Source organism: Selaginella moellendorffii, unplaced genomic scaffold (assembly GCF_000143415.4).
Source record: "Selaginella moellendorffii unplaced genomic scaffold, v1.0 SELMOscaffold_75, whole genome shotgun sequence".
Classification (NCBI taxonomy): Eukaryota; Viridiplantae; Streptophyta; class Lycopodiopsida; order Selaginellales; family Selaginellaceae; genus Selaginella; species Selaginella moellendorffii.
The window spans coordinates 436,137-572,464 of NW_003314336.1; the positions used below are offsets into that span (position 1 = coordinate 436,137).

Consider the following 136,328-nt stretch of genomic DNA (forward strand, 5'->3'; position numbering starts at 1 on the left):
GATGACAAATAATTATCCCAATTGAATGTTAAAAATTCATATACTACACAATCATTTCTTTGAAAGTTTGAATGAGCTATTCCATCAAACCATCCATCTATGAATAATAACCACTCATGAAAGTGTGGTATATCCCTAGTCGAGATATCAAGATGCCTCATCTATAAATACGAGACCATTATTTGAGAGAAACCACTTTAAGTAAGAATGCTAGAACACCACTTAATTATAGAGAAAGTATTAACTACAATTGCAAATACACTAGTAAGAGCACCGACTTCCACCCACCAAATCAAGTAGTCGAAAGTAATAATGATGTACTTATTGTCAACAATCGACTGTGGACAAGGCCCCATCAGATTAAATGTTATTAGCTTAAATAGACAAAAAACTACAATTGACTCTAACTATTTTTTTGCAGCATAAAAGGGAGTATTATAAGCTTGGTACTAAATGTAATTATGTATATATTGAATAACATTATATTGTATTTTTGGACAATAAAAAAATTTGCATAGCTTCTATCACGAATGTGCCTTTGGGTATCAAAAAATACTTGTTGGCTAATCCTTATGGACACTCTCTCTTTACTAGTACAATGGCAGAGAAGTTGTTGCTATTAGTTTTCTTTATCAACCTTTTTCTTTTGCTCTGTTTTGTACTAGTTTGGCAAGAACCTTTGCGTATTGAGTTTAGTCCTTCAATATTGCTACATAATAACTTACTGTGTCTGCTAAACACCCTCGCTACCATGGCCTTTATGTTAGTCTCATTTCGGTTCCAATGGCTATTTATGGAAAGTGTCTAGATTGGTTAATTTGGCATATTTACGGAATATAGAGATTGTCTTGAACACAATAGTGTTAGTTCTATGTCCAAATTCACAATTTAGCACCATTCTATATTTAATAAGTTTCATAATTATCTCAGATTATCCCAGAGACTAACTCTTGGTACTAAGGGTGGCTAAGGGTGAAAGCTCAAAGTGTGTGTTCCTCAAACGGGGGGGGGCTTATAGGGGGTTATGGGGGGTTTTAAATATATAATAAGGAATAGTGGTTGAAATGTATGTTCGACCACTTGACTTTTGCTAGGCCTTGTTACTTCTTGTTTTACGTTTGGTTTGGGTATAAGTGGGGTACCCTCCTCCTTGCATTAGGCTGTTGGTATACTAAATTTATACCAGACACTATCTGACACCATTTTGCATGTAGATGTTGAATACAGGGAGCTGGTGTTCATGGGATTAAGAGTGTATTGGACCTTCATTTCGTAGTGCAATGGGCTTGGACTTTGGCTCCAAATTCAAGTGTGCTATAGCTTCTTAATCATACAATGATGTCCTATAATGCCCACATAGAATAGAAGAGTCATGATAAACATAGAGAAAATATAAAATCAAAATAAAAAACATGACCAAATACAAATGATTATTAGGATCAATCCCCATAAAGTAAAGAAAGTCTTCCTTAAAGTAATATTGAGAATATAAATACCGAAATAGCAAGTCATTAGTAAACGATGTGGACTTCTTAAACCTATAATGAAATCTTTGAATCCACAGTTCAAATTTTGAGCCTCATAAATCCTATAGAGAGAAAGTAATTCTAGTTCTACACTTTGTGAACACTAAACATTAAATACAACTACTGATGGCATGAAATCCTTATTTATAAAATAAAATTCATTGATACTAAAAGAATAAGATTTTTGAGAACACGAGAAGGGAGAGGAGTTCAAGAAAAGCATTAGCATTAGCTATAGAACTCCTTAGACAATAAACAATCTTAAAGTTATCTATTTTAAACTTCAAAGCTCATCAAGTAGTATGACCAACCAAATTCTTCTGCTTCAATAATAAAGTGACTATAGCATTATAAGACATTATTAATGCCCACCTCTCCACTTAAGAAATAGAAAATGCTAATAATGTTGATATGTGTGGCCAATCTCTTCACATGCCCAATAACAAATATCATAGTCACGTTTTCATCCTTATCTTTGAATACAAGTAACATTAACATCAACGACGTCATCGAAACATGATTGTCTCCAATAAGAAATTGCAACTACAAGTGGAAGATGTGATGTTTCATAGTGTTGTTAATTGAAGAGGTAAATGTTTTATCTTATATATCTTCCCAAATAGAGTAAAAGAAGGACGTTTAAGCAAAATGAAGTTACACCTAAACTTAGGCATTTAAAGGAAAAAAAACCCGACTTAGGTAACATTTATCATAGACAAGCATGAAGTAATTAGAAACGATTACAAAATCATATAGTATATAAGTAGCATTTAAACGTGTTGGAAACTAACCCCCATTCACTATTGTAGGCATTTGCATTGAATTAACCATTTTTTCTTTTGTTTATAAGTATTTGTGCAAAGTAGAGTTGAGAAAGTGATATATACTTATCCTTACTCACACTTTTGGGGTTTGAGGTTAAATTTTCTTTTATTCTTTTCTCATTCTTCTTCTCTTCTCTTCTCTATATTGTTATTTTTGTTTAATTATCACTATTTTGCAGGTAGAGGCAAGAACATGAGTATAAGTAAAAAAAACCTTATTCACTTTTGGCAACCATAGTGAGATAAGTCATCACTCTTTGGTTTGAAAAATAGCTAGGAGAAAATCGCTTGGGAATTTTAAATATGTCTAGCACTAAAAATCACAAGTAAATATCTTCAATGATTGTATAAGCTTTGAGCCCAGACAACACTAAACGAAGGAACTCTTTTTGTGATTGGAGTGGTTAGTGCTTAAACAATATAAAAAAAATAGTTTTTCAACTATCACTAAACCCACAAAGCATAGGATGAATTTAAAATTGACACAAATTGGAGCTTTGAAAGACATGGCTTGGGTCAACATTATTGTATTAAGCTTTATTTTCCTTTGAAAAGTTACCTAAGATGTTTAGTTCAGCATATATTGCCAAGAAACTCAAGTTCAAATTGTTTAGCCAGTAATTTCTTAAAAAAAATTCAAAAGAAAAAGGAATGGAGTTTGTTTAATGTGGAAAACACAATTAATTACTCTAGAATTCTTTCCTTTTGAGCAAATTCTTACTTAGGCTTTTAGAGAGCATATTTTTCAGTAGTGTGTTACAATTTTTCTAGGCATACACAAGTAGGAAAATTAAACACTTGTAACTATTGTATTTAACTTCAAAATGAGAGAATTTTCACTTAGTAAATATTTTCTACGTAAGCAAAATTATACAACTACTATAGTAAGAGTTATAGCTCAATTTTTGCCTACTTTTAGAACGCACAGATCACCCCGTATACTAATCAAGCTTTAGCCAGATAAAGTAGTTGAGAAGCTTCACACCATAAATGTGGAATAAAGAGTTGTAGAGCTTGCTACTAGGTGTAAGCATTAATCTTAGAGACACTACTACCATCACTTCAATCTCTAAAAATCTAAAACAAGCTTAGAGATAAAAAGGGTTTTATCTAAAAAGGTGAAATAGCCTTAAACATTCCTAGAAATTCTAAATTACATTGCAAAGCTCAAGAATAAGTTAAATAAAGACTTGTATTAACCATTATTGCCCATTACTAAAGAGGTTAAAGAAATATTTGCCTTGAAAAACAATTTTTATTTAGATCTAAAGCAAAGTCTTCCATGAATTAATTATCACATGCTTGAAAAGTTACCTAACATCATTTTATAAGTAAATTGATTTAGAATAGGCTATTATGTTAATAGGCAAGGAGAAAGAAATAAATCCTAAGGGAAACTCATTCAAGCCCATTAAGAAGCCATTATCCAGACATTTTGCATATTACCTATAAGAGAATGGCTAGGCTAAATTTACTAACAAAGTGCTTAAAAATAACTTGAAAAAAATTGTAAAAGACAATAAAATAAACTAAGATGAGAAAATTTTAGATGCTTTGTGGGCTTATAGAATTGTATATAAAGTATCTATAAGCATGACACCATTTCATCTTACCTATGGCTAAGAAGCTTTAACATTTATAGAATTTATAATTCCCTCTTTGCATAATGCAATTAAAAATGGCTTAAACAAAAAAGAAACTCTTAAGCAATGACTTTCTAAAATAGAAAACTTATACAAGTTTGAGTTTAAAGCAATCTGGACCCTATATGCAATTCAAAAAGACAAAAATGTTAGACATGACAAACAATTGAAAATCTTTTATATGCTTAAACCAAGAGATAAAGTCCTTTGGTATCAAGGCAAAATAGATGCTCTTAAAAATAAATTCAAGAGAAAATAGAATGATTCATTTATTTTGTCTAAGATATCAGCCCCAAAAATGACTAAAGTGCACACCTTAAACAGGGATGATACTACAATAATAAATTTAAACCATTTAAGGAAGTACTATAAAGATATAAGTATAAATATTGTATATATCTTAGGGTACAAAACTATGAATAAGCTCGTGGATGAAGCCCTCGTAAGGATTCATTGTGATGAGTTACCTAAATGCACAGATAGAGTGGCCAATTAGACGAAGGATGGAGGTCTAGAAAATTTTTATAAAGCTACATTAAACTTTGTAAGACATAAGAGGTAAACTAGTTCTTCAATTATGGGATCTTATAAAACTAGCTTTCAAAATGGATAGAGGGGATATTAAAGTCACTCAGAATCTTATTTCTAAACTTTTTTATCTCTCCATAGAGCTAAATTAGTGGAATTAGAGAGAAGAACTAGTTTTTCTTGATAAGCTCAGATAGGGATTTGTTAACCTAGAACATAGGGAAAATACATATCCCCTAAGAAAGATTTGTTTTTATGCTAAAGAAACCCTCATATATTTAAGTGCTTTCTTTGATAGGGAAGATCTAAGGAAAGAAATCAAGGGATATATTGGATAAATATTTCTCTATCTTGAATAGGCCTTCTCTCAAAATCTTGATAGTATGGCTTATACAAATTTTTGGCCCTTTCCCTCTATATTTGAACCCCATGGATCGTCTCTCGAGTTGTTCTCTTTGGTTGCTTACAATCCACCACGCTTCCCTACAAGTTCACGCCTTCGTGAACGGAAGCTGAGAGCCGCAACTCTCCTGAGAGCCCCGCTCTCTTGACACCCTACCCCTCGGGAGCAAACCGGATCAGCTAGATGTCAATCAACATATGGTGTGATTCCTCTAGCCAACCAACAGAGTCGGACCTGAGACCGCTCTGATACCAAATGTAAACTTCTGAGTTTGGACTTCCCGGGAGGTCACCTAGCCCAGCTAGATGTCAATCAACATATGGTGTGATTCCTCTAGCCAACCAACAGAATTGGACTTGAGACCGCTCCGATATCAAATGTAAGCTTCTGAGTTTGGACTTCCCGGGAAGTCACCCAGCTTAGTACTATTCAAACCCAAGGACGCTTAACTCCAAATATCCTAAGACCCTTAACCAATTGGAAAGGGGGGTGCACTTTTATTCATGTGCCCTTTCCCTTTATATTTGAACCCCATGGATTGTCTCTCGAGTCGTTCTCTTTGGTTGCTTACACAAATGTCATCACTACAGCCTACTAGGTCAAGTGCACCCTCGATTGGGCAGAGTGATCTTGTCCTCATGCCACCACCACAAGCCGTTGACTCCACTCTTGAAGCACTGTCAATGCAAGATCTCACTCAGGCACTTCTATCAACATTGCATTACATCTCTTGGCCGCCTAATGCCAAGTGTTTTGCCTACAAATCTCCACAAACAGCAAAAATGCTTAAGCAAGACAAGCATGTGGAGGAAATCTCATTTAGCAATGAGGAGTTGAACTATAGCTAAGTAAAGTTGTCTAGGGAGCTTATGCTTTCTCCCTATAACAAGTTTTGGCTTAATACTTTTGGGTTACTCACCTATATGGAGTTTTTAGAAGCAGAAATATCAATCGAGCAAGGGATTGAGCTCATGCAGAAGTGGTATCTAAAGGAGCATGCATTTCAGGATCACATGCCCAATCAATATATCCTCCTTAATTATACATTTGGACAAGAAGACAACTTTACCTATTTAAAGCCCGACTATCATGCTAGGCTTAAAATGTTGTGTGCCATCATCAATGGGAGCACAGTTGGACATAATGCCAGCATCAAGATAGCTTGCCTATTGGAAGTTATCAAGACTAAATAGCAATAAATATAATTTATTTCACCTACAATGAATTTGTGGTCGAGATGAAGAATGTTGCCTTACAAGTAGGCAAAGGAAGACAAGTGAAAATAGTAGTTTTCATCTTTTTGTGGCACATTTACAAGCATTACACAGCTCAAGAGAATCCCACACCTCTCCTTGCCATTGAGCCACCACCTTCAGTATCTCCTTTGAGGGAGAAAGCAAGGGATGTGGATGTGGAACAAACTTCACAAATTCTTAATGATACAGATTTAAGTGAGGAAAATTCTTCCCTCAAAAAGAAACTCTGCATAGATTTGAAAATCCAAGCTGCAAGACCTCTAGTGTTTGTTTTGTAGAAATCTAGTGGCCAAGTATGCCACAAAAAAGCTAGATACAGCAAGTACAATGATAAAATGTTACACTCGGATCAGGAACAGAGTCATGACTTGCTTACATCTATAGAGACAACCCCAATGCTTATACAAATCTCTCCAAAAATTAAGGAAGTGACAAGCACACAAACGGACAACATTAGGCGAATAATGGATGCTAAAGTTGTGAAAGAAATTCCACAACTTAGGCCACAAAGTTTGACACATGATGCATATATGCTATAAACCATTGGCTGTAGACATAACTAATGAGGTGAGTTTAAGCTAAGAAGATCACGGCAAAAAAACTCATTGGGATGAAGAAAATGAGGCTACAAAAGAGGGTCTAAGTGAACTAGAAGAGTATAGGCCTAGTCTTCTCTAGTCCACCTATACATCCTATAGTGATACACCCTTAGTTGATCAGTCTAGTGAGATGGAGCAGCTATAGTAGTAGCAGATGCAGTAGTAGCATTACAAAGTCAAGGCTAGCTATGCCTTCGCTCACAAGACTACGAATTAGTTAAGCGAGCCAGTAGTCCGAAGCTTCATAAAAGAGCTTGCTCAACACATCAAGGGAGGAGGCAAATAACCAATTGATGAGCCGATGCAGCCAGTAAAAGACGAGGAAACAACGAAATATTGCACGCAGGTCTTGAGCTACCTTAAGACAATCACCAAGAAAGTGGATAGAGTCATGGGCGAGCAAAATCATCAGCACCATATAATTCAAGAACTCAAGAGTGTGTAAGCTCTTGACTTTGGACTTCCCGGGAGGTCACCCAGCCCAATACTATTCAAACCTAAGAACGCCCCAAAACCCTTAACTGATTTGCACTCTTGTTCATGAGCCCTTTCCCTTTATATTTGAACCCATATGGATTATCTCTCGAGTCGTTTTCTTTGGTTGCTTACAATCCACCACACTTCCCCTCCACCATGCCCTTGTGAACGGAAGCTAAGAGCCATAGCTCTCCCGAGAGCCCCACTCTCTTAACACCTAACCCCTCGGCTCGAGCCCAGTAGAGCAAACTAAACCTGCTAGATATCAATTAACATATGGTGTGATTCCCCTAAACCAACCAATAGTGTCAAACTCATGACACCCAACCCCTCGGCTCGAGCCTAGCAGAGCAAAATGGACTACTAGATATTAATTAACATATGGTGTGATTCTCCTAAACCAACCAACAGAGTTAAACCCGAAACCTCTCTAATACCAAATGTAAGCTCTCAATCAACATGTGGTGTGATTCCCCTAAGCCAACTAACAGAATCAAACCCGAAACCTCTCTGATACCAAATGTAAGCTCTTAACTTTGGATTTCCTGGGAGGTCACCCAGCCCAATACTATTCAAACCTAAAGACACTTAATCCCACCTAATCCCAAAACCCTTAACTAATTGGAAAAGAAGTGCACTCTTGTTCATGGGCCCTTTCCCTTTATATTTGAACCTTTATCGATCATATCTTGAGTCGTTCTCTTTGATTGTTTATAGAGTGAAATCCCGATTTCCACATCCACCAATGCAAAGCACATCAACTACTAAAACTAGCACATTGCAATGCTTGACCAGGAAATTTAGATCATGCGTCAGGAACTTAATGATATATGCCAAAGTATTGAGTTTATCACCATGAAGACCAATCTTGACAACTTAGAGCAAGATTTGGAGAATCCAACTGCTTAAGGACAATCAATAGCTTTGTTATAAGGGTGGTAAATATTTTATCTTGTGTATCTTCTCAAGCAGAATAAAAGAAGGAAGCTTAGGCAAAATAAAGTTATACCTAAGTTTAGGCATCTAAAGAAGAAAGACCCAACTTAAACAATGTTTGTCATAAACAAATATGAAACAATTAGGAATGGTTACAAAATTATGTAGTACATAAGTAAACCCTCACTCACTATTGTATGCATTTGCATTGAATTAGCCACTTTTTATCCCACTTATGACTATTTGTGCAATATAGAGTTGAGAGAGTGACACATGCTTATTTTTATTTATGCTTTTGGAGTTTGAGGCTAAGTTATCTCCTATTCTCTTCTTATTCTTCTTTTCTTCTCTATGTTTTTATCTCTATTTGTTTGTCACTATTTTAAAAGTAGGGGCAAGAACATAAGTATAGGCAGAAAAAACCTTACTCAGTTATGTTAGTTAAAGAGCACTGTCAAAGGTGGCTAGAGCAAATGCATGTATAAATTTTACAAGATCTTAAAAAAGTGTTAACCATATCAATTTAATCCACTTTAACATATTTGGCTCAAAAGGCATTTTCACAATCATTAATATGTCCAAATACATATATAAAAGCATCATTCCAAAAATGATATATAACAATCACAATAAAGTAATCAAATTAATAGTACATATCATCCTAAGGATTTCTACAGAAGAAATGTGGCTAGACACAAGGATTGACAGTAAGAGCAATAAAAGCTGCACCACACGCCTTAAATACAAGCATCAATTGAGTCTAATTGGTTAATTGCAATTAGATAGCATCGAGCAATTATACCAATTGCTATTCTAAAGTCAAAGAGGTGTATATTATTCTGCCATAAAGATGAAATAAAAAATAAAAATAAATAAAAGAAAATAAAAGAAAAACCTATAGGAATGAGAGAGATCTAGAGAATGTAAAAGCTAGATCTAAACAAAAATCACAAATCAAATTACTCTTTAGGGGTAATTAAAATTTCCCTACCAATATGAATGTTTGAAATATAGAAATGAAATATAAAAATCTGCATATTAGGTTACCCAAAAAACCCTAGTTTATATATAAAGGCAAGTAGTCTGAATTAAAACCAATTCAATAACTCACTACATTAATATTAATATACAGCTTGCAGTACACTTAAACCCTTTAATTATCATGATCATATTCTTAACTTTTGATGGAAATAAGAATTACTCAAAAGGAATTAGGAGTTCTTTCTTGTGGTTCTTTGGAGTGAAAGTTTCAAACAAACAAGCTTATACAAACATTTAAGAACTCCTTTCTCATACCAAAAGGCTGATTGACTTAGTATTTATTACAAATAACTCTGATTTGTCATCAAAGATCATAGCTGCCAAGGCATCCAGCTCCTCATCCCTTGATTTGGGTGTGATTTCCTTGGGAAGTCCGTACCACATCTACTTTGGCACCATGGAGCAAGTCAACACAAGGAGCGGCTTCAAGTGCCTGAATCGTGTTTCAAGATGGTGGCCTTGCTGGGCTCGGTTTTGGGAGGTTGAGTTGATGGAGATCGTTGAAGTTTCAGAGGATACAGAGCGTTACTCTGAATCCGTTTTTGCAAGAGGGGGCTAGGAGCAGCCCTGAATTGTACCTCCAGTTTTGCTCCAAGGTTTGGGCCCATATCAGAAAATTCACGGTTTTGATGTTTGTTTCCAACACCCAAAACATTGAATCCATCTTGCAGCGGGGTTTAAATCTCCTCGACTTTCCCCAGCCACTCGACTGCACCATGGTCACACTGTTCTTCTCATCCTCCCCTATGTCCTGGAACACAGGGCGCAAGAGCTCCACATTGTCACATTGTACACAATTCTGTTGGAATGCCTCTTTCCAAGGGATTTTACAAGCCGCACGCACAGCCGTGGCTCACCATCGATTCCCCCGCCAACCTAGCCCTAATTGTTTTGAAATGGGCGGGGAAAATACACGAAATTCCTAGCATATGCTCAGAGCCGAGTAGTTTTTGGCATTGAGAGAGGGTAACCATTTGGCAACGATGCCCTGCTCGCGCTCGCGATGTGCAATGTGCGCGTAGATCACCTTGCTCTTGAATTCCTGCATCGCCTCCCCAAATTCCAGCCCCAGAGCGATCCTCGATTCCTCGGGCGTGGATGCCGCTGCGTTGTAGTCGTGGTAGAAGGATTCGTCCAGCAAAAGCCCCACCTCCGGAGCAGTGGGGACGATCACATCCACTTCGCTGCCATAGGAAAGAAAAGTGTTCGATGATCCATGATGAATAGATCACTCTGTTTGTTACCTCCTTAGCGCCCGATTGATCGTCGTGACTGGAGCGATGTCTCGCATCACCGCCACTGCCAATCCCACCATCTTCCTGATCTGGTATGCCATGAAGCTCCGGGCAAGCACGATGATCCTCACAAACTCGCTCCCTCCAATCCAGATCTTGTCCGCCGCTCGAAATTCCACCACTGTCCGCCGCGCCTCGCGGTCGCCCGGCCGGACGCGCCACGAGAAATTGTGGAAACTGTGATCAGTCCCCAGGAATCGTCCCAAGATCTGGTTGAATCGCTCGAAATCAAACAAGAATTCTTCCTCCAGATCATCCCCAGTCCGCGGATCAAACGCAAAGATTGGAAGCACATACTCGTAGCGCCGCGAAGCGCACATCTTCTTGGCGCTGAAATCGTCCGGGACGCGCTTGAATCCCAGCAGCCGGATGGATCCTGGGAGGAACTCGTTGGTGCGATGGACGAGATCGGGGGTGAGGTAGAGCCTGGCCGACACAACTTGCCCTAGGGCGCTCACTTCCTTGTCAGTTCTTGCGGCGCGCTTCCAATCCAGCCAGTTCCTGGAGCAGCCATTTGATCCGATCGCCCCAGCTCGCACCAGCGCCTCCTCCAAGACTCCCTCGATCGTCGCGGCGCCAGGATTGCGCTGCATTCCCTTGTAGCCCGCGCCGCAGTAGACCACGAACAGGGCAGCCTTCTCCATTCCCTGTGGAGCCCTAAAAGAATAATGCCCTAAATGATAGAATATGCTGATTGTTAAGAGTGCCCTAAATCCGTTTTTAAGTAATTAGAATATCCTAGTCCCAGTTGTCTTCAAAGATCATGGCTTCTAGGAAATACGGTTCCACAATCTTTGATCTAGGTGTCATTGTTTTCAATTCCCACCCTTCAGGAGATTCATGCCGCATTGACTTCAGCACCATGAACACGCGAACTAGGAGTGGCATCAAGTTCTGGAATCGCAGCCGAGATAGATGATGCTGTTGAGCTTTTGGATATGGATTTCATCGTGCCAGAGTTGCAAAGCAAGTTTCCAAAGATAAAGAGTGTTAAGCCAAATCCGGTGGTCTCAAGAGCACCCATGGACGCTACCTCCAGTTTTGCAAGGCTCTCAGAAATCTGAAACTTAATGTTTCGTTTCATGGAAAATCTTTCATTATTATAAGTTTACTTTGTAATTTCATGGATATTTCTTTTTAACCTAGTTAGGGTTTGCGGATGACAAGGAAGAGGGCAAGGCAAGAGGTTTTTTCCAGGAGTAGCGAGGAGGTTGAGGAGGATGAGCCACGCTTGTGCGCGCCCCATGTACTTTCGTTTTTGAAGGAAGCATTCGAACGGAAGTATCAAACTGTGAGTGGTCTGGACAATGTGGAGCTCTTGCGCGCTGAGCTCCAGGAAGTAGGGGAGGATTGGCTGCGTGGGAAGAACAGGATAGCGCCCATGGTGACCATGGTACAGTCGAGTGGCTGGGGAAAGTCGAGGACTACGTGTGAGCTTGCGACTCGGGGTGTGTTCGTGGTTTACTGCTCCTTCGCCTCGCCCTCCGGCTCCGCGTACCCTCCAAGGTCCGCCATTGCCGATTTCTTCTACGACAGCGCTGTCACCTTGCTCAGCTCGGGGCCATTGCTTGTGTCGCAGAGCAGGTTCATGCTCTTTTGCATGGACTACTTCGAATCGTGCATCGACACAGCCGTGGAGACGAAGTTGGAGCCGGAAGCATTCCTGAAGGAGCTGATGCTTGGAGCCAGAGTCTGGAATATAGTGCGGGACAAGATCAATGGTCGGAAACACGACCGGGAGAAGCTGTCTCGGAAGCTGGAGCCGGTTCTCTTGCGCCTGCATGGAAAGGAATCCAACGTTTGGGACGAATGGGAAGACTTGCTGCTACTTGCGAGAAGGAGAACGAAAATTCGCAACAAACTCAAGGACTTCCCAGCGTCTCCAAGTGGGAAGCTCCAAGTTTTGTTCGTCATGGACGAAGCCCGATGGTTTGCTCACGGCCATTATGAAGGAGCGACAGGACAAGAGCTACCAGGGTTCTGCCAGACACAGGAGCTGTGGCTGCTATCTTCATCGACACCTGCAGCAGTATTATCAAGAGCTTAGCTCCGGGTCCAGAGGCTCATCCCGGCGACCGTGTCGGTGCAGAAGGAGCGGTCGTTGCACATCCTCTCTACTGCATGTTTGCGGCGCGCTCGCCACCGGAAACAGGCAGCCTTTCGCTCGATCATGTCACAGATTCGGGTCGTCTCTTTGCATACGGCCGTCCGTTGTGGGCAGCAATGTACAAGGCTTGTGGAAGTCGGGTACAGGTCCTTGCTGTGGAGAAGCTTCTTGGTGGTACTGGAACATCTAACAAGTTTCATCACAATGGAACGATATCGATAGAGGCCAAGTTGGCTGTGCTGTGCTCCAGGGTGTGCATCGACATTAACCCGCAGGCCAGCATTGTCTCTCGCATGGTTGCCAGCCATTTGCTTACCGTCGAGTCCATCTCGGACGACCGGGAGCGTGTCTGGACGGATTGGGCCGTGGAGCCAGCAGTTGCAGCGGCCGCAGCTCTTGTTTTGCGGCGACAGCCAATCAACGAGCCGAAGGCTTCCGGGTGGAAGATTTGTTTGGAAGAGCTTCAGGAAGGGCTCCAGAAAGGTTGGATCGATGCTGGTTGCAAAGCGGAGCTTGTGGCACGACTGCTGCTGTTACTTGCAGTGGACAGACTAGAGAAGCATGTGTTTGACTGCTTCACTCTAGAGGAGTTGTGTGGCAGCCTTTGCGGGAAGACGCTACTTTGCATAGAGGATGTTTCTCAGCGGAAGAGTTGGGAAAAGGTGGCGAAAGCGAAGTTCTTGTGCTTGCAGTTTAAAAGGCTCGACATACCACCAAAAGAGCTCACGAAGGAGCAAATGTTTGCACTGGGAAAGGCGGGTGTTGGAATCATCTGCCCAAAGGGGGGAGTCGACATGATCTTAGTGGGCTTCACGGGTGACACTTTCAGCCTGGAAACCATGACACTCGTTCTGCTGAAAGTCAGTCTTTGGGGGCAGCCACTGAAGCTGGATGTAGAATTTGCAAAGTGTTCCAGAGAGTTTTCCGGGATAGCACCAGAGCTCCAGGTACCATACGCCAGCTTGTTCCTGAATCTTGGCGACATGCCGGGGAGTGTCAGCTTCAGAAGGGGGAAAGCTGTCAAGGAAGTATTGCTGAATACGAGGCCTGCAAATGCTTCTATGGCGTTGGCGTTGAAAGAAGTTTTCCCACAATGCCGAGGTGTTCGTCTGTGGGAGAAGAATAAGGGAGAGTTATTCAAGCAAGGGAATTCTTATGAAGCGTGGAAAGCATATTTCAAAGGTTGCTTTAAGCTTCAAAACGTTGTGGCTATCCAAGGTACGTTTAAATGTATTTTTATGTTTTTTTTTAATGTGTTTTAATGTTTTTTTTTCAGGTTTAAAGGCATTTTTAGACGCAAAAAGAGTTGAAGATCTTCTCAAATTTTCTTTGCGTTCTACCAAGGGAATGAGGATGTTGGAGCAGAGGAGTCAGGAGAGGTGTTCAAAGCGCATGTATTGCTTTGTGGGAAAATGCAAAGTGCGCAAACTTGTGTAGTTTGTTAAAATACTACATTGGCAATTCTAACTAATACTGTTGTGGAAAGAAAATAAAAACAGAAATCTATTGTGCTTAGCAGGAACTCATACAAGCAGGTGCTCCGGCTGGGAGATCGCTAATGTACGGATGGGTACTTTGTGCCTTGAACCCATATCCAAGAGTACGATCATGGTGGCTGACGGGTTTGCAGTATGAGTTTGGGTGGCAATATTGAATTGACATCCATGGATCAGTTGCAAAGATCTTGGTCAGATTTGCAAGATGGATTCAATGTTTTGGGTGGAAGTTCCATGGAAACAAACATCAAAACCGTGAATTTTCAGATTTGGGCCAAAACCTTGGAGCAAAACTGGAGGTACAATTCATGGCTGCTGCTGACCCCGCAAAAACAGATTCGGTAACGCTCTCTCCTCTGAAACTTACTTCACAGCTCGGGCATGACGATCTCCATCAACTCAACCTCCCCTCGGCTCTGATCACAGGGCCCCGCAAGACTACCCCCTTGAAACACGATTCGTCATCTCAGTTAATCTTGAACATGCGCTTGAAAGTCGATGTGGTATGGACTTCTCGAGGAAATCACACACAGATCAAGGGATGAGGAGCTGGATGCCTTGGCAGCCATGATCTCTGATGACAAATCGGAGTTATATTCGTGCCGCTCCATTGTCATAAGATCTGGAAGACTGAGTTTCTAGTTTTTAAATGTTTGTATAAGCTTGGAAACTTTCACTCGAAATTCCTTTTGAAGGCTTTCTTTAGTAATTCTCTATCTCCGCTAAAAAAATCTCCCTCATAGTGGTCAAGGGTATGGAATGGATGGTTTATTTTTTAAGATTTGTGGCGATGGTGCACTGAAATGGTATGACTTTGGTGTAAGATGTCAATAGTATCTTTAATGTTAGGATAAATGTCCAAATGATGGGAGAGCTTTTCTTTAATCTGGCTTTCTAAATATATCACCACTCAAAGAAGCGAAGAAGAATAAGGGCTTTTGTTGGAATTCTTGAGGAATTTGCAATGAGGAGATGAAGATACCAAAGAAGAAGAAGAAGAAAATAATTAAGGCTAGGATTACTTGAGGGAAATGACTCATAAATGGTAAAAGAGTCATAAGATGATATTTAGGAAGTTGAGGATAAAGTCATGGATGATCGAAATGTATATAATACCTTAAGTTAGCTTTTATAAATGTTGGAACAACTTAGTGCACTTAAAGAACAAAATGATATTTTTATATAGGGTAGGGACAAGGTGAGCTAGCAGGACATTTTGTAAAGATGGTCCTAAAGAATATGTAAGGAGATATTATAACACCTTGAGAATAACTATGAAGTTACAATAATAATGACCATGGGATAACAAATCCAGCTGTATGTTAACTTTATAGAGTTGAATGACATAGTCTTAAATTGTGGACAAGATATATTATAGACCATAGTGATCCATCTCAATCAAAGATTGGGATGATTTTCAAATTAAGATTGTTATGAATCTCAATAGATGGCTGAAAGTGCCAACCTTATTAAAATGTCCATAGGTTGGTGCTAGTTAATATCATGGTTACTTATGAATGAGTTCATGGGAAATGCAAATGTTTGCAAATGCAAATTTTTCACTTTATTTTTCTGGGAAAAAAAACCAAAAAAATAAAAGAACTCTAGTGAGTTTTTGGGAGCAATAGGTAATGTTTATGCACATTCTATTCCAAGAATATTCTATAGCTCATACATTCTTTTGGGGATGGTAGATGCAAAATATGGCAATAGTAATGATAGCAATGACAAGGAGGAAAATACTTTGTGGTCGTGTGGCAAGAATACTAAATTACTAAGGTTCAAAGTGATATTAAGGAGGTTAAGGATTCCATCAATCTCATGAAGGATTTTTTATTTTATATGGACTCTTAAGGGTTAAATAAATCTTGTGTTTATGATTACCATTGATACATCAAACATGCCAAAGATCATAGTATTGTGAAATGGAAGTCATCACTAGATATTTGTAAGAGCCAAGAAATTGATTGTTGGTTGAAAATGTGGGAAAGTTCTTAGTCTCATAACTCTTCTAGGACAAAGTGAAAATTGATTTTTTGTGACCAAGCTTATAGGTCATGCTTTTTTGTGATGAAAGAACTTCATCAAAGCTAATCTAAAGCCAACTTTAATTTAACAAAAGTTTTCCATGTTTTGTTCGTCAAAAATTGAAGAGGTTGATCTCATGAACTAACTACTTAAGATCAAGCAAGAGGCTTTATCTTTAGATATGTATGCTTGCATGTTCTATAATCTTTGTTTAATCTCATGAGCACCTCTCATGAACTGTTAAAGGTGTGATATTTCATTAAAGGATTGAGCTTAATGAATGTGCAATAGAAGGTCAAGAATAAATTTCTTGCAATATTGATCACTAAGGCTTAAATCTTTTTGCCTAAACTACTACTCAACTTGGTCAATATTGGTCAATGAGATGGTCTATAAAGCAGTCAATATGATGATCAGCTAACAAATGCATCATATTCAAGGAAGAAACAACTATTGTTTCATTGTGGTTCAAAGAATAGAGATGGTAATATGGCTAAAAAACTTAATTCAGACCAACAGGAGAAAAAAAAAGTAAAAGGCAATTATTTTCATTGCTACATAGTTAGATATCAAAGCAAGGATTAGATTCTTGTGAAGGGGTCAAAAAATGTTAAAAGTGAATATGGAAAAATCCATCATGTATATAACTCAAATATTTGTTATGGTGGCTATTCCATATCTCATATCAAAGGTTCAAAAACTAAAGTCTTGAGTTTGTATTAACTCTACAAAGCTCAATAGTTCTATATGCAATCAACTTGTGAAGGCCAAGGGGAACATTTAGGGTATTGTGGTTATAATGCGCTTAGTATTTTTTTTCAATCTAGGTGCTATACAGAACTTTTTGAGTTCTAAGGTGACTTGGTTTGTTTGTGAAAAAATAATCTATGAAGTAGTTATGACAGATGGATATAACACATATGTTTAAGGTGGATAGGCTTTGAGTGTTTCTTTAATAGTTCAAGTGATTCATAACTATCCTTTGTTCTAGGTTATGGATTTTAGTAGCACAGATGTTCCTCTTGGGAAGGAATAGTTTTATGATAGGAAGCCAAAAATTTATTGAGAGTTTAATGTTTTACATATTGAAATTCATAGCACTGTAAAAGAGATTGTCAAGACTAACAATAGTGATACTTCATTGATTAACACTCTAGAGTTGGTAAAGTGCATGCATGAGATAGCTAATTCTTTCATGGTGTACTCGATATAATCATGTCTAATTTGGAGTACGTTTGTGGGTATGGGGCTTGTATGAACTACATTCAAAAGGAGTTTTGTGATGTATTTCTAAATGAGTTAATTGATAGTTTGCCCCTAAAACATGGGATTGAGTATGAGATTGATTTGGTTCCTAAAGTTACTTCTTATTATCAACAACCAACTTGTAGTAGTCCCGCTAATGATGAGGAGATCAATAAATATCTTGTTAAGTACCTTTGAAAGGGGTGGTTACAAATAAGTAAATCTTTTTTAGTTGCTCTAGTGGTGATCATCAAGAAGAAAAATTGTACATCATATCTCTCACTCCTAGAGGAAAACCAACTATAGTGCTCCTAGCTTAAGTGAAGTGATTCCCTATTTAAGTACCATGAAGTTCATTGGTCCTTGCCCCTTCCTAGGGGCTTGAGCTTTCCCTTTGGGATAGAGGTGACCCTATAACTAACCATTTCCCAAATTCAAAAATGCATCAAAGGCTTAGGATTTAGAATGAACAAGTCTTCTAGAAAAAATAACACTATGGCATAATGGTCCATCTCACATATACCCCCCCCCCCCCGAAATCTTTCAATAATACTCAGTTATAGAGATAACATATCATCAAAGAAAAAATCACCATATCCAAAATGCAATAAAATCTAACACCATGGACTACTAAATGCAACTAAATAACATTATCAAAGGTGGAATTGACATGCCAACATGAAAACCATGCAAGGCCAATGGCACAATCCTCCACAACACCACCTGCTAAAGCAAGTTTACCACTGCAAATCCTCATTAAGCTAAGTAAAGTGTTAACAATCCTTAGCGAAGTTTACAAAAATCATTAGTTGCAAAACAACTAACAATCATTCTCATAAGACCTAAAACACCACACTCATATCATTGAGTTGCATACTTCTCCAATAGAAAGGTAATACTCCATGTACAACATATAGAAACATGGACAACCCCTTGAATCCAATTGTACAACAAACAAGCTCACTAATGTATATAGCCAATATAATTAAAGAGATTAACTATACATGATCAATACTTAGCTAAAACTAAAGTGAAGACTATGATATGGGCTCATTTTGTACACAACGTTTTAAGATACAAAGCTATAATATGGGTACCAACACCTTAACCATAAACAACTATGTTGGATATCACCATCCTTAACTAAGGCATAAGATCACTAAGACCAAATTAAAATCAATAAGAGCTCATTACTTTTATAGAGTTTAACGAAATGTAAAATGCAACCTACTACCAAGTATAACACTATAGAAAAAAGGCACAAGGATCACTTTTATAGAAAAGTGTAATGACCATTTTTCTACTCCAACTTTAGACTTTATCCAACTCAATTACTTTAACCCCAAAAGTTAACATTCCTTTTGGGGTGCATTGTATAAACTATATACTAAGGTTTAAACTAACCAAGTTAATTCTTCGCTAATTTATAATGGTGCATGAATGAAATGGTTTTAGGCATAATGATCAATAGATCAACAATTGGAAAAGCATAAAAACATTTGTAGAAAATTTCCATCCTAAAAAAAGAATAACTCTTAATCTAGAAATGTAAATTCTCAAGACTCTACCAACCTTTTTTTAACTACAATTTCATAGAGGTTCACTTTAACACAATTCTTATGACCCAATAAAATGTATAAACGTTCAGATATCATACCCATATATCTAACATTTGACAATGATATTCGCAAATGCTAATAAATACCTAAAATTCAATCACAAAAATCACTCTTCTTTAATCATTTTCAAGATCCAATATGAAAAAAAAACACTAATATGAAGCTAAAACACTAACAAAAAAAATGATATCAAAATTCAAGCTCTCTTTATCAATTGATATAACAATGCCACTTTCACTTACATTAGTGTTAGCAATGTCAATGCTTCAACCACACACCTTCTTCATCTAGTAGTTTACTCTAAATGTTAATAGATAAATCCACAAGCTATAGCAAATGAATGCTACAACTTCTCCAAAACTTTAATAGGCAAACCCTCAAGGAACTAAAATACCATCACTAGTTTAACATAATAGATCATCTTTGAGAACTCAATTAGAACTCATATACTGCTACTACATACAAGTAAATTGGCATCACTATCAACCACTTTGGGTTGATTATCATTTGATCAATCAATTTTGTAAATATATTACTCACAATCATATGGATATAATATAAAATCATAATAACTTGATTATCAATTAAACACTACAAGCATCACCCATATTCAAATGTATTGTGCCCATTAAAGTCTGGTAGCACCAATTAGTTAGAAGAGTGAATGTGAGTATTAAATGTCAACTCTATTTGACAAAATGCAATATCATCAATAGAGATTTACCATACTTAATACTACTAATTTTATTCATAATAAAGATAAGCTCATGCTACTCTCTTTCTAAGCTACTCAAGGAGCAATAGCAAAATTCAGAGGAAAAGTATTGAGTATTGCAATATAAACTTTTCAATAGCAAACTTAGGCAAAATGGTTTAGTATTTCACAACTATCCATCCTGCGACTCACTATTTATAAGACCATCATAACTAGCATGTATTGAAATAAGGGCTCTCGATTATATGATGCAAACACAAGCAATAAGACCACACCTTATTGCTAATCGTCTCTTGAAAAAGAAAAAATAATTTATATGTTTGATCTTTTGTCCTTGATGACTTTTTTTTCAATTTCAACTTTGATTAGACCTCAAATTTGCATTTGCATTGCCTTTAGTCTAATCCAAGAAGAGTTTTTGAAAGAGAGAGCATGAAAATGACTACTTGAACTAATAAAATAATCCCTATAGTCTTAATTGATCCACTAGTGCCATGCTAAATAGCTATAAACCAGCATATTTGCCACTCATAGCAAATTTAGGGGAGGTTTATTTTTACTCACAATAATATGGAATAACTCATGTAACCAATGATAAGCTAACATTAATCTTGCTAACTCAAAGTATAACTTTAAACTGCTAATATGCCTCACTCACAAGCCCAAGCACAAACTTATGCAAATGGTGCATCTTAACCCATCCTATGAGAACAAGCAAAAGCTCATATTACATGGTACAAATTGGTAATTAAAATTTATTTCACCCTTTACTCTATGGTGTTTTAACAAAGTGGAACCTAAACCCTTGAACACGTAAGCCAAGGGTAGTGGAGTGAAACCCAAGTCAAGGCCTTCGGCTACTAAACAAAAAGATAGAGCCGAACTCCTAAACAAATAGCCAAGGAGCAAAGGAACCAAAGCACAAATGACTCCCAAGCATGTACCCAAAGAATGAAGTGATAGAAATGATAGTGAGGGTGTTTTGGTGTCGCAAATGTAATTTCAGGTATCGAAAGTTATTTATCAGCCAATCCTTACGGACACTCTTTCCTTACTGTGGTCAGTATTGCTAGACCTTTATTAGTCCCTCTTGTTCATATGTTAATAAACTAGGCTTAGCATCTGTATTTGGCCGGATGAGTATAAAGAAGGAATTCCTAAGTGTTTATTTAGCTGAGCATATTTGGCCTAGTTTGTTAGTTCTCTTTTGCTCTGTTTTGCACTGGCTTGACAAGAACCCTCGCATATTAAGACTACTCCCTCAATATCGTTAGATGGTAGTTTACCATATCTGCTAAACACCCTCGCTATCATGCCCTTTGTGTTTGTCTCATTCTGGTCCCAAATGCTATTTATGGAAAGTGTCTAGATTTGCTCATTTGGCATATCTACTGAATGTAGAGATTGTCCTGAACACAATGGTATTTGTTTCGTGTCCAAATTCGCAATCTAAGGACATTCCATATTTAGTAAGTTTTGAGCCCAAAGCATGTGTTCCTTAACGGGGGGATATGGGGGGTTCTAAATGTATGGTAGGGATAGTGGGTAAATTAGGGATGGTTGACCAACCTAAGGCATAGTCTAGCTGCCACTTGCATGCTGTCTTTGTTCTGCATCTGGCTTGGTTCTAAGCCTAAGCTCCACACTATGTTAGCTAGTGGGGTACTTATATCCTTGCGTTAGGCCACCAGTATGCTAAAATAGCACCAAACTCCATTTGGCTTCGTTTTGCGTGTTAGTTTTGGCATTGGGATGCTTGATGCTTTAGGACTGTTCCAAGTCATTCCATGCTTTTGTCCCTTCGCTTCTTGGGCTATATGCTCGGGAATCATTCCGTGCTCTAGTGCCATCACTCCTTGGCTCCATGCTAGGAGTTTGGTACCATTTCTTCATTCAGTGGCCCAAGGCCTTGAAACTCGGGTTCCACACCACTGTCCTTTGGACACGTGGTATTTATCACATGGCACAAAGAGAGTTTAGATTCTGCTTCATGGTTATTCTATGGTAAATCACCATAGGATAAAAAGGAAAAACCACGTGCGCTACATTTGGTATCAGAGGATACATCTCAACAAGTACTATTCAATGAGATTGGGCAACTAGTCTCGTTGCATACGTAGAGATGAAATGATGATCCGAGTGGGTACATGTTTGGGTGCAAAAGCTTCGCATTCGTTCCTTAGGTATGGATTTTGTTACCTTTTTGTACCATATTATGTGAGTTTGCTCTTGGGCTCATAAAATGGACTGAGTTGTTTCGTTTGCACAAGTTTGTGCTTGGGTATATGAGTGAGGCACATTTGCACAAGTTTGTGCTTGGGCTTGTGAGTGTGGCACGTTAGCAACTCAAGGTTATGCTTTGAGTTGGCAGGATTAATGTTAACCTATTAGTGGTTCCATGAGTTATTCTATGTACCATGGGTAAAAGTAACCCTCCCCTGGATTTGCTATGAGTGGCAAATAAGCTAGTCCATAGCTGTTTAGTATGGCACTAGTGGATCCTTCTTAGGCATGATTATGAGTGGATCAATCAAAATTATAGGGATTAATCTATTGGTTCAAGTAGTTATTGCCGTGTTCTCTCATAAACTTTTCTTGGATTGGACTAAAAGTAGTGGGAAAGCAAGCTTGAGCTTTAGTCAAAGATGAGACTAAAAAGAGAGTTATTAGGGATGAAGGATTAAACACATAAATCATTTTCTCCTTTGAGAAATGATTTGTAACGAGGTGTGACTCATTGCTTATGTTCACATTATGTAATCAAGAGTTCCTATCTTGGTGCATGTTGGTTATGATGGCCTTTGAAATGGTGAGTTATGGGATGGACAGCAGTGAAGCGCTAAACCATTTTGTCTAGGCTTGCTATTGGAAAATTTGGGTTACAATGCTCAATTCTTTTCCGAGGAATTTTGCTATTGCTCCTTGAGTAGCTTGGTATTGGATTAATTTTAAGTTTAATCGAAAAAAGAGTGATATGAGCTTGTCCATGTTGTGAACAAAAGTTAGTGGTATTAGGTGTTGTAAGTTTTTATCGGTGGAGTGTGGCATTTATGTTGCATTTTGTTGAATAGAGTTGGTATTTGATACTCACATAAATGTTTGAAATAATGACATAGGTGTTGCTCGTGGTGTTGCTCAATTGATGATCAAGTCATTGTGATACTTATATCATATCCATGTGGTCGTGAGCAATGTGTTTATGAAGTTGCTTGGTTAAACGATGATCAACCCCAAAGTGGTTGATGGTGAAGCTAATCTACTTGCATGAAATAGCATTGTAGTAGCTTTGATTGGATTCTCAATGATGATCCATTATGCTAAGCTTAAGTTAGTATTTATTTCCTTGAGTTTGTCTATTGTAGTGTTGAGAAAAGGTTATAGCATTCACTTGCTATGGCTTGTCAGTTGATCTGTTAGCATTTAGAGTAAATTGTTGGATGGAGAAGGTGTGTAATTGAGATATTAACATTACTAGCACTTATGTTAGTGGAAGTGGCATTATTTTTTCGAATGATGAAGAATTTTTCCTTAGAGCTTGATTTTTCATGTCATTTTTTTTGTTAGTGTTTTTGTTTCACATTGGATCTTGAAGGTGGTTGAAGAAAAGTGTTAGTGCGACGTGGATATCCGAAGATATGGTTTTTGTGATCAAACTTTGGATGTTCATTTTGCATTTTGTGGATGTTGGTGTTTGATGTCGGATATATAGGCAAAGATATTCGATGCTTAGACATATTGTTGGTTATGAGAATTTGTGTAGAGGTGAACCTATATGAAGTTAGTAGGAAGAAGTTGGTTGAGTCTTGAAAGTTTGCATTCCTGGACTGAGAGTTATTCTTTCTCTAAGATGGAAAAATTTTCACAAATTTTCTTAAAAAATTTCCAATGGCTGATTTATTGATCACTTTGCTCAAAAACCATTCCATTTTCATAAACCAGTACAAACTAGTGAAGGGGTTAGAGTTGACTTTGGTTAGCCTAAACCTTAGTAGATAATTTGTATGATGCGGCCCGAAAGGGATGTTAACTTTTGGGAGTAAAGCAATTGAGTTGGATAAAGTCTAGAGTTGGTGTAGAAAAGTGGCTGTTCCGCTTTTCTAAGAAGGATGACCTTGTGCCTTTCTTCTGTAGCGTTATGCTTGGTAGTAGGTTGCACCTTGCATTTCGTTAAACTCTATAAGAGTAGTAAGCTCTCACTGATTTTGACTTAGTCTTAGTAGCCCTGTGCCTTGGCTGAGGATGATGATGTCCAACTTAGTTGTTTAATGTTAAGATGTTGGTACCTATACTATAACTTTGTCTATAAGGAGGTTGTGTACCAATATGAATCCATTTCATGGTCTTCACTTTAGTTTCGACTGAGTGTTGATCATGCATAGTTAGCCTTTTCAAGGCATGCTCAAAGCTATTGGCTAAACTTATTAGTGAGTTTACTACGGTTGAGTTGGATTCGAGTAGTCATTTAGTTCGTGCTTGTTTATAAACCTTTTTCTCGTGCCTGGGGTATTATGTTAATATTGGACAAGTATATAACTCGATGGCATAAGTTTAGTGTTTGGGTCTTATAAAGGAAAATTGAAGAGTGGTTGTTGGTTGCTTTATAATTAGTGAGTGTTTATAGACTTTGTTAAAGACTGTTGACACTTACTTTGCTCAATGAAGATTTATCGGTGATGGGCTTGCTTTACTGGGTGGTGTTGCAGAGGATCATATTGTGGTTTGCATGGTTTTTCTATGTTAGGATGTAGATTCCTTTGTCGATATAATTTGGTTTCATTTAGTCCGTGGTGTTGGATTTTATGGAGTCTTGGACATGGTGAATCATTCCTTGATGATATGTTATCTGTAGCTGAGTAATGTTGAAGAATTGGTCTCGGATACTGACTAAGGTATCTTTGACTTGGGTTAATTTGGTTGCTAAAGAGCTTTGAGTGGTGATTCACTCATGTTTTTTCTAGCTTTGTTATGGTGTTGATGGCATTAAAATGATGCTTTATCGTTGATATTGTTAATATTGAGATTTGAGTGAAATGAAATGTTTCTCCGAAAGATTTAATTCAAGTTTCGTCTCGATGAAGATAGTGTTGATGATTTGGCTATAACTTTGTGTTATTGGCATGTGTGCATTTGCTAGTTAGCAATTGTATTGACGTTCAAATGAACTGAGTGACAAGTTGAGTTAGTTGTGTTCTAGATGAAATTGCTTAGGAAGGGTTGAGCTTTAGCTTTTCCTTGAAAAGTGATTTAATCGTGAATTATGCTAACTTTACGAGAGGAAGAGTTAGTGATCAATATTGAAGATGTTGAATTTTTTATATTGATCATTGATGATTCTTTTTATACTTGTTATGAAGTGAGTTACGTCTTGCTATAGATGGATTCATAGAGGATCATTTGGTGATCACTTGTTGAGCATAACTTCGTTATATTTAACTTTTAGGTTGATGTAGATATGCTCTTCATTATCTTTGCATTATAAAATTTAACTTATGGATGTTGTAAGCTCCTGAGTTTGGACTTCCCAGGAGGTCACCCAGCCCAGTACTATTCAAACCCAAGGACGCTTAACCCCAAGTATCCCAAGACCCTTAACCGATTGGAAAAGGGGGTGCACTCTTATTCATGGGCCCTTTCCCTTTATATTTGAACCCCATGGACCCCACCACGCTTCTCTGCAAGTTCACGCCCTCGTGAATGGAAGTTGAGAGCCGTAGCTCTCTCGAGAGCCCCGCTCTCTTGACACCCTACCCCTCGGGTCGAGCCCAGCGGGAGCAAACTGGACCAGCCAGATGTCAATCAACATGTGGTGCGATTCCCTTAGCCAACCAACAGAGTCGGACTCGAGACCCCTCTGATACCAAATGTAAGCTCCTAAGTTTGGACTTCCCAGGAGGTCACCCAGCCCAGTACTATTCAAACCCAAGGACGCTTAACCCCAAGTATCCCAAGACCCTTAACCGATTGGAAAAGGGGGTGCACTCTTATTCATGGGCCCTTTCCCTTTATATTTGAACCCCATGGACCGTCTCTCGAGTCGTTCTCTTTGGTTGCTTACAGATGTGTTGAGGAGGATGTTATCGGTTATACCATGATTTCTTCTTTAGCATTGAAGTTAGTTTATGCAAGACTTGTGATCATTGTTAAGCAAGACTTAACTATGGGCTTCTTCAAGCTTCTAGTTCTTTGAGTTTTCATGCTTATTATTCTATTTGTTAGGAGTTGTTGGGAGGCATTTTGGCTCATTAGCTTCGATGCTGAAGTTGGCTTTTGCATCTATCAATCATTGGTGATAATTGACTACAATTTAAGATAGTTGATTATCCTTGTCAAAGTTTTGTTTGATTATTGTTAATCTAGAATGATTTGCCGTTCTTCGGGATGGTAAATTCTTTCTTTGACAATGATTATACATCTTTTCATTTATGGGATGATTGATGATCTTTCATGATAGTTAGTTATTTTCTTTGATGGCTTTTGGCTTTTCGCAATACTATATATTCTTTGTGATTTGCTTTAGATTGGTCTCTTGGGTTTCAGACATCAATAGAATGTTACTGACACTTGCTTAAGCAACTTAAGTTCCTTTGTATTGTTGACCGGAATCTATTCAAGATTAGCCAGTGCGATGGTTAGCATGAATGAGTGTTTATTTACTTTGTAATATTCATTCTATTCTGTTGACTATCATTACAATCGCTTTTGATAGATTGGATGTTATTTCCTTCGAGTGATATATGTGCGAGCATTTTGCTTGCCAATCAATGATACTTTATGTTCTTTGAGCTATCTTTTATAAGTTGTTTAGCATATTATCTACAATCTTTGGTAGTTAAGTTTTCACATCAAATGTTATTAATGGTATATTTGCTATTGAATTTTGTTGGATGGTGAATTCTATATTTTCCAAACATGTTGATCTTGGTGGTTCTTATACTATACTACTAGTTTATTAGATGATACCTTACTTGGAATACTTTTGTGTTCTAATATAAAATTTATTCACTGATAATTATGACTCTAAGGTATCATTGTCTGTGACTTTGATTATGTCCATCTATTGATCTTTGACTTTGGGCCAATATAGGTAGACTAGCTTCAACACTTTGTGTGCATGGTGAAATCTTTAGTCATGGGGTAGCTACTGTCGATTGGTCACATCACCCGCCTCTTTGTCGATGTTCCTTATTCCGTTAAGAAAGTGCGACCATGTAAACAACTCTAACTGCCTGTTTACAATAGTCTATCTAAACCTTACTAACAAGTTTGGTTTCTTTACTCATGAGGGTTTGGGCCTCTGACTTCTCTCTCTATGACCCTGTAGGTAGAGGCGTATCACACTTTTGTAAGCTGAGTGACACCCAGAGCAGCAAGGGTGGGTGACTCTGTTGGTCATTTCTTTATCGGCGATGGCCAGAAAGGTGTCTCAGCTGGTAGCGCATCCGTGTTAGACAAAGTGCCTCCTAACTCATTTAAGTTGGTGCATTTTTCACATAGTGTGAATACCGTGAACTTTTTTTGGAGTTGTTTCCTTGGTGGTATTCTAGACTTGAGTATGCATTGATGAGGACGTTGATCTTCCCTAAGGGGGGGAGAGTGTCGCAAATATGACTTTGGGTATCGAAAGTTATTTGTCGGCTAGTCTTTACGGACATTCTTTCCTTACTGCCACAATGGCAGGAGGTCGGTATTGCTAGACCCTTTATTAGTCCCTCTTGCTCAAATATTAATAAACTGGGCTTAGCATCTATATTTGGTCGGATGAGCATAAGGAAGGAATTCCTAAGTGTCTATTTAGCTGAGCATACTTGGCTCAGCTTGTTAGTTCTCTTTTGCTCTATTTTGCACTAGCTTAACAAGAACCCTCGCGTATTGAGACTACTCCCTCAATATCACTGGATGATAGTTTACTATGTCTGCCAAACACCCTTGCTATCATGCCCTTTGTGTTTGTCTCATTTCAATCCTAAATGCTATTTATGGAAAGTGTCCAGATTTGCTCATTTGGTATATCTATTGAATGTAGAGATTGTCCTGAACACAATGGTGTTCGTCCCGTGTCCAAATTCACAATCTAGGGACATTCCATATTTAGTAAGTTTAGAGCTTGTCCCAAAAACTAACTCCTGAAACTAAGGGAGGATTAGGGTGAAAGCCCAAAGCATGTGTTCCTCAAGGGGGGGATATAGGGGGTTCTAAATGTATGGTAAAGATAGTAGGTAAGTCAGGGATGGTTGACCAACCTAAAGCATAGTCTAGCTCCCATTTGTGTACTGTCCTTATTCTGCATCTGGCTTGGGTCTAAGCCTAAGCTCCACACCATGCTAGCTGGTGGAGTACTTATATCCTTGCATTAGGCTATCAGTATGCTGAAATAGCACCATACTCCATTTGGCTTCGTTTTGCGTGTTGGTCCTAGCATTGGGATGTTTGATGCTTTAGGATTATTCCAAGTCGTTCCATGCTCCTATCCCTTCGCTCCTTGGGCTATATGCTCGGGAGTCATTTTGTGTTCCAGTGCCATCACTCTTTGGCTCCATGCTAGGAGTTTGGTACCGTTTCTTCAGTCAGTGGCCAAAGGCTCTAAAACTTGGGTTCCACACCACTATCTTTTGGACATGTGGTATGTGACACGTGGCACAAAGAAGGTGTAGGTTCTACTTCATGGTTATTCTATGGTAAATCACCATAGGATAAAAAGTAAAAACCACGTGCACTACACTTGGTAAATATATTAAGCTATTATCTAGCAAGTATTGAGGGACTAAGCTTAATTTCATAGGTTCTCAACACTAGCAAGTATTGAGGGACTAAGCTTAATTTCATAGGTTCTCAACACTAGCAAGTGCAAACTAAGGAATAAGTTTTTTTCTAATTAGATTAAGTATGCTTGCATAATAGCACTTAGGAATTCCATCTTTATACTCTTTTGACCAAATGCACATATAAAGATCAGTTTTTCAACTAACTTGGATGGAAACTGATAAAAGGTTTAATAATATTGATCTCCTACAATCAAAGAAGAACATTTGAAAAGATTTGTTATCAAGTAACTTTCAATATCTATAATCATATTTGCAACAGTTTACTAAGCATTTTGACTTCCTTCTTAGGTCATTGCATTAAATAACATAGAATTACCACCTCCGTCGTTAGAGTATTTTCTTATTTCACAACAAAGACTTTATTTTGCTAAGTCTAATAGATATTTACTATTTAAGTACAAATTCTTAGTGGTAGAGACTTTTAAAGTAAAAGAAAGTGCACAAAAATAGGTCTCTAGGTCGAGACTTATCTAAATCCACTTCCTTTGACAATATTTGATTTTCCCATTAATTTATGACAGAATATAAAAATCCATCAAGGAGCTTAGACCAATTGACAATATTCCCTATTACCTATTTTGAGACATTTTGGTGCAAGTAATTTATAGTTAAGTGAAGTAAAAAAAATTATTATATAAAATTAGACAAAAGCTCAAACTTTAATTCTTGTTTTAAAAATATGGTAGTGAGACTAGAGAGTGGGTTTAGAATAAAAATTTATTTTCTTAAAATTTTTTAGTATTCTATAATTTCAAGAGACTCTATCTTTGAAGCAACCTATATGATTGCTAAGTTTTATTCTCCACCAACTATTATTTGGAGCTGAAGCTTCATAAATGACAAAGTCACAATTATCTTCAATAATAAGATATGTAAGAGAAATGCATTTCTGGCAATATTTGTTTATAGACCATAACACTTTTCTTGTGTCAGTATATATAACAAGATTTCCATCAATTTGCAAAATAAGCACACAATTGCCTTTATAAAAGAAAAAATTCTCAGATTGCCATAAAATATTTTTACCTGAGAAAACTACAAGTTGACAATTTGATTTCAAATATAATGTATTTCTACCATTAGATGATATTAAGAAGTTGCCTTTATATAAATAAAATTCTCGAAAACCGGCATTTAAAGTGGTTAAACTTGTATCACAATCTTGCCTAGAATGAATATCTTTATGAAGAAATGGAAGTGCCTTTGTATTTTGTAACTGAGGAGTCCACAAAAATTGAAGACTATACTCAATTATATATTTTGTTAATGTTATTTTACATTTATCTGCTCGTTGTGATAATAATAGTGATTTATATTCATCTATTGTATATTTTATTCCAGATTTTATTCTTGATCCAATCACTTGTTTATTTGTTGATTTACCAGATTTACATTTATCTCCTAAACATTCAATCCTTACAAAAACAGCACCTTTACTAATTTCAACCAATCTTGAATCTTTATAATTTGCTGGATAATTACCATAATGAGTTATATTTCTTGTTAAATTTAAAAAACCTTGATCAATTATGATTTGAATATCATGTTCACTAAGAACTTCTTTTTTCCCCCAGTCTATATTTACTCCATATACGACATTTATATAAGCAAACACTACTATACATATTTTTAAGATCATTAAATAGATTAGAAAACTTTTATATTAAATAAACAGTTATGAAATTGTAAATATAATATGTTAGCAGGATTTATACTATTTTATTATTAATTTTTTTTATTATTAAAAAACTTATATAAATATTATATTATAATAAATACCCAAATACTTTAAAATTTTCTTATGTATAATTTTAAAAGCTATAAATTCTATATTCTTCCAAATGTAAAAAAAATTTATATTTAAAAGTTCTTTTTATAATAATATGTTTTAAATTATATTCTAAAATATATAATTTTTAAATATTTATAGCTCTCTCTTTAAAACTATGTGAAAAGATTAATGAAAGAGCTTCTAATTTTCCCTTTGCAAAAATTTCACTAGTGCATATATTTATATACCATTTATGAGTGTATAGAATATAGAGATGGAAGATATGAGGTCAGATCCATGGCTATAATATTGTATACTAATATAAGAGTAATAAGATTTTGATAGGTATTTGATTGCTTTTGTATATAAGTTATGGTTTTTAGGTTAATCATATATATATATTTTAAACCCCCAATCTCAAAATAATGGAAAGTAGTTAGAGTTTTATAGTTAATAGGTTAGAAATAACATCAAGAAGAGGCACTAATGGATTTATAGGTGGTGCAACTTATTCTTAATTCTTTTGTACAAAGCACTTCAACCACTCTACATATACAATTTCTAAAGGATCAACTTATTGAATGTTATATTGAATTCTATAAACTTATAGTCTAAATTACTACAACACTCAATATAGTGCCTTCTATTGAGCAAAGATCCCCTTAGATAAACCATGTATCGTAAGATTAACTAATTTTAAATCATCTACTTTGTTCCTTGTATGTACCACCACTATTGTTTTACTTATATATAGCCCAAGTCTTAAAATGCTTATATAATATTGATCAAAGAGCTTAACATTAATAACTTGTGGCAATTGTAATAGTAAACTCAACTCTGTTAACAATATCAAATTATAACCAAATAAGAGTTTATATGGTGAAGCATCAATAGAACTCTGTACCCCCATGACATATATATACCAAAGAAATGGCAAATAACCATTTTAGTCCAAGTGCTAAAAATTCATATACTTTGCAATTATCCCTTTGAAAATGTAAATAAAATGTTCAACTAAACTATCCATCTGTTGATAATAAATATTTGTGAAAGTGTGATATATCTCTAACCAAGACATCAAGAAGTGAAATACCTCATCCATAAATATAAGACCATTATGTGAGAGAATTTGCTCTTGATAATAATACTGGAACACTATAGGAAGTATCTAATAACAATCATAAATGCACTAGCAAGAGCACTAATTTCCACCCACCGAATCAAATAGTCAAAAGTAATAATGATATATTCATTGTCAACAATTGATTGTGGAAAGAGCCTTATCATATCAAATGTCATTAGTCAAATAAACAAAAAATTATAATTGACTCTAATCATCCTTTTGTAGCATAAGGGTGAGTATTATAAACTTAACATCAAATAAAGCTATGTACATACTGGATAAATTATGTCGCATCTCTAGCTTCTCAGTTATATGGTAATGTTTTATAATCATAGTAAAAGTGGAAAAAATGTTAAATAAATATCAAAGGCACCACTAATCACAAATAGTAATTAGAATCAATCCCCACAAAATAAAGAATGTCATTCTCAAGCAATATTAAAAATGTAAATGTTAAAATAGCAAACCTTTAATAAGTGATACAATTTTCTCAAATCTATCACAAAGCTTTCAACTCTAAGGCTTAACCTTTTAAGCCTTATAAACGTGATCAAAAGAAGGTAAATTTAACTTTACACCTTATGGACATTGAACATTAAATACAGTGACTACTAATGATATAAGATTCTCATCCAGAAAATTCACTAATATTGGAACAATAACCTCATTAGGAACATAAGAAGAGAGCAAAAAATAGAGAGGAGCTCAAGATAGTGTATTAGCATTAGCCTTAGACTCATTAGGTGATAAACAACATTAAAGTTATATATCTAAAATTGTAAAGCCCACCAAACAATACAATAAACCAAGTTATTCTACTTTAATATTGAAGTGATTGCAACATAATTACCAATATTCAAGAACCATGTAAATATGCATGAAGCTTTTTAAAAAATTGCTAAACACTCATTTATTGTGGAATAGTTCACTTGTTAGTTGCAATGTATGGCTAATATATGCAAAAAGATGACATTGACTAAATTGTTGCACAAGGATGCTAACTTTAAATAAGTTTAGCATTCAAATTAGGATGGTTAAAGTGTTAAATTAACTTCCTATAGCTGATCCAACACTTTACAAATATCATAGATATGCTTTTCCTATATTCCCTTTTAATGGATCAAGATATCATCAATGAAATTAACAATCATCTTTGGCATATTATAAAGAATCTCATCCATCATTTAGTAAAAAATTGCTGGAACATTATTCAATTCGAACAGCATCACCAAGAACAAACAAAATAAGGTACAAAATTAATCTTAAGAATATCCTCCTCAACCATCACCATTTGTGTAGCACACTTAAATTTGGAGTTGAATTCCAAGCCCATTATGCTATGAATTGAGGGTCTAATATACACTTAATATCCCCTATAAGCACTACCTTTCTATATTTAACTCTTGCATGTAAAATGGTGTTAAACAATATTTATCATAATTTTGGCATATTGGTGGCCTAATGCAAGGAGGGTGCCTCACCACCTAGAGTAGTATAGAGCTTGGGCTTAGACATAAATTGGATGTAAAACAAGGAGCAATATAGCTTAATGGGACCCAAAGTAATGTTTTTTATAGTTAACCATACTTCAAATTACTATCCCTACCATACATTTTAAAACCCCCCATAGCCCTCTCACAATCCTCCCCTCCCCCCCCAACATTAATCTCTGAAAGAAGGTGGCATGTTTTTACAGTATTGTGGGCCTTAAACAATTTTGCAGCATGTGGGGCATTTCGGTAAATTTAAATAAAGAGCTAGTTTGAAGATTCATCTAATGTTTCATATAAGCAAGCTTTAAATATGTTTACACTCAGGATCATTTAAGTCTCAAAGATTAATGTTGAGAAGGCTAGTTTAGCCAATATTCTTACTTAAAAGTTGGTAAAGGTTGCAAGACAACATAGGAGTTACTAGTTCAGTAGAATGGCTATTCTATGGATGACGTTACATGGGAAATTAAAAATGATGTGAAGACATTGTTTACATAACATTCTTAAGGAAAAGGAGAATTAAATTCTATAGTCATATTGCTACATGATTTGAGCTATTTATTCTATTTTTATTCTCTTATTTTTATAACTATATTGTCATGCAAGAAAGCCATATTGATTTTATTTTTATGGCTGTCTATCATAATATTAGTGTTGTTATTTGCAGATCTTTTCATATTGTTTTAGACTCTCTTTATGTGAGGCTTGTTTATCTTTTAGAGGTTCCCATCCATAGCTGGTTCATGAGGGACACAAACTATGAGAATATTCTATGGCTGGTTAGGAAGGTGGCTTAAGGTTTGCTCTTTGTTAGTTTCAATTAAAGTCATGGTAAAATGCAAATGGGAGCATATTGTGGTCCTGGGATCCTATCACTCTAGAGTTTGCAAATGTAAATGCTCCAGCTTTATATTCTATATATGTGTGCAGTTTTATTTGAATAAATATAATTTTAAATAATTATTTATATAAAAATGTGTAGAACATGTTCTCAATATAAACTAGAACAGGGTGCTTGTGGAAGGACACCAGTTTTTTACTTGAGTGAATGATGTGAATTTGTAAGTGAATTTATGGGAGTACCATGGAAGTAATGGAGCCTCTAATGATTCTTTTGAGTAAACTTTTACTTTCAACATTGTTCATTAAACCATCCTTACATTTTCACATGTTAATGTTCCCTTCTTTGCTTCCTTTTGTGCTTCCTTGTTAGATCTGTAATATAAATAAAACTTTTAGTCCACAAAAACTAGCAATAAAAGCACTCACTTTTGCAATGGAAGCTTAGTTTTTCCCAAGTGGCTGAACATCCGCTCCGCCAAACTCTTCTGACTCTGCTGCTCAAGCCTCCTCATTCCTTTAGTGGAACTCAGCGAATGCTTGACTATGCATTCAACTTCTTTTGCATCCGAGAATGCCTTCAGACCTATACAACAAAATATAATGCACTTATTGCTGAGATACAAATTCACCAACCCGTACCTTCGACAACAATAACTTTCTGAAGATCAGAATTTCCAGAAAAGTATTGTGTCCATGCTCTTGTAGCCGCTGTGCACGGTTTGTCTTCACCTTCCAAGGCACCGTGTTTTTCCTCCCACAATGCAACTTCCTGGCATTCTGGGAAAACATTCTTTAACGCAGTTGCCATGGATCTACTCTTTGGAGTCATATCGAGAATCCTCTTCTTCACATCGCTCCCGCTGAGAACAGTGGTTCTTTTGCCATTTTCCACCTCAGCCGCGACATTTAAGATTAAAGTCACGTAAGGGAAACCAGGGGCTATCCCCGAAAACTCCGTAGAGCACTTAGCTGCTAGGACATTTATGTCCCCTAGGCTCTTCCTCAGTTTTACCTGGATTAAGATTAACACCATAGTGGACACTTTGAAGATATTCCCTCTGAACCCCACAAGAACTAAATCTGTTCCCAAAGTTCCCTCGTTCAAGATGATTCCAGTCCCTGCCTTTCCGAGTTCAAACAGATGCTCTGCCGGTAACCCTCCAATTGGAATATCTACTTTTCTGAACTGCAAGCATAAAAACTTAGCCTTGAAGATCCACCACTTGTTCAGAAGCTGTGACGACAGGGTCTTCCTGCAAAGGCTGCCACACAACTCCTCTAGAGTGAAGCAGTCAAACACATGCTTCTCTAGTCTGTCCACCGCAAGTAACAGCAGCAATTGTGCCACAAGCTCCCCTTTATATCCAATATCAATCCAGCCGCGTAGCAAGCTCTGCTCTAGTTCTTGCAAACAAATCTTCCACCCGGAGGTCGTTGGCATTGGCTTGGTCCGCAAAACAAGAGCTGCAGCCGCTGCAACCGTAGGCTCAAACATCCAATCTGTCCAAACACGATGCCGGTCATCTGATATGGACACCACACTAAGCAGGTGACTGGCTACCATGCGAGAGATTATGGTGGCCTGGGGGTTGATGTCCAGGCACACCCTGGAGCTAAGTACAGCCAACTTAGCTGCGGTGGAGACCTCTCCTTCTTGCAGCTTAGCACGCTTCCCAGTACCACCAAGGAGCTTATCCACTGCCATGGTTAGTACCCGATCCGCGTCGAGCTTCTCGTAAAGGGCTCTCCACAACGGCCTACCGTATGCAAACAAACGACCGGGTTCCTTGAGTTCAGCGACGGTAAGGCTGCTTGTTTGTGGTGGTGAGTGTGCCACAAACATACAGTATAGAGGATGAGGAACGGAAACCCCAAGCCCATACACACGGTCACTTGGGTGAGCTTCGGATGGCGGTGCAAAGTTGGTTCTTCTGCCATTGGTATCCATGAAGAGAAGACAAGCACCACCTGTGTTGGGAAGAACTCTGGCTGCTCTTCTCGCAGGGATGAATGCCTCAAAAGCCGTAGGATCCTGGCTTTGAGCAAACCATCTGGCTTCGTCCATCACAAACAAGACTTTAAGAATACCAGATTCAGGGTTTTGCAAGCCCTGGAGTTTCTTCATGATTCTAGTATCTCTTCCCAGCGTTGCTTTCTGTTCCCATTCACCCCAGACGTTGAAAGACTTCAATAGACCTGGCTCGAGTATGCTGGACAGCTTCTCCCGGACTCCTTTCCGATTCCTTATTTTCTCTTTTACTATGCTCCAGAAAGTGTCTCCAAGCATTACCTCTTGGAGGAATGCTTCCGGCTCCATCTTCATCTCCACGGCTGTGTCGATACACGATTCGAAGTAGTCCATGCAAAAGAGCATGAACCTGCTCTGCGACACAAGCAATGGCCCCGAGCTGAGCAAGGTGACAGCGCTGTCGTAGAAGAAATCGGCAATGGCGGACCTTGGAGGGTACGCGGAGCCGGAGGCCGAGGCGAAGGAGCAGTAAACCACAAACACACCCCTATTCGCGAGCTCACAGACAGTCCTCGACTTTCCCCAGCCACTCGACTGCACAAGAGTCACAACAGGAGCTACCCTGGCATGCCCATTACACCAGTCCTTAGACACTGCTTCAAGCTCAAAATGCAAGAGCCCTACATTATCTACACCGCATCTTCGATACTTAGTCTTGAATGCTTCCGCGAAAGGCTGGATAGTGTCCTGATCTACTGGCTCCTTCAGAAGCTCCCTGTTTATCTCCAAGAGCTCCCTATATATTTCTTCACGTTTCCTTTGCAGTTCGTCCCGCTTTGCCCTCTTTGGATTTTTGCTAAGCTCCTGCACATCCTTGCGTTTCATCCTTCTCTTCAAACGAAACCCTAAGTTGCAGATAGCCGAAATCTAGCGCCACCCTAAAAGCGGACAATCCATGATACTAAAAATTAAGGCGTGGATGTATCTAAAATGCGGCAGCGTTGTCCACTCTCGCAGGTGCTCGTGCAATGCCTGCTCGAGGCAAGCTTGCCGATCAGTGCTTACGTCCACTCGGGAGATTTCCACCAGGCCATCTATTTCTTCCACTGTCGGCTGCTCGAGGGAGTGATCCCGGATGCCGTGAGCTCCGTCGCGATGCTGGGAGCACTCTCTCTGAATGAATTAAGAACTGGCAGCTTGCGTCCAGATGGATCATGGACGATGAGCACGTATAGCAACCTTCGTAGCTGCTGGAAAGTCTTCGAAAGGATGGCCGAGAGGAACATTGTGTCTTGGACGGTGTTGATCTGGGGAGCTTGCCAAGGCAATGCCGTTGTTTTGAGCGATGCAGCTGGAAGGCGTGAGGCCCAACGAAATCACCTTTAGCTGCTCTTCTCTGGCAGTATATACCTTCGTGCTGCGGGAGTGGTGACTGTTGTTGCCAATACCTGCATTGGAATGCTTGCTTGGTGTGGTGATCTTGCCTGAGAAAGATGAAATCCCCTGGAACTTAATGATCAACGCTGCCTTTGTCCCGTCACAATTATCTTCAATAATAAGATACATAATAAAAATGCATCTCTCACAATATTTGCTTGTAAAATTAAGAAAATATTTTCAAATTTCCATAAAATGTTTTTACATACATGTTGGACAATTTGATTTCTATATTTCATTAGATAATAATTTTTAATTTATTTATTTATTACCATATAAATTCTTGTCAAAAGTTTACAAGACACTCCTTTAACTTAGAATTTTGAAGATCTGTTAGAATTGATAACACACTTCCGTGTTTATTATTTATATACAAGTGTATAGCCACTTAAAATTGCTATTAAAATAGAAAACAAACTTTGATGCTAAAATAGTTGTGTGAGGGCCAAATGTATGGTTATGATGCCGTATACTAATATTAGCATAGTGGACTGTCGGATTGGTTTCAATCCAGACCACTCGCTCCTATATATAAACTAGGGTTTTTGGGCTAATGGATATGCACATTTCTGTATTCCCTTTCCATATTCCATGCACTCACATTGGTGGAGGTGAGGGGCACCTTTGATTGTCCCTAGGGAGTGCTTGAATTTAGGATTTCGGTTTAGATCTAGCTTTTGCATCGTCTAGATCTAGCTTTTTCCATTTCCTTTCTTTTGTTCTTTCCTTTCAGGATTTTAGTTTAGATTTAACTTTTTGCATTGTTTAGATCTACCATTTCTTTCCAGCTTTTTTGTCATTTCTCTTCTTTTGCTCTTTCTTTTTAGTTCATCTTCATGGCTGATCCGCAATCTCCTTCTTTGACTCTAGAGTAGCAGTTGGTTCAATTGCTTGATGCTATGCGCTTGCAATTGAACAACCAAACTCAGTTGATGGCGGCGTTCACGGCACGTGGTACAACTCCTCCTGCTCTTGGTGCCAATCCTCGCATTCGGCCGGAGTTCTTTCGCGGGAATCCTAGGGATGATGTGTACCATTGGTTCGATCACTTTACAGTGATTGCCACATATCATTCTTGGGATGATGCTCGATGGTTGCGTGAGTTTCCCACGTGTCTCCAAGGGACGGCGTTGTAGTGGTACAATGGTTTGAGCGCAGCCACTCGTGGGGATTGGAGTGTTCTCCCAGACGTCTTCAAACGCGCCTTCGGACATGCCGATGATTGTGATGATGCTTTCCAACAATTGTATCGTCTTTGCCAAGGGCCATCTGAGTCGGTGATGCAATTTGGCGTTCGTTTCCGAAGTCTTTTGCTTCGTGCGGAGCCAAATATGTCGGAGCGGATCAAGCTAGGAATGTTATGGCCAGCACTTCGTCAAGATCTTGTCGGACTTGTGCATGCACTTGGTCCTGCCACCCTTGATGATGCTCTTCGCTTGGCACAACGTTATGAGACATCGCCTCTTCCACTTCTCGCAGCACGTCCTTCCGCTCCACTTCCTATGGGTGATGGTCCTGTTCCAATGGAGGTTGATGCTGCTGCTGCTCGAGTCAAGCAAGGACAAGCGCGAGGACGTGGCCGTGATGTTCACTACTGGGCATGTGATGAAGTTGGTCATACTTATCGGCGTTGCCGTCGTTTTCCGGATTGGCGACCTCCATTTCCCGGGTGGAGACCTTGGTGTCAGCAACGTCCCCTGGGTGCTGCTGCAGTGGAAAGTCTAGACACCGAGATGCATCCGGGAAATGAGGAGTCGCGCGAGTAACGGAGGGACCTTGCGCGAATAAATCAGTGACCCTTCCATCTTTCTTTCGGGAGTATCATCAAGGGGTTCACTCGGCACCAATTCATCCAGTGTTTACTTTCCAAGCTCGTTTTTATAACAAGAGGTCTCCTATTATTCTCTCCGTGTTGGTTGATACAGGTTCGAGTTTATCTTCTATTGCTCAACCTGTTACCACACGTTATCGTCTACACTTGCGTCGTGCGACAGAACCAGTTTTCATTCTGGTGCACGGCCGTGCACATGCATGTGCACGGGATGAGGTGGACCTAGTTGTGCGTGTGGGCGATCTCGAGCTTGAGTTGCAGTCGTTGCGGGTGGTGCCGAGTCAAGCTTTTGACCTCATTCTTGGTATGGATTGGTTGCAGCACAATCATGCCAAGTGTGACTTTGAGGCTTCTCCCTCTTGTCTCATACTTCCTTATATTTCATCCATTCCTCTCACTTCCATACCCCTTCATCCCTCTACTTTTACCTCTACTTCCATTACTTTTGTTCCCCCACTCTTTCCTTCTGTGTTTCCATCTTGTTCTGCTTTTCCCTTTTCCGATCCCTCCGACGCTCTTTGTGTTGCAGCAGTTGACCGGCTCATGAAGGAGTATTCTGATCTCTTTGAATTTGACCTATCGTCTGGGGCCAAGATTGCCACATATCATCCGATTCCAACCGGGGATGCTCGTCCAATCAAGGTTTCTGTTTGTCATCGGTCACCTAAGGAGATCAAGATTTTACGAGCAAACGTCAAGGAAATGCTGGAGAAGGGTGTTATTCGGAAGTCGCGGAGTCCTTGGGCATGCGAACCTCATCTTGTGACAAAGCCTGATGGGAGCATTCGTTTTTGCATCGACTATCGTCTGTTAAACGAAGTGACGATCCCAGATGTGTATCCTCTTCCTCACACTGCTGATCTCTTGGATCGTTTGGGGCGAAGTCGTTGGTTCACCAAGCTAGATCTTGCTTCTGGGTATTGGCAAGTACCGATGGCCGAAGAAGATATTCCTAAGACTGCTTTTCGTACACCATTTGGTTTGTACGAGTTCTTGGTGATGCCGTTTGGTTTGAACAATGCTCCAGCAACTTTCCAGCGGATGATGGACGAGGTTCTTTGCGATATGCCGGAGGTGATTGCTGATTTCATTGATGATGTCTTGATCCACTCGGAGGGGACGTGGGAGGAGCACGTTCGTGATGTTTGTAAAGTGTTGGATCGGTTATGCGATGTTGGTTTAAAGCTGAAGCGGTCAAAGTGCGTGTTTGGGTCCAAGGACACAACTTATCTTGGGTACCGTATTTCTCGTGAGGGTTTGCAAGTTGATCCTGACAAACTTGTGACTGTTCTAAAGTTCCCTACTCTGAAGTGTGTGAATGATGTGCAGTGCTTTTTGGGTAAGGTGCAGTATCTCGGTCATTTTGTAGATCATCTTTCCGATCGCACTACACCATTGCGAGCATTGCTGAAGTCATCAACGTCATCTTTCATCTGGTCTCCGGATTGTGAGCGGGTATTCGTGGATCTCAAAGAGCTATTGATGACTCCTCTGGTTTTGGCATATCCTGACTACACTCGACCTTTTATTTTGCGCGTGGATGCTTCTGACATTGGTCTTGGAGGTGTGTTGATGCAAGAGAGCTCAAGTGTGCCTGGTCAGCGCCATCCCATTGCATACATAAGCCGTACATTACAACCAGCGGAGATGAACTACTCCACGACGTAGAAGGAGTGTTTAGCAGCAGTCTGGGGTTTCGAGAAACTTCATGCATATCTACATGGTTCTCGGACGTTACTTGAAGGTGACCATGCTGCTGTTACTTCATTATTGAAGCGGAAGAACCTGGTTGGTCGTACGGCTCGATGGGCTTTGAAGCTTCAGATATATGATTTCGATGTTGTTCATCGCTCAGGGAGTTCTATGGCTGATGCTGATGCCCTTTCTCGAGCTCCTCTTCCTTCTCCACTCACTTCTCATGTTTCTGACGAACCTATTGTTCCAACGTTTGTGGATTTTCTAGATAAGGATTCTGTGCCGTCGGCGGTTGCTGTCCTTGACGTTCAGTGTCCACAGGGCGCAGAGCAAGATCTACCTTCCCTTGATGAGGTTCGCGAGGCTCAAAAGATTGAGCCGTGGATTCGAAGGCTTCGAGATGGGTTTGAGAATCCTGCATCACTTGCTAATGACTTGCCTTTCCGGCATTTACATTCTCAATATCGCTTTAAAGATGGCCTTCTTTATTTTGTGGGGACGGATCCTGATGATCATTTACGGTTGGTGGTGCCTTCGGTGTTTATTCCGCAGTTTCTCCATGCCTACCATGATTCTCCTGTTCTAGGTGGGCATATGGGACATTGTCGTGTCACCGAGAAGCTGCGCAGGTTTTTCTATTGGCTGGAGATGCGACATGATATTATCCGGTATGTGCATAGCTGCGTTTGGTGCCAAGCTCGTAATACTCCCCCTTGTGCTGCGGAAGGACGGTTGGAGTCAATTGCAGTTTCCCGTCCGTTTGAGTTGGTGGCGTTTGATCTTATGGGACCTTTTCCACGATCGACTGTTGGCAATGAGTATGTTATTATTGCTTCTGACTACTTGACTCGTTGGGTGGAAGTTGGTGCTCTTGCTAGCGCCTTTGCAACTGCTGTTGGATACTTCCTCCTCAATCGAGTGGTGTTCTAGCATTCTTGTTCAGAGCGGATTCTTTCGGATAATGGTTCTGCATTTATGGCTGAGGTATTTCATGTTTTGGCATCTCGGTTGGAGATACGCCACACTTTTACGAGTGCTTATCATCCACAATCAGACGGTTTGGTGGAACGGCTCGTTTGGACATTCAAAGGGATGATTGTACAGTATGTGAACTTTCAGCATTCGGATTGAGATGGTTATTTGCCGTCTCTTTGGTATGCCTATGTCACAGGGGTGCAGAGTTCTGTTGGTGCTTCACCATATAAACTTCTATATGGTCATGATCTAATATTACCAACAGAGTTGGTTTACCTTCGCGATTGCCACGAGCTCCTGATGCTAGGTCATGGGATTAGTATTTGACAAACATTCTTCCACTTGTCCGAGCAGAGTCTGCCAAACACTTAGGCCGCATACAAGTGGGACAACAACAGCAGTACAACTCCCATCATCGTCCACCTGCAGAGTACAAAGTGGATGATTTGGTGTTAGTCCATTTTCCCCATCTTACGGTACATGGTTTATCTAAGGGGCTCCTTGCGCAATGGAAAGGACCGTATTGGGTGTTGCGGCAAGTTGGACCGCAAGTTTATGAGGTTCGGCATGACGTTCAGCAGGCCAATCCTCCGGAGATTGTGCATGTGCAGCGGTTAAAACGCTTCATACAAAGGGATCAGGAGCAGTTAATACCATCTACAGATTCGCTGATGCCTCCTCCTGACGTTCCTCCAGATCCCGGCCCATCTACAAGAGAACCCTAACGGCCTTCCATTATTCCGAGAGGAGGGGATGATGTGAGGGCCAAGTGTATGGCTACGATGCCATATACTAATATTAGCGTAGTGGATTTTGGTAGCTGTCGAATTGGTTTCAATCCGGACCATTCTCCGGACCACTCGCTCCTGTATATAAGCTAGGGTTTTTGGGCTAATGGATATGCACATTTTTGTATTCCCTTTCCATATTCCATGCACTCACAGTTGAAGACATTATTTTTTTTTATAGTTGTTTAATTAAATTTAGGTTATACATACATATATATATACATATATATATATATATATATATATATATATATATATATATATATATATATATATATATATATATATATATATGTATTACCATACTAATTATAGTAGTATAGTATATAGACCGTCCATTTAATCTCAATTAGCATATTTATTTCTATATCTTCAACACTCATATTGGTGGAGATTAGAAGCATTGTAATTTGTCTTTAAAAGGCAGAATTTTAGCAATACTTTGTTTAGTGTTTAGGATTATAGTTTTATTTTTATTCCTTCATTCTTTTTTAGATCTAGATTTGTGTTAGTTTTTCTCAAGATCTAACTATTACATTCACTTTTTTTGCCATGCCACACCGTCATTGATAAGGAGTATATAAATTGAGGTTATTGATGTTATTTTTTTATATTGAGTTTTTAGTGTTGTAGGGCATGATTATATTAATATTGCACCCATCCTTAGTGTGTTGCCATCTTCAGCTTGTATAGAACGTGATTACATTGTATCTTTTGTTTTTGGTATTACTTTCATTGATGTAGAACATAATCATAACATTAATTGGAAAGTTATAAATTATGTAATTTAATTTTTAAAGAATGTTCAAGGATAAAGTTTATGGGAAGATGATATTTAGAAGCTCAAATGAAATTAAATTGTGATGAGAAGCTTAATTATTATGAAGATATATTTGAAAATGTGTTAAAGATAATACCAAAAACAAGAGACACAATGTAATCATGTTCTATACAAGTTGGAGACGGCAACATTTTTTAAAACTAGATTACATCATTTGTAACTTTCCAATTGATGTTATGATCATGTTTTACATTAATGGAAGATAATACCAAAAACAAAAGACACAATATAATCACGTTTTATACAAGCTGGAGATGGCAACACACCAAGGATTGGTGCAACATTAATATAATTATGCCCTATAACATTAAAAACTCAATATAACAAAACAACATCAATAACCTCAAATTATATGCTCCTTATCAATGACGGTGTGGCATGGCAAAAAAAGTGAATGTAATAGTGATTGAGAAATTTGATAGCTATAATTTTAGATCTTGAGAAAAAATAACATAAATCTAGATCTAAAAAAGAATGAAGGAATAAAAATAAAACTATAATCCTAAACACTAAACAAAGTACTGCCAAAATTCTGCCTTCTAAAGACAAATTACAATACTTCTAATCTCCATCAATATGAGTGTTGAAGATATAGAAATAACTATGCTAATTGAGGTTAAATGGATTATACTATTATAATTAGTATGGTAATACATGTATATATGTATAACCTAAATTTAATTAAGTTTTTGTAGTAGTTTATAATCATTTAATAAAATCTCCAAATTTCAAATGTTCCACCTAACTTATTATCATTATTATTTTATCTTCTAAAGGGGAGGATAGTGTAAGGTTTGTGGCTATATATATATATATATATATATATATATATATATATATATATCACTACTTAGATAATATACTAATTATAGTAGTATAATATATGTACCATCCATTTGAGACTAAATATAGCCCAGCCATATATATAAGCAGGGTTTATACCCTAATTATTATACCTATTTCCAAGCACTTACAAATAAATTTATTTATATATTTGCTTAAGGAAATTTCTAGGAATTTGGGTAAAATATACTTGAATATTCTAAAATATTCTACCATTTGATAATTGTTATTCATTTAGATTAATTTTATATTTATAATTTATAAACAAAAACTTCCTAGTATATTCTAGTTTATTATAATGAATAAGATTAGTACATTTTGAAGGAAGCATTCCAACAAAGGTATCAAACTGTGAAAGCTGAGCACTACGTGTGAGCTTGTGACTTGGGGTGTGTTCATGGTTTACTGCTGGCCTCTGGCTCCACATACCCTCCATTCCCGATTTCTTTTATGACAGCGCTGTCACCTTACTCTGCTCGGGGACATTGCTTGTGTTGCAAAGCAGGTTCATGCTCTTTTGCATGGACTGCTTCGAATCGCACAGCCGTGGAGATGAAGATGAAGTCGGAAGCATTCCTGGAGGAGCGGATGCTTGGAGCGACGGAAACACGACCGGGAAGCTCCTGTCGGTTCTCTTGCGCTTCCATGGAAAGGAATCCAACGTTTGGGACGAATGGGAAGAGAAGCTGCCACTCGCGGGAAGTAGAACGAGGATTCGCAACAAACTCAAGGACTTGCCAGAGTCTCCATCTGGGAAGCCCAAAGTTTTGCTTGTCATGACGAAGCCCGATGGTTTGCTCACGGCCAATATGAAGGAGCTTTCGACGCCGTCGTGCCTGCCACAAGAGCCACCAGGGTTCTGCCAGACAAAGGAGCTGTGGCTGCTATCTTCATCGACACCTGCAGTAGTATTATCAACAGCTTAGCTCCTGGTCCCGGCGACCGTGTCGGTGCAGAAGGAGCGCTCGTTGCACATCCTCTCTACTGCATGTTTGCGGCGCGCTCGCCACCGGAAACAGGCAGCCTTTCGCTCGATCAAGTCACAGATTCGGGTCGTCTCTTTGCATACGGCCGTCCGTTGTGGGCAGCAATGTACAAGGCTTGCGGAAGTCGGGTACAGGTCCTTGCTGTGGAGAAGCTCCTTGGTGGTACTGGAACATCTAATAAGTTTCATCACAATGGTACGATATCGACAGAGGCCAAGTTGGCCGTCGGTGTGCATCGACATTAACCCGCAGGTCAGCATTGTCTCTCGCATGGTTGCCAGCCATTTGCTTACCGTCGAGTCCATCTTGGGCCTGCGGCGTGTCTGGACGGATTGGGCCGTGGAGCCAGCAGTTGCAGCGGCTGCAGCTCTTGTTTTCCGGAAACAGCCGCCGAATGGAAGATTTGTTTGGAAGATTCATGACGGGCTCCAGAAAGGTTGGATCGATGCTGGTTGCAAAGGGGAGCTTGTGGCACGACTGCTGCTGTTACTTGCAGTGGACTTCACTCTAGAGGAGTTGTGTGGCAGCCTTTGCGGGAAGACGCTTCTTTGCATAGAGGATGTTTCTCAGCGGAAGCGTTGGGAAAAGGTGGCGAAAGCGAAGTTCTTGTGCTTGCAGTTTAAAAAGCTCGACATACCAAGTAGCAAATGTTTGCACTGGGAAAGGCGGGTGTTGGAATCATCTGCCCGAAGGGGGGAGTCGACATGATCTTATTGGGCTTCACGGGTGACGCTTTCAGCCTGCTGCAAGTCAGTCTTTGGGGGCAGTCATGTAGAATTTGCAAAGTGTTCTAGAGATTTTTTCGGGATAGCACCAGAGCTCCAGGTACCATACACGAGCTTGTTCCTGAATCTTGGGGGAGTGTCAGCTTCAGAAAGGGGAAAGCTGTCAACGAAGCATTGCTGAACACAAGGCCTGCAAATGCTTCTATGGCCTTGCCGTTGAAAGAAGTTTTTCCCACAATGATGAGGTGTTCGTCTGTGAGAGAAAAAGAAGGGAGAGTTATTCAAGCAAGTGCTTTAAGCTTCAAACGTTGTGGCTATCCAAGGCACGTGCATTTTAGACGCAAGAAAATTCTTTGCGTTCTACAAAGGGAATGAGGATTATTGCTTTGGAGTCGAGTCAATAGTGAAGAGTGCGTTAGTGCCGGAGCCCTAACAGAATAATACCCTAAATGATAGAATATGCTGATTGTGAAAAATGATCAAAATCTTATAGTATCTTCTGGCTGATCTTTCAAGGCATCAAAGATGACCTTCCTAAATATATGATCCGTTGGCAGGAATATAATTCCGACTTATCTTCAAAGATCATGGCTGCGAAGAAATCCGGCACCCTTCAGGAGATTCATACCGCATTGACTTTGGCAGCATGGAACAGATCAACACGAGAACTGGTTTCAAGCGGCCTGTCAAGATCGTAGTGACAGCCGAGATGGTCGGTAGCAGTGTGTCAGATGATGCTGTTTTGCTTCTGGACAAGCTTTTGGATGCGGATTTCATGCAGAGCATCGTGCCGGAGTTGCAAGACAGTTTCCAAGGATACAGAGTGTTACTCCGAATCCGTTTCTGCAGGCTGGTCCCAGGAGTAGCCATGGACGCTACCTCCAGTTCTGCAAGGCTCTCAGAGATCAAGGTGGCGGGCTTCGTAGACTTGATGTTTGCTGCCACGGGAGCCCCACGGAGAATCTTTCGTCCATTTTACAGTTTGGTCTGGATCCTGCGAAAACCAGGTACGGTGTGTTTTACTTTGCGACGGATCCATCTGTGTCTGTTTCATACTGCCGCGCCGCGCATGGGGTGAGATCAGTCACCATGATAATACTCTTGGAGATTCCCAAGTTTTTGAAGGATACTGGAGCAGTTGGTACATTGTCAGTCTCCCTGCCGGAGCTCCTGCTACCCATTGCAACTTGTGTTTCTGAATTCTAAACAATGGTTTCATGTCTCTAATTAGTTTTGTATTTTCATTCCATGGAGTGTTTGGTATAACTTTCACTCCAGCAAACCATGAGAAAGAACTCTCTTGGAAACACCCACTTCCTCTTCAAGGCCTTCTTTAGTAGCGATTCACTCCCATCTCCACCAAAAGTTCTTCCCCCTCGATCACTCCTCGCGAATCTCATGCGAGAATGCAGCTCCACCACGCGAGATCTCGCCACCGCCCGGATGATCCACTCGCGGATCGTCAGCTCCGGGCTGGATCGCGACCACCACCTTGGAAACCAGCTCGTCCAGATGTATCTCAAATGCGGCAGCCTCGCCGACGCTCGCAGGGTGCTCGACGCAATGCCGGCTCGAGGCAAGCTTGCCTGGACCGCGATCATCAGCGCTTACGTCCACTCCGGAGATTTCCACCAGGCCATCTATCTCTTCCACTGCCTGCTGCTTGAGGGAGTGATCCCGGACGCCGTGAGCTTCGTCGCGATGCTGGGGGCTCTCGCTCTAGATGAATCGCAGGAACTGGCAACTTGCGTCCACGGATGGATCGTCGAGAGTGGCCTGGAACAGGAGCTAATCGTTGCCAACGCGCTGATGAGCATGTATAGCAAGAGGCTGGATCTTCGAAGCTGCTGGAAAGTCTTCGAGAGGATGCCCGAAAGAAACGTTGTGTCCTGGACTGTGATGATCGCATCGTATGCCAGGTTGGGGGAGCTTGCCGAGGCAATGCGGTTGTTTCGATCGATGCAGCTGGAAGGTGTGAGGCCAAACGAGATCACCTTTAGCTCGACGCTAGTGCTCTTCTCTGGTAGTAAAGATCTTCGTGCTGCGAAGTTGATCCACGAGCAGATCGTCGGGTCCGGATTTGGAGCGGTGACTGTTGTTGCCAATGCCTGCGTTGGAATGCTTGCTCGGTGCGGTGATCTTGCTGCAGCGGCGAGAGTCTTCCACTCCATGGCTGAGAGAGATGAAATCTCTTGGAACGTGATGATCAACGCTGCTGCGGAGGAAGGAGAAGCTCCTCGAGTGGCGTCGCTGTTCATGGAGATGATGGCCGAAGGGAGGAGACCGGACAGAGCCACCTTTTTGTCGATCCTTAGCTCCATGGAGAAAAACCTTGTCGATCCTCCAGTTCCTCCGTTTTACCAGCTCGTCTTGAATTGCATTGCTGAGAGCGGCTACCAGTCGAGCCTCCAAGTCACGAATGCGCTCGTCAGCTTCTATGGAAAGTGTGGTGACGTTGAAGGAGCGAGAAGAGTGTTCCGCTCTATCAGCTCTCCGGATGTTATTTCCTGTACTGCTCTGATTGCGGCCTTCTCCCAGCGAGCTCAGTTCCAAGACGCTCTGGTAGTTTTCCGGAGATTGCTTCATTCTGGAGTTCGTGCCAACCAAGTAACGTTCCTGGAGCTGTTAAGTTCCTGTAGGAGCCTAAGCGACGGCCTTTGGATTCATTCCCAGATTGTGGCTTCTGGATTCCAGAGTGAGGTGGACGTTGCTGCTGCTTTGGTTGAGATGTACAGTGGTTGTGGCAACCTGAAGCAGGCGAAGCGGGCCTATAATGCTGTGGCAGTGAAGAACCTGGTGCTGTGTAACGTTTACATTGCGGCAAACGCTCAGAACGGCAATTCTGAGAGAGCACTGAAGCTCTTCTGGGAAATGCAGCAGGACGGTGGCTTCAAGCCCGATGGAATCACGTTGAATGCCGTGTTGTCTGCTTGTGCTCACGGTGGCCTGGTCAGTCAAGGTTGTCAGTACTTTGCAGGGATGAAATGTGACTACCAACTTACGTGCAATTCGCAGCATTACTCGTGTTTGATCGATCTGCTGGGCAGAGCTGGGCGTCTTGATATAGCCGAGAAAGTTACCACATCCATGCCGTTTCCACCCGACCAATCCGTTCGGATGGCGTTTCTTGGTGCTTGCAGAACTCACCACGACAAAGAACGAGGATCCGAGGCAGCCAGACGTGTTCTGCAGCTGGATCCCTTCGATCATTCTGCTTATGTGGCTCTCTCCCACCTCCATGCTGATCAAAGACTGTACATGTCTCGATCCTGAAAGTCTCATCACGAAACTTGCTCAGCCTGGTCGAGAAACTAATCTAAAACTCTCTGTATACTACCAGCCAAACCTGTGATTGACCAAGTTTCACCTACTTACAGCTGAACCCATGGCATATTGCAAGCCATATGACTACGATGACGAAAAGGACAATCGCAAGAACTATGAGCTTCATTTTCATATTCTGCAGCCACATCTTGCGCCTTAGCTGCCTGCCTTGCCGTTGGAAGTTGTCGGCCTGCAGTTTGCCATCGAAGGTAGCGTTACACTGATTTTCGTTCTTACGTTACAAAGCACTGTACCTGAAACCGTAGGTTTTCCGTCTTATCAACCAGAAGCTCGATTTTCTCCCCCCTCTCGAGCACCTGGAAAACCAAAGTTGAAGAACCGAATTTCTTTTAGAAACTCTATAGTGCACCTTTTCAATGTTATCCATCATGATCCCTTTCACTTCGGAAACCTGCTGTTTGATTCTGGCAATCTTGTTCATTTCTTCTGGATGATCTGCGCAGTATTCCATGTGTTCTTTGAGCTTGGGCCTAAAACACAAGGTACAGATTGAGCAAGCCATGTAAGAGTTCATGTTACCCAAATTCTCTGTCCAAACTGTGAGCAACGGCAGTCTCCGCTCTTCCTCCAACATATCTTCGCCTAAAGTCTTCCTTAACCCGTTCAAGAAACGCGAAAGGTACTTGTCTCCCATAGTCCTCGTCTGCTACAACCATATAAGCTGCAAAGGAAAAACCCATGAGCTAAAGAAGAATGGAGAAAATGCTACTTACTGAATCCCTCCTCAATCAAGTAATTGAAAGTATGACGATCGCAAGTATAGGTGAATCTGTTGTTGTTGGCGGGGAGCTTCTGGAGGCACTGGACAGCGATGGTGCTAAAATTTCCAGAGAATGCCGTGAACTCCGCCAGAACCACATTGCCTCTCGACACAAAACTGTAGATCAGCCCCGCCATGGCGAGAATCCCTGCTTATTCCGACCCGCGATACTCACAATTCACAACGCCGAATGTCGAGAACCCTGCTCGCCAGATCTCGCGCCGGCAGCCTAGGGTTTTATAGCCGCCTATACCTGGCGATCGAATGATCTAGCATTCCAACGCGTCGATCGATGAGGCGCTCGCCCGCCGCCGCTGCTTCGTCTCCCCTCCCCAGGAGATGAAAATGCTCGAAATATAGGGCAGTTGTAAGGCACAATTTAAACTTCGAGAATTTGGCGCCGAGAAATCTCGGCCGTCCACGTGGTAATAGCTTGCTAAACCTGATGTTTAGAGATAAACCCTGGTTTAGGGTTCTAGGCGAGGGAGAGGAGCAATGGTGAACAAGACGCAGCTCATGCTTGGCACCGCCGGCTGCGTCATCGCGATTGCTGGATTGGCGCTCACAAGAGTAAGAAATTTCTAGTCGATTTTAGCTGGTTCTAGTCGGGATTTTGCTGATCGCAGACGCCGCCTCCGCCGCCTCCTCCAAAGCCGACGCCAAATGCTGCTACTCCGGCGTGATATTTCGATCAGGTACGCTCGATTCTTCGCATCAATCTTCTCGCGCTTGTGTTGCTTGAATTTTTATATTCGTTTGAGGCTCCTTTTGTGCCTAGGCTTGGATTATTTTGCAAGTTAGCAAGAGATTCTTCTTTTTTCCCCTCTTTTCATAGCTTAGTGGTGTTTGAGTTTTGTTTGTGATGGAGCGATTAGTTTTTGCCTTGTAAGTGTTTTCTTCTTTTTCTTTTTCCTGGGCTTGTACTCTCAGGTGTGTATTTTATGGATTCGTGTAGGTTGTGCTGTTTTTTATGTGTCTTGCTTCAGGTAGATGCTTGATTTGCAAGTTAGCGAGAGATCCTTTTTTCCCCTCTTTTCTTAGCTCGTTTGATTTTTGTTCGTGATGGATCGTGATGGAGTTACTAGTTCTTGCCTTGCCTGCACAGATATGCCTCTCGTTTGGTAAGTTTTTTTTTTTTATATATTTCTGGGTTTGTACACTCAGGTGTGTATGGTATTCATGGATTCGTGTGGTTTGTTCCGCTCGTAGTTGGATAGGTAGCGTCAGATCTTACTCTCAGGCCGCTCATGAGCTCGTTGGCTTTAAGAAAACCGACTTGAAGCTTCTGAGGTTGTTGAAATGCATGGATTCCATGGCAGGCGTGAGTGAAAGCTGAGTGCTGCATTGCGTGTGCCCGTCCGTGTCCTAGAAACTTTGCTTGGCTTTGCTTCTTTGTGATCGATCGATCAGGTCCGGAGCTAGCTAGGCCGGGATGATGGTTTAGTGGTTTCAGTGGATTTGTTTGGAAGCCTCTCTGCGTCCTCTTCGTTACGATATCTCCCATTTATTTTTGTTATAGTCGTCTTTCCTCGTGACTTTAGAGAGACGTAGCCATCGCAGCTCTCGCTATCTCTTCTCTTTCAGTCTTTCTCGTTTCATACTGGGGTAGCGTTACCGTCGGGGTGTTGAGATGTATGGCCTCATGCTTGTTTGCTTTGACCCCTCAAACGAAAGTTTTGATAGTAACGTTGGTGCGAATTTTTAATCGCAGGAAATAAGAAAGAAACCATGAATCATCACCGTGAGCTGTGAGAGCTATAAACAAGTGAAGAAATGTTTGCTGGTCTTTGGATCAAACACCAAACCAGCAGGCAACGAATTTGACAATCATACTCGTATGGTTCCTTCACTCTTCCACCAGATTTTTCCCTCGAAGACCGCTTTTCCTTTTTTTTTTTTTTTTTGCAGCGATTCGTTAAATGAATCGGAGAGATTCTTTTCGAATATTTTCTTCTTTTTCTAAAGAAAAAGAAAAAGAGGAAATTTGGTACTGCTGCTAGGAGACAAAGGCTCTCCAGATGATTGGGGATTAAAATTTGTGTGGTGCCGACACGGGGTAAATGTAAACATTGCGAAGAACACGAGTTTAATCCGTGAAAAGGAGTTCTCCAGACTGGGAGTTAACAGAGGAGCGAGGAAAATTTGGCATTGTGGGGGTAAACACTGGACAGCCCAGCGACGAAATTTTGTAAGGAGTAGCAGCGAAAGCGATTGCTGCTACAGCGCTGTTCTTCCTCCTTTTCACTCTCTTTTTCTCGCTAATCCACCAACCGGGAGGAATCGATCGATCGATAGCGTAAAATTTGGCTGGTGTCTCGTCTCATTCAATGCAAAGACTGCCAAATTGCGAGAAAGAATGCGAGCGAGCGCAAAGCCCCTTTCGTGTTTCTCCCTTTCTCTCTCGCGCCGTGGCAAGCAGCATTCATAGATGGATTGATCGATGGGCGATCTATCCATCCAGGGTGATTGATTTGCTAGACCAACCAGGGCCAGCGTTTGCTTCACTCCAAAGATCGTAGGGAATTGCAAGCTCGGGGAAGAAAGAGAGAAGAATAAAAAAGGGCTCTGCCGAGAATCTGGCCGGGTGTCGCGAGAGAGCGCCAGGAAACCACAGAGCTGTAATGGGTCTGCGGGATTTCGCAGAGAGGCGAGCGCCCATCTCCCGGATTTTGGAGTGGAGGACAGCAATGGCACAACAGAGCTCCTTTGAGCTAGGAACAAAACAAAGCTATGAAGTGTTAGGGTTCTTCGTCACTGCTTCGATCGAGCTCCTCCAGCTAGATTTCCTAAGCTAGCGCGCAGCTAGAGGGGGATTCCTTGGCACTGGCACTGGCATTGTTGTAACAGGCGAAGGGATTCCATGATCGAGAGATTCTTTCACACGCGCCGGAGATTTTTTTCTTGCGCTCCGTGCCTGGGTTCTTGATCGTGGCGAGGCCACATTTCCATCGGCGGGGCCTTGCCAGGGAATTAGGGTCTTCGCGCTGCTAGATCTGGCGCTCCCGCGGACAATGTAGCTCCCGTTCGCCAAGATTCTCGACGACGAAAGAGGGCTTTGCTCAGTGCCAGGATGAGCGGCAAGGCGGGGAAGAAGAAGCCCGAGAAATTTCGCGAGAGGATCGAATTCAAGTTCGTCTTCCACGCCACTCGGGTATGATTGAGTGATTGGATCATCACTGGAGTGGAGATTTCTCTCGTCTTTGCTAGTTCTTGGGATTGGATTATTGGTGAGTGATTGGATGATTTCCTTCCTTCCAGGTACCGCATTCTGGATGGGAGAAGCTCTACGTGTCGCTGGAATCCATCGAAACTGGCAAGACGACTGCCAAGACTGCCAAATCCGTGGCGCAGAGTGGGGCTTGCCGATGGCCCGACGCCATCATCGAATCCACCAGGCTTGTTCACGAGACGCGCACGAATTCTTACGAGGCCAAGCTCTACAAGTTCGTCCTTGGAATGGTAAATTTCTTTCTCTTGCTCTCTTTTTCCTTCTTTTGTTGGCGTGCTTTGCTTCTTTTTTCTTCGTGAGTGTGAAGTTTCCGTGTTCGTCTTTATGGCGGCCTCTTTTCTTGCATGAATGCGTTCTATCTTTGTTAGATCATGATTGTGTTCGTGGTGGTAATTCTTGTCGTGATTTCTATGATCGTTTTCTTGGTGATGGATCAAAGTTTCTATGCTAGATCTGTATGATCTCTGCTTGTTCATTCTAATGCTTGCGGTGATCTTCTTTTTCCTTTTGTAGAGTCCTACACGGGTTCTAGGAGAGATCACGCTCAACTTAGCGGATTATGTCTCGGTCACTTCAGCAGCATCGTATGCTTTCCCACTCAAGAGCTGTTCCACAGGCACTGTTTTGCACGTAAGTTTCTTTCCGATTCTAATTAAAGTTTCCGCTCACGTCGTACCATTTCTTTTATTTGTTCGATTCTCACCCCACTTCTCACAGATCAAGCTTCAATGCCTCACGTCGGCAGACAGCCCGAGCACAAACAGGTACTACGCGCTCGCTAGCAAGATTTTTTCAATGAGAGATCACTGACTTTCTTTCACGTCAATGACAGTGGCGAAGTTGAGCAACCGAAGGAAGTTACAGCCGAACTAAACGACCAACTCTCGGAAGATGAGGATGATTCCAGTGTTAGCTCGTCAACGAATCTCCCTCCTCCCACGCCAAGTAGAGTGAGTAGAACTTCCACCCAGAAAAAAAGGTTGATATGAATTATTTTTTTCTCTCTCTTACAGGACAAGGTCCTTTCGAGGTATAACTCCGACTCTTCGGATGTCTCAACTCCGGTGGCAAATGGAAGCGGCAAGAACTTTTACAACTCCCCGGAAGTGCCGTCCCCGGCAAGCACGGCAAACACCGGCAGCTTTAACTCGAGGCTGGAGCGAACTGGAAGACTTAGAGCAAGCACTGAGTCGATCAAGTCGCTTGCTACTCCTTTAAAACCGGCGGCGAGGACGAGTTTGCCATCCGCAACAGTAGCGCGGCTCTCTGGAGATAACAAAGCTCCTGGCAATGTCGATGAAGGGGTGTCAAAGTTGGAAGAAGAGCTAGAGAAGCTCAAGCAGCAACTTCTCGATCAAGAAAGCCGTGCATCCGCGAGAGAGGAGGAATTCACTGTTCTCACGGGTGAAAGGGATGGTTTGAGAGAGGAGGTAAGCTCCCTGAAGCGCCAACTTGACGAAAGTATAGCTACAAGAGAAGAGAAGAGCTCGGCTCTCGACAGCTTACAAGAAGACATGCAGCGATTCAGAGTAGAAAAGCAGGGCCTGGACGAGCAGCAAGCCAGCTTGAAGCTCGAACTTGAAGACTGCAAGCATATCATCAAAGAGCTCCAGCAAGTTTTGGCGTACGAGAAGGAATCCAAGGAAAATCTCGACACACGGCTGGAGAAGATCCAGGAAGAGAAGGAGAAGCTCTCGTCGACGGTGAGAGAGCTGGAAGAGACGCTGGCAGACGAGAGGAAGAAGATGGAAGACATGTCCGTGAAGAACATAGAGCTCCAAAACTCTTTGGTCGATCAGGAGCAGACGATGGGAGAGGTGGAGCGAGTTCTCTCACAGAAAGTTCAAGACAGAGAGGAAGAGCTGAACTCGTTGCAACAAAAGTTGGCGAGCCTGGAGGCGATTCAAGCAGCCAGCAATCTCATCGATCCAAACGAGCTCGCAGGCCTCAAGAAAGAAGTGGAGGAGCTCGAGTTGGATATCAAAGAGCTGACGGACGAGAACATGGACTTGATCTTCAAGCTCAACATCGCCAACAAGGAGCTCTCGCGATTTTCTGGAGAGTCGGACTACCTTGGGATGACGGACATGGAGGAGAGGCTCGAGAAGTTCCGGAGAGAACACCAGAACACGAATGACAAGCTCGCACAGCTCGAGTCGTTGTGCAAGGAGTTTAAGTCCGCCAAGGCCGACCTGGAAGCCCGGCTCAAGAGCTCGCTCGAGGAGATCCAAGCTCTCAAGTCGGATCTCAAGGCGTCGAGAGCCATGCACGCCATGGATCGAGAGGCCTTCTCGGGCCGAGAGCTCCGGCTCAAGGAGCGAGCAGACGAGATGCACGAGAAGTACTCCATGACTTTCGGGCTGGTGGCGGATCTCCAGACCGAGCTCGAGACTGTGAAGAAGGAAAACTCCGAGAACCGCAAGAGGAAGGACGAAGTCGAGGCGGCTCTAAACAGCCTCGAGGTGGCCAAGACCGATCTAGCTTACAGGCTCGCGGACTTGGAGAGCGAGAACTTGAAGTCGCGATCTCTAGCTCGAAAGTATGAGTCGGATCTGGGGGAGAAGACGCAGCTCTTGAGATCCAAAGCTGCGAAGGTCAGTGATATGGAGTCGAAGATCGTGATGCTGGAGGCGTCCAACAGCGAGCTTGAGAGCAGGATCCAGGAGCTCCAGAGCCGGGAGATACTGAGCACTTCGCGCATCGTCGATCTGGAGCTCCAGCTTTCGTCGACCAAGAGGGAGCTCGAGGCTGTGGAGCTCAAGAAGCAGGAGCTGGAGACGAGAGTTGACGGCCTGGAGCTTGAAAGGTTCGAGCTTGGAAGGATGCTCCACACCGGACAGGACGACAACAAGTTCTTGAAGGAGAAGCTCGATGGGATACTGGGAGAGCTGGCGGAGTCGAATGCGCTGCTCGAGGTGGAGCTCTCAGCGAGGAGCACGTTGGAGAAGAGGGTGGCGGAGTTTGGAAGCGCAAAGGCGAGCCTGGAGAAGCACCTAAGCCACTTGGAGGACGAGAACTGGCAGCTGACGGAGAGGATTGCGGGGCTCGAGGCGCAGCTAAACTTCGTGACCGAGGAGAGAGAGACGTACCGGATGCAAAGCTTTGCGAGCGAGAACCGGGTGAAGGAGCTCGAGAAAGAGAGAAGCAAGCTACAGGAATCACAGGAGCAGACGAACAAGGAGTACGAGTTTAAGGTTCATGGCTTCGAGGTGGAGCTGGCTCAGGCGCTGGAAGAGAGGGACTCTCAAGTCCATGCACGTAAGGGGCTCGAGAATCAGCTTGAGGAGATGAGAGAACTGAAAGAGGCTCGTGAAGGAGAGGTCCGAGAGATGGAGGAGAAGCTGGCCACTGCGAGGAAGAGCTACGAGGAGTGTGTAGTGGCGAGAAAATCTGCTGAAGGCAAGGTGGTGGAAGTGGAAGCCGAGCTGGGGAGACTAAACGAGGAGCTTCGAAAGATGGCGAAGTCCAAGGCTGAGGCGGAAGAGAAGTCGAGGAGAATCGATGAGAGAGCACAGTTGGACAGGTCGGTTGCCGTGGAGCGGCTCCAAGCCGAGCTCCAGAGGTTGACGGATCAAATGGACGCTACATGCGACGAGAAGGAGCATCTGGCTTCGCAGGCCTTGATCGAGGCATCGGAGCTTCGTGCTGAGAAGCTTGAGTGGGAGGACGCCAGGACAGAGCTTGAGGAGAGGCTGGAAGTGGCGGAAGCACAGGCCGATTCCCTGAATAGAGAACACGAAGAAACTGTTAGAGAGGTTCTAAGCACGTCGAGGAAACGAGAAATGGAAGTTACCTCCGAGCTCGAGAAATCGGCTGCAAGGATTGCTCAGCTCGAGGCTAGTGCTCGGACTCTAGCAGCGGAGAAAGCAGCTCTCGAAAGTCAAATCCAGAAGTTGGAGCGAGAAAACTCGGAGCTACGGGCCAAGTATATCGAAATCTCCGACCAGCTCGAGCAGCACAGGGAAGCAGTAGCAGGCCTCCAGAGCGCCAAGTCCGAGCTAGAGACCAGCCTCCACACTCTCAGCCAAGAGAAGATCAGCCTTCTGGACGAGAAATCCTCTCTCGACGCCAAAGTTTCGGAGCTATCTGAGACGGTGTCCGAGATGGAGCAGCTCAGGCAGTCGAAAGCGGCGGTGGACGACCGTGTCTCGAGGCTCCAGGCGGAGCAGTCGGCCAGCCGGGCTCTGGAAGTGGAGCAGAGATGTGAGTCCATCAAACTTCGGCGTCAAAACAGCGAGATGAAGCAAAAGATGACCGAGCAAGACGCCGAAAGAGAAGAGCTGAGAAGACGGGTCGAGTGCCTGGAAGCTGATGTGAAGAAGCGGAGAGGTGGCGGAGACGAAAACGGTAAGATAGCACCTGGAAGTAATGGCGTCCTTGCAAGATCATTATCGAAGTGCAATGTTAAGGTTGGAACACGAGAAGGCCAGGAGCTTATCCTTCTTCGAGATAAGATCAAGTCCCTCGAGGTACCAATTTCTTTCCCTCTAAGTTTCCGATCTTTCGTCCAAGTTTCTCAGTTTCTAGTTGGTCCAGTTTTACTCAGTTTTCCAATGTCGTCCTCTATGTTCTCTTCTTTGGATGTCTGTCCTTTCGCGTCGTTCAAGCTCTATAACTGGATTGGAACAGGTGGAGCTGAAGCTAAAGGCTGCTGAATCCGAGAGCTTGAAACGAGAGGTTGCTGCAAGGCAAAAGGAAGTTAATTCCAACTCGATCAAGAAAACCGACGAACAGCAACAGCAACAACAAAAAGATGAGGTTGAGGCAAAACAAAAAACTCTCCAGTTTCTAATGGAAGTTTCATGCAGGAGGCCAACTTTCCAAGCTCGCAGGAGCTACTACAAAAGGAGCTCCAGAGAATGCAGCAGGCAAGTGGACATCAATTCTCTGGGCGAGAAAAACTTACTTTGCTATCGATCATTCCAGGTGAACGCTCAGCTCCAAGAGAAGCTCACTAGATTCAAAGAGAGCTCCAAGTGGGGAAGCACACTGGAGAGAGTAGCAAGCCTCGAGACAGAGCTCGCAGAAGCTCTGGAATCCAACACCATGTACAAAGAACAACTCCGCAGGTTAGAAGCTTTTCGAGAGTTGGTCGATTTTTACCCATTCATTGCAGCGCATTCGCGACACAGCAGAACGTCCATGCCGCGGCGCTCCAGAATCTGGGAGACGTCGATCATGTCGTGAGCAGCCTGCTGGGATACAAGCGCAAGAGTAGCGATCTGGAAACCGAGCTCGGCGAGATGCGCGAGAGGTACCTGAGCATGAGCCTCCGATTCGCGCAGGTGGAGGCGGAGCGCGAGGAGCTTGTGATGACGATCCGGAGCCTGAGGAACGCTGCGAAGAAATAAATCTCGCAGCGAAGAACCCTAAAAAAAAAAAGAAGAACCCTAAACACAGGGCGGGAAACGGAGATATTTAAGTTTTTGACGGTAAACGCGGAATATGCGGTCTGGGGGGTTGACCAAAATGATTGAGTCCCGCGACGGAACGGACACCCGTCGACGCCCGTCACGTCATGACCGCCACGGTGGCTCGGCGCTGGCTCGGCTACTGGCTCGGCGGTTGGTGTGGCGCCGAAGCCAGTGCCGGACCTAGGCCCAATGACCACACAGGCGAGAGGAGCATCTCTCCTCATTCAAGCAAGGGTTCGTTTCGTTGGTTTCGTCGTCTTCGCTGGGAGCGCGCGCTAGGGTTAGCTGGATTTCTTGCGGAGCGATCTAGATCTAGGCATGAATCGCGCTTCTTGTCCGGTGGATTCGCCTAGATCTGCCGGCGATTGATGCGCGGCGCGCGGGCTATGGCGCGGAGGACAAGAAATTCTCGACGGCTGCGCGGGCATTGCTAGCTCCAGCGGCCGCGTAGATTGGGCATGGGAGGAGCTGGAATCTTTGCCGCGTCGTCGCCGTCGTCGTCGCTGCGGCATGGATTACTGTGATGGGAGCGGCTGCAGCAAGGGGATGGAGATGGCCTACCGTGATCACGCAGGATCCGAGAATAGGGATCATCTCGCCAATGGTCTGCGCCTTTCCTTGCAGCATCCACAGAACGGGCGGCCCAAGAATGGGAAGAAGAATGGATTCCACGACCGACCTAAGCGCGCCAGGTTGAATGGCTACCATCACACTAGCACCAGCAGCAGTGGATTCGAGAATGGAGATCCTCTGGAAGACGAAGAACACGACGAGGAGCAAGAGCTTATTCCAGGTTTGACGGACGATCTAGCGCTGCTGTGCCTGGCGAGGCTGCCCAGATCAACGTACTGGCAGTACTTCACAGTTAGCCGCAAGTTCTACGACAAGCTCAAGCGTGGAGAGATTTACAAGGCCCGGCAGCAGCTGGGCATCGTGGAGCAGTGGATGTACATTCTCAGCGATGGCCACCAGCGAGTGTGGCGAGCTTTCAATCCCCGGGAGAGGACATGGCGGCAGCTCCAGTCCATCCCGTCCGACTACGCATTCGAGGTGAGCGACAAGGAGACTCTCACGGCCGGAACACAGCTGCTGGTGCGAGGCATGGAGATCAAAGGCTACGTGGTGTGGATTTACGACCTGGTCCAGGACAAGTGGATCAAAGGCCCGGATATGATCCAGTCGAGGAGCTTATACGCGTCGGCGAGCTGTGGAAACTATGGTTTCGTGGCTGGCGGGACGAGCATGGTTGGAACCGACAACCTCAAGAGCGCCGAGAGATACAACTCGGTGGCCGGGACTTGGGAGCCACTCCCGGATCTTAACAGGTGCCGGAGGCTTTGCTCGGGTTTCTACATGGATGGGAAGTTCTACGTGATCGGTGGCAAGGATGGACAGGATCAGCTGACTTGCGGAGAGGAATACGATCCGGCTACCGGGACGTGGAGATTGATCCCAAACATGTACTTTGGGACGAGCGAGCAGTCCCAGACGGCGCCGCCGCTGGTGGCGGTGGTGGACAACCAGCTCTACGCGCTGGACACGGCGCTCAACGAGCTCAAGGTGTATAACAAGATGAGAAACGACTGGAGAACGCTGGGAGAGGTTCCGGTGAGAGCGGACTTTAACTCCGGGTGGGGGATAGCGTTCAAGGCCATGGAGGGCGAGCTGTACGTGATTGGTGGTCAGGACGCTCCTGATCGGATCGAGATCTGGGCCTGGAGACCAGCTCGAGGTGGTGGTGCTCAAACATCACAGGAGGAACAGGAGGAGCGACCAGTGTGGCGATACGTGACCATGCTGGGGACTTTCATATACAACTGTGCGGTGATGGCTGCGTAGAGAAGAGGAAGATTAAGCCAGCAGCTGGAGCAAACGCAAGGATTTGAATGGATCAATGAAGCAGCAACAAGCAAGCAAGCAAGCATCGATCAGCAGCAGCAGCAGCAGCAGCAGCAGCAGCGAAACTTGGAAGAAGAGAAGAAGAGATTTGGAGCATGAGAGGAGTAAAAGTCCGGTGGTGGTGGTGGGGATTGTTTCAAGAGCTTTTAGCTATTCTCCTAGCTAGAACAGACAGGGCGTAGGGAAATCAAAGGCCTCCTCTTTGTTGTACTAGCTAGTCTCTCCTTCCTCTAGGCACAGTATTTATTTCATCCTCCCTTTGGAGCAATGATAAGGAGTCAGAGTGGATTCGAACCCGTGAACGCACCCCCGCTCTGCCTGGGAACGGGATTCGAACGCACGACCAGAACTTTCTATAATCATCATTAAGATTTTTAAAACACCATGGTTAGTAAAGAAAATTAATCTTATGGTTCTGTTATAAATCATGGAATGTAAATTTCTTTAAAAGCATGATTAGATCCTTTTGTTGTGTTGGCAATAAAGCGGCAATAACGTTTGTAAATTGATTATGAATTTGGCAAAAAGTAAAATGTATTACATCAAATAAATATTGTTAAGTTTATTTCTTGTAGCAGTTAAAAATTAGTTTTTATTTTGTGTAATAATAATTTCTTTAAATAAAAATTACACTGACTTTTTTCTGTGAGGTTCCATCGCTCGGAGCCTCTTTCACCTACAAAAGAGGGCAGCGAGAACACGTATTGGACAAAATTATACGCTTCGCTGCCCTCACTCAAACTGACTCTTTTCACGCTGCTGCTCTCTCACTCGGGAGCCGGAGCTGCTGCTAAATTTCTAAAAGCCCAAAGGCTCAAAGAGTGGAAAAAGAAAAAAGAACCAAAGCAAAGGAAAAAAAAATGGAAGAAAGATGGAGATGGCGAGGGAGAAGAGGACTCAAGTTTACAAGGAAGCGCAATGAAAGCGAAGAAGAAGAAGAAAGCTCAAAAGAAATGAATGAATATGGAGGAAGACCGATGATGGATGGGAGTCTAAGGATCAAGCTTGTTACCTCTCGAGCGAGCGTTACACCATGTAGCGATTGATCGTCGCCTGAGCCCACTCCGCGGTCTCCTTGAGCCGGTGATCATCCGACGACAAGCACTCGTCCAGGAAATCCTTGTAGAAGGCCGAGTTTCGGAAGAACTGTGCGCTGGTGCCTGCTAAACAGTCGGCCATATCGCCCATCACTCCCACCGCAGCTTTAAGAACCACATCATCTCTGCACAAGAACAAAAGTTAGCTTCGGTTCATCATCCTGGGAAAAGAGAAGAAAAAGAAAACAAGCAAACGTACCTCTCCTTGTCTTGGTACACACTCTCGATGAACTGCAATATGCCAGCTACGTAAGGCATCATCGCCTCCGGCTTGGTGCCTTTGAATGCCTGGAAAATCCCCGAGTACGCCTCCAGTATCCCTGTTCTCAGCTGGTTGTTGTAGTCGAGCATCTCATCGTCTCCGGCCGCTTGCATGACCGAGAGCTCCGCAGCGCTCTGGAGCATCGGCATCGCGTAGCTCAGGTACTTCTCAAAGTTCTCCCCGATGGCCAACGCAATGTCTCCAAAGCACGAGAAGATTGGCGGCTTGACGGAGCGGTGGAGCTGGTTGCTTCCCAGGTCCTTGAGCAGCTGCGTCATTATCCCGTCGCAAAAAGGGAGAACTTTGTCCTCGAGAGCTCGGCATATATCACCCACGACCCCGACCGTCACGGCGCACACCTGGTACTCCTCAAAGTTTTGGAGTCCCATCTCCAAGTATCTGTAAAACTCCTGCATGTACTTCCCGAACTCCACTCCGATAGCATCCGCCAGTGCCCCGATGGCGAGCATCGCCTCCTCGTGAACCGTCGCACTCCTACACGCGAAGACTCTCAAGAACAGCCCCATCATCTGGTCCGCAAACTGTACCATCGCGTACTTGGTCGGCTCGCTGGAGCTCAGCCTCTGGATGAGCACTTGCAAAACCCCGCAAAGCAGGGCTTGGAGCTCGCTCTGCTTCTCACGATCGTCCACCGAGAGTACCTGCATTTGGAGTGTCTGCCCGAGCTTCTCCATGATCACCGGAACCAGCTGACCCACGACCGCGACAGTGTCATCGGACGAGCACTTCACCACGTCGTTGAGAGTCTCGTATGCCGCGATTCTCAGCCTCGTCTCCGCCGCATCCTCTCGGTCGGCAGCCGCCAGAAGCGCCTGAACGATGTTCTGGAAGAAAGGTGACAGAGGATTGCTGCCACCGGTGCTCGTCAAGGAATCGTCGTAGCCGACAGCCACCGCATGGATCGCCCCGCAAACTTTCTCGGCAACATTCGGTGCGTCTTTGATACTCTCGAGCAGCACTGACAGGATCAACGGGAGGTTGGCCTGGTTCACCACCGACGTATCCACACTGGGACCGTGAAGAAACTCGAAGATCCGGCTCAACGTCCACGCGGTGGTGTCTTTGACGTGGCTGTTCTCGTCTTTCATGGCGTTGAGCATGAATGGTAGAGCGCTGGTGACGAGCGGCGCGAGCTTGTCCGGTCCGGGTCCCTCGAGAATGGATCCAAACGCGTAAGTCGCCGCCTCTCGGCACCGCCAGTCGGGCTTCGAGATGTTCTCTTGCACGTAAGGCATGACGAGCGGAACGATATCATCCCCGACCGCTTTGGCCACCAGTCCCAAGCAAGTCCCTCCCGCCATAGCCAAGTTCCACACGTCCTCGTCCTGATCCTGCCCCTCCTCCTGCTTTGTCAGCGTCTCCAGCAGCATCGGGACGAGGTAAGGCAGAGCCTGCCTGATGAAATGGAAGTTGGACAGCTCCGAATCCCCGGTCGTCGAGAACTCGTCCAAGAGCTCGATCTCTATGTCGCAAATGGAGCTCCAAAACTCGAGAGCTTGCAGCACCACGGACTCCTCGTCCTCCTTGACAGCCTTGGAAGTGATCGCGAAAACATCCTTCATGTAAGGCGCCAGCTTCTCGTAGTACGTGGACGCGATCGAAACCAGGCACTCAAACGCGGCCTTGCGGACTCGAGAATCCGGTGACAAAGTTGCCTCGCAGACCACCCTCATGATATAGTCTCGCTCCACCGTGTTGTCGAAGTTGGTCTGCGCGAAGTCGAGCGCATTGTAGAGCGCGTTGGTGGCGGCCAGCCTCACCTCACTGCTCGCCTCGGAGGAGTTCATACCTTGCACGACCGCCGTGAGCACGGAGTTTACTTGATCCTGCGCGAGAACCTCGGAAGAAATGGCCTCACACACGTAGCCCAGAGTCTCCAGCGTCGCCTCCTTGAGATGGGCGGCATTGGCGACACCCATGGAGGACGTGACGTTGGCGAGGAGGCCTGGGATGAGCTCTGGCCACGCCTGGCGAGGGAGCTCTATCGCCGCCACCTTTGCAATCACTTGTGCCGCCGTGTGGCGCGCCTCCGCCACTGGCGCCGCCAGCGTCGCCACCAGCGCGGCCTTGATCTGTGCCCTGGCGGCGGAATCCAGCAGCAGCCAGCGGTCCCCTAGCTCCGCGCGCCGCCCGGCGTCCTTGGCGTCGAGGCTGTTCTTGAGGATCAACCCCGCGAGCTTGCGGCTCTCGGGCGGCTTGTCGTCGCTGGCGAGCTCGCCGCTGAGCGAGACGAGGAAGGCGGCGAGATTCTGGTCCTGGAACTGGCGGAGATTGTCCTCGGCGAGCTTGCGGACGCTGCCATCGGCGGATTGCGCGTTGAGGAGGACCTGGGTGACCTCCATGGCCATGGCCGCGGCCTCCAAATTTCTCTTGATCCCTCGCTCCTCTCCTCGGATTTTCTGCCCTGGATCAAAGAGTCCCCCGGGATCTCCCGCTAGCTAGCGTGTCACACCATTACCTTGCCTCCTCTCTACTGTCGCAATCCTCCTCCAGCGCCATCGCCATCGCCTTGGGTGAGCCCTTTTTGGGCCAGATCTAGCAGAATATCCCGCCGAAAAGGCATATTCTGCTTGCTCTGGAGATATTCTGCTACGCTCTATGACGGTATGTGCCTGGGCATCTTTTTGAAATCCAGGGAAGAATGGGAGCGCGGCCTTCTACGCGGTAATGTTCTACCGATCGATCGATCGCGATGGCGCGGGCGAGGATCTGAGTGATTCGCACTCGCGGATCGTTCGATCGGCCCGGGATTATGGCGGTAGCGTCGTCGCTCTCTCACGGAGGCCAGTATTTCCTGGGGAGGATCTTGATCGCAGCGCCAGCAGCGGCGTCATCGGTGAATGCGATCACGCTCTACCGCCACCAGCTCGTGAATTGCCGCAGATTGGTGGAAGGCCGATCGATCCACGCCGATCTTGTGAGGGACGGGCTAGACAGGGACGAGTTCTTGGCGAGCTATGTGATTCACATGTATCTCCGGCTTGGCAGCCTCTACGACGCGCGGCAGCTCCTCCGCCAGTTCGATCTCGACGACACCGGGCTATGGACAACGATGATCTCGGCATTTGCCCAGCGCGGGCAACACCGCGAGGCGCTCGATCTCTTCCATGCGATGCAGCAGTGCGGGGTTCTTCCCACCAGGATCACCTTCGCGGCGGCCGTAAATCTCTGCGTCGCGCTCGGAGACGCGATCCAGGGCCGGAGGATCTTCGATCGAGCCACAGAGCGAGGGTTTGGAGGCGACCTCGTCCTCGCCAATTCCCTCCTTAATCTCTACGCCACGGCCGGGGGATTCTTGCGCGAGGCCATGGATTTCTTTGCGGCGATGGAGTCCCAGGATGGAATTTCCTGGACGACGCTGATGAAGGCTTGCAATCGTGAGCGGCAGTGGAAGATCTCGCTGAGGCTCTTCTGGCAGATGCAACAGGATGGATCATCGCGGCCGGACAAGACGAGCTTCGTGGTTGCGATCTCGGCGTGTAGCGAAACGCGGGATCTAGAGCAGGGAAAATCCATCCACGCGAGCTTCGCCGGGGTCAACGAGATAGAGACCGATGTGGCCGTGGCGTCAACGCTCGTCAACATGTATAACAAGTGTGGAGATCTCCCCCAGGCCTGCCGGATCTTCGCGAGAATGCCCGAGAAGAGCTTGGTCACCTGGAACATCATGATCGCGGCCTACATCCACCATGGATTCCCGACCAAATCACTCCAGCTCCTCGATCAAATGCAGCTGGAAGGCATTCGCCCACAAAAGGTGCGCTTGTGTTCCTGATCTTCCGTGATGACTTTCTCGTTTGACCCAATTCCAGGTGACTTTCATCAACAGCCTCAATGGCTGCTCGATCTTGGGCAAGCTGCGACCAGGCAAAACCATCCATTCCTGCGCTGCCGAGCAACGATTGATCGATCGAGACGTAGTTCTCTCCACCGCGCTTATCACCATGTACAGCAAGTGTGGCAGCGTCGACGAGGCGAGAAAGATCTTCGATTCCATGGCTGGGGACGTTAAGAACACCATCTCCTGGAACGCGATGCTGGCGGGCTACGCCCAGAATTCCCGATCCAGCGACGCGATCCAGCTCTTCCGATCCATGGACCTGGAGGCGCAGTGTGATCCAAATTCCACCACCTTCGCGACGCTGCTGGATGCTTGCGGAGAGATCGCAAAGCTGCGAGAGGGAGAGGCCGCGCACGATCGAATCGTCGCCACTGGGCTCTCGATCAACCTCGTGCTGGGCACTGCGATCGTGAGGATGTATAGCAAGTGTGGCCGGATCGATCGAGCGCGCGAGCTCTTCGATCGGATCCGCGATGATCGAGGCAAGGAGGAGGATGTGGTGCTGTGGACGACGATGCTGGGGGGCTACTCCGATCGTGGCGATCACGCCGCGGCGCTGGAGCTCTTCCGGGAGATGAGGATCAAGCCCGACGCCATCGCGTTTGTGGCCGCGATTGACGCTTGCGCGAATGCCGGAAGCATTCGTGATGGCGAGGAGATCTTGGCTCGAATCCGCGGCTGTGGCTGCGAGAGCGACGATCGCGTGGGCACCGCGCTGTGCTACATGTTCGCCCAGTTTGGCCTCTTGGATCGCGCATCACAGATCTTCGATCGATTGGAGAGCAAGAGCGCGATCTCCTGGAACGCGATGCTGGGCGCGATGGCGGCGCAGGGGCTGGCTATCGAGGCGATGGAGCTCTTCCGGCGGATGCTGGGCGAGGGATCGCGGCCAGACGAGATCACATTCGCGGCGATGCTGGATTGCTTCGTGGGGCAGAGCTCGCTGGGCGAGGGGCGATTCGTACACGGCTTGATCGCCGAGAGTGGGAGAGATCGCGGTGTGTTCTTGGGCACCGCGCTCCTCAACATGTATGGGAAATGCGGCAGCCTCGCCGATTCCATCGCCATCTTCGCCAATCTCTCGCATCGCAACACGATCTCTTGGAACGCGCTCATCGCCGCGCACGCGAGCAATGGCCGATTCCTCGAGAGCCTGGATCTCTTCCAGGAGCTCCAGAACGAGGGATTCCTGGCCAACACGATCACGTTCCAGAGCGTGATCGCGGCGTGCGGCCATGCCGGGCTCGCCGATCGGGGCTGCGATTACATGGTGCTCATGATCGAGGACCACGGGATTGTGCCGCTGCCGGAGCACTACGGGTGTATGATCGATCTGCTGGGCCGCGCGGGTTGGCTGGGCGAGGCCGAGGATCTGGTGCTGCGAACGCCCCAAGAGGAGAGGGCTTTCAATGGAATGGCGCTGCTCAGTTCGTGTAGAACTCACGGCGATTTCGAGAGAGGGAGGCGCGTCGCGCAAATGCTGATGAAGATCGCGCCCGGCCGCACGGGCGCCTACGCATTGCTCTCTAACATCTACGCTGGAGCCCGCTAGCCCTAACCCTAATCCTCCCAATCCTTGGCGCCAATTTTTTAATTGCCCTAGTTTGGCGGGGTTAAAGGTAGAAACTTTTTCTATTCTAGACCTTTAAAAGGTCGGAGATACCTCTGATTAGGGTTTATTCTAGGGTTTAGATGGCGACGAGAAGCTCTCGAGCTCCAATTGGAGCCGCATTGGGGAAGAGCGCGGGATTGGGAGAGATCGTCGGCATTTCCAGGTCGGCCGTGCGTTTCTCGACGCGGCGCAGGCTCACTACTATCAGATCGGCTGTGTCGGAGCGTGTTGGCGCCGAGAGCAAGCGATCCGGCTCGCTTGAATCAGCATCCAGGGCGTTTACGGCCAAAGGCGATGGATTCCTCTACTGCGAGGATCGCAGGGTGCAAGACGTGATGGAATCGGTGCCCGAGAAGCGGCCATTCTATCTGTACAGTAAGCCCCAGCTTAGCCGGAATTTCTTGGCGTATCAGTCGGCATTGCAGGGCATTAGCTCCATCGTTGGCTATGCTATCAAGGCCAACAACAATGTGAAAATCCTCGAGCATTTCCGGAGCTTGGGCAGTGGTGCTGTGCTCGTCAGTGGAAATGAGCTTAGGCTTGCATTGCATGCTGGCTTTGATCCCACCAGGTAAAGTTTTTTATTTTCTTTTTCCTTCCAAGACATACTCGAGGAATAACTCTTTTTTTTTTTTCATCAGGTGCGTGTTTAATGGAAATGGAAAACTTCCCGAAGAGTTGGTGCTTGCTGCACAGAACGATGTGCTCGTCAACATTGATAGCGAGTTTGATCTCGCTCACATAGTCGAAGCTGGGAAGATTGCCAACAAGTGCGTCAGGGTTTTACTACGCATCAATCCTGACGTTGATCCACAAGTGAGTGGTGTTTCAATTTCATCTAGCGTGCTCGCGCTCAATGTTTCTTTCAGGTTCATCCTTATGTCGCGACAGGCAACAAAAACTCCAAGTTTGGCATTCGCAACGAGAAGCTCCAGTGGTTTTTGGATGAGATAAAACAGCATCCCAATGAGGTGAAGCTTGTTGGTGCGCACTGCCATTTAGGCTCGACCATCACGAAGGCAAGCATTTCTTTTTTTCTCTTTCTCTTACGTAAGTGCGTTCCACAGGTGAATATCTTCCGGGATGCTGCATTGCTCATGGTCCAGTACATGGATGAGATCAAGTCTCAAGGTTTTGATTTAAAGTATCTCAACATTGGAGGTGGTCTGGGCATCGATTATTATCATACCGGGGCCGTTCTGCCAACACCAAGGGATTTGGTTGACACGGTAACTGTTTCTAGCTTAGATCATTCCAGAGTATTGACTCAAAGATGCACCTTTAGGTTCGTGATCTGGTGGTTTCTAGAGGTCTGACTTTGATCATGGAACCTGGAAGATCGCTCGTTGCGAACGCGGCAGCGCTGGTTAACCGCGTGACGGGGGTCAAAACTAATGGCAACAAGAACTTCATTGTGATTGATGGTAGCATGTCTGAGTTGATTCGTCCCAGCTTATACGACGCGTACCAGGTAAGTGTCCAGCCATTCCATTTGCACTTCCTTTTTATTAACTCTTTATTTGACGCAGCACATTGAGCTCGTAGCTCCCGCTGGATCCGACGCTGAAGTGAAAACTTACGACGTTGTGGGGCCTGTCTGTGAGTCGGCCGATTTCCTGGGAAAGAATAGAGAGCTTCCAACTCCAAAGAGAGTAAGATGTTCATATAAGGTTTTCTTTCCGTGGTGATCTAAAACCTTGCGACAGGGCGATGGAATCGTTGTTCACGACGCCGGAGCGTACTGCATGAGTATGGCATCGACTTACAACTTGAAAATGCGGCCACCAGAGTACTGGGTATGTCCTCTTTGGTTTCTCCCTATCAGTGTGTGACAAAAAATGAAAATTGTAGATCGAAGACGACGGATCCATAACCAAGATCAGACACGCGGAAACATTTGATGATCACTTGCGGTACTTCGAAGGTCTGTGACCACCATCAGTCGCGGCTGCTGCTTCTTATTTTGCTGGAGAATTTTGGAGTGCTTTCTAGAAGGGTGGAAAAAACCTCGGTTCTTTGTAACCTCGTCGATGGAAAACCGTAAAACTTCTTCTTTTTCCTCTTTAAGGAAGCTCAGCCAAGCAGGAAAGTTTAGACTTCGCTCTTTGCGATCCTCGTGAAGAACTAGCTCCTGTTATCAGCAAGCGGCTTGATGAGCTCCAAGATCTGGACGACCTCAGTCATTGACGGCCTGTTAGCAGGCACCGGTGACGTGCAAACCAGCCCCAGCTTGATCAGCGTCATCACCTCCTCCTCGGGATACACCACCATTTTCGGGTCCACGCACAGCAGCGGCTTGCCATCGTCCGCCAGCGATCTCACAAAGTCACACAGGATCACTACATCGTTCTCGAGATACTCCACCGGCGGCTTCCCAGTGATGAGCTCGAGCAGCACGACCCCGAAGCCATAGACATCGCACTTCTCCGTCACCTTGAAGCTCTCGCAGCCACACTCCGGTGCCAGGTATCCCAGCGAGCTCTGGAGCTTGTTCATGACAACGAAGCGGTCCCTCGAGTGAAGCAGCTTGGCCAGGCCATAGTCGGACACCCGCGCGTTGAAGCCATCGTCCAGGAGAACGTTGCTCGACTTGAAGTTGTAGTGGATCACCCGCGGCCGACACTTGTGGTGGAGGTAGCAGAGGCCCTGCGCGGCTCCCAGCGCCACCTTGAAGCGGAGCTCCCACGGAAGAACAGATTGCTCGTGGAGTTTGGAGTGGAGGTTTCCGTTCGGGACGAAGTCGTAGATGAGCAGCTGCAGCTTTGGAGTGAAGTAGTACCCCTGGAAGTTGACAAGGTTCTCGTGCTGGATCTTCCCGAGGAACTGGACGCGCTTCTCAAACTCGTCCTGCGTTTCTACCATTCCTGGAACGCTCAGCTTCTTCACCGCCACTGTTCTTCCCGCGGCCAGCGTCGCCTTGTACACGGTTCCAAAGCCTCCTCGGCCGATCTCCGAGTTCTTGTTGAGCAGCGCCTGGGCGGTCGGGAGGAGATCCTCGTCGCGGCTGTCCGAGTCGTCCGTGAACATGACGAGCTTTCCAATGGCGAGATCTTCGCTGGGAGATGATCCAGGGAGGCTGTCCACGACGTAGAAGCTGGCTCGCGGCCTGGGATGGCTCCGAAGATTGAGGAGGCTGACGACGACGATGCCGAGAGCTATCACCGCGGCGGCCGAGATGGCGATGATGGCCGAGACGCTGAGAACGATCTTGCTCGAGGGTGGTGAACGGTGGTCTGAGGATGAGATGATCGGGTCTGGGGTGGTGGTGGCGTTTGGGTTGAGGACGATCGGTTTTGGGATTGCGGGGCAGGCGATGCTGAGCGAGGCACCGCAAAGATGAGCGTTTCCAGCGAAGGAGCTCGGATCTAGCAGTGGAAAAGCTCCATCGCTTGGAATGGGGCCGGCGAGAGAGTTGTGCGAGACGTTGAAGAGCGAGAGGTTTTGGAGCTGGGCGAAGCTTGTTGGGATCTGTCCGGTGAGATGGTTTGATGATAGATCCAAGCTCTGGAGGCTGCTCAGATCGGCGAGCTCGACGGGTATTCCTCCAGTTAAGTTGTTTTGCGAGAGATCCCTGCATGGACAAGAAACTTACGTGAAACTCTGTCTAGGTGGCAAACGCGAAGAACACTTACAGGTATCGCAGAGAGGAGCAGTTTCCAAGCTCCTCAGGAATGATTCCAACTAGAGCGTTGTCATCCAGCTTGAGAGTTTCCAGCGATGGAGAGCCGCCAAAGCTTCTGGGGATGTATCCTGTGAGGAAGTTACTGCCGAGGTCGAGGCTGCTCAGCTCGGACAGTCCAGCGACGAGTTCTTCCGGAATGTTGCCCGACAGCCCGTTTTGTCCCAGATTCAAGCTTCTCAAGTGCTGGCAGCCGGAAACCTGCGGTGGGATCTCGCCCTCGAGAGAGTTTCTCGACAAATCCAAGCTCTGGATGACTTTGCAAGCGCTGGACGAGTTTGACGACGAGAGAGCCGCGGGGAGGCCTCCAGAGAAGCTGTTCATGGCGAGAGCCAAGCTTTCCAGCTCCAGCTCGAAGATCTCGTCAGGGATGGCGCCGGAGAAGTTGTTGCTGCTCAAGTCGATGGTGGAGAGGTTGAAGCATCCGCCCAAGGTTGGCGGAAGAGCTCCTTGGAGATTGTTGTTGTGGAGGTAGAGCCTCCGCAGCGCCTTCATGGAGCCGATGGAAGATGGCAGCGTCCCTCCCAGATCGTTCTCCGCGAGGTTGAGCTCCTGGAGCTCCGGAAAGCCAGTGACGATCCACTCGGGCACGCCACCAGAGAAAGAGTTCCCAGGCAAGCGAAGAACTTCCAGCCGCGACAAGCTCTCGAGGAAGGACGGGATTTCTCCGGACAGGAGGTTATAGCTCAGATCCAAGCTCACCAGCATTTGACACTGGCCAAGCTCCGGAGGGATCTCCCCGCTCAACGAGTTGTGCGAGAGGTCGAGTGAGCTCAGCCGGGACAGCGATCCAACTCCGGCTGGGATGGAGCCCGAGAGCCGGTTCTCGGACGCTCCCAGAGCTTCCAAGCTCTCGCAGCTGGCGATGGAGTCCGGGAGATCGCCCTCGAGCTGGTTCCCGGAGAGAAACACGTACCTCAGGGACTTGGAACAATTGGCGAAGAGCTCGGGTGGCACGCTCCCGGAAAAAGAGTTCTGGGAGACGTCGAGGAGGGAGAGGAGCTCCAAACTGGCGAGGCTGGCTCCAGGGAGGGGACCCGAGAGAGCGTTGTGGCTCAAGCTCAGGTTTCGCAAGGATTTGAGCACGCGAATCTGCGGAGAGATGGATCCGGAGAGATTGTTCCTGGCGAGCGAGAGGACCTGGAGGTGGTCGAGCTTGAGGAGGCCCCGTCCCAGCGGTCCCGAGAGCTCGAGGCCATCGAGCGTGACTTGGGTGACTCTCCCGGATTGTGGGCTACACTGGATCCCGGTCCAGTTGCACGGGCTCGCCGAATCCTCGCTCCAGGAGGCCAGCGCTCGTCGTGGGTCGTGAAGATCCGCCTTGAAGACGATGAGTCCCAGCACATCATCGTTCCAGGGAAGAACAATATCGGAGCTCTCAACCGGTAAAGCCAGGGAAAGGAAGAACACCACCACCACCACCACCACCATATCCAGTCTTGCTTCCATCAATCTATCCTCTCTTTTCCGCTAGAGATCGTGTTCTTGGATCCCTGCGCGATGACCCATTAGCGAGAGAAGCTCTCGATCTCTCAATGCAACAGCGCCACCACCGCCATGGATCCAACGAGAAAGTGTGAAGAAAAAACACTAGAAATCTATGCTATCCACGACGAGAGAGCTTCCGATCCTCTCCTCCTCCTTTCAACTTCCAGGGCAGTCAACTCGCGACGAGAAAAAAAAGTTTAAAAAGGAAGTTTTGCGTGACCCCACAATGCAAAAACTCTCGCGGGAGGAAGCATGTAACCATGGCGAGATCCAAGATCAGTGGAAGGGATCATGGTGGAGCATTTAAAGAACTTTGGATGGATGGATTGATTGATAGATAGGGCTTTGGATGCCACTGCTCTCTCTCGATGGATCGATCTATTATCAGTGACAGTGTAGGTGGGGACCTCTTTAACCTGGTATGCGAGTGCTGGCTTGGCTATGGCGTGGCTGGCACCATCCACAAGTCTGGAAAAGCCTTAACGCCGCCACAAATGCACGACGAGAGACCCACCACCCGTCCTGAAAGCGAAAACTGCTAAACTCTTCTAAGCTGCGCTCAAAGCAAAGAAGCTGGAAAACCAAGCAAACGAACATGCTATGATCAAGCAAATAAGAGAAACACTTGGAAGGAATCTTTTAGAGCAGATCGAGGACAAACTTGCAAGCTTGGAAGTAAGATCGATTAGAGAACGAAAAGGATAGGATAGAAGAGAGAGAGAAAGATTTTAAAACCTCTGATCATTCCGGACAAAGCGTCTGGACAAAAGCAACACGCATTGACAGAATCTACTAACAATCGTCGAGAAAGCAGCGAGATTCTCTTCGCAGTACGCACCTCAAAACTCGAGATTCAAGGGGTAAATTGTTCCTTTTTCAACCTTATTGAAGCGGCAGGGGATTTTTAATCTTTTGTTCACAGATTTTCACAGTGACTCTTGTCCCCCGTGTCGCGTCTCGCCGCCAGCTTCACTGTTTTCTTTCCCGAGAGCACCGCTTCTCCTCAGACGAACCCCGTGACAAGTCTAGGAATTTACAGACGTAGAACATATGAGGAGAATATAAGTTCAAATAATTCTTTAGTAATTAATCTAATCTTTACGTTTAGAGCTCACGAGACATTTCGAGTTTTCGTGTGTTGTGGCAGTAAGAACCTCAACTCGTGATAACGCGTGATTACCTCGTTGGCAAGGCAAAGAGATTGAAACCTTCTATGCTTCTTTCTTTGGAGCTCGATCTCCTAATCGCCAATATATAGGTATCTTGGTCTGTTTACATGTGATCATGGTTCTAAGTGTAAAGATTGCTCTAGAGTGAAAAAAAAGGGGAGCATGTGATCTGGATCTCGTTTACTTGGGCAAAGTCATTTGCAACACTATCAAACTAGTGACAGATGCAATATGGCCTCCATCTCAATCTTACTCGCAACGTATGATGATTCAGGTTTAGCTTACCAAGTAAAAATATGGATGCAAACTTTGCATGCGCACACACAGATTGATTTATATATATATATATATGCAATGTGCTTCTTCCAGCCTTGCTGTTGTGCCCAACTCTCATTGCCCATGCAAACATCAATAAAAATTTCCCAGAAGCATGGCAACCGAACATGCTCCCCACCATTGTAGATATATTATATTATTTATTATTATCTATACTACTTTAGACTAGCTTGCAGGTTGGCAACAAGTACATAAATACAATTTTCACATAAATAAATTAAAAATAAGAAACAACTTCAACTTTCCAAACATTTATCATCAAATTTAAAGTTAGATATTTTCATTTTATTTTTATTTTTATTTAAAATTAAATGTTTTATATTTTATAAACACTAGATTAAATATCAACTATTAGAATAAACTAAAATATGCTAGAAAGTGTTTAGGAATTTTTATAAATTATAAATACATGATTAATTTAAATGAATAACAACCAAAATCCCAGAGTATCCAAGCATATTTTAAGTATAATACCATTATTAAGAAAACTAAATATTGCTGCATACAACACATTTTAAAATATATATAATATTTTCAAGTATATTTACAAATTAGGAGCTTTTGCTGAATATGGGCATCTGATGCAAGGGAGGACCAAATTTCTTCATGGATTCTCCATGACTGGTTTGTACAATCACCAAAGATTTCTTACAGTTAGAAGGAAGCAGAGTAGCTCTGGTCCTTGCCCTCGTAGATTTGATGTGCCTGGCAAATGCTGGCAGTGTGCTCCAGCAATCCATCTAGCATGGTGGTGCTTGAGGATAGGCAGCAGAAATGCCTGATGACGAGGGTGTTCTAGTCAGTCCTTGGCCACCATTTTAGTTCTCCGATTGAGGGGGTGTTGAACTTTATCCAAAAGTAAAATAAGGATTATAAACTGATTATGTTATGTTAGAATATGCTCAAACCACAAACTAAAATATTGCTTAATTTGCTTATCTTCTTTAGAAGTGGATATATTCTAAGTATATGCTCTCTAGATCCATATTTCTAAAAAACATTGCTACACATTATATGTAACAATGCTTGATTTTCTTAATAGTAGTGTTATTCTTATTTATTAATCTAATTGATTAAATAAATTTTATAATTATAAGCATGTTTGTAATTTATAAAAACAAGATTAATCTTATTGTATATCAACCATTAGATGATAGAATAAAAAAGAATATACTAGAAAGGGTTAAAAAAGCTTATAAATTATAAATATAAAATTAATCTAAATGAATAACACTTGCTTACATGAAAGTGTTGTCACAGCTGTAGCTCCCCTAAAAGTATGTTGTAGTACTGGTGGAAGTCACACATTCCAAGTCTGGATGCTGTTAATTACATTCTAGGGTGATGATTTTATTTTAAATGTTCTTGCTCCTTGTTCTCTCATTCTCTTCTTCAGTTGTCCCAGTGGTCTCATGCCTACAGCAAGACCCTCCAAAAACATGTATTAGTGACAAGTAGAAACGATTGTAATAGCATAACTGGCATTTTACTGACTAGCTTTGTTGTCAAGTTTCCATGTTTTTCTTGCACCCACAAAGAGACCCGGATAGTGACCACTGGCAATACCATTGCATCAATCTTCCCTTTTGTTATCAAAACAACATTACAAGAGCACTAAAGGTCGCGATTATGTGCTTTTGGAAAGTTTAATCTCCTTGAAAAAAGGTTTTTTTGGCAAATTCGCCACACATACTCTCCTAACCGCTCAGTCTTCGCTTGCGAAATTCCTCTCAGATCGCTGTGTCTTTGCTTGAGTTCCCGAAATTCCTCTGAGCTCCTCATAAATGTTGGCAAGTACATGTTATTAAAAGCACAAAACATAGAATATCTAAACAGTGAAACGACAGTGGTTGCCTCCTCCGTGAGAAGCCCCCTTGAGAACCCTAGTATCACAATCTCTGTAGATCTGTGACAACAAGGGAAATCCATTTCTCAAGAGGAGAAAACTAAGAAGTGTTTCTTACCTCGCCATGCCATCTTCTAAAGCACGGAGTTTGACAAGTTTGCCTATCCAAACTAGCGCAAGCTTTCAACGCAGCCACAAAGGTGAGAAAACGGATCGTTCCATGAATGGAAACAGCTCGACTCGAGAACCAAGCCCGTGCGCTCCGTATCCAAGCATCAAACTGTTCCATGACACAGTCGAAAAATCCAGTGCCCTGTCGAACACTCCGCGAGCGTGCACACTCGGCACGGGCTCGGCACACATGCGAATCACAACCGCTCGGATTTTCACCGACTCAAACTTGATCACGCGTTTCTTCTCAGTCGCATCATCCAGTACGCTATGCATCTTTCAGCGCTCTAGACTACCTTAAACCGCACGGAATCTACGATGTTTAAGCTAACCCAGCCTTTACTTTAGTGCATATATAAATAAGGTCAAGTCCTTTAGGGTCATACGAGCTATGGCGAGAGGAAGCAAGAGAAGTAGAGAAGACGATGGTATCATGGTGCTGACAAAGAAGCGTCGACTGAGAAGCGAGAGGGCTTGCAAGCTCACGGCCCAAGAGGTGAGGGATCAAAACTTGTACGGCGTGTGGGAGCACCACGACCTTCCGGACAACGTGTACCAGTGCCCAAGGTGCCAATCTTACAACACGCGGTTCGATTACTACAACAACGAGAAGAGTACTGGCAAGCGTGACCAGCCGCGCTACGTTTGTAGGTCGTGCAAGGGAAAATGGACACAAGGTGGCAAGGTAAGGGACGTATCGCTATCGCCCACCGGTGGAAATAAGAGAACTTTAAAGAGCCATGGGGGAGACAAGATCACTCCAGTCGTCCAGGAAGTAGGAGAACCATCTCAAGTTATGGGTGATTGTGTTGCGGGTTTTGATCAAACTACTTATTGGGAGCAAGGTCATGGTGTTGGTGATTGTGCCCAACCTTTATCTCACGAGGCTTTTGATCAAAACAGTTATTGGGAGCTTCTGCCAGGCTTGGGTCAAGGGCCTGTTGGTGATTGTGTGCAAGAAGAGTTTGCTCAAACTAGCGAGCTTGGCGATGGAGTGTTTGCTGATCAAGTTAGTCAGGAGTTTGTTGGTGGGGTTCAAGGTGGAGATGTGCAAACCAATTGCTGGGGGCAACCTCAAGAATTCAATGATGTGTTTCTTGATATTGAGGGATTTTTGGCAGACCTGCCAGAAATACAAGCTTGCTGATTCATGGAAATTTTTGTCAAAAGCCCTTATATATAGTTGCCAATTTTTTCAGAACTTTTGGTTTGCTTAATTAAACTTGTAGGGGTAATGAATATATCTAGAATATACTTGAATTTTCTGGGATATTCTACCATTTAACAGTTGTTATTAATTTATATTTAATCTTGAATTTATAATTTATAAACACATTTATAAATTATAAACATCCATTTGATCAACTAGATTAAAATTTTGCTATGCATTGCATGCAGCAAAGCTTGGTTTGCTTAATAATAATGCTTATTATTTATTAATTATATTGATCAATTGGAAGGTTATGATTATAACATGTTTATAATTTATAAACACAAGATTAAATATCAACTTTCAGAATAAATTAGAATATGCTAAAAAGTGTTTAAGAATGTTTATAAATTATAAATAATTAAATAGTAGAATATTCCAGAGTATCCAAGCATATTCTAAGTACATTCACTACCACTAGGAATAATACTATTATTAAGCAAACTAAATATTACTGCATGCAACACACATTTAAAAATATACAAATTAGGAGTTTTTTGCTGAACATGGGCATCTGATGCGAGGGAGGACCAAATTTCTCACCCCAGGATTCTCCATGACTGGTTTGTAGGACTGAGTAGAACACCCTTGTCGTCAGGCATTTCTGCCTCCTGTCCTCAAGCACCACCATACTAGATGGATTGCTGGAGCACACTGCCAGCATTTGCCAGGCACATCAAATCTTCTACCTGGTCAGCCTGAGGGCAAGGACCGGAGCTACTCTGCTTCCTTCTACCTGTAAGAAATCTTTAGTGATCCATTCTAGTTCTCCGATTTTGAACTTTATCCAAAAGTAAAATAGACTGAGCGGTAGCCAAAAAAACTAAACTCCTCTTTTTTCAAGGAGATCAAACTTTCCAAAAGCAATCACGAACTTTAGTGCTTTTATAATGTTGTTTTGATAACAAAAGGGAAGATTGGTGCAGGTACCCGCACTATCAGGGTCTCTTGTGGACTGACAACAAAGCTAGTCACTAAAATGCTAATAATGCTATTACAATCGTTCCTACTTGTCACTAATACATGTTTTTAGAGGGTCTTGCTGGAGGCATGAGACCACTGGGACAACTGACGAAGAAAATGAGAGAACAAGGAGCAAGAACATTGAAAATAAACTCATCACCCTAGAATGTAATTAACGGCATCCAGACTTGGAATGTGTGACTTCTACCAGTAGTACAACATACTTTTGCCCTGTCCCTACCAACACCACGATAGGGGAGCTACAGCTCTGACAACACTCTCATGTTTTTTAGGTCATTTGGGAGAATATGGATCTAGAGAGCATATACTTAGAATATATCTAGTTTGTGGTTTCTATATTCTAACATAACATAATCTTGAGTTCCCGAAATTCCTCTGAGCTCCTAGCAAGTACATGTAATTAAAAGCACAAAACATAGAATATCTAAAAGTGAAGCGACAGTGGTTGCCTCCTCCGTCACAAGCCGCCTTGAGAGATCTGTGACAACAAGGGAAATCCATTTCTCAAGAGGAGAAAACTAAGAAGTGTTTCTTACCTCGTCAAGTTCTTCTACGTTTGGCTCCCCAGACGAGTCTTCGATCATTTCCTGGAGACCAGGAATAAGAGTTTGCCTCACAAGTCACCATGTTGAAAGGATGAGCACTCGTGACTCCTTTCAGCTCCGTCCGAAAGAAGAGTTCCAAAGCGATAGCCCCATCTTCTAAAGCACGGAGTTTGACAAGTTTGCCTATCCAAACTAGCGCAAGCTTTCAATGCAGCCATGCGCTCCGCTCTCAATTTGTTTTCACGCATGAGAACTATTTACTGTCAGCCATCCTCGAACGATTGTGGCTGCGTTGAAGGCCTGCTCCCTCCTGGCAACCGAAGAAGATAGCGTACTGGATGATGCGACTGAGAAGAAACGCGTGATCAAGTTTGAGTCGGTGAAAATCCGAGCGGTTTTGATTCGCATGTGTGCTGAGCCCGTGCCGAGTGTGGACGCTCGTGGAGTGTTCGACAGGCTGGATTTTTCGACTGTGTCATGGAACAGTTTGATGCTTGGATACAATGCGCGGCTCGCCGTTCTTTCAGTGTAGGCCTGGATCATAGTCGGAGGAATGAACGCCTGTCAAACACGGCACTTCCATCTTCAACAAGGTGCTGACAAAGGCATCTGTGTCACAGCCACAGCTCGTCGGGAAATTCCTATAGATAGATCTTAAGCTTCACCAGTTTTCCATCATCAACCTTTAGCGCCTTGATTGTATTTACAGCCAAACCATTTGCCATACATTGTGATGAGAATACTTGCGCATGCCTGGCTTCTCGACAGACTCTTTTCTTCTTGCCCGCTGCGATGTGGATGCCGCATATCCATCCATCTTTCGGATATTCTTACCTTAAACCGCACAGGATTAGTGGGAAGCTATGCTGTTTAAGCTAACCCAGCCTTTACTTTAGTGCATATATAAATAAATAAGGTCAAGTCCTTTAGGATCGTACGAGCTATGGCGAGAGCAAGCAAGAGAAGTAGAGAAGACGACGGTATCATGGTGCCGACAAAGAAGCGTCGACTGAGAAGCGAGAGGGCTTGCAAGCTCACGGCCCAAGAGGTGAGGGATCAAAACTTGTACGGCGTGTGGGAGCACCACGACCTTCCGGACAACGTGTACCAGTGCCCAAGGTGCCAATCTTACAACACGCGGTTCGATTACTACAACAACGAGAAGAGTACTGGCAAGCGCGACCAGCCGCGCTACGCTTGTAGGTCGTGCAAGGGAAAATGGACACAAGGTGGCAAGGTAAGGAACGTATCGCTATCGCCCACTGGTGGAAATAAGAGAACTTCAAAGAGCCATGGGGGAGACAAGATCACTCCAGTCGTCCAGGAAGAATTTGTAGGCGAATTATCTCAAGTTATGGGTAATTGTGTTGTGGGTTTTGATCAAACTACTTATTGGGAGCAAGGTTATGGTGTTGGTGATTGTGCCCAACCTTTCTCTCACGAGGCTTTTGATCAAAACAGTTATTGGGAGCTTCTGCCAGGCTTGGGTCAAGGGCCTGTTGGTGATTGTGTGCAAGAAGTGTTTGCTCAAACTAGCGAGCTTGGCGATGGAGTGTTTGCTGATCAAGTTAGTCAGGAGTTTGTTGGTGGGGTTCAACGTGGAGATGTGCAAACCAATTGCTGGGGCCAACCTCAAGAAGTCAATGATGTGTTTCTTGATATTGAGGGATTTTTGGCAGACCTGCCAGAAATACAAGCTTGCTGATTCATGGAAATTTTTGTCAAAAGCTCTTATATATAGTTGCCAATTTTTTCAGAATTTTTGGTTTGCTCAAGTAAACTTGTAGGGGTAATGAATATATCTAGAATATACTTGAATTTTCTGGGATATTCTACCATTTAACAGTTGTTATTAATTTATATTTAATCTTGAATTTATAATTTATAAACACATTTATAAATTATAAACTTTCCTAAGCAGTTTCTATTATATTCTAATTTATTCTACTATTTAATGGTTGATATATAATAAGATTAATCTTGTGTTTATAAATTATAAACTTCCATTTGATCAACTAGATTAAAAATTTGCTGTGCATTGCATGCAGCAAAGCTTGGTTTGCTTAATAATAGTGCTTACTATTCATTAATTATATTGATCAATTTTATGATTATAACATGTTTATAATTCATAAACACAAGATTAAATATCAACTTTCAGAATAAACTAAAATATGCTAGAAAGTGTTTAGGAATGTTTATAAATTATAAATACATGATTAATTTAAATGAATAACAACCGTTAGATAGTAGAATATCCCAGAGTATCCAAGTATATTCTAAGTATATTCACTACCACTAAGCAAACCAATAAATAGAAATAATAATATTATTAAGCAAACTAAATATTGCACACACATTTAAAAATATACAAATTAGGAGTTTTTGCTGAACATGGGCATCTGATGTGAGGGAGGACCAAATTTCTCACCCCAGGATTCTTCATGACTGGTTTGTAGGACTGACTAGAACACCCTCGTCGTCAAGCATTTCTGCCGCCTGTTCTCAAGCATCACCATGCTAGATGGATTGCTGGAGCACACGCCAGCATTTGCCAGGCACATCAAATCTTCTACCTGGTCAGCCTGAGGGCAAGGACCGGAGCTTCTCTGCTTCCTTCTAACTGTAAGAAATCTTTGGTGATCCATTCTAGTTCTCCGATTTTGAACTTTATCCAAAAGTAAATTAGGCAATCTGAGAGGAATTTCGGCAAGCGAAGACTAATGTCTGATACCGCGGCATATTCTGTACCACCACCTTGCTCATGTTTTTTAGGTCATTTGGGAGAATATGGATCTAGAGAGCATATACTTAGAATATATCCACCTCTAAGCAATATTTTGGTTTGTGGTTTGAGTATATTCTAGCATAACATAATCTTGAGTTCCCGAAATTCCTCATAAATGTTGGCAAGTACATGTAATTAAAAGCACAAAACATAGAATATCTAAAAGTGAAGCGACAGTGGTTGCCTCCTCCGTGAGAAGCCGCCTTGAGAACCCTAGTATCACAATCTCTGTAGATCTGTGACAACAAGGGAAATCCATTTCTCAAGAGGAGAAAACTAAGAAGTGTTTCTTACCTCGTCAAGTTCTTCTATGTTTGGCTCCGCCAGACGAGTCTTCGATCATTTCCTGGAGACCAGGAATAAGAGTTTGCCTCACAAGTCACCATGTTGAGAGGATGAGCACTCGTGACTCCTTTCAGCTCCATCCGAAAGAAGAGTTCCAAAGCGATAGCCATGCCATCTTCTAAAGCACGGAGTTTGACAAGTTTGCCTATCCAAACTAGCGCAAGCTTTCAACGCAGCCACAAAGGTGAGAAAACCCCGGATCGTTCCATGAATGGAAACAGCTCCACTCGAGAACCAAGCCCGTGCGCTCCGCTCTCCATTTGTTTTCACGCATGAGAACCATTTACTGTCAGCCATCCTCGAACGATTGTGGCTGCGTTGAAGGCCTGCTCCCTCCTGGCAACCGAAGAAGATAGCGTACTGGATGATGCGACTGAGAAGAAACGCGTGATCAAGTTTGAGTCGGTGAAAATCCGAGCGGTTTTGATTCGCATGTGTGCCGAGCCCGTGCCGAGTGTGGACGCTCGTGGAGTGTTCGACAGGCTGGATTTTTCGACTGTGTCATGGAACAGTTTGATGCTTGGATACAATGCGTGGCTCGCCGTTTTTTCAGTGTAGGCCTGGATCATAGTCGGAGGAATGAACGCCTGTCAAACACGGCACTTCCATCTTCAACAAGGTGCTGACAAAGGCATCTGTGTCACAGCCACAGCTCGTCGCTCTGGACAGCGTGGATGGAAATGCCTATAGATAGATCTTGAGCTTCACCAGTTTTCCATCATCAACCTTTAGCGCCTTGATTGTATTTACACCATTTTTCTAAACCATTTGCCATACATTGTGCTGAGAATACTTGCGCATACCTGGCTTCTCGACAGACTCTTTTCTTCTTGCCCGCTGCGATGTGGATGCCGCATATCCATCCATCTTTCGACTGATATTCTTACCTTAATAGTGGGAATCTACGCTGTTTAAGCTAACCCAGCCTTTACTTTAGTGCATATATAAATAAATAAGGTCAAGTCCTTTAGGATCGTACGAGCTATGGCGAGAGCAAGCAAGAGAAGTAGAGAAGACGATGGTATCATGGTGCCGACAAAGAAGCGTCGACTGAGAAGCGAGAGGGCTTGCAAGCTCACGGCCCAAGAGGTGAGGGATCAAAACTTGTACGGCGTGTGGGAGCACCACGACCTTCCGGACAACGTGTACCAGTGCCCAAGGTGCCAATCTTACAACACGCGGTTCGATTACTACAACAACGAGAAGAGTACTGGCAAGCGCGACCAGCCGCGCTATATTTGTAGGTCGTGCAAGGGAAAATGGACACAAGGTGGCAAGGTAAGGGACGTATCGCTATCGCCCACTGGTGGAAATAAGACTTTAAAGAGCCATGGGGGAGACAAGATCGCTCCAGTCGTCCAGGAAGAATTTGTAGGCGAATCATCTCAAGTTATGGGTGATTGTGTTGCGGGTTTTGATCAAACTATGTATTGGGAGCAAAGTCATGGTGTTGGTGATTGTGCCCAACCTCTCTCTCACGAGGGTTTTGATCAAAACAGTTATTGGGAGCTTCTAGGCTTGGGTCAAGGGCCTGTTGGTGATTGTGTGCAAGAAGTATTTGCTCAAACTAGCGAGCTTGGCGATGGAGTGTTTGCTGATCAAGTTAGTCAGGAGTTTGTTGGTGATTGTGAGCAAGAACTGTTTGCTCAAACTAGTGAGCTTGGCGATGGAGTGTTTGCTGATCAAGTTAGTCAGGAGTTTGTTGGTGGGGTTCAAGGTGGAGATGTGCAAACCAATTGCTGGGGGCAACCTCAAGAATTCAACGATGTGTTTCTTGATATTGAGGGATTTCTGGCAGACCTGCCAGAAATACAAGCTTGCTGATTCATGGAAATTTTTGTCAAAAGAAAATTTATAGTTGGATCCCAGGGTTTCCAGAGAGTTTTCATTTGTTTGATGAGTAGAAGCCTACATAGAATTATATTTCAATCTGTATGTCAAATAATTTAGGATATGAAAAGCCGCAAAGATAAGAAAAAATATATACTTTTTCTTTTTCCTCTCTCTCAAAATAGTTTCCTGTCCACCAGTAAGCCGACGACGAAGGAGCTCACAGAAACCGCGACAATGGTTGCTCCAAGGAACCCGGAGGAAGCCTTGCCCTGCTTTCCCACCACTTTGTCCTCGCCACTGCTCGTCTCCTCCTCCACAACTCCTGCGGAAGGAGCCGCTCCTTTCCTCCTCCTCGGCATTGCCTTGAGAGCTCCGGTATCGAAATCTCTGGAGATACTTCTCATCTGTGACGAAGATGAAAATCCATGTCTTAGCAGCAAGCGAGGAAGAAGGAGAGAAAACTGTACAAGTGTGGTTCCTTACCTCGACTTCTTCAACGGCTGGCTCCGCTGGACGAGTTTCCAACTTCTTGGCAAACGCTCCATTTACGTGGATCTCACTCAGCTTCTTACGAAGATCCTCTCTCTCGCCTTTGATACTAGATATCTGGTGTTCATCACAAAGTATTAGAAGGAAAGAAGAAGACCAAGCAAGAGTTACCTCATTATCCAGCAGCTGCTTTTCCTTGGAAAACTCTTCGCTCATCGCGCTTAGCTTGGCGAGGAGCGACTTGGTCTCCGATGCGTAGCCATCTCGCTGCTGGGCCTCGCTCTCCTGCATTCGCGAGATCGTCTTCTCCTGCTCAGAAATGAGTCGAGCTGCTTCGTCCAGTTTTTCCTCCAGAGAGCTCGCCACACCTTGGACCTTCGCGAGCTCTGCTTGAAAGTTTGATGCCATAGCCTCGGCTTCCTTCTCGAGCTCTTGCACCTTCTTACTTTCGGCGTCTTTGGATCTCGCAGCCTCTCGTTTGGTGGCCTCGAGCACTTCCTCCGTATTAGCCAGCTTCTCCGCCAGCTTCTCGATGGTACTCTCGAGAGCGGCGATCTTCTCCGCTGCGGCTCTCTGGCTCTCCCCTGCGTCAGCCTGATGCTTTGCCGTAGCTTCTTCTGCGCTCGAAAGCTTGCCTCGCAGTTCTGCCTCGGCTTGGAAAGCCGACTTGAGAGTCTCCTCTTGGCCAGCCAAGGTCTCTTTCAAAGCTGTCAGCTTGGAGTTCACAGCCGAGAGCTCCTGCTCTCTTTCCGAGGCCACCTTTTCTCGTTCGCCTGCTGTTGCCTCGTGCATTGCTGAAGTTTCTTCTGCGAGCTTGAGCTGTTGACGTAGCTCCGCCTCGGTGTCAACAGCCGCCTTCAGAGTTTCTTCCTGACTCGCCAAAACCTTCTCTAGAGATGCCAGTTTCGAATGTAAACTCGACATCTCCTCTTCCAGCTCCGCAACCTTCTTGTTGGAGACGTTGGCGAGCTCTTCATAATGCGCCGATTTGCTCTCGGCAGCTTCGACGCTCCCTTGGAGTGTCACATGCATTTGACGAGAGCTCTCCACAACTCCTTCGAGCTCGGAAGCCTTTGCCGCGTGAGTGGAAAGTTCTGCTTGGATTTCACGCAGCTTGTCCTCGAGCTGCGCAGAATTCTGGCTATACTCGTTGCTGGACTTCTCGTGAATCGCAGACGTCTCCTCCGCCGTCCGGAGCTTCTGCTCAAGTTCCTTCTCTCTTTCCACGCCGGAGCTCAAATCTCGCGCAAGAGCTTCGTGTCTAGAGGACGCCTCCTCCGTCTGTCTCGTTAGCGATTCTTGAAGCTCATTCAATGCCGCTTTATAATCTGCCTCTTGCTTTTCACCTGCTGCTCTGGACGCTTCGAGCTGCTCAGCGAGCTTCGCTTCCCTGTCCTTGGAATCTTGAAGCTCCGCTTGCAGTTTTGTAGTCAATTCTGCGGCTTCGTTAGCTTGACTTTGAAGAGCCAGGAGAGACTCTTTTAACTGCGAGGTCGTTGCCGAGGACTCTTCCAAGCTTCGCTCGTAGTTTTGGTATTTCTCGTCGGCCAGGCTCAGCTTCTCATGGAGTTCCTTTTGAAGATCGTCGTGCTTTGCCTGAATCCCAGCTGCAGTCGCCACGTGTTTCTCTGCTGTTGACTTTGCCTCTTCCAAATCACTCCGCAAGCCACTAATCACAAGCTCGCTCGACTTAAGCTTTTCTTCAGAAGCAGCGGCAATGGCTTCGATACTTGTCAGGCTCTCGCTAAGTTCCGCCACCGTCATCAGATGCTTTTGGGCATCACCTTCGTGGCCTGCGGCAGATTCCTCTGCGGAGCGCAACTTGGACTCCAATGCCGTGATCTTGCTCTCGGCGTCAGCTGCCGTCTGTTGAAGAAGCTGTAGTTGAGCTTCTGTTTCCTTCAAGATCGCCTCAAATTTGGAAGCGGCTGCCACCTTTTCTTTCAAGTTTTCGCATTCGGCCTGCCATGACTTGCTGCTTTCTTCAGCAACATCTCCTCTCGCCCGAGCTTCTTGAAGAAGTCGCTCAACATCTTTCGCTTTTTCCATCCACTCCTTAGCCTGTTCCTCTTGGACCGAAACGTTCTTCTTATACGTTTCAACCTCCTCGAGAGAATCCTTCGCATTCTTCTCGAGATCATTCACCGAGGCTTTGAGAGCAGACACCTCAGCCTCCAGCTCAGCCATTGAAGCCCGAGCAGATTCGATCTCCACTTTGTGACTTTCAGCTTCGTCTTTCGATCGTGACTCCGCGTCCACTAGCAGCTTCTCAAGCTCACCCTTGGCTTTGGACAAAGCCTCCAGCTGACCATTGAGTGACGCCTCGGCGGACTTGCTTGCTTCTACTTCAGCCTCGGCTTTCTCAACCTTTTCCGTAAGGATTGCCACCTGACTGGAAAGCTCTTGGACTTTTTCCTCGCCAGCTTTTACCTCGGCAGCTTTGTCCGCTTGTAGCTTCTCCATATCTTGCTGCAAAGCCCGCAACTTTCCTTCCGTCTCCTTGGCAGCCAAGGCAGCCGATTCCTCGTTCTTCTTCAAGTCCGCGACAGCATCACTGGAAAGTTGGAGTTTTTCTGTGAGCTCATCCACTTGTGCTTGGAGGGCAGCGGCAGCTTCTTTGGATGACTGGAGGGCGATGGATGCATTCTTGTCGCTGGTTTCCAGCTTAAGTTGCGATCCTTTCAACTGTTCTTCTAGCTCCTTCACGAGGCTCTGCGCATCGGCGACTTCCTTCTCCAGTTTCTCCTTGGTCAATGTGTGCTTCTCCATCGACGATAACAATTCCGCGAGCTTGGATTCAGCAGCATCGCTTCTCTTGCTGGCATCCTCGAGATTCTTCTTGGCATCCTCGAGCGACTCAAACAAAACGCCAGCCTTCTCCTTGGCAGTCTCTAGTTCCTTCTCCAATTCTTCCTTGCCGGCCAGCAATTTCTCTAGCTCGGTCACCTTGCTCTTGAGAGCGGTAGTTTCCTGTTTCCAGTGGAAGAAAATCGTCAGATCGGCACGGAAACGCGAACGAATCCAGCGAATCTCACCTCCTCGTCCTTCTCGAGCGCCGGTGCGACGACGGCATCCGAGTTCTCCGCATCGGCCATTGGAATCCGAAATTCCTCCCAAATCTGGCCAAGAAATCCTCGTCTCGATCAATGCGCGTCAATGTGCCAAAGAAAAGATCATACCTCTCGGCCCGCGGCACGCCCTGGCGCAGCTCCCGATCCAATCAATCCCTAGAAAACCTAGCGCGCAACGCTGAGCCGCCTAGAACTCTCCTCCCACGAAGCACAGAAAAACAAGACCCTTCAAAGCCCTTTCAATGACATAGGCGCTTGCGTGGCAGATATATCCTAGCTGGCGCACCGACGAGGCAAGCCCTAATCCCTGCTGGCATCATACGTGGCACATTGTATTGAAGACAAGGCCGGCGCTTTTGGTCACAGTCAGTGCCGACAGAAAATTCGTAGAAAAATGCGTGCGTTCCATCTTCTTTTTTTTCTAAACATCTCCTCCACAAACACGAGCACTGCTTTAGAACGATTCTCCACCAAAAGAAAGGAGCGCCATTGATGATCAATGGATGGAGCATCGATCTACAAAGTTTTTCCCTCAATGGTAAGAATGGAAAGAACACTAACATACCTTAGTTGTAAGAATCATGAACTGCGATATATCTCTTCAGTTTTTGTAGCAGAATAATTGTGGAGATCGAGCTACCGGTCGTCACTGAAAAAACTATGGTGACATGTTACCCTCTTTAAAGTTGGAAGCTCTCAATTTTTGGAGGATACAAGCAAAGGTCCCACGATGGAGTGGAAGAACTGTTGAAACGATCGCAACTTAAGCTGGTTTGAAATCCAATTTTCTTCTAGTCTGTGCCCGTGCCTTATTATAACAAGCTTCTTTGTGTACAAAATACCTTCAGATACCAGTATTGGAGGCTGTCATTGATTTACTTCATAGTCAAACAAAGATTATATTTAAAAATGTAGTATTTTTCATATTGTCACTGCCCTAGTGGCAGAAGAAGCAAAACTCACATCCATGGTGCTTGGAGAGCCAATTCCAGGTGTTCTATGTGAATGGGTTCTTGTCACCCACAGGTTGCGTGACATTGAGAAATTGTCCCACAAAGGACGCTAATACACCATGTTTGGCTTGGAATTAGCTTTCCCGAGCTCCATTTACAAGGCTCTCTTGGAGGATTGAAAACTATAGCCGGCCCAAATGTGTTTTCTGGAAGTTTCACAAGAACCAAGCGAACTCAAGCTGTGCCAGTTTTGATGTGCCAACAAGCCTTCGAGGAACGCATGATACCATGTTCTGATCTGGGATACTTGTGTTTGGTCATTACCCGCGGAGCATTTTCTTTCCAATCACAATGGTGAGGATTGTAAATTCAAAGCCCACACACTTAGAGGATTTATCTTAACTTCGATTTGAACTAAGCTACATGCATAGTAGGATTCCCTTTGAGATTGAATTTCCTATGGCAAGCAATTTGTGATTATAAGTTTGGTCTACAGGTCATGTTACAGCCACATGACTAAGGCTTAACACAAAAAGTAGCATTGATATACAGAAGATTCGGAGGAGCATCTTGCACATACCTACTCACCTTCTCCTGAATATCAATGACACCTTTGGTAGCAAGTCGTAGTGGTGTTACAAAATCACGGTGGTCCCCAGATTACCCTGATATGATGTAATTCCAGTCCGACCCTGAGTGAGTCCGATCTGTCCGTAAAAGCTCAAAGATAAGGGTTTCGATCCATCAAAACCAGGGGTTGCTTGAGCCCCAAGATCAACACAAGCTGAAACGGATATACATGAAACCACTCATAACCAGAAGAAGAAGAAAAACATAGAGAAGAAACGTATGTTGCAACCAATGCCAGCTCTATTTGTGATAAGAAATGCATGGAGGCAGACCCTCTATTGACTTCCTTGCATAAATACAAAGATGTCAATTGTAAAATCGTGCAGGAGGAAGCTATCTCTTACTATAAGTAGATTGCATACACTGGTGTATAAAATTACCCATGGCAAGTATTGTAGCTCTGTCCTTGCTTACACTCTCTTTCGGTCTTCTATGGAGGATTCTAACGAAAATTGTTGATCGAAGCCTTCCTCCAGGCCCGCCTAGAGTGCCGCTTCTGGGTCACTTGCATTTGCTGGGTGTTCTTCCTCACAAATCTCTCTCGGATCTCTCAAGTAGATATGGCCCCGTCATGTTGCTCTGGTTTGGGTTTGCTCCAACGCTTGTGGTCTCTTCCCCAGATGCTGCAAGAGAAGTTCTGTGCACTCAAGATCTTGCCTTTGCTTCAAGGCCAAACATATCTTTAGCCAAGTACATGTTCTACAAGGACTTGGCATGGACCAGCTATGGTCCCTATTGGAGATTGATGAGGAAGGTCACCACTGTGGAACTCTTCACTGCAAAAAGGCTCGAGGAATCCAGAATGGTGAGGCACACGCAAGACTATATGCAAAAGCAACTAATGTGGTGACAAAGAGCATACCTACCAATGCTGAGTTCGGGATACTGTCGCACTCCATGTTCCAGAATTTCTGCAAGAACACTAAGAGCTGCAAACTAACGTAAGGAAAATTCGTTCATTGATTGTCCAAGAATAACATTACCTGGACCGTAAAGCTTTAGACGGTAAAGACAAACAGCTCTGTTCTAATCCAGCTCAAGCTGTGCCAGTTTTGATGTGCCATCAAGCCTTCGAGAAACGCATGATACCATGTTCTGATCTGGGATACTTGTGTTTGGTCATTACCTGCGGAGTATTTTCTTTCCAATCACAATGGTGAGGATTCTAAATTAAAAAGCCCACACACTTGGAGATTTTATCTCAACTTCGATTTGAACTAAGCTACACGCATTATAGCATTCACTTTGCAATTTGTGATTATAAGTTCGGTCTACAGTTTTTCCAAGGAGGCTTGACACAAAAAATAGCATTGAGGAGCATCTAGCACATACCTACTTACCTTCACCTGAATATCAATGACACCTTTGGTAGCAAGTCGTAGATGGCGTTACAAAATCAGATTCACAATCCACCCCGGATATGATGTAATTCCAATCCGACCCTCAGCGATCTGTCCGTAAAAGCTCAAAGATAAGGGTTTCGATTCATCAAAACCAAAGAAGAAGAAAGAAACGAAGAACATCGAGAGGAACGTATGTTGCAACCAAAGCCAACGTAACGTAGTGACAAAGATCGTATCCTAGTGAAAAGTATTTGAGGACGAGAAGAATGAACAGATAAGAAATGCATGAGGGAGACCCTTTGTTGACTTCCTTGCATAAATACAAAGATGTCAATCGTAAAATCGTGCAGGAGGAAGCTATCTCTTACTATAAGTAGATTGCACACACTGGTGTGTAAAATTATCCATGGCAAGTATTGTAGCTCTGTTCTTGCTTACACTGTCTTTTGGTCTTCTATGGAGGATTCTAACGAAAATTGTTGATCGAAGCCTTCCTCCAGGCCCGCCTAGAGTGCCGCTTCTGGGTCACTTGCATTTGCTGGGTGTTCTTCCTCACAAATCTCTCTCGGATCTCTCAAGTAGATATGGCCCCGTCATGTTGCTCTGGTTTGGTTTTGCTCCAACGCTTGTGGTCTCTTCCCCAGATGCTGCAAGAGAAGTTCTGTGCACTCAAGATCTTGCCTTTGCTTCAAGGCCAAACATATCTATAACCAAGTACATGTTCTACAATGGTAAGGACTTGGGATGGACCAGCTATGGTCCCTATTGGAGATTGATGAGGAAGATCACCACTGTGGAACTCTTCACTGCAAAAAGGCTCGAGGAATCCAGAATGGTGAGGCACACGCAAGTTTCGAAGCTCATTGACTTTATAGTCAATAATGGTCAAAACGGGAAAGCCTCAATCAACATGAAATTCCTTTTGTCCATCCTCAACCTCAATGTTGTGAGCTCGATCACGTTGGGGAGAGAATTTCACGCTGGCTCTGTGGAGCTGATCGAAGAAGTAATGCGGCTGATGGACTCGTTTGTGTTGGGCGACTGCTTTCCATTCCTCTCGTGGCTTGGCAGCCCCGTGATCCGAAAGATGATCTCGGCTCACACGAAACTGGACCAGCTTTTGCAAGAGATCGTGGACGAGCACAAGTCTAAATTCAAGTCATCAGAGCGTGCGCGTGACTTTGTTGACGTCCTTTTGTCATTGGAAGACCAAGGAGAAATTGACGTTCAATGCGTCAAAGCAATGATCATGGTAAGTTTAATTTCCTTTGGTATGCTAACCTTATTTTCTCTTCGCAAGGACATGATCATTGCTGGTACTGAAACTTCGGCCATCACTACCGAGTGGGCACTTTCAGAGCTCATGAACAGTCCAACATGTATGATCAAAGCCCAAAAAGAGATTGACACAATTGTGGGCCGTGAGTGGATGGTGGTGGAAGCCGATCTTTGCAAGCTTAGCTACATCCACAATGTTGTCAACGAAGTGTTCCGCTTGCATCCGCCAGCGCCAATGCTACTCCCTCACCATTCAACGCAAGACTGCCTAGTCAACGGCTACAAGATCCCCAAGAACTCGCGAGTTTTGGTCAACGTATGGTCAATTGCACGAGATCCAAGCTTGTGGGAGTCTCCCAATCTCTTCAACCCGGATAGATTTGCGGAGAGCTCGATCAGCTTCAAGGGGAAGAACTTTGAGCTTCTGCCTTTTGGATCTGGTCGAAGGATCTGTCCCGGATTGTCTCTTGGCGTAGCCATGGTTTCGTACACTCTTGCTCGCCTCGTCCATGGGTTCGAGTGGAAGGTCAGTGGCAAGGAGCTGAGCATGGACGAGATCTCGGAAGGAGTGGCGGTGAGACGAAAGGTTCCACTTGAAGTTTTTGCAACACCAAGGCTTGCAAGCCATGCCTACCTGTAATGAAGTTATCTTAGAAACTAGCAAGCTGAATGGACGGACATACCTCATTCTCTAATCTTCAGAAACATCCTCTTGAGCAGCCTGGCTTCTCTGGAGACCGTGTTGGAGTTGTGGCCCTCGCCGGGACTCTCCACGGATGTGTAGACAGTCTTGCCTTGGCTGTCCGCAGCATCAAGAAAGTCGTCTATGTCGGCGTATGTCGCATTCTTCAACTGCATCACGCAAGCTCGAGATTAGATTTCATGAATCCCGTCTTTTGTTGCTTACTACGATCATCTGTTTCGCAAGGCTATCGACCAATGCAAGAAAGCAACGCTTTGCATAAAACCACGTGTCTGCTTCCAGCTTTTTCCCATAAGGCTCCAGACTTCTGATAATACGGCTAATACCGAACTCGAAGATTTGTTTTCGCAGTAGAGGGTACCGATCACAAGGTTTACAATGCATAAATGCAATTCCTGCTTGTCTGGATTCTAGAAAAGGAACACGGAATTAAAACCACTAGTAGCCGCTTAAGTTATATGTAAATGGCAAACCTTGTAGTGCGCTCTCTCTTCCTCTTTTTCAATCTTGAAAAAGTGTGTGCGACATTCAGTCGCCAAACAGGATGATCCGAACACAAGTCTGCTGACTGGTGGAAAATACGCTCTACTTGCACGTAATTTTCTTTGTCCCAGAAAAGCTTTGCAATTGCCATGATGATAGGTATATAATACTATAGAAGAGCCGATGCTCGAAAAGCAAAAGACAAAACATTACGAACATCTTACCTCAAGAGAGTCTTCATACTCTGCCAAAGCCTTCTTGTGGCCCTCCTGATCGCGAGAAAGACAAGAATCCTGGATTTGTTTGGTGAGCCTGCGCATGGTTTCACTATAACGATTTGCCAGCTCATTCATCTTTTGATATGTATCCTGTCCGATAGTCAAGCTTAGCTCAACAACATCACAACTAACAATAATTGAACAACCTCCGGTGACGTCTTTGTCAAAATGATGCAGTTAATAAAGTCGTAGAGGTCCTGCATAATATTTGATGTAAAAAGACTAATGCTTGTGAAGTTTATGTGCTTCAATAGATACTTGAAGATAACTTCCGCATGCTCTGCCATTACATCAGCAGCAAGGTCGTAGAATCCATGGGAAGGTTTACAATACAGCAGAAGTAGATTAGCCAATGTCTCTGAAGGAAATGGAGGATTCTATAGCGAGTGGTCAGAATAATCATAAAAGAATAAAAATATCTACCTGCAACAAAAAATTAAGTTTACGGAAGCCTGCAGTAGGATCAACTTCCATATTCATCAGGGCTTGATCCTGAGGAAAGAAAAAACAAAAATAAACAACTTAGCGAAAGGATCAGAATGTACCGAGTCTAACTCTTCTTCTACACGTGGTGGCATGTCAGTGAGGTTTTCCTTTGCGGCCTCTAAATTTCCATTGACGTAGTCAATGGCAGCCTAAACAAAGAACTAAATCAAGTGAGTCAAAAAGAATTTTGATCGGACCTTCAAGTTGAAAGCGACTAATACAGATTCTTTGAGCGCTGGGCTGTTTCCAACACTACATAGCTCAATGCCCTCTACGTGGCTTTACAAACAGAAAATGCATAGTCTAGAATATATGCAAAAGCAACTAATGTGGTGACAAAGAGCATACCTACCAATGCTGAGCTCGGGATACTATCGCACTCCATGTTCCAGAATTTCTGCAAGAACACTAAGAGCTGCAAACTAACGTAAGGAAAATTCGTTCATTGATTGTCCAAGAATAACATTACCTGGACCGTAATGCTTTAGACGGTAAAGACAAACAGCTCTGTTGCAGGTCAGCTCAAGCTGTACCAGTTTTGATGTGCCAACAATCCTTCGAGGAACGCATGATACCATGTTCTGATCTGGGATACTTGTGTTTGGTCATTACCCGTGGAGCATTTTCTTTCCAATCACAATGGTGAGGATTGTAAATTAAAAAGCCCACACACTTAGAAGATTTATCTCAACTTCGATTTGAACTAAGCTACATGCATAGTAGGATTCACTTTGAGATTGAATTTCCTATGGCAAGCAGTTTGTGATTATAAGTTTGGTCTACAGGTCATGTTACAGCCACATGAATAAGGCTTAACACAAAAAGTAGCATTGATATACAGAAGATTCGGAGGAGCATCTTGCACATACCTACTCACCTTCTCCTGAATACCAATGACACCTTCGGTAGCAAGTCGGAGATGGTGTTACAAAATCACGGTGGTCCCCAGATTACCCTGGATATGATGTAATTCCAATCCGACCTTGAGTGAGTCCGATCTGTCTAAAAGCTCAAAGATAAGGGTTTCGATCCATCAAAACCAGGGGTTGCTTGAGCCCCAAGATCAACACAAGCTGAAACGGATATACATGAAACCACTCATAACCAGAAGAAGAAGAAGAAAAACATAGAGAAGAACGTATGTTGCAACCAATGCCATCTCTATTTGTGATAAGAAATGCATGGAGGCAGACCCGCTATTGACTTCCTTGCATAAATACAAAGATGTCAATTGTAAAATCGTGCAGGAGGAAGCTATCTCTTACTACACACTGGTGTGTAAAATTACCCATGGCAAGTATTATAGCTCTGTTCTTGCTTACACTGTCTTTCGGAGGATTCTAACGAAAATTGTTGATCGAAGCCTTCCTCCAGGCCCGCCTAGAGTGCCGCTTCTGGGTCACTTGCATTTGCTGGGTGTTCTTCCTCACAAATCTCTCTCGGATCTCTCAAGTAGATATGGCCCCGTCATGTTGCTCTGGTTTGGTTTTGCTCCAACGCTTGTGGTCTCTTCCCCAGATGCTGCAAGAGAAGTTCTGTGCACTCAAGATCTTGCCTTTGCTTTAAGTAAGGACTTGGGCTGGACCAGCTATGGTCCCTATTGGAGATTGATGAGGAAGGTCACCACTGTGGAACTCTTCACTGCAAAAAGGCTCGAGGAATCCAGAATGGTGAGGCACACGCAAGTTTCGAAGCTCATGGACTTTATAGTCAATAATGGTCAAAACGGGAAAGCTCAATCGACATGAGATTCCTTTTCTCCATCCTCAACCTCAATGTTGTGAGCTTGATCACGTTTGGGAGAGAATGTCACACTGGCTCTGTGGAGCTGATGGAAGAAGTAATGCAGCTGATGGGCTTGTTTGTGTAGGGCGACTGCTTTCCATTCCTCTCGTGGCTTGGCAGCCCCGTGATCCGAAAGATGATCTCGGCTCACTCGAAACTCGAATCTCGTGGGGGTCAGAAGATCCAACACTTGGGCGACACACTGCACTCTCGGAATGCAGCCGTTGGTGTTCCAGGTCTTCTTCAGCGTATTGGGATCTGTAGTGGTGTCTTTCCCATGCTGTCGAGACTTGGTGGGATTGATGGTATGAGCATTGCTGATGATGATCGTCTGGGGCCGTTGGCTGTTTGGTTGTCGCGTGGTAAAGCTGCCGGCCTCCTCCATTGTTGGTAGCTGGGAGGCGTGGGGGTTCCTAGCAACGCACCACCATCATAGTCCAACTGGTGAATGCTTGCGATTGGGACTCCCGTGGTAAAGCTGCCGGCCCCTCCATTGTTGGTAGCTGGGAGGCGTGGGGGTTCCTAGCAACGCACCACCATCATAGTCCAACTGGTGAATGCTTGCGATTGGGACTCCCGTGCTGATGGTGTGTGCCCTAGAGAGGCATCCTTCGATCACGTCATTCCGATTCCATTCGCAAGAACACCTGGCCTCTTGGTGCATGATGAGGAGTAGCCAGTGAGGACAAGGAAGATTCTGTGCCTTGTTCCCAAGTTTAATATGGGGTTGGCACCCCAGAGAACCGGAAGGCACCGCAAAGTGATCCACCGGGAACATTTTAGTTGTACTGGGTCGTGTTTTGCATACGATCATCCTGTTCTGCCACCTGTCCCCTTTCGGTGATGTGAGTAAGAGGGCCGTGAGAGAGCCACATTGCTATGCCCCAATCGTTTCGTAACAGCAAAGGCAGGATGATGATATGAGCAAGGTGGTGATGCAACTTGATGAGACATTAGCCGGTCTTGATGGGGAAAATTTCATGTACCTAGGCAGGCTGATGATGGCCTTGTGGTCTCGCAGTCGTGTTTATAAACTTTTGTCCTTGTGGTCATTGCTGGTAATCGATCAGTTGTCATAGTCGTCTCACGTTCATCGCCGTAGGTCTTCGCTGGTCATTGGTGCCGGTCATTGGCGATTTGAAATTTTCCTGCTGTTGGGCTCTCCAAGCTCCTCGGCTCCCTTTGCTCGCCATTCACCATGTATGTTGCTCTCGATAAGCATCTGCCATTTCTCGCCATACCCATCATCTAGAAGCGCTCCTTGCCAAGAGAAGTTCATACTCGCCCACAGTTCCTTGCCAGGAACAAGAGGCGACGCCATATCAACACGTTTTCCGTTCTACCGAGGCATCCAAATCCTCTCTGAGAGAAACACGCTTCGCTGCCATAGCCGCACTTCACTCCTCGTCTAAGAGCAAGTAGACATACGCCCAGCACCCAGCCTCTCCTTGTCGAAGAAAGAAGTCTCCGAGAGACCAGAACACCCTGTGAGAGTGATGTCACGAATTGAAACCCGTCACTGCTGCGGAGATCTCGCCAGGCAGCTGTGGATGTTCGCCATCAAACCGTAAGCATCTCCTTTGGCTCCCAAATAGTACGACGAAATTGTAATATATTGGTCTTTAGCAGAATGAAGAGGCCGAAGATTTGATGCGAAAGATTGAAAAAGAGGAAGAGAGAGCGCACTACGAGGTTTGCCATTTAGATATAACTTAAGGAGTGGTTTTAATTCCGTGTTCCTTTTCTAGAATCCAGCGGATCAACTGACCTTCATGTCGGCAATGTTTGCCTCGAGCCACACGGGGCTGGTAGGCCTGGAATGCTTCCTGGAGATGGAGGCCGCAGGAATTGCATGTATGCATTGTAAACCTTGTTATCGGTACCCTCTACTGCGCAAAACAAAACTTCGAGTTCGGTATTAGCCGTATCATCAGAAGTCTGGAGCCTTATGGGAAAAAGCTGGAAGCAGACACGTGGTTTTATGCAAAGCGTTGCTTTCTTGCATTGGTTGATAGCCTTGCGAAACAGATGATCGTGGTAAGCAACAAAAGACGAGGCACGGATTCATGAAATCTAATCTCAAGTTTGCGTGATGCAGTTGAAGGATGCGACATACGCCGACATAGACGACTTTCTTGATGCTGCGGACAGCCAAGGCAAGACTGTCTACACATCCGTGGAGAGTCCCGGCGAGGGCCAGAACTCCAACACGGTCTCCAGAGAAGCCAGGCTGCTCAAGAGGATGTTTCTGAAGATTAGAGAATGAGGTATGTCCGTCCATTAAGCTTGCTAGTTTCTAAGATAACTTCATTACAGGTAGGCATGGCTTGCAAGCCTTGGTGTTGCAAAAACTTCAAGTGGAACCTTTCGTCTCACCGCCACTCCTTCCGAGATCTCGTCCATGCTCAGCTCCTTGCCACTGACCTTCCACTCGAACCCATGGACGAGGCGAGCAAGAGTGTACGAAACCATGGCTACGCCAAGAGACAATCCGGGACAGATCCTTCGACCAGATCCAAAAGGCAGCAGCTCAAAGTTCTTCCCCTTGAAGCTGATCGAGCTCTCCGCAAATCTATCCGGCTTGAAGAGATTGGGAGACTCCCACAAGCTTGGATCTCGTGCAATTGACCATACGTTGACCAAAACTCGCGAGTTCTTGGGGATCTTGTAGCCGTTGACTAGGCAGTCTTGCGTTGAATGGTGAGGGAGTAGCAATGGCGCTGGCGGATGCAAGCGGAACACTTCGTTGACAACATTGTGGATGTAGCTAAGCTTGCAAAGATCGGCTTCCACCACCATCCGCTCACGGCCCACAATCGTGTCAATCTCTTTTTGGGCTTTGATCATACATGTTGGACTGTTCATGAGCTCTGAAAGTGCCCACTCGGTAGTGATGGCCGAAGTTTCAGTACCAGCAAGGATCATGTCCTTGCGAAGAGAAAATAAGGTTAGCATAACCAAAGGAAATTAAACTTACCATGATCATTGCTTTCACGCATTGAACGTCAATTTCTCCTTGGTCTTCCAATGACAAAAGCACGTCAACAAAGTCACCCGCACGCTCTGATGACTTGAATTTAGACTTGTGCTCGTCCACGATCTCTTGCAAAAGCTGGTCCAGTTTCGTGTGAGCCGAGATCATCTTTCGGATCACGGGGCTGCCAAGCCACGAGAGGAATGGAAAGCAGTCGCCCAACACAAACGAGCCCATCAGCCGCATTACTTCTTCGATCACCTCCACGGAGCCAGCGTGAAATTCTCTCCCAAACGTGATCGAGCTCACAACATTGAGGTTGAGGATGGACAAAAGGACTTTCATGTTGATTGAGGCTTTCCCGTTTTGACCATTATTGACTATAAAGTCAATGAGCTTCGAAACTTGCGTGTGCCTCACCATTCTGGATTCCTCGAGCCTTTTTGCAGTGAAGAGTTCCACAGTGGTGACCTTCCTCATCAATCTCCAATAGGGACCATAGGTTGTCCATCCCAAGTCCTTACTATTGTAGAACACGTACTTGGCTACAGATATCTTTGGCCTTGAAGCAAAGGCAAGATCTTGAGTGCACAGAACTTCTCTTGCAGCATCTGGGGAAGAGACCACAAGCGTTGGAGCAAAACCAAACCAGAGCAACATGACGGGGCCATATCTACGTGAGAGATCCGAGAGAGATTTGTGAGGAAGAACACCCAGCAAATGCAAGTGACCCAGAAGCGGCACTCTAGGCGGGCCTGGAGGAAGGCTTCGATCAACAATTTTCGTTAGAATCCTCCATAGAAGACCAAAAGACAGTGTAAGCAAGAACAGAGCTACAAAACTTGCCATGGATAAATTTACACACCAGTGTGTGCAAGCTTATGTAGTAAGAGATAGCTTCCTCCTGCACGATTTTATGATGGTAACATCTTTGTAGTTTTTCAAGGAAGTCAATAGAATTTATGAATTCTATTGACTCTATGAATTTCTTATCTCAAATAGTGTTTATTCTTCTCATTGCAAACTATTTTTCAGTCACTTATAAGTTGATAGTTTAAGGTTAAAGGATACAATCTTTGTCGTTACCTGGCTGGTCATAATGTATGAAATGCAGAGATTCACGAGCACAATTGCTGTGACACTGAGAATGTCATCTCCCGCTTTCTTTACAATCGGTTCATAGTAATGGATTGCTTCTTTGTAGCGATTATCCTGTTAGATGCACAATGAGCATAGATAGCAAATACGATTAGCTCACCTGCATAAAGAAAGTGTGTGCGACATTCAGTCGCCAAACAGGATGATCCGAACACAAGTCTGCTGACTGGTGGAAAATACGCTCTACTTGCACGTAATTTTCTTTGTCCCAGAAAAGCTTTGCAATTGCCATGATGATAGGTATATAATACCATAGAAGAGCCGATGCTAGAAAAACAAAAGACAAAACATTACGAACATCTTACCTCAAGAGAGTCTTCATACTCTGCCATCGTGAGAAAGACAAGAATCCTGGATTTGTTTGGTGAGCCTGCGCATGGTTTCACTAACGATTTGCCAGCTCATTCATCTTTTGATATGCATCCTGTCCGATAGTCAAGCTTATCTCAACAACATCACAACTAACAATAATTGAATAACTTCCGGTGAAAATGATGCAGTTAAAAGTCGTAGAGGTCCTGCATAATATTAAAAGTAAAAAGACTAATGCTTGTGAATTTTATGTGCTTCAAGCGTAACTGAGATGGATACTTGAAGATAACTTCCGCATGCTCTGCCATTACATCAGCAGCAAGGTCGTAGAATCCATGGGAAGGTTTACAATACAGCAGAAGTAGATTAGCCAATGTCTCTGAAGGAAATGGAGGATTCTATAGCGAGTGGTCAGAATAATCATAAAAGAATAAAAATATCTACCTGCAACAAAAAATTAAGTTTACGGAAGCCTGAAACTTCCATATTCATCAGGGCTTGATTGTGAAGCGTGACCTGAGGAAAGGAAAAACAAAAATAAACAACTTTCTGATAGCGGAAGTATCAGAAAGTACTGAGTCTAACTCTTCTTCTGCACGTGGTGGCATGTCAGTGAGGTTTTCTTTTGCGGCCTCTAAATTTCCATTGACGTAGTCAATGGCAGCCTAAACAAAGAACTAAATCAAGTGAGTCAAAAAGAATTTTGATCGGACCTTCAAGTTGAAAGCTTCAACTGATGCAGATTCTTTGAGCGCTGGGCTGTTTCCAACGCTACATAGCTCAATGCCCTCTACGTGGCTTTACAAACAGAAAATGTATAGTCTAGAATATATGCAAAAGCAACTAATGTGGTGACCAAGAGCATACCTACCAATGCTGAGTTCGGGATACTGTCGCACTCCATGTTCCAGAATTTCTGCAAGAACACTAAGAGCTGCAAACTAACGTAAGGAAAATTCGTTCATTGATTGTCCAAGAATAACATTACCTGGACCGTAATGCTTTAGACGGTAAAGACAAACAGCTCTGTTCTAATCCAGCTCAAGCTGTGCCAGTTTTGATGTGCCAACAAGCCTTCGAGAAACGCATGATACCATGTTCTGATCTGGGATACTTGTGTTTGGTCATTACCTGCGGAGTATTTTCTTTCCAATCACAATGGTGAGGATTCTAAATTAAAAAGCCCACACACTTGGAGATTTTATCTCAACTTCGATTTGAACTAAGCTACACGCATTATAGCATTCACTTTGAGATTGAGTTTTGGCAAGCAATTTGTGATTATAAGTTCGGTCTACAGTTTTTCCAAGGAGGCTTGACACAAAAGATAGCATTGAGGAGCATCTAGCACATACCTACTTACCTTCACCTGAATATCAATGGCACCTTTGGTAGCAAGTCGTAGATGGCGTTACAAAATCAGATTCACAATCCACCCCGGATATGATGTAATTCCAATCCGACCCTCAGCGATCTGTCCGTAAAAGCTCAAAGATAAGGGTTTCGCTTCATCAAAACCAAAGAAGAAGAAAGAAACGAAGAACATCGAGAGGAACGTATGTTGCAAACAAAGCCAACGTAATGTAGTGACAAAGATCGACTGACTGAAAAGTATTAGGACAAACACTATTTGTGATAAGAAATGCATGGAGGCAGACCCTCTATTGACTTTCTTGCATAAATACAAAGATGTCAATTGTAAAATCGTGCAGGAGGAAGCTATCTCTTACTATAAGTAGATTGCACACACTGGTGTGTAAAATTACCCATGGCAAGTATTATAGCTCTGTTCTTGCTTACACTGTCTTTCGGTCTTCTGTGGAGGATTCTAACGAAAATTGTTGATCGAAGCCTTCCTCCAGGCCCGCCTAGAGTGCCGCTTCTGGGTCACTTGCATTTGCTGGGTGTTCTTCCTCACAAATCTCTCTCGGATCACTCAAGTAGATATGGCCCCGTCATGTTGCTCTGGTTTGGGTTTGCTCCAACGCTTGTGGTCTCTTCCCCAGATGCTGCAAGAGAAGTTCTGTGCACTCAAGATCTTGCCTTTGCTAAAGATATCTTTAGCCAAGTACATGTTCTACAATGATAAGGACTTGGCATGGACCAGCTATGGTCCCTATTGGAGATTGATGAGGAAGGTCACCACTGTGTCACCACTGTGGAACTCTTCACTGCAAAAAGGCTCGAGGAATCCAGAATGGTGAGGCACACGCAAGTGTCGAAGCTCATTGACTTTATAGTCAATAATGGTCAAAACGGGAAGCCTCCATCAACATGAAATTCCTTTTCTCCATCAACCTCAATGTTGTGAGCTCGATCACGTTTGGGAGAGAATGTCACACTGGATTTCTGGAGCTGATCGAAGAAGTAATGCAGCTGATGGGCTCGTTTGTGTTGGGCGACTACTTTCCGTGGCTTGGCAGCCCCGCGATCCGAAAGATGATCTCGGTTCACACGAAACTGGACCAGCTTTTGCAAGAGATCGTGGACGAGCACAAGTCTAAATTCAAGTCATCAGAGCGTGCGCGTGACTTTGTTGACGTTCTTTTGTCATTGGAAGACCAAGGAGAAATTGACGTTCAATGCGTGAAAGCAATGGTCATGGTAAGTTTAATTTCCTTTGGTATGCTAACCTTATTTTCTCTTCGCAAGGGCATGATGCTTGCTGGTACTGAAACTTCGGCCATCACTACCGAGTGGGCACTTTCAGAGCTCATGAACAGTCCAACATGTATGATCAAAGCCCAAAAAGAGATTGACACAATTGTGGGCCGTGAGCGGATGGTGGTGGAAGCCGATCTTTGCAAGCTTAGCTACATCCACAATGTTGTCAACGAAGTGTTTCGCTTGCATCCGCCAGCGCCATTGCTACTCTCTCGCCATTCAACGCAACACTGCCTAGTCAACGGCTACAAGATCCCCAAGAACTCGCGAGTTTTGGTCAACGTATGGTCAATTGCACGAGATGCAAGCTTGTGGGAGTCTCCCAATCTCTTCAAGCCGGATAGATTTGCGGAGAGCTCGATCAGCTTCAAGGGGAAGAACTTTGAGCTGCTGCCTTTTGGATCTGGTCGAAGGATCTGTCCCGGATTGTCTCTTGGCGTAGCCATGGTTTCGTACACTTGCTCGTCTCGTCCATGGGTTCGAGTGGAAGGTCAGTGGCAAGGAGCTGAGCATGGACGAATCTCGGAAGGAGTGGCGGTTAGACGAAAGGTTCCACTTGAAGTTTTTGCAACACCAAGGCTTGCAAGCCATGCCTACCTGTAATGAAGTTATCTTAGAAACTAGCAAGCTGAATGGACGGACATACCGCATTCTCTAATCTTCAGAAACATCCTCTTGAGCAGCCTGGCTTCTCTGGAGACCGTGTTGGAGTTCTGGCCCCCGCGGGGACTCTCCACGGATGTGTAGACAATCTTGCCTTGGCTGTCCGCAGCATCAAGAAAGTCGTCTATGTCGGCGTATGTCGCATCGTTCAACTGTATCACGCAAGCTTGAGATTAGATTTCATGAATCTGTGCCTCGTCTTTTGTTGCTTACCACGATCACAAGGCTATCGACCAATGCAAGAAAGCAACGCTTCGCATAAAACTACGTGTCTGCTTCCAGCTTTTTCCCATAAGGCTCCAGACTTCTGATGATATGGCTAATACCGAACTCGAAGTTTTTTTTTGCGCAGTAGAGGGTACCGATCACAAGGTTTACAATGCATAAATGCAATTCCTGCTTGTCTGGATTCTAGAAAAGGAACACGGAATTAAAACCACTAGTAGCCGCTTAAGTTATATATAAATGGCAAACCTCGTAGTGCGCTCTCTCTTCCTCTTCTTCAATCTTTCGCATCAAATCTTCGGCCACCTCATTCTGCTAAAGACCAATATATTACAAGAATATATTGTAATCGCCAGAAAAGCTTTGTAATTGCCATGATGATAGGTATATAATACTATAGAAGAGCCGATGCTCGAAAAGCAAAAGACAAAACATTACGAACATCTTACTTCAAGAGAGTCTTCATACTCTGCCAAAGCCTTCTTGTGGCCCTCCTGATCGCGAGAAAGACAAGAATCCTGGATTTGTTTGGTGAGCCTGCGCATGGTTTCACTATAACGATTTGCCAGCTCATTCATCTTTTGATATGCATCCTGTCCGACAGTCAAGCTTAGCTCAACAACATAGCAACTAACAATAATTGAATAACCTCCGGTGACGTCTTTGTCAAAATGATGCAGTTAATAAAGTCGTAGAGGTCCTGCATAATATTAGATGTAAAAAGACTAATGCTTGTGAAGTTTATGTGCTTCAAGCGTACCTGAGATGGATACTTGAAGATAACTTCCACATGCTCTGCCATTACATCAGCTGCAAGATCGTAGAATCCATGGGAAGGTTTACAATACAGCAGAAGTAGATTAGCCAATGTCTCTGAAGGAAATGGAGGATTCTATAGCGAGTGGTCAGAATAATCATAAAAGAATGAAAATGACTACCTGCAACAAAAAATTAAGTTTACGGAAGCCTGCAGTAGGATCAACTTCCATATTCATCAGGGCTTGATTGTGAAGCGTGACCTGAGGAAAGGAAAAACAAAAATAAACAACTTTCTGATAGCGGAAGTATCAGAAAGTACTGAGCCTAACTCTTCTTCTGCACGTGGTGGCATGTCAGTGAGGTTTTCCTTTGCGGCCCCCAAATTTCCATTAACGTAGTCAATGGCAGCCTAAACAAAGAACCAAATCAAGCGAGTCAAAAAGAATTGATCGGATCTTCAAGTTGAAAGCTTCGACTGATGCAGATTCTTTGAGCGCTGGGCTTTTCCAACGCTACATATCTCAATGCCCTCTACGTGGCTTTAAAAGCAGAAAATGTATAGTCTAGAATTTGGAGAAATTTGTTTTATATATAGCCATTTCTTTTATATGGTTGGCTTCAGGTTTAAAGGTTAGTATTTGAGTTGATAAATACTTGGCATTAAAAAGATTACAGGGACAAAGAGTGATGAGCTGTTACATTGCATCAATTATTGCTCTCATGCTTCTAGCATACTTCAGATGCTTGCTTCTAGTGGGGACACTATCTAGATGTTTTTGGTTTCTGACATAGTGTCCACCAGTGGAGGCATAGACCATTGGCTTTTAGATACACGTGAGTTTAGGTGTGTGTCCACTTTCTGATTTGTCCACTCTACTGGCTATTGGTGGTCATGTTTTGCTATGTGTCTTGCTTGCTATTTCTCTCATGTATCATGTGGTGAGCTTCAAGACCCTCTCACCCATGAGAGATGCAAAAGCAACTAATGTGTTGACAAAGAGCATACCTACCAATGCTGAGTTCTATGTGTCTTGCTTGCTATTTCTCTCATGTATCATGTGGTGAGCTTCAAGAGCCTCTCACGCATGAGAGATGCAAAAGCAACTAATGTGGTGACAAAGAGCATACCTACCAATGCTGAGTTCGGGATATTGTCGCACGCCATGTTCCAGAATTTCTGCAAGAACACTAAGAGCTGCAAACTATCGTAAAGAAAATTCGTTCATTGATTGTCCAAGAATAACATTACCTGGACCGTAATGCTTTAGACGGTAAAGACAAACAGCTCTGTTGCAGGCCAGCTCAAGCTGTGCCCGTTTTGATGTGCCAACAAGCCTTCGAGGAACGCATGATACCATGTTCTGATCTGGGATACTTGTGTTTGGTCATTACCTGCGGAGTATTTTCTTGCCAATCACAATGGTGAGGATTCTAAATTCAAAAGCCCACACACTTGGAGATTTTATCTCAACTTCGATTCAAACTAAGCTACACGCATTATAGCATTCACTTTGAGATTGAGCTTGACACAAAAAATAGCATTGAGGAGCATCTAGCACATACCTACCTACCTTCACCTGAATATCAATGACACCTTTATGACACCTTTTGTAGCAAGTCGTAGATGGCGTTACAAAATCAGATTCACAATTCACCCTGGATATAATGTAATTACCATCGTAAAAGCTCAAAGATAAGGGTTTCGATTCATCAAAACCAAAGAAGAAGAAAGAAAAGAAGAACATCGAGAGGAACGTACGTTGCAACCAATGCCAACGTAATGTAGTGACAAATATCGTATCCTTTAACCTTAAACCATAACTGACTGAAAAGTATTTGAGGACGAGAAGAATAAACAGATAAGAAATGCATGGAGGTAAAGAAGCTATCTCTTACTATAAGTACATTGCACACACTGGTGTGTAAAATTATCCATGGCAAGTATTGTAGCTCTGTTCTTGCTTACACTGTCTTTTGGTCTCCTATGGAGGATTCTAACGAAAATTGTTGATCGAAGCCTTCCTCCAGGCCCGCCTAGAGTGCCGCTTCTGGGTCACTTGCATTTGCTGGGTGTTCTTCCTCACAAATCTCTCTCAGATCTCTCACGTAGATATGGCCCCGTCATGTTGCTCTGGTTTGGTTTTGCTCCAACGCTTGTGGTCTCTTCCCCAGATGCTGCAAGAGAAGTTCTGTGCACTCAAGATCTTGCCTTTGCTTCAAGGCCAAAGATATCTATAGCCAAGTACATGTTCTACAATGGTAAGGACTTGGCATGGACCAGCTATGGTCCCTATTGGAAATTGATGAGGAAGGTCACCACTGTGGAACTCTTCACTGCAAAAAGGCTCGAGGAATCCAGAATGGTGAGGCACACGCAAGTTTCGAAGCTCATTGACTTTATAGTCAATAATGGTCAAAACGGGAAAGCCTCAATCAACATGAAAGTCCTTTTGTCCATCCTCAACCTCAATGTTGTGAGCTCGATCACGTTTGGGAGAGAATTTCACGCTGGCTCTGTGGAGCTGATCGAAGAAGTACTGCGGCTGATGGGCTCGTTTGTGTTGGGCGACTACTTTCCATTCCTCTCGTGGCTTGGCAGCCCCGCGATCCGAAAGATGATCTCGGCTCACACGAAACTGGACCAGCTTTTGCAAGAGATCGTGGACGAGCACAAGTCTAAAGTCAAGTCATCAGAGCGTGCGCGTGACTTTGTTGACGTGCTTTCGTCATTGGAAGACCAAGGAGAAATTGACGTTCAATGCATGAAAGCAGTGATCATGGTAAGTTTAATTTCCTTTGGTATGCTAACCTTATTTTCTCTTCACAAGGACATGATCGTTGCCGGTACTGAAACTTCGTCCATCACCACCGAGTGGGCACTTTCAGAGCTCATGAACAGTCCAACATGTATGATCAAAGCCCAAAAAGAGATTGACACAATTGTGGGCCGTGAGCGGATGGTGGTGGAAGCCGATCTTTGCAAGCTTAGCTACATCCACAATGTTGTCAACGAAGTGTTCCGCTTGCATCCGCCAGGGCCAATGCTACTCCCTCGCCATTCAACGCAAGACTGCCTAGTCAACGGCTACAAGATCCCCAAGAACTCGCGAGTTTTGGTCAACGTATGGTCAATTGCACGAGATCCAAGCTTGTGGGAGTCTCCCAATCTCTTCAAGCCGGATAGATTTGTGGAGAGCTCGATCAGCTTCAAGGGGAAGAACTTTGAGCTGCTGCCTTTTGGATCTGGTCGAAGGATCTGTCCCGGATTGTCTCTTGGCGTAGCCATGGTTTCGTACACTCTTGCTTGCCTCGTCCATGGGTTCAAGTGGAAGGTCAGTGGCAAGGAGCTGAGCATGGACGAGATCTCGGATGGAGTGTCGGTGAGACGAAAGGTTCCACTTGAAGTTTTTGCAACACCAAGGCTTGCAAGCCATGCCTACCTGTAATGAAGTTATCTTAGGAACTAGCAAACTGAATGGACGGACATACCTCATTCTCTAATCTTCAGAAACATCCTCTTGAGCAGCCTGGCTTCTCTGGAGACCGTGTTGGAGTTCTGGCCCTCGCCGGGACTCTCCACGGATGTGTAGACAGTCTTGCCTTGGCTGTTTGCAGCATCAAGAAAGTCGTCTATGTTGGCGTATATTGCGTCCTTCAACTGCATCACGCGAGCTTGAGATTAGATTTCATGAATCCATGCCTCATCTTTTGTTGTACCACGATCATCTGTTTCGCAAGGCTATCGACCAATGCAATGACCCCTCCATCTTTCTTTCGGGAGTATCATCAAGGGGTTCACTCGGCACCGGTTCATCTAGTGTTTACTTTCTAAGCTCATTTTTATAACAAAAGGTCTCCTATTATTCTCTCCGTGTTAGTTGATATAGGTTCATTTATATTCTATTACTCGACTTATTGCCACACGTTGTCGTCTACACTTGCGTTGTGCAGTGGACCCAGTTTTCAATCTTTATGGTAACGGCTGTACACATGCATATGCACGAGATGAGGCAGACCTAGTTGTGCGTGTGGGCGATCTTGAGCTTGAGTTGCAATTGTTGCAGGTGGTGCCGAGTCAAGTTTTTGACCTCATTCTTGGTATGGATTGGTTGCAGTGCAATCATGCTAAGTGTGACTTTGAGGCTTTTCCCCTTTGTCTCATACTTCCTTATGTTTCATCCATTCCTCTCACTTCCGTACCTCTTCGTCCCTTTACTTCTACCTTTGCTTCCATTACTTTTGTTCCCCCACTATTTCCTCTTGTGTTTGCATTTTGTTCTGCTTTTCTCTTTTCTGATCCCTCCGACGATCTTTGTATTGCAGCTGTTGACCGGCTCATGAAGGAGTATTTTGATCTCTTTGAATTTGACCTATCGGCTGGGGCCAAGATTGCCACATGTCATCTAATTCCAACTGAAGATGCTCATCCAATCAAGGTTCCTATTTGTCGTCGATCACCCAAGGAGATTAAGATTTTATGTGCAAACATCAAAGAGATGTTGGAAAAGGGTGTTATTCGGAAGTTGCGGAATCCTTGAGCATGTGAACTTCATCTTGTGATGAAGCCTGATGGGAGTATTTATTTCTACATCGACTATCGTTTGTTAAATAAAGTGACGATCCCGGATGTGTACCCTTTTCCTCACACTGCTGATCTCTTGGATCGTCTGGGGCAAAGTCATTAGTTTACCAAGCTAGATCTTGCTTTTGGGTACTGGCAAGTACTGATGGCTAACAAAGATATTCTTAAGACTACTTTTCATACACCATTTGGTTTGTACGAGTTCTTGGTGATGCCGTTTGGTTTGAACAATGTTCCAGCAACTTTCCAACTGATGATGGACGAGGTTCTTTGTGATATGCCAGAGGTGACTGCTAACTTCATTGATGATGTCTTGATTCATTCAGAGGGGACGTGGGAGGAGCACATTTGTGATGTGTGTAAAGTGTTGGATTGGCTATGGGACATTGGTTTAAAGTTGAAGCGGTCGAAGTGTGTGTTTGGGTCCAAGGACACAACTTATCTTGGGTACCGTATTTTTTGTGAGGGTTTACAAGTTGATCCTGACAAACTTGTAGCCGTTCTAAAGTTCCCTACTTCGAAGTGTGTGAATGATGTGTAGCGCTTTTTGGGCAAGGTGTAGTATCTCAGTCGTTTTGTGGATCATCTTTCTGATCGCACTGCACCGTTGTGAGCGTTGCTGAAGTCATCAATGTCATCTTTCATCTGGCCTTCAAATTGTGAGCGGGCGTTTATCGATCTGACGACTTTTCTAATTTTGGCATATCCTGACTACACTCGACCTTTTATTTTGCACATAGATGCTTTTGATATTGGTTTTGGAGGTGTGTTAATGCAAGAAAGCCTGAGTGTGCCTAGTTAGCGTCATCCCATTGCATATATAAGCTGTACGTTATAACCAACAGAGGTGAACTACTCCACGACAAAGGAGTGCTTAGCGGCAATTTGGGGTTTCGAGAAACTTCATACATATTTATATGGTTCTTGGACGTTAGTTGAAGGTGACCATGCTGCCATTATTTCATTATTGAAGTGGAAGAACCTGGTTGGTCATACTGCTCGGTGGGCTTTGAAGCTTCAGATATATGATTTTGATGTTGTTTATCGCCCAGAGAGTTCTATGATTGATGCTGATGCCTTTTTTCGAGCTCCTCTTCCTTCTCCACTCTCTTCTCATATTTCTGATGAGCCTGTTGTTCTAGCATCTGTGGATTTTCTAGACGAGGATTCTGTGCCATCGGCAGTTGCTATACTTGACGTTCAGTGTCCATAAGGCACAAAACAAGATCTACCTTCTCTTGATGAAGTTCGCAAGGCTCAAAAGATTGAGCCGTGAATTCAAAGATTTCGAGATGCGTTTGAGAATCCTACATCACTTGCTGATGACTTGCCTTTCCGGCATTTACATTCTTAATATTGCTTTGATGATGGCCTTCTTTATTTTGTGGGGATGGATCTTAATGATCATTTACAGCTGGTGGTGCCTTTTGTCTTTATTCTATAGTTTCTCCATGCCTACCATGATTCTCCTGTTTTAGGTGGGCATATGGGACATCATTGTGTGACTGAGAAGCTGTGCAGGTTTTTCTATTGGCCGGAGATGCAACGTGATATTATCTGGTATGTGCGTAGCTGCGTTTGGTGCCAAGCTCGTAATACTCCCCATTGTGCTGCAGAAGGACGGTTGGAGTCAATTGCAGTTTCCCGTCTGTTTGGGTTGGTGGCATTTGATTTTATGGGACCTTTTCCATGATCGACTGTTGACAATGAGTATCTTATTATTGCTTCTGACTACTTGACTCGTTAGGTGGAAGTTGGTGCTCTTGCTAGCACCTTTGCAACTGTTGTTGGATACTTCCTCCTCAATTGAGTGGTGTTCCAGCATTCTTGTCTAGAGCGGATTCTTTCGGATAATGGTTCTGCATTTATGGGTGAGGCATTTCATATTTTGACATCTCGGTTGAGGATATGCCACACTTTCACGAGTGCTTATCATCCACAATTAGACGGTCTTGTGGAACAACTTGTTCGGACATTCAAAGGGATGATTGTGAAGTATGTGAACTTTCAGCATTCGGATTAGGATGGTTATTTGCCATCTCTTCGGTATGCCTATGTCACAGGGGTGCAAAGTTCTATTGGTGCTTCACCATATAAACTTCTATATGGTCATGATCCAATATTACCAACGGAGCTGGGTTTACCTTTGCGATTGCCATGAGCTCCTGATGCTAGGTCGTGAGATCAATATTTGACGAGCATTCTTCCACTTGTCTGAGTAGAGTTTACCGAACACTTAAGCCGCATACAAGTGGGACAACAACGGCGCTACAACTCCCATCATCGTCCACCTACAGAGTACAAAATGGATGATTTGGTGTTAGTCCATTTTCCCCATCTTACGATACGTGGTTTATCTAAGGGGCTCCTTACACAGTGGAAAGGACTGTATCAGGTGTTGCAACAAGTTGGACCACAAGTTTATGAGGTTTGGCATGACGTCCAATAGGCCGATCCTCCAGAGATTATGCATGTGCAATGGTTAAAACACTTCATACAAAGGGATCAGGAACAGTTAATACCATCTACAAACCCACCGATGCCTCATCTTGACGTTCCTCTAGATCCCGGCCCGTCTACAAAAGAACCCTAATAGCCTTCCATTATTCCGAGAGGAGGGGATGATGTGAGGGTTAAGTGTACGGCTACGATGCCGTATACTAATATTAGCGTAGTGGGATTTTGGTAGCTGTTGGATTAGTTTCAATTCGGACCATTTGCTCCTATATATAAACTAGGGTTTTTGGGCTAATTGATATGCACATTTCTGTATTCCTTTTCCATATTCCATGCACTCACACTATTAATATATATATATATATATATATATATATATATATATATATATATATATATATATTCACAATAATATTAAAATTTTAGATAATTTATAGTTCTTCTAGTAAAAGTTATAATTAATTAGATCTTCTAAAGGTTTAGAGCATAACTTCTGTCCATATTGTCATTAAGAGGTATACTCCTCACCATAATTATCATGATTAAGAAGTATATAAGTTTTTTAATTGAGCTTTTATCATACCAAGTTATTTATAATATACCAAACTAAGTTTTCTATACTGATAAACCTTTAAAATAAAAGAAACTCATATACATATGATTTTTTCTTTATATACTTAGTTTTTGTATATAATATTTGTTCTTCATTAAGTGTTGAAGTTATTGATGCAATAGCTCAATATCAAGCAATCTTTTCCATCAACTCATCATCATGAGATAAACGGCTTGGTAGAGCACTTTAATAAAATGTTCAAAGGAATGATTGAAGTATATAGATCCACAATAGATGGTTGCCATATCTACAATTTACTTATATATCAGTTCCATACAAATCTATTAGCATATTTCCATTTGATATGTTATTTAGGTGGGAGCCTATTTATGTTCTAGTATGGGTTTGATGCCAATCACTCCATGCTATCTCGAGTGGAGAGCGAGAGCATAGTTGGAGTATTTGGATTGTATTCTACTAATATTATATGCATAATGTTTAAAATCTTTTGCAAGAGCAGAAAAGTACTGAAGGCATTTTTATGATGTATGGCATAACTTCAATACAATATCTAGTGTTAATAAAGTTTCTTAATCTTGGGGATCAGTGTCATGTAGCTAATTTAACTTCTGTAGTTTGTGAAACTCAAACAATTAAATTGTGAATCCAAAGGCTTTGTGATATGTTTAAGAATTAACAATGGGATTCACAATATGTAGCACATATTTCTTGGATTCAACCTGATGATAGTTAAGGGGGGAGTAATATGAGGTCTCTATGTATAGAATATGTATATACCATATATTTTAGAAGGATAATATTCTAGACTAACTAGCTTCATTGTCCAATATTTTGATATATGTTGTACATAAGTTTTAACTACAAAGCTTCTGAAAGGGTGACCTACATTACAGACAACACAAAGATGGGAGATAATTAAAATATATTTCCCATGCTTAACATAATAGGCTCCCACTTATGGGTGAGTCATCTCTCATTGAAATTCTTCTATAAGAGAGTCATCATCTGATGATTGCTTCAAGGATCTCAACTGTAATTCATTCTTGGGCCTCCAAACCAAGAGCTTTGATGTTGTGATGTGCACTATAAGCAAGTATAGAAGAAATTCTTAGGATTTTTCACCCAAGAGTGTATTGTGAGCTTCAATTGTTCTATGACAAGGCAATTTCAATATAGAGGGATTAAGCTCCACTACTCTAGATTCTTGTAGCCAAAGATGATTCTTGGAATGGTTAATTACTAGAGTGATGGGGAAGGTCCTTTTGGAATATATTGCCACACATGAGTTCTCGAATGAATATATAGTGACAAACTTGGAAAATGTATAGAACTTATTGACCTTAGTGTGATTGTGATCAGTAAGAACTTACATCTGGCTGGCTCAATTTAGATTTTGTGCCTATGTAGAGAGAGCAATCATGAAGCCAAATGCCATTTTCCCTTAGCTAAAAACTTAAACACAGATTGTATTAGTACCTTTGATTACAAATGAATTAAAGAAAAGTTTAAGAGCAGTAAATGATTAATTAACTTACATTAATTATTGTTCTAGGAGGTCCTTAACACATGCCTTTTTCTCTTCACACCAGGACGGAATGCTGAGAAAACCCCATCTCACAACAGTGTCTGGTTCCAAATTTTTTTCTTGACCATAGATGACAAAGAGTTCTCGGTACTGTTTATCAAAATCCACAATATATAAAGAGCTATAGGCAAGTGTCCCCTGTGCAGTAGCAGCATTAGCTGTATGCATTGCTGTGTCTAGGGCCTTTGTGCTGGGATGCCTGTTGAGCCACCGAAGCATCACTTTGTGATCCCATAGTGCTAGAATGATCTCGCTAATGCCTCACACTAGATCCTTGTGTGATCGTTATATACATACACTTTATTGATGATGAATATTTCTAAACTGGTGATCCTATTAAGTTAATCCAAAATTTAAAATTATTAAATAATTCACTTTACAATTGTTACAATTGTTACAATTGAAAAATTATTACTAAATAGTTTGAAATTTAAAAGTATAGAAGGATAATATTCTCCTAGATCTTGTACATAATGGTGTTCCCTAGGCAGGCTAGAATGATGCCTTGCAGTAGATCCTCACTAGCTCCCGTGATGGTGTCAAAACAAAAACATGAATGACCAGGCAAGTTGGCCTTGAAGTCTACGACCAAGTTCCAAGATTTTACTTGATAGCTTGGTTTCTCTGGTTGGCATGGTGAGGACAATAATATGCTTCATCTGGAACCAGAGCTTTGTTTTTGCAGCGATCCCCTTTCAATTTTGTTCCACAACAAGTCTTGAGTTCACCCTTCACCACTGTTGCCGGCTCTTCCAAGAGGAGATCGTCGAAGACTGCAAGGCAATCGTGCACATCACCGAGTTTTCTGAAACGCGGATCTGAATGGGGCACATCAGTCAGCTGGACGGACTGGGGCATGATATAGTAGAACTCTTCCTTTACCGTCCACCGCTTTTTGGTTCCAGCCTTCCATTTCGGCAGATCTACTCCCTTCCAGACTTTATGGGACTCCTTCTTGGCCTTTGCCTTCCACTGAGCGACGGTGATCTGCATTGCTACAAACCGAAGCTCCTTTCCAACCAGTATGACGTAGATCACGTCCACAGCTTGCTCGTTGAAAGCCAGTGGACCCAATAGAACGCCTTGTGTAAGCTCCTTGGTTCCCAGCTTGTTAAGAGCAGTTGTCTCTGAGCCGTGTGCGTATGTCCTGAACTGCTTGAATACATATCCAAGACACTCTTCTGATACCTCATCACAGCTATCACCAAGGCTTCGACGTTCCATCCGATTCGGGCAGGATTTCGCTTCACCTCGTCTTCATCAGGCTCCTGGCAGTCGACAGTTATAGCCTGAGCCCAAGTCTCAATGTCACTCAACAGCAACGAGCTTTGCAGGTTCTCATGTTGGTCCATAATGTACAGCTCCGCCTGACCGCGTTCCCAGCTCGTGACTGAGTTCTCCCCAGATGACCAGTTCCAGGGCGGCACGAAGCTGCTTCTGCGTCTTGAGCAAGCCAATAAATCTCTTGGACAGCTTAGACGTATACGTGCCTCTGATCTTTCCTCCAAAGACTCCCTCATTCCCCTTAGATTCCTCATAAAACTCGAGAAGAAGTGGAATGCCCCCGGTTAAACGATCTGCATGCTGCAGCTCTTCTACCGTTAGTCTCGACTGTGCCATCCACGTTTCCATCTCGCGGCTGGTGTATGGACCATCGAAGAATTCAGTCTGTATGTGATCGTCAGCCTTGTCACTTTCCGACCATATCTGCCTTTCCCTGCTATTAACCGATGACACATTTAGGAGCTTGTGGGTGAAAGCCGCAGAGGCCAAGTCCGCAGAAGAGACGTTCTTTACCTCGAACTGATCCCAGTCGTCCACTACGAACAACAAGGCCCCCCGTTTCTGCTGGCGACACCACGACTTAAGTTCATCGATCGAAGTCATTGAGGAGAGTGATGCCACGATCAAGGCTTCCCTGAGGACCAAAACAGGTTCCGCAATGTAGCGCAGCACGGAGATATAAACTACACTCATCATCTGAGAGCCAATGAGGTAGCCAGAGATGGTGGATATCACTGTGCTCTTCCCAGTACCTTTGGCACCTAAAACCTGCATATGTTGCCTAGCTCTCATGCTCGTCATCGCACCATACAGCCTCTCTGCACCCTCCCTCCCTACGTACTTGTATTGGGCTCTAAGGTTCGTGTCGAAATTCGTCGTAGGGCGGATACTCCAGATGGATCCCACAGGAAGCTTGGGTCTCGCCCAGAATACAAACCCGCAAGAGCATCACGGAGAGGCGTAGGGCCTAAATCATCCTCAAGCGCCTCCGCGCGGCGCTTCAGCGGCAGCGACATTGTCGCCAGAGGAGAGCTGCCGCCGCGAACGAAGAATCTCTCCGCGAACCCTACCTCACAAGCAGTGGCAACCATCTTTGGCTAGTGAGATCGTCAACCTCAAGAACTTTGAGCTGCTGCCTTTTGGATCTGGTCGAAGGATCTGTTCCGGATTGTCTCTTGGCGTAGCCCCATGGTTTCGTACACTTGCTCGTCTCGTCCATGGGTTCGAGTGGAAGGTCAGTGGCAAGGAGCTGAGCATGGACGAGATCTCGGAAGGAGTGGCGGTTAGACGAAAGGTTCCACTTGAAGTTTTTGCAACACCAAGGCTTGCAAGCCATGCCTACCTGTAATGAAGTTATCTTAGAAACTAGCAAGCTGAATGGACGGACATACCTCATTCTCTAATCTTCAGAAACATCCTCTTGAGCAGCCTGGCTTCTCTGGAGACCGTGTTGGAGTTCTGGCCCTCGCCGGGACTCTCCACGGATGTGTAGACAGTCTTGCCTTGGCTGTCCGCAGCATCAAGAAAGTCGTCTATGTCGGCGTATGTCGCATCCTTCAACTGCATCACGCAAGCTTGAGATTAGATTTCATGAATCCGTGCCTCGTCTTTTGTTGCTTACCACGATCATCTGTTTCGCAAGGCTATCAACCAATGCAAGAAAGCAACGCTTTGCATAAAACCACGTGTCTGCTTCCAGCTTTTTCCCATAAGGCTCCAGACTTCTGATGATACGGCTAATACCGAACTCGAAGTTTTGTTTTGCGCAGTAGAGGGTACCGATCACAAGGTTTACAATGCATAAATGCAATTCCTGCTTGTCTGGATTCTAGAAAAGGAACACAGAATTAAAACCACTAGTAGCCCCTTAAGTTATATATAAATGGCAAACCTCGTAGTGCGCTCTCTCTTCCTCTTTTTCAATCTTTCGCATCAAATCTTCGGCCTCTTCATTCTGCTAAAGACCAATATATTACAATTTCGTCGTACTATTTGTTTAAAGTACCTGGCTGGTCATAATGTATGAAACGCAGAGATTCGCGAGCACAATTGCTGTGACACTGAGAATGTCATCTCCCGCTTTCTTTACAATTGGTTCATAGTAATGGATTGCTTCTTTGTAGCGATTATCCTGTTAGATGCACAATAAGCATAGATAGCAAATACGATTAGCTCACCTGCATAAAGAAAGTGTGAGCGACATTCAGTCGCCAAACAGGATGATCCGAACACAAGTCTGCTGACTGGTGGAAAATACGCTCTACTTGCACGTAATTTTCTTTGTCCCAGAAAAGCTTTGCAATTGCCATGATGATAGGTATATAATACTATAGAAGAGCCGATGCTCGAAAAGCAAAAGACAAAACATTACGAACATCTTACCTCAAGACAGTCTTCATACTCTGCCAAAGCCTTCTTGTGGCCCTCCTGATCGCGAGAAAGACAAGAATCCTGGATTTGTTTGGTGAGCCTGCGCATGGTTTCACTATAACGATTTGCCAGCTCATTCATCTTTTGATATGCATCCTGTCCAATAGTCAAGCTTAGCTCAACAACATCACAACTAACAATAATTGAACAACCTCCGGTGACGTCTTTGTCAAAATGATGCAGTTAATAAAGTCGTAGAGGTCCTGCATAATATTAGATGTAAAAAGACTAATGCTTGTGAAGTTTATGTGCTTCAAGCGTACCTGAGATAGATACTTGAAGATAACTTCCGCATGCTCTGCCATTACATCAGCAGCAAGGTCGTAGAATCCATGGGAAGGTTTACAATACAGCAGAAGTAGATTAGCCAATGTCTCTGAAGGAAATGGAGGATTCTATAGCGAGTGGTCAGAATAATCATAAAAGAATAAAAATATCTACCTGCAACAAAAAATTAAGTTTACGGAAGCCTGCAGTAGGATCAACTTCCATATTCATCAGGGCTTGATTGTGAAGCGTGACCTGAGGAAAGAAAAAACAAAAATAAACAACTTAGCGAAAGTATCAGAATGTACCGAGTCTAACTCTTCTTCTGCACGTGGTGGCATGTCAGTGAGGTTTTCCTTTGCGGCCTCCAAATTTCCATTAGCGTAGTCAATGGCAGCCTAAACAAAGAACCGAATCAAGTGAGTCAAAAAGAATTTTGATCGGACCTTCAAGTTGAAAGCTTCGACTAATGCAGATTCTTTGAGCGCTGGGCTGTTTCCAACGCTACATAGCTCAATGCCCTCTACGTGGCTTTACAAACAGAAAATGTATAGTCTAGAATATATGCAAAAGCAACTAATGTGGTGACAAAGAGCATACCTACCAATGCTGAGTTCGGGATATTGTCGCACTCCATGTTCAATAATTTCTGCAAGAACACTAAGAGCTGCAAACTAACGTAAAGAAAATTCGTTCATTGATTGTCGAAGAATAACATTACCTGGACCGTAATGCTTTAGACGGTAGAGACAAACAGCTCTGTTGTAGGCCAGCTCGGGCTGAAATCTCTCACTAAGTTATCAGAGAGAACTTAGGAAAGGTGCTTGCCTGAAAACCAAATGCGTTTATTGCATCAGTAAACTTGGAATACGCTTCTTGATAGCTTCCTTCCTGAAGTCAAGAGAATGTTACAAAGTATGCCTTGAATGCCTCAAAGTATACCTTGTAAAGGCAGCATCCGAGATTAACAGCAGCGTCCATATCATCGCGAGATTGTTCCTCCAGTATCATTCGACTACCTGAAAAGTAAAAGGATGCAGGGGGATAAAAAAAAATAAAGAAAGAAGTACCAGCAATATCTCCCTCCTCGTATCGAATGCAAGCCTGCAATCCCAAAACTCTACGCTGCATTCCTTCCAGCGAGAGGCACACTTTTCCAGCTTCACAAAGCATCCCGGCCTAGAAGAAAAATTACGCTTTTCTCGCTAGAAAAAGAAATAAAAACTTTAAATACCTTGTAGAGCGATTGAGCGTGATACAAGCGATAGTTCTCTTGGTTGGGGCAAATTTTCGTCAGCTTCTGGTACCTGCATGACAAAATGCACACGATCAGAGCCAAGAATCACGCAATGCGGACGCAGCAACGCCTACATTGAGGACGCAGCGTGGAAATCCCCAAGAACATAGTGACAATACCCCAGCAGCGACAGCGCGGCTTGATTCTCCGGGAACAGCCACAGCTGCTCCTCAAGAAATCTGCATCAAATCGAAGCTCGTGATCACAAAATCCACGAAATCTCCAGGCGCCACTCACTTGATCGCATCGGCGTGCTTGGAATCCCGGATGAGCCCATAGACGGTAGCAGTGACTTGACCCCACGCCATTAAACCTAACCAAGCCAGCCTAGGGCTGGGCGGGAAAACCAAAATTTAAAATATGAAACTCCCCCGCCAAACTTTCATGGCGGAGGGAAAGACTCTTTTCTTTCTGGCGAGGCGAAACGCCTACCATGTACACAAAGAAAACGAGGAAGACGCTCACTCGTTTCTTCTTCTCTAGAAAATCGCTACTGCTCAAATTCGCAGCAACCAAACTAGGATCTGGCAAGCGGCCTCCGCTCCAGCGAACGCAGCTCTCAAATTCTTCTTTTTTCTCTTGCAGGGCCTTTCTTCCCCGAGAAGGCCGAGCAATATCTCCCCCCTGCCTTGCCTTCCACTAGGCAAAACAGAGCAAATGCACGAAAGTCCAGAAGAAAAAAGGACGAAAGAAAAAAAAAACCAACTAAAACGGAACCTGTGTGTGACCGCTGTGCTGATCTCAAAACCGTGGATGGATTTCTTATGTCGAGAGGATCCTGTTGATGGTCGCCATAGCCCAGGCTGCAGTCTCCTTTAGTGGCGCATCGTCCATCATTTGTACCATGTCCAGGAAATCCTTGTAGAATGTGATTTGGCGAAACATCCCCGCTGCTGGAGTGCCCAGTGTATCGGCTAAGTCACCCAGAACACCAACAGCAGCTTTGCTCACCACCTCGTCTCTGTGACACAACAAAAACAAGCATGAGTTTCAAAGACGAAAAGAGAAAGCAAAGTTACCTGTCCTCGTCCCGATAAATCGTCTCGATGAACTGCAAGACGTGCGTTCCAGACTGCAGCATCAGATCGGGCTTTGTCGCCTTGAAGCCCTGTAGAATCCCAGAGTAGGCCTCCAAAATTCCTGTACGCAACTGGTTGTTGTAATCGATCATCTCGGGGTCTTGAAGAGCCTGCTGAGCAGTGACTTCCGCAGCGCCTTGGAGCATCGGCAACGCATACATGAGGTACTTCTCGAAGTGCTCTCCAATCGCGAGAGCAATGTCACCAAAGCACGAGAAGATTGGCGGCTTCACGGAGCGGTGGAGCTGGTTGCTGGAGAGATCTTTCAGGAGCTGTGTCATGATCCCGTCGCAGTATGGTAGAACCTTCTCTTCCAAAGCTCGGCAGATATCTCCAACCACTCCAACAGTGATAGCACACACTTGATACTCCTCATAGTTCTGTAATCCCATCTCCAAGTATCGATAGAACTCGGACATGTACTTCTCGAACTGGCTTCCGGTAGCATAAGCAACGGCCCCGATTGCCAGCATAGCTTCTTCGTGGACTGTGGCACTGCGGCACGCGAACACCTTCAAAAACAGGCCCATAATCTGGTCGGCAAACTGAATCACCGTGACTTTCGTCGACTCCGCTGCGCTCAGCTTCTGGATGATGACTTGCAGGACTCCGCAGAGGAGTGCTTGAACCTCGCCTTGCTTTTCCCGATCATCCGACGACACCACTTGCATCTGAAACGTGCTGTCGAGTTTTTGCATGATGATCGGCATCAGCTGCATTACGATGGTGGCAGTTTCTTCTGTGGAGCACCTCACCACCTCGTTGAGAGTTTCGTAAGCTGAGAACCGGAGACGGGAGTCACTGGCATCTTCCCTGTCGGCTGTGTGGATGAGACCCTCTACAATCTGCTGGTAGAATGGAGACAGTGGTGAGGGTTGGCCCCGCATTTCTTCGTAGCCTTGTGCCAAGAAGTAGAGCGCGCCACAAGTTCTCTCTGCAACGTTCGGAGTATCCTTGAGGCTCTCCAAAAGGCAGGAGAGTATGTGAGGCAGAGACTCCGTAGTGATGACCGACTTATCCACGCCCGGCCCGTGGAGAAACTCAAAAATGCGTCCGAGAGTCCAGGCCGTAGTGTCCTTGACGCTGCTGTTCTCGTCCTTCAGAGCGTTGAGCAGGAACCCGAGGGCCGCATTCACCAGTGGGGCAAGCTTTTCCAGGGAAGGACCCTCGAGAATGGAGCCAAAGGCATAAGTAGCAGCTTCTCTACACCTCCAGTCGGGTTTGACAATGTTGTCCTGGATAAAAGGCATCACCAGCGGGACGATGTCGTCTTCCACCGTCCTGGCTACCAGACCCAGGCAAGTCCCTCCAGCCATGGATAGATTCCAAACGTCCTCGTCCACGTCCTGGTCCTCCTCTTGCTTGGTCATCGTTTCCAGCAGCAGCGGCACCAGGTACGTAAGAGCCTTCTTGATAAACTGGAAGTAAGGGACCTCCGAGTCTCCGCTATATCCCGAGGTAATCTCCTCCTGTATCTCAATCTCCTCGTCACATATCGCGCTCCAAAACTCGATCGCTTGCAATGCTACTGGCTCCTTGTCCTCCTTGACAGCCTTGGAAGTCACCGTGAAGATGTTCTGCATGTAAGGCTGGAGCTTCTCGTAGTACGTCGACGCGATGGAAACCAGGCACTCGAACGCTGCCTGCCTCACTCTCTCGTCCGGGGACACGGCCGCCTCGAACACCATCCTCATGATATAGTCCCTCTCCACGTCGTTCTCAAAGTTGGTCTGGGCGAAGTCGAGCGCGTTGCATAGAGCCCGGGTGGCCGAGAGACGGACCTCGGTGTTGGGCTCGTTGTTGTTCATCCCCTGGACGACGGCCGTGAGGATGGAATTCACTTGTTCTTGAGCAAGAACGTTTGCCGAGACCTCCTCACACACGTATCCCAGCGCCTCTAGCGTCACCTTCTTGAGCTCGGCAGACCCACTTCGCATGTTGCTGAGCAGCAATCCAATCAGCTCCGGCCACTGCTGCTGAGGGATCTCGATCGCAGCCACCTTGGCAATCACCTGGGCAGCGGTGTGGCTCGCATCCAGCACTGGCGCCGCGAGCGATTCCATCAGGCTCGCCTTGATCTGTGCCTTGGCGGCGGCGTCGAGAGCCAGCCACTTTTGGGCCAGCTCGTGCTTTCTCTGCGCATCCTTGGCATCGAGCGAGTTCTTGAGGATCAGGCCCGCTAGCCGGCGGCTCTCTGCCGGCTTGGCGCTGTTGGCGAGCTCGATCGAGAGGGAGACGAGGAACAGCGGCAGATTTTGCTCCTCAAACTGCTTGAGATTGTCCTCGGCGAACTTGCGCACATCCTTATCGGCGGACTGCGCATTGAGAAGAATCGGCGTGACCTCCAGCGCCATTCCTGTGGAGGGAAAACACGAAAATACGGTCGATCGCCGCGACATTGCTAGACGATGGCGCTGCTTACCTCGATTCGATGACAGACGCGGCGCCGGCCGACGGCGAACGAGCTGGAGTGCTCCGACCTAAACCCCTAAACTGGGATTCTTTCCCCAAACTCAAACCCTAATGGCCGCTACTTCTTCCCTCGCTTTAGGGCTCGGCCGAGGATTAAACGGACTCTGTCAAATGGACCATACATTCTGTTTAATACTATTATTATCATTACACTCCTATGGTTAAAATTTATCCTCCTCCTTTATTCTTCTCCATAGGAAATAAGGATTTAGGGTTTATGAGCAGAGTTATGGCGGTGAGCAGGAATACTATGGTGGCATTGCTTGGGGCGCTCCGGGAATGCCGCGATATCGATCGCGGCAAGCGATTGCACGATCAGGCAGCGAAATCTGGAAGTCTCGCCAGCATCAGGGTCGCCAGCAGTCTCATTGCCATGTACGCCAGATCCGGGAGCATGCCGGATGCCCGCAAGGTCTTTGATGCCATTCCTTTCAAGAATGCGGTGCCCTGGACGGCGTTGATCCTGGGGTACGGCACGAATGGCTTGCCGGAGCTGGCTCTGGAGCTGTTTGAGAGGATGGATTGCCGGCCGGATGGGCGGGCGTTTCTCTCGGCGGTGGTGGCGTGCTCGAGTTTGGCAGAGCGAGAGGGATGCTCGAAGGATTTCCATGGGATGATCGTCAAGGTTGTCTCTCTGGAGAAAGGTATGGCTATTCATTCTAAAGTAGCGAAGTGTCGTGCGTTCTCATTTGATTTGTTCTTGGCAAGCTCGCTGATTGAGATGTACGCGAAGTGTGGCAGCGTGATGGATCTGCGGAGGGTGTTTGATAGAATGCCGCTACACGATGTGGTGTCCTGGACTGGATTGATTGGAGGATACGTGCAAAACAACGATCCGGAGTTAGCTCTGGAGCTCTTCGAACACATGCAAGTTGTGAGTTGCTGCTTTCCAAACTCGAGAACTTTTGTCGCTGTGCTCATGGCCTGTGGTCGTTTGGCAGTGAAGGATCATGGATCCAAACGAAAGCTCGCAGGAATGAAAGGAGTGGCGATTCATTCCCATGCCGCGGAGATGGGATTTGAGAAGGATGTCTACGTAGCGAGCTCGCTGGTGGACATGTACGCCAAGTGTGGCTGCCTGAGCGAAGCTGGTGCGGTCTTCGACAGGATCAATCGTCCCAATGCCGTCTCGTGGAACTCCTTGCTGATGGGATGCGTGGAAAACGGGGAGAACGAGCTTGCTCTCCAGCTTTTTCGAGAGATGAGGCAGCGGAGGAACTGTGCTCCAGACGATCGGGCTTTCGTCTCGGCACTGATGGCCTGCACAGGCATCGCAGCGAAGGAACAAGGCAAGGTGGTCGATGGAAAACTTGTGAAGCTGGGCTCTCTGAAGACCGGGATGGTTATCCACTGCCAAGCTTCCAAAAGTAACCTCGACTCTCACGGATACGTAGTGAGCACGCTGGTTGATACGTACTCGAGCTGTGGAAGCATGCTGGACGCTCGCCAGATCTTCGACAGGATGCCACAGCACGACTTGGTGGCCTGGAACGCTCTCATCCGGGGATACGCCGAGAACGGTGAGCCCGAGCTCGCGGTGGAGCTATACCGGGGGATGGAGAACCAAGGCTGTGCTCCGGACGGCCGGACGTTTCTAGCAGCACTGACGGCTTGCGGGAGCTTGGCAGCACTCGAAGCTGGTCGAAGGATCCACGACGACGTTCGTAGACACCGTGCCGAGAGTGATACGTTTGTGGCCAACGCGCTGATAGACTTCTACGGGAAGTGTGGCAGTCCGGTTGAGGCACAGGGCGTCTTCGACTCTATGGAAGGATCAACGAGGAACTTGGTGACTTGGAGTGCTCTCATCTCGGGATACAGCCGCCAGGGAGATAGCCGCAGGGTGTTTGATCTCTTCCAGGCAATGCAGCAGCAACGCATCCAGCCGGATGGGATAACTCTCGCGTCGGTTCTCACGGCTTGCAGCCATGCCGGGCTGGCCGACCAAGGGAAGCTCCTGCTCGAGACGATGGTGCCGAGATTTGGCATCGCTCCCGACGTTGGTCACTACAATTGCGTGGTGGACATGCTGGGACGGGCAAATCGTCTGGACGAGGCAGTGAAGGTGGCGACCACGATGCCGTTTGAAGCAAACGCTGTGACTTGGAAGACTGTGCTGGGTGCTTGTCACAAGTGGAACAACGTAGAAGTTGCCCGCCTTGCTTTCCAGTCCCTGGAGCGCCTGGAGGGGAGAGCTGATGCGTCGAGCCTGGTGCTTTTCGGGAATATAGTCGGCTGTGAGACACCAAGATAGCTGGAGGAGATGCCAAACTTCTGAGCGAGAGTAAGTTCGAGTGGCAGCCGTGAGAATGGAGAGAAAAGCTGAGAAGAACTCGAGCTATACTGCCACTGTTCTTCATAGCCGAAGCTCGGATATCACCAGAAGTATGACCGACGGTCACTGGGTCTTCGACAAGAATGACGAGCAGGAATATGGTGTCCGAGACAACCTTCGAGCTCTTTGAAGTCATTTCACCACCTTGCCGAACGTCGCTAGAGCGGTACAAGCTTTCAATACGGCGACGAAGGCTCCGCATCCGGGACAAGCAGCAAAGGTCGCTCTCCATCGCCGAGCTGAGATCGCAGACGCCCGGGAGACCACATCTCGGTTTGGCATTCTCTTCCGGAGCTCCAAAGCTACTACCAGTACAAGAGCTGCAGCTTGCTCCTGGAAGCCTGTTTGTGGATCTCTTTGCCTTAGTGGTGCGCATGAGCAAGGGACCTATGCTCGTGGCAGTATCTGGGAACTTTATAAAGAGGCTCAGGTGTCAAATCATCTGCTATGTATGGTTTCCCTGGCAATGTCAAAGGATTTGGCCAGAAGAGCTTGTGTGCTTTGCAAAAGAGAGAAGAAGAGAAGAGAAGCTTTCTCTTGATTTGAGTTTTGTAGCTATCACGTCATGGTTGTGAAGAGAAGCTAAACACTCCTAGAGCAAGCAACAGCAAAGAATTATCTGAAAGAATTACCGTAGGTCCATGTTACCTCAGTTGCATACTTGCTACAAGGTCATGAAGCCAACTCGCCTCTTGTGCTACTCTGTCATTGATTGGAACCACAAAGCCTGTTAGAAGTCACACTTGAATTGTGTCTACACCTTCAACTGTTAATAAGCTATTACCCATTGCTCAACTCCAAAAATAGCTCATGGTTGAAAGTTCAGTGATTCGTTACTGCTAAATCTAGCCAAAGAAGGCTAGTGGTGTCCAAGTCTACTCCTTGAGCCATCCATAACAAGCTGTTGGATGCAGCAGAAGAGTCTTCACCATTACCATTGTCTCGGCATTGACTCTTAAATGTGGTGCCACACTGAAGGAAGATCCACATCTAACTTTCAACTTTGCCTCTCAGCATTGCTTCTTCATAGGACAATCCTTGCTTAGGTGCCTACGTTTTGCATGGTTTTTCCTCTGTGTTGTTGGAATGCTTGTTTCTAAGTTGATTAAAAATAATGAGTGCCCTTCTTGTGTTTGTTGATTGTCACAAGTCATAATGGCAATCCCTTCCTGCTCAGCAGTATTGCCTTTGCCTACAATGGTCTTCTTGTTCAGCAAAAATCTGCTACTGGGTGATGTTGGGAATTTTCTTGATATATTGAAAATGAAATTTCATGGCACAAGTTAAAAAAGATAACATTAAACTCTTGATCTATAACATGGCTAGAATCTCTTGGGCTAAAGCCTCCTCTTAAAGCTCTAATTGCCCTGGCATCTAGATCTTACAATTTGTATTGATTGATATCATCATTTTACCACTCATTATATTGATCAATGTTGTTATAAAGAAGGGCATTTTTTCATTCCAAGAGTCCCCACCTTGGAAACTTTGCCATCCTATCTTAATTTTAGACTTCCCAGGAGGTCATCAAGCCTAATATTATTTAAACTTAAAGAATATTTAATTTTAAGTATTTCAAAACCTTTAATAGATTAGAAAAAAAGGTTTACTTTTGTTTATAGGCCTTTTATGAATAATTCTTTGAATCATTCTCTTTAATTGTTTATAATTATTTTTGTCAAAATTTTGTATTAAACTCTAATACCATGTGAAGAGAAGTTAGGCCCTTAGTCTAATTCTTTGAAGAAAGAGAGCTCCTAGAACAAACCTTTGAGATGGCTTTCAATAGCAAAGAAAACCAAAAATCCTGAACTAGAAGAATGCAATTTAAGCTATGTGGTTATACACCCATGTGGCTCTAACAATGGTGTGTGGAAACATGCATGTCTAGATTAAATGCCCCTTATGTGTAATTGACATCACTATTCACTTCTAGTGTTCAGATTTAAATATTTAGAAAAAAAGGAGTTATCTATTTTATATTTCATAAATAATTTAAAATAGAGGTATTTTAAGCTAAAATATCAAATATATTTGATAGATAAAGGTCAGATTATGGGCATAAACTTGAAAGCATGTTGGTTCAAATTTTATGTATATTCTACTTTAACCTCAAAGAACCATCAATTAAATAAACAAAGCTACCTTTTAACCCATTTTTAAGACAATAATGCCATATACCATTAAATGCTTCTCCTATATCATCATTGGTAAATGAATGTACTTTGCCTATCGTCATTCTAAAGGTTAATCTTCCTCTATTCTCATTATAAGTTAAGAGGATTTGTGATTATTTTTAAAATGATTAATTAGTGCTAGATAAGCTTTTGTGAAAAGTTGGAAATTTATCATACTTCTACCTCTATACTCACAGCAAAATTGTGCTCTTCTTGAATATTTAGAAGATATAATAGAATTAGTAAAGGGAAACTTGTTTATGTTTTGCACATAATCATATTTTGACAAACATATATAAAAGTAAAAAACTTAACTTAGAAATATAGTAATATCTGAGAACTATGTAGATATATATGAAGTTTCCTGAAACCCTAAATTATTGCTAAACACTCATCTATTGTGGAGTAGTTCTGTAAGCAACTAAAAGGAACGACTCAAAAGATAATCTATAAAGGTTCAAATATGAAAGGAAAGGGGCCATGACACACTTGGGCTCTCTTGCATCAACACACCTCCAAAATTAATATCAAAAGCATTCACATGGAAAATGAAAGGTCGAATGTAATTAGGATATGCCAAAACTAAAGGAGTCGTCAATAACTTTTTAAAATCCGTAAACGCCCACTCACAATCTACAAACAAAATGAAAAATGACATTGATGACTTAAGCAATGTTTGCAACAGTGCAGTGAGATAAAAAAGATGATCAACGAAATGACTGAGATATTGTACTTTGCCCAGGAAGTACTACTCATCATTTACACACTTCAGAATAAAGAATTTTAGAACAGCCATAAGTTTGTTATGATCAACTTATAAACCTTCACGAGAAATACAATATCCAAGATAAGTCATGTACTTGGACCCAAACACCGGTTTGTCAGGAATCCCCAATTCTTGCCACATTCCTAACTCTCACCAGATTCCTGACTTGCAGACCATATTCCTGACTCTTGAGACACTTCCCTATTCCTGACTCTTTGATTTCCCGTATGATTCCTAAGTCTTGAGCCACATTCCTGATGATGATGTGGCACCTCCTCGACCTTAGCTATATTTAGATTGTCCTCGATCCAAGAGTGGTGGTGTCGCGAATGTGATTTCGGGTATCGAAAGTTACCTATCAGCCAGTCCTTACGGACATTCTTACCTTACTGCCACGATGGCAAGAGGTCGGTATTGCTAGACCCTTTATTAGTCCCTTTTGTTCAAGTGTTAGTAAATTGAGTTTAACATCTGTACTTGGCCGGATGAGCATAAGGAAGAAATTCCTAAGTGTTTATTTAGTTGAGCATACTCGGCCCGGCTTGTTAGTTCTCTTTTGCTCTGTCTTGCACTGGCTTGACAAGAACCCTCGCGTATTGAGATTGGTCCCTCAATATTGCTACATGATAGTTTACCGTGTCTGCCAAACACCCTCGCTATCATGCCCTTTATGTTAGTCTTATTTCGGTCTCAAATGCTATTTATGGAAAGTGTCCAGATTTGCTTATTTGGCATATCTACGGAATGTAGAGATTGACCTGAACACAATGGTGTTCGTCCCGTGTCCAAATTTGCAATCTAGCGCCATTCCATATTTAGTAAGTTTCGAGTTTGTCTTAGAGACTAACTCCTGATACTAAGGGAGGCTTAGGGTGAAAGCCCAAAGCGTGTGTTCCTCAAGGGGGGGGAGGGGGGCTATGGGGGGTTCCAAATGTATAGTAGGGATAGTGGGTAGGTTGGGCATGGCCGACCAACCTGAGGCATAGTCTAGCTCTCGCTTGCGTGCCTGTCCTTGTTCTGCATCCGGCTTGGGTCTAAGCCCAAGTTCCATTCTATGCTAGCTGGTGGAGTACCTATGTCTTTGTGTTAGGCCACCGGTATACTGAAATAATGCCAGACTCCATTTGGCTTCGTTTTGCGTGCTGGTCCTGGCATTGGGATGCTGGTTGCTCTAGGACTGTTCCAAATCACTCTGGGCTCCTATCCCTTTGCTCCTTGGGCTATATGCTCGGGAGTTGCTCCATGGTCCGATTCCAACACTCCTTGGCTCCATGTTTGGGAGTTTGGCACTGTTCCTTCGTTTAATGGCTCAAGGCCTTGAACCTCGGGTTTCACACCACATTCCTTTGGACACATGGCATGTGACACGTGGCATCTGTCACATGGCACAAAGAGGGTTTAGGTTTCACTTCGTGGTGTTATTTTATGGTAAATCACCATAGGATAAAGGGTAAAAACCATGTGTGCTACATTTGGTATCAGAGGATACGTCTCAGCGAGTATTATCTAATGAGATTGGGCAACTAGTCTCGTTGCATATGCAGAGATGAATATGATGATCCGAGTGGGTACACATTTGGGTGCAAAGACTTCGGGTTATTTCCTTGGGTATAGATTTAGTTACCTTGTTGTACTTTATGATGTGAGCTTGTTCTTGGGCTCATAGGATGGATTGAGTTGTTCCAGTTGCACAAGTTGGAGCTTGGGCTCGTGAGTGAGGCACATAGCAACTCGAGGATACTCTTTGAGTTGGCAGGATTAATGTTAGCCTATCGTTGGTTTCGTGAGTTGTTCCATGTACTGTGAGTGAAAGTAAACTTTCCTTGGGTTTGTTATGAGTGGCAAATATGTTAGACCATAGTTGTTTAGCATGGCACTAGTGGATCCTTTCTAGACATGATTACAAGTGGATCAATCAAGACTATAGGGGTTAATCTATTGATTCAAGTAATCATTGCCGTGCTCTCTCATAAACTTTTTCTTGGATTGGACTGAAGGCAGTGTGAACGCAAGCTTGAGGTTTAGTCAAAGATGAGACTGAAAATAGAGTTATCAAGAACAAAGGATCAAACACGTAAATCGTTTTCTTTTCTTGGAGAGATGGTTTGCAATGAGGTGTTAACTCATTGCTTGTATTCACATTATGCAATCAAGAGTCCCTATCTTGATGCATGTTGGTTATGATAGTCTTACAAGTGGTGAGTCATAGGATGGATAGTGGTGAAGCGCTATACCATTTTATCTAGGCTTGTTATTGAAAGACTTGGGTTGCAATGCTCAATTCTTTTTTGGGGAACCTTGCTATTGCTCCTTGAGTAGCTTAGTGTTGGATTAGTTTTGAGTTTGGTCGGAAAGAGAGTGGCATGAGTTTGTCCGTGTTGTGAACAAAAGTTAGTGGTGTTAAGTGTTGTAAATCTTTATCGGTGGGGTGTGGCATTTATGTTGCATTTTGTCGAATCGAGTTAGCACTTGATAATCACATAAACCTTTGAAGTAGTGATACAACATTTCTCGTGGTGTTGCTCAATTGATGATCAAGTCATTGTGATTTCTATATCATATCTATATGGTAATGAGCAATATATTTATGAAGTTGCTTGGTTAAACGATGATCAACCCCAAAGTGGTTGATGGTGAAGCTAGTCTACTTGCATGAAGTAGCATTATACTGGATTTCAATGGTGGTCCATTATGCTAAACTTGAGTGGTATGTTGTTTCCTTGAGAGTTTGCCTATAAAGTGTTAGAAAAGGGTTGTAGCATTCATTTGCTATAACTTATCGATTGATCCGTTAACACTTGGAGTAAGTTATTGGATGGAGAGTCATTAGCTAAGTCATTAGTTTTGGCATTATGAAGTTTAGCTTATGGATGTGTTGAGGAGGATATTGTGGGTTGCACCATTATTTCTTCTTTAGCATTGAAATTAGTTCATGTAAGACTCGTGATTGTTGTTAGGCAAGACTTAGCTATAAACTTTTTCGAGATTTTGGTTCTTTGAGTTTTATGCTCATTGTTTCATTTGTTAGAAGTTGTTGGGGGAATGCATTTCAACTTATTAGCTTCGATGTTGAAGTTGACTCTTGCATCTAGCAATCATTGGTGATGATTGACTATCATCTAGGATAGTTAATTATTCTTATCAAAAGAGTTTGCTTGATTATTGTTGATATAAAATGATTTACCGTTCTTCAGAATGGTGGATTCTTTCTTCAATGATGATTATGCACACATCTTTTTGATGGGATGATTGATGATCTTTCATGATAGTTTGTGGTTCTCCTTGGTGGCTTATGGTTTTTCGCATTACTACATGTTCTTTGTGGTTTGCTCTAGATTGGTCTCTTGGGTTTAAGATATTGGTGAGATATTGATGACACTTGCTAAAGCAACTTTAGTTTCTTGGTGTTGTTGACTGGGATTTATTTAGATTAGCTAGTGTGATAATTGGTATGAATGAGTGTTTGTTGGTCTTACCACATTCATTCTATTTTATTGATTGTTGCTCGAGTTAGTTTTGATAGATTTGGATGTTATTTCCTTTGGGTGATATATTCGCGAGTATTCTACTTGCCAGTCAATGATCCTTTATGTTCTTTGAGTTATCTTTCATAAGTTGTTTGGCATACTGTCTACCATCTTCGATAGTTAAACTTTATCATTGAGTTTCCTTGATGATAAACTTGCTATTGACTTTTGTTAGATGGTGATTCCTATGTTTACTAATTATGATGATCTTGGTGGTTCCTGCACTATACTTCTAAGTTATCGGATGATAACTTACTTGGAACATTTGTGTTTTAATCTAATATTTATTCACTGATAATTAAATCTCTAAGATATCATTGTTTATGACTTTGATATTGTCCATCTATTAATATTTGAACTTGGGCCAGTATAGGCAGACTGGCTTCGGCATTTCGTGTGCATGTTGAAATCTTTAGTCATAGGGTAGCTACTGTCAACTGGTCACATCACCCGCCTCTTTATCGATGATCCTTATTCTGTTAAAAGGGTGTGACCGTGTAAACAACTCTAACTGCCTGTTTACAGTAGTCTATCTAAACCTTACCAACGGGTTTGGTTTCTTTGCTCAAGAGGGTTGGGTTCTCTCTGGCTTCTCTCTCTATGCCATTTGCGGGCAGGGGCATATCACGCTTTTGTAAGCTAGGTGACACCCAGAGCAGCAAGGGTGGCTGACTCTGTTGGTCATTTCCTTGTCAGCGACGGTCGGAAGGTGTCTAAGCTGGTAGCGCATCCGCGTTAGACAAAGAGGTTGCCTCCTAACTCATTTAAGTTGGTGCATTTCTCACATAGTGTGAATACCATGAACTTTTTCTGGAGTTGTTTCCTTGGCGGTATTCTAGACTGGAGTATGCATTGATGAGGATGTCAATCTTCCGTAGGAGGGGAGAGTGTCGCGAATGTGACTTCGGGTATCGAAAGTTACCTGTCGGCCAGTCCTTACAGACATTCTTACCTTACTGCCACGATAGCAAGAGGTCAGTATTGCTGGACCCTTTATTAGTCCCTCTTGTTCAAGTGTTAGTAAACTGGGCTTAACATCTGTACTTGGCCGGATGAGCATAAGGAAGAAATTCCTAAGTGTTTATTTAGTTGAGCATACTCGGCCCGGCTTGTTAGTTCTCTTTTGCTCTGTCTTGCACTGGCTTGATAAGAACCCTTGCATATTGAGATTGGTCCCTCAATATCGCTACATGATAGTTTACCGTGTCTGCCAAACACCCTCGCTATCATGCCCTTTATGTTAATCTCATTTCGGTCCCAAATACTATTTATGGAAAGTGTCCAGATTTGCTTATTTGGCATATTTACGGAATGTAGAGATTGACTTGAACACAATGGTGTTTGTCCCGTGTCCAAATTCGCAATCTAACGCCATTCCATATTTAGTAAGTTTCGAGTTTGTCTCAGAGATTAACTCCTGATACTAAAGGAGGCTTCGGGTGAAAGCCCAAAGCGTGTGTTCCTCAGGGGGGGGGATATGGGGGGTTCCAAATGTATAGTAGGGATAGTGGGTAGGTTGGGCATGGCTGACCAACTTGAGGCATAGTTTAGCTCTCGCTTGCGTGCTTGTCTTTGTTCTGCATCCGGCTTGAGTCTAAGCCCAAGTTCCATTCTATGCTAGCTGGTGGAGTACTTATGTCCTTGCATTAGGCCACCGGTATGCCGAAATAGTGCTAGACTCCGTTTGGCTCTATTTTGTGTACTAGTCCTGGCATTGGGATGTTGGTTGCTCTTGGACTGTTCCAAGTCGCTTCGGGCTCCTGTCCCTTGGGACACTGTCATGCCATTTGGCTTGACAAATGCTACAGCAGTTTTCCAACACATGGTGAATGATGTCTTTTTGATCAGATGGTGATCGTCTACCTCGATGACATCCTCATCTATTCAAAAACTCAGGAGGAGCGCGATGAGCATGTGCGCAAGGTCCTGGCGAAGCTGTGGGAACACGGCCTATACGCGAAGCTTGAGAAATGTTCCTTCGATCAGGAGTCTATAGAGTTCCTTGGGTACATTGTCACTCACGATGGATTCTACCAAAGTCAAGACTATTCTCGAATGGGAGCCTCCACAATCAATGTCAGATGTTCAGGTTTTCCTTGGCTTCGCCAACTTCTAGCGCAAATTCATTGATCACTACTCTGACATTGTCCTTCCTCTCACGCATCTCACACGCAAGGATGTTCCCTTCTCTTGGTTTGCTGCTACCCAGCAGACATTTGATACACTCAAGGTGGCCTTCAGTTTTGCTCCCGTCTTGATCCACGCTAATCCCTCACAACCTTTCTTCATCGAGGCTGATGCCTTCGACTTTGCCATCGGTGCTATGCTGTCTCAACTTGGAGCGGATCAAGAATTTCATCTGGTTGCTTTCCATTTGCGGAAATTCCAGCTTGCGGGAATCAATTACGAAATCCATGATAAGGAGCTCCTTGCCATCGTGGATTCCTTTGGAGAATGGCATCATTTCTTGGAGGGGGCGGGCCATCAAACAACGGTCTGGATGTATTACAAAAATCTTGAATACTTTGCCACTTCCCGAGTTTTGAGCCGTTGTCAGGTAAGGTGGGCACAATTTTTGAGTCAGTTTGACTTTGTTATCAAGTACAAACCTGGAAAGCTTCAAGGCCTTCCTGATGCTCTTTCAAGGCGCTCCTATCTCAGTCTCAGGCATGGTAATCCTGCCTTCAATCAACAGGATCAGGTTATCCTCGGTCCTGATCAGCTTCAAGTTATGGCAATTTCCCTAGCCCCTCAGGACTCCTCTTTGATGGATGCGATCAGAAACGATCTTCAATTCGATGACCTCGCCAGCGACATTTTCCCCCTTCTTCAAGCTGGACACCTAGTGACTCCTGATTGTCAGCGATTTGACGAGTTCGAGTTCTTAGATGGCTTGTTGTACCGTGGGGAGCAGTTTTACGTTCCTGAAGGTGATGCTCAAAGGTTGGTCCTGATCGCGTGCCATAATAGCCATAAATGCTGGTCACTTTGGCATTGCAAAAGCCTATGAGCTGGTTTCACGGGACTTTTGGTGGCCTCACATGGACGACTATATCAAAGCTTTTGTTACCTCTTGTGACTCTTGCGCCCAGAATAAGGTACCTTGTCACCTTCCTTTAGGTTTTCTTTGTTCCCTCCTGGTCCCTTCAGGTCCTTGGGAATCCATCTCCATGGATTTCTTGAGTGATCTTCCGAGTTCTGAAGGCTTCAACAGCATTTTAGTCGTGGTGGATTTCTTCACAAAGATGGCGCACTTCCTACTGTGTACGATGGAGTTTTTGGGCGAGGATATAGCAAAACTGGTATTCCGGGAAATTTTCTGACTTCATGGGATTCCTGTAGATGTGGTTTCGGATCGGGGACCTCAGTTCATCTCTTATTTCTGGCACGGTTCTTGCAGCTTCTTGGAGTGAAGGCCAACCTCTCTTTGGTGTATCATCCTTAAACTGATGGACAGTTCGAGCAAACGATTCAGACGTTGGAACAATTCCTGAGGTGCTTCATCAACTATCATCAGGATAACTAGTTTGATATCCTTCCCCTTGTTGAGTTCTCTTATAACAACTCTGTTCACTCCTCTCTTTGAGTTTCCCCCTTCTTTGCAAACTCTAGCCGAAATCCTCAATTCAATCTCTCACTTCCTTCTCCATCTGAATCCTCTTGTTCAAATCCCCGCTCTAAGGAATTTGTCTCAAACCTCCAAGAAATCCACAACTCCATCTCCTTCTACCTCCATCGTGCTCAGGAATCTCACAAAACATTTGCCAATGTCCATCGTCAGGATTGTCCCCCTTACAATATCGGGGATAAAGTCTGGCTCCTCAGGCGAAATATTTCCACCACCAGGCCATGTCCCAAACTTGATTTCAAACGCCTCGGTCCTTTCCCTATCACTTCCATCATTAATCCTGTCACTTATTGCCTTGCACTTCCCTCCTCATATCAAATTCACCTTGTTTTTCACTCCTCTCTCCTTGAGCCTTATATTCCCAATTCTATTCCAAATTGGGTCATTCCTCCGCCTCCACTAGTATAGCTTGAAGATGGGTCTGAGTACGAGGTTTAGGACATCCTTGATTTCAAGATCTCACGGTCTAAACTCTACTATTTTCGACTGGAAGGGTTATAGACTTGTGGAACACATTTGGGAACCTGTGGACAACATGATTCATTCTCCTGACCTTGTTCAAGACTTCCACCACCGCTATCCTTCTCGTCCCAGTCCTCATTCTTTTTCTCCATCTCCCATCCTTCACTGCCCATTTTATCCTCCTCTTTGTTCTCATTCATGTCCTCATTCCACTTGTTCTTGAGGAGGGGGTGCTATCAGGAATCCCCCAATTCTTGCCTGACTCTTGCCGGATTCCTGACATGCAAACCACATTCCTGACTCTCAAGACATTCCTGACTCTCTAATTTCCCATACAAATCCTGAGTCTCGAGCCACATTCCTGATGATGATTGTGTTGCCTCCTTGACCTCAGCTATATTTAGGCCGTCCTCGATCCAAGAGTGGTGGAGCTTCATCAACCTATAGTATATATAAGTTAGCCTTGTTCCATTTCTCCACAATTTGAATCAATGCTAATCTAAGGCCTCTTCTTTGTTTCCACTAGCTTTTCTCTTTGTCTTCTGCATTTTCTAGTCTTGATCTTGTTGGGGGTCTTGACATGCTTTAGCTTTAAACTAACTTCCCGTAACCGATCTAACACTTTATCAACATCATGGATGTTTTCTCCTACATTCTCTTTGAGCAGATTAATGCATCATTGATGAAGTTAAAAGTCACCTTCAGCATATCACAAAGAACTTTATCCAGCATCTTTTGGGAAGTTACCAAAGCATTGTTTAAACCAAATGGCATCACTAAGTACTCGTAGAAACCAAATGATGTATGAAAAGTAGTTTTAGGAATATTTTCTTTGGCCATCGGTACTTGTCAGTACCCAGAAGCAAGATTTAATTTGGTGGTTTAGTTACTACAAATTTACTCATTAAAAAGTTAATAACCAAATCTAAGTGACAAAAAAAATAAAAATCATGAATCAATTCAAAAATATCAACTAGTTAAAATATATGAACTAACGACTTCTTCCCAAACGATTCAAGAGATTAACAATGTGAGGAAAAGGGTATACATCCAAGATCGTCACTTCGATTAATAAACAATAGTTGATGCAAAAACAAATTCTTCTATCATGTTTTTTCACAAGATGAGGTTCATATGCCTAAGGATTTTGTGATTTTTGAATAACACCCCTTTCCAACATTTTTTTTACATTTGCATGTAAATCTTGATTTTTTTGGGTGACCGATGAAGAACTGAAAGCTTGATTAAATGAGCATCCTCATTTGGAATTGTAAGCAACTAAATTTTCCATTTTACTTTAGTCATTTAACCACACCTCCAACCATTTGGAGGAGTCTTACTAACAACCTCTATAAGTCCTATGTGAGACACAAATTCCTAAACCCCAAAGTGGAGCCA

General features: G+C 44.1%; 19 protein-coding genes and 3 pseudogenes across 22 annotated transcripts; 12 read left to right on the plus strand and 10 right to left on the minus strand.

Annotated features, from left to right (window-relative positions):
* Positions 1-10,058: 10,058 nt before the first annotated feature.
* Positions 10,059-11,180, minus strand: LOC9662560 (tRNA pseudouridine synthase A). The gene is made up of 2 exons (XM_002986669.2): positions 10,478-11,180; positions 10,059-10,417 (listed from the first exon to the last, which is right to left on the minus strand). The coding sequence occupies exons 1-2, from the start codon at positions 11,170-11,172 to the stop codon at positions 10,156-10,158; spliced, it is 957 nt and encodes a 318-aa protein (XP_002986715.1). The 5' UTR covers positions 11,173-11,180; the 3' UTR covers positions 10,059-10,155.
* A 507-nt stretch (positions 11,181-11,687) lies between these two features.
* On the plus strand, positions 11,688-14,125 carry LOC9662561. The gene is made up of 4 exons (XM_024660542.1): positions 11,688-12,457; positions 12,490-12,580; positions 12,662-13,853; positions 13,912-14,125. The coding sequence occupies exons 1-4, from the start codon at positions 11,688-11,690 to the stop codon at positions 14,070-14,072; spliced, it is 2,214 nt and encodes a 737-aa protein (XP_024516310.1). The 3' UTR covers positions 14,073-14,125.
* Positions 14,126-46,526: 32,401 nt separating this feature from the next.
* LOC9660412 (pentatricopeptide repeat-containing protein At5g27110) lies at positions 46,527-49,153 on the plus strand. The gene is made up of 2 exons (XM_002986611.2): positions 46,527-46,892; positions 47,159-49,153. The coding sequence occupies exons 1-2, from the start codon at positions 46,527-46,529 to the stop codon at positions 49,151-49,153; spliced, it is 2,361 nt and encodes a 786-aa protein (XP_002986657.2).
* Positions 49,154-49,211: 58 nt separating this feature from the next.
* Positions 49,212-50,308, minus strand: LOC9660413 (vesicle-associated membrane protein 721). The gene is made up of 5 exons (XM_002986671.2): positions 49,939-50,308; positions 49,745-49,886; positions 49,575-49,695; positions 49,459-49,521; positions 49,212-49,394 (listed from the first exon to the last, which is right to left on the minus strand). Exons 1-5 carry the CDS (start codon positions 50,120-50,122, stop codon positions 49,248-49,250), a joined length of 657 nt encoding a protein of 218 aa, XP_002986717.1. The 5' UTR covers positions 50,123-50,308; the 3' UTR covers positions 49,212-49,247.
* A 161-nt stretch (positions 50,309-50,469) lies between these two features.
* On the plus strand, positions 50,470-58,596 carry LOC9662563 (myosin-10). Of its 2 annotated transcripts, XM_024660534.1 has the most exons (12): positions 50,470-50,555; positions 50,612-50,680; positions 51,697-53,136; positions 53,244-53,444; positions 53,728-53,844; positions 53,932-53,978; positions 54,047-54,164; positions 54,228-57,683; positions 57,844-57,972; positions 58,023-58,082; positions 58,141-58,283; positions 58,331-58,596. In XM_024660534.1, exons 3-12 carry the CDS (start codon positions 53,056-53,058, stop codon positions 58,563-58,565), a joined length of 4,587 nt encoding a protein of 1,528 aa, XP_024516302.1. In that variant the 5' UTR covers positions 50,470-50,555; positions 50,612-50,680; positions 51,697-53,055; the 3' UTR covers positions 58,566-58,596. The 2 variants fall into 2 exon arrangements, with proteins under 2 accessions (XP_024516302.1, XP_024516303.1); XM_024660535.1 differs by lacking the exons at positions 58,023-58,082; positions 58,141-58,283; positions 58,331-58,596 and having other exon boundaries at positions 54,228-57,561; positions 57,624-57,683; positions 57,844-57,959.
* Positions 58,597-58,768: 172 nt separating this feature from the next.
* On the plus strand, positions 58,769-60,821 carry LOC9660414 (F-box/kelch-repeat protein At5g60570). The gene has a single exon (XM_002986613.2). It carries the CDS (start codon positions 59,139-59,141, stop codon positions 60,465-60,467), a length of 1,329 nt encoding a protein of 442 aa, XP_002986659.2. The 5' UTR covers positions 58,769-59,138; the 3' UTR covers positions 60,468-60,821.
* Positions 60,822-61,105: 284 nt separating this feature from the next.
* Positions 61,106-64,313, minus strand: LOC9660415 (importin subunit beta-1). The gene is made up of 2 exons (XM_002986672.2): positions 61,824-64,313; positions 61,106-61,749 (listed from the first exon to the last, which is right to left on the minus strand). The coding sequence occupies exons 1-2, from the start codon at positions 64,253-64,255 to the stop codon at positions 61,554-61,556; spliced, it is 2,628 nt and encodes an 875-aa protein (XP_002986718.1). The 5' UTR covers positions 64,256-64,313; the 3' UTR covers positions 61,106-61,553.
* Positions 64,314-64,505: 192 nt separating this feature from the next.
* LOC9662564 (pentatricopeptide repeat-containing protein At2g13600) lies at positions 64,506-67,370 on the plus strand. Its single transcript, XM_024660537.1, has 2 exons — positions 64,506-65,664; positions 65,720-67,370. The coding sequence occupies exons 1-2, from the start codon at positions 64,660-64,662 to the stop codon at positions 67,298-67,300; spliced, it is 2,586 nt and encodes an 861-aa protein (XP_024516305.1). The 5' UTR covers positions 64,506-64,659; the 3' UTR covers positions 67,301-67,370.
* A 46-nt stretch (positions 67,371-67,416) lies between these two features.
* On the plus strand, positions 67,417-69,427 carry LOC9660416 (diaminopimelate decarboxylase 2, chloroplastic). Its single transcript, XM_024660538.1, has 8 exons — positions 67,417-67,931; positions 68,002-68,176; positions 68,230-68,379; positions 68,428-68,589; positions 68,646-68,831; positions 68,890-69,012; positions 69,067-69,156; positions 69,212-69,427. Exons 1-8 carry the CDS (start codon positions 67,441-67,443, stop codon positions 69,290-69,292), a joined length of 1,458 nt encoding a protein of 485 aa, XP_024516306.1. The 5' UTR covers positions 67,417-67,440; the 3' UTR covers positions 69,293-69,427.
* Positions 69,428-69,477: 50 nt separating this feature from the next.
* On the minus strand, positions 69,478-73,129 carry LOC112341073 (probable LRR receptor-like serine/threonine-protein kinase IRK). Its single transcript, XM_024660536.1, has 2 exons — positions 70,993-73,129; positions 69,478-70,931 (listed from the first exon to the last, which is right to left on the minus strand). Exons 1-2 carry the CDS (start codon positions 72,486-72,488, stop codon positions 69,485-69,487), a joined length of 2,943 nt encoding a protein of 980 aa, XP_024516304.1. The 5' UTR covers positions 72,489-73,129; the 3' UTR covers positions 69,478-69,484.
* Positions 73,130-83,815: 10,686 nt separating this feature from the next.
* LOC9660420 (early endosome antigen 1) lies at positions 83,816-87,556 on the minus strand. The gene is made up of 5 exons (XM_002986673.2): positions 87,423-87,556; positions 87,279-87,362; positions 84,415-87,213; positions 84,238-84,360; positions 83,816-84,158 (listed from the first exon to the last, which is right to left on the minus strand). Exons 2-5 carry the CDS (start codon positions 87,336-87,338, stop codon positions 83,928-83,930), a joined length of 3,213 nt encoding a protein of 1,070 aa, XP_002986719.1. The 5' UTR covers positions 87,339-87,362; positions 87,423-87,556; the 3' UTR covers positions 83,816-83,927.
* Positions 87,557-89,279: 1,723 nt separating this feature from the next.
* LOC112341074 (cytochrome P450 71A6-like) lies at positions 89,280-89,747 on the plus strand. The gene has a single exon (XM_024660543.1). The coding sequence runs from the start codon at positions 89,280-89,282 to the stop codon at positions 89,745-89,747; it is 468 nt and encodes a 155-aa protein (XP_024516311.1).
* An 899-nt stretch (positions 89,748-90,646) lies between these two features.
* On the plus strand, positions 90,647-92,213 carry LOC9662565 (cytochrome P450 71A1). The gene is made up of 2 exons (XM_002986619.2): positions 90,647-91,492; positions 91,541-92,213. Exons 1-2 carry the CDS (start codon positions 90,647-90,649, stop codon positions 92,156-92,158), a joined length of 1,464 nt encoding a protein of 487 aa, XP_002986665.2. The 3' UTR covers positions 92,159-92,213.
* Positions 91,478-94,077, minus strand: LOC9660421 (annotated as a pseudogene).
* A 2,096-nt stretch (positions 94,078-96,173) lies between these two features.
* LOC9662566 (tetratricopeptide repeat protein 30A) lies at positions 96,174-97,684 on the plus strand. Its single transcript, XM_002986620.2, has 5 exons — positions 96,174-96,311; positions 96,883-96,945; positions 97,066-97,290; positions 97,352-97,520; positions 97,570-97,684. Exons 1-4 carry the CDS (start codon positions 96,174-96,176, stop codon positions 97,517-97,519), a joined length of 594 nt encoding a protein of 197 aa, XP_002986666.2. The 3' UTR covers position 97,520; positions 97,570-97,684.
* On the minus strand, positions 97,509-99,076 carry LOC9660422 (cytochrome P450 71A1). The gene is made up of 2 exons (XM_002986675.2): positions 98,231-99,076; positions 97,509-98,181 (listed from the first exon to the last, which is right to left on the minus strand). The coding sequence occupies exons 1-2, from the start codon at positions 99,074-99,076 to the stop codon at positions 97,564-97,566; spliced, it is 1,464 nt and encodes a 487-aa protein (XP_002986721.2). The 3' UTR covers positions 97,509-97,563.
* A 2,389-nt stretch (positions 99,077-101,465) lies between these two features.
* LOC112341069 lies at positions 101,466-103,004 on the plus strand (annotated as a pseudogene).
* On the minus strand, positions 102,972-105,366 carry LOC9662568 (annotated as a pseudogene).
* A 539-nt stretch (positions 105,367-105,905) lies between these two features.
* LOC9662569 (cytochrome P450 71A1) lies at positions 105,906-107,509 on the plus strand. Its single transcript, XM_002986621.2, has 2 exons — positions 105,906-106,788; positions 106,837-107,509. The coding sequence occupies exons 1-2, from the start codon at positions 105,943-105,945 to the stop codon at positions 107,452-107,454; spliced, it is 1,464 nt and encodes a 487-aa protein (XP_002986667.2). The 5' UTR covers positions 105,906-105,942; the 3' UTR covers positions 107,455-107,509.
* Positions 107,510-115,092: 7,583 nt separating this feature from the next.
* Positions 115,093-118,796, minus strand: LOC9660424 (tetratricopeptide repeat protein 30A). The gene is made up of 19 exons (XM_024660530.1): positions 118,722-118,796; positions 118,559-118,663; positions 118,422-118,494; positions 118,258-118,366; positions 118,130-118,206; positions 118,016-118,078; positions 117,909-117,966; positions 117,788-117,854; positions 117,634-117,718; positions 117,496-117,585; positions 117,362-117,442; positions 117,184-117,315; positions 117,073-117,123; positions 116,873-117,016; positions 116,668-116,817; positions 116,496-116,621; positions 116,382-116,444; positions 116,112-116,318; positions 115,093-116,050 (listed from the first exon to the last, which is right to left on the minus strand). The coding sequence occupies exons 1-19, from the start codon at positions 118,790-118,792 to the stop codon at positions 115,883-115,885; spliced, it is 1,920 nt and encodes a 639-aa protein (XP_024516298.1). The 5' UTR covers positions 118,793-118,796; the 3' UTR covers positions 115,093-115,882.
* A 49-nt stretch (positions 118,797-118,845) lies between these two features.
* LOC9662570 (importin subunit beta-1) lies at positions 118,846-122,109 on the minus strand. Its single transcript, XM_002986679.2, has 3 exons — positions 121,986-122,109; positions 119,504-121,919; positions 118,846-119,445 (listed from the first exon to the last, which is right to left on the minus strand). The coding sequence occupies exons 2-3, from the start codon at positions 121,915-121,917 to the stop codon at positions 119,247-119,249; spliced, it is 2,613 nt and encodes an 870-aa protein (XP_002986725.1). The 5' UTR covers positions 121,918-121,919; positions 121,986-122,109; the 3' UTR covers positions 118,846-119,246.
* Positions 122,110-122,608: 499 nt separating this feature from the next.
* Positions 122,609-124,963, plus strand: LOC112341090 (pentatricopeptide repeat-containing protein At2g34400-like). 3 transcript variants are annotated; one of them, XM_024660586.1, is made up of 3 exons: positions 122,609-122,679; positions 122,744-122,909; positions 122,977-124,963. In XM_024660586.1, the coding sequence occupies exon 3, from the start codon at positions 123,012-123,014 to the stop codon at positions 124,287-124,289; it is 1,278 nt and encodes a 425-aa protein (XP_024516354.1). In that variant the 5' UTR covers positions 122,609-122,679; positions 122,744-122,909; positions 122,977-123,011; the 3' UTR covers positions 124,290-124,963. The 3 variants fall into 3 exon arrangements, with proteins under 3 accessions (XP_024516354.1, XP_024516357.1, XP_024516355.1); XM_024660589.1 differs by having other exon boundaries at positions 122,647-122,679; positions 122,777-122,909; XM_024660587.1 differs by having other exon boundaries at positions 122,649-122,679; positions 122,757-122,909.
* Positions 124,964-136,328: the final 11,365 nt, after the last annotated feature.

Bases quoted from the DNA above. Each gene is read 5' to 3' on its own strand.
- LOC9662560 (XM_002986669.2), bottom strand. From the start codon at position 11,172: ATGGAGAAGGCTGCCCTGTTCGTGGTCTACTGCGGCGCGGGCTACAAG. The intron at 10,418-10,477 runs GTAACAAACAGA...TTCCTATGGCAG, and splicing joins ATCAATCGGGCGCTAAGGAG to CGAAGTGGATGTGATCGTCC.
- LOC9662561 (XM_024660542.1), top strand. From the start codon at position 11,688: ATGACAAGGAAGAGGGCAAGGCAAGAGGTTTTTTCCAGGAGTAGCGAG. The intron at 12,458-12,489 runs GTTTGCTCACGG...AAGGAGCGACAG, and splicing joins GTCATGGACGAAGCCCGATG to GACAAGAGCTACCAGGGTTC. The intron at 13,854-13,911 runs GTACGTTTAAAT...TTTTTTTTTCAG, and splicing joins AAACGTTGTGGCTATCCAAG to GTTTAAAGGCATTTTTAGAC.
- LOC9660412 (XM_002986611.2), top strand. From the start codon at position 46,527: ATGGAACAGATCAACACGAGAACTGGTTTCAAGCGGCCTGTCAAGATC. The intron at 46,893-47,158 runs GTGTGTTTTACT...CTTTCACTCCAG, and splicing joins TCCTGCGAAAACCAGGTACG to CAAACCATGAGAAAGAACTC.
- LOC9660413 (XM_002986671.2), bottom strand. From the start codon at position 50,122: ATGGCGGGGCTGATCTACAGTTTTGTGTCGAGAGGCAATGTGGTTCTG. The intron at 49,696-49,744 runs GTAACATGAACT...CTTGTGTTTTAG, and splicing joins AGTTTGGACAGAGAATTTGG to GCCCAAGCTCAAAGAACACA. The intron at 49,395-49,458 runs GTACAGTGCTTT...GGCAAACTGCAG, and splicing joins CGGAAAACCTACGGTTTCAG to GCCGACAACTTCCAACGGCA.
- LOC9662563 (XM_024660534.1), top strand. From the start codon at position 53,056: ATGAGCGGCAAGGCGGGGAAGAAGAAGCCCGAGAAATTTCGCGAGAGG. The intron at 54,165-54,227 runs GTGAGTAGAACT...TCTCTCTTACAG, and splicing joins CTCCTCCCACGCCAAGTAGA to GACAAGGTCCTTTCGAGGTA. The intron at 58,083-58,140 runs GCAAGTGGACAT...CGATCATTCCAG, and splicing joins AGCTCCAGAGAATGCAGCAG to GTGAACGCTCAGCTCCAAGA.
- LOC9660414 (XM_002986613.2), top strand. From the start codon at position 59,139: ATGGATTACTGTGATGGGAGCGGCTGCAGCAAGGGGATGGAGATGGCC.
- LOC9660415 (XM_002986672.2), bottom strand. From the start codon at position 64,255: ATGGCCATGGAGGTCACCCAGGTCCTCCTCAACGCGCAATCCGCCGAT. The intron at 61,750-61,823 runs GTACGTTTGCTT...GTTCTTGTGCAG, and splicing joins GTGTACCAAGACAAGGAGAG to AGATGATGTGGTTCTTAAAG.
- LOC9662564 (XM_024660537.1), top strand. From the start codon at position 64,660: ATGGCGGTAGCGTCGTCGCTCTCTCACGGAGGCCAGTATTTCCTGGGG. The intron at 65,665-65,719 runs GTGCGCTTGTGT...ACCCAATTCCAG, and splicing joins AAGGCATTCGCCCACAAAAG to GTGACTTTCATCAACAGCCT.
- LOC9660416 (XM_024660538.1), top strand. From the start codon at position 67,441: ATGGCGACGAGAAGCTCTCGAGCTCCAATTGGAGCCGCATTGGGGAAG. The intron at 67,932-68,001 runs GTAAAGTTTTTT...TTTTTTCATCAG, and splicing joins GCTGGCTTTGATCCCACCAG to GTGCGTGTTTAATGGAAATG. The intron at 68,832-68,889 runs GTAAGTGTCCAG...TATTTGACGCAG, and splicing joins GCTTATACGACGCGTACCAG to CACATTGAGCTCGTAGCTCC.
- LOC112341073 (XM_024660536.1), bottom strand. From the start codon at position 72,488: ATGGAAGCAAGACTGGATATGGTGGTGGTGGTGGTGGTGGTGTTCTTC. The intron at 70,932-70,992 runs GTAAGTGTTCTT...TTGTCCATGCAG, and splicing joins TGCTCCTCTCTGCGATACCT to GGATCTCTCGCAAAACAACT.
- LOC9660420 (XM_002986673.2), bottom strand. From the start codon at position 87,338: ATGGCCGATGCGGAGAACTCGGATGCCGTCGTCGCACCGGCGCTCGAG. The intron at 87,214-87,278 runs GTGAGATTCGCT...CACTGGAAACAG, and splicing joins CGCTCGAGAAGGACGAGGAG to GAAACTACCGCTCTCAAGAG. The intron at 84,361-84,414 runs GTAACTCTTGCT...GATGAACACCAG, and splicing joins AGCAGCTGCTGGATAATGAG to ATATCTAGTATCAAAGGCGA.
- LOC112341074 (XM_024660543.1), top strand. From the start codon at position 89,280: ATGGCAAGTATTGTAGCTCTGTCCTTGCTTACACTCTCTTTCGGTCTT.
- LOC9662565 (XM_002986619.2), top strand. From the start codon at position 90,647: ATGGCAAGTATTGTAGCTCTGTTCTTGCTTACACTGTCTTTTGGTCTT. The intron at 91,493-91,540 runs GTAAGTTTAATT...TCTCTTCGCAAG, and splicing joins GCGTCAAAGCAATGATCATG to GACATGATCATTGCTGGTAC.
- LOC9662566 (XM_002986620.2), top strand. From the start codon at position 96,174: ATGAGCAAGGTGGTGATGCAACTTGATGAGACATTAGCCGGTCTTGAT. The intron at 96,312-96,882 runs GTAATCGATCAG...GGTCTTTAGCAG, and splicing joins TGTCCTTGTGGTCATTGCTG to AATGAAGAGGCCGAAGATTT. The intron at 97,291-97,351 runs GTAAGCAACAAA...TGCGTGATGCAG, and splicing joins TTGCGAAACAGATGATCGTG to TTGAAGGATGCGACATACGC.
- LOC9660422 (XM_002986675.2), bottom strand. From the start codon at position 99,076: ATGGCAAGTTTTGTAGCTCTGTTCTTGCTTACACTGTCTTTTGGTCTT. The intron at 98,182-98,230 runs GTAAGTTTAATT...TCTCTTCGCAAG, and splicing joins GCGTGAAAGCAATGATCATG to GACATGATCCTTGCTGGTAC.
- LOC9662569 (XM_002986621.2), top strand. From the start codon at position 105,943: ATGGCAAGTATTGTAGCTCTGTTCTTGCTTACACTGTCTTTTGGTCTC. The intron at 106,789-106,836 runs GTAAGTTTAATT...TCTCTTCACAAG, and splicing joins GCATGAAAGCAGTGATCATG to GACATGATCGTTGCCGGTAC.
- LOC9660424 (XM_024660530.1), bottom strand. From the start codon at position 118,792: ATGGCGTGGGGTCAAGTCACTGCTACCGTCTATGGGCTCATCCGGGAT. The intron at 118,207-118,257 runs GTACTTCTTTCT...TTTACTTTTCAG, and splicing joins CGAGGAGGGAGATATTGCTG to GTAGTCGAATGATACTGGAG. The intron at 117,316-117,361 runs GTAGATATTTTT...CACTCGCTATAG, and splicing joins AACTTAATTTTTTGTTGCAG to AATCCTCCATTTCCTTCAGA.
- LOC9662570 (XM_002986679.2), bottom strand. From the start codon at position 121,917: ATGGCGCTGGAGGTCACGCCGATTCTTCTCAATGCGCAGTCCGCCGAT. The intron at 119,446-119,503 runs GTAACTTTGCTT...GTTGTGTCACAG, and splicing joins ATTTATCGGGACGAGGACAG to AGACGAGGTGGTGAGCAAAG.
- LOC112341090 (XM_024660586.1), top strand. From the start codon at position 123,012: ATGAAAGGAGTGGCGATTCATTCCCATGCCGCGGAGATGGGATTTGAG.